This window comes from Hyperolius riggenbachi, chromosome 4 (genome assembly GCF_040937935.1).
Source record: "Hyperolius riggenbachi isolate aHypRig1 chromosome 4, aHypRig1.pri, whole genome shotgun sequence".
NCBI lineage: Eukaryota > Metazoa > Chordata > Amphibia > Anura > Hyperoliidae > Hyperolius > Hyperolius riggenbachi.
Genome location: NC_090649.1, coordinates 2,678,093 through 2,801,727, shown reverse-complemented (window position 1 = coordinate 2,801,727; position 123,635 = coordinate 2,678,093). Strand labels below are relative to the sequence as shown.

The window sequence follows — 123,635 nt, the reverse complement described above, 5'->3', positions numbered from 1 at the left end:
GAAGAAGACAATGGGAGACAGTTGAGATGAGTGCTTCCATAGACAGTGCTGTCTGCCACCACTTTACAAAGTCACAGAGCTCAGAGAAGCTCTTTTCCATAAATAGAAGTTTAACTCTTCCTGTGCTGGAAAACAATAGGAGACTCATACCCTCATGCTACTAATATTCTATTTCTTAGCTGTACAACACACAAATACATTATATCCTCATTTTATTTTTCACTTCAGATTCCCCTTTGCACATACGCAGAGATAGAGAATTGATGTTGCTCCATAAGGAAGCTTGGTGGGATTAGGTTTTTACAGACGTTATATATCCTGCTGGATTAAATATTGACTATAGACCCCAATACGTGACCGTTCGAAATACTTATCATTTAATCCTCTGTTTATCTTTTGTGTTTTTCACTTAGGGAATCGGACTATGTATGTGGATTTACATCTGTGCAACTGTATGGCTCGATCTATGGTCATTCTTCTTCTTTTTCTGTGCCTTAGCGTGTAGTGCCTGGGGTATTCATACCATTAGGGTGGTTTAAGGTGTATTTGATATTTAGCCTTTTAAATTAGATTAAGGCAGCCCCATAGCAGACTTGACACAACCCCCCCCCCCCCCCCCCGCCTTAATATTGGTTATTCCATTGTTACATTTCAGTTTAGATTAGGTACCAATTCGGGTATAATTTATTGTGGTGCCATTTTCTGCAGTGTACCCCTGTGTTTTTTATGTATTTGTGTTGGGGGGTATGATGTACAGTATGTATGGGTTATTCCCTACCTGTCTATGGCAATTTGGACTATGCCTTAATGGGGGGTGTGTTTCCATCTAGTGCTACTGCCTCCCTTAGGGGGTGTCTGTAATTGGCGATTTATGCCTGTACACCCCGGATAGAGATGGAGATATACAGCCTCTAGTGCTACTGCCTCCCTTAGGGGGTGTCTCTAATTGGCGATTTATGCCTGTACACCCCGGATAGAGATGGAGATATACAGCCTCTAGTGCTACTGCCTCCCTTAGGGGGGTGTCTGTAATTGGCGATTTATGCCTGTACACCCCGGATAGAAATGGAGATATACAGCCTCTAGAGCTACTGCCTCCCTTAGGGATGTCTCTAATTGGCGATTTATGCCTGTACACCCCGGATAGAGATGGAGATATACAGCCTCTAGTGCTACTGCCTCCCTTAGGGGGTGTCTGTAATTGGCGATTTATGCCTGTACACCCCGGATAGAGATGGAGATTTACAGCCTCTAGTGCTACTGCCTCCCTTAGGGTGGTGTCTGGTAATGTGGCGATTTATGCCTGTACACCCCGGATAGAGATGGAGATATACAGCCTCTAGTGCTACTGCCTCCCTTAGGGGGTGTCTGTTAATTGGCGATTTATGCCTGTACACCCCGGATAGAGATGGAGATATACAGCCTCTAGTGCTACTGCCTCCCTTAGGGGGTGTCTCTAATTGGCGATTTATGCCCTGTACACCCCGGATAGAGATGGAGATATACAGCCTCTAGTGCTACTGCCTCCCTTAGGGGGTGTCTCTAATTGGCGATTTATGCCTGTACACCTCGGATAGAGATGGAGATATACAGCCTCTAGTGCTACTGCCTCCCTTAGGGGGTGTCTGTAATTGGCGATTTATGCCTGTACACCCCGGATAGAGATGGAGATATACAGCCTCTAGTGCTACTGCCTCCCTTAGGGGGTGTCTGTAATTGGCGATTTATGCCTGTACACCCCCGGATAGAATGGAGATATACAGCCTCTAGTGCTACTGCCTCCCTTAGGGGGTGTCTGTAATTGGCGATTTATGCCTGTACACCCCGGATAGAGATGGAGATATACAGCCTCTAGTGCTACTGCCTCCCTTAGGGGGTGTCTGTAATTGGCGATTTATGCCTGTACACCCCGGATAGAGATGGAGAATATACAGCCTCTAGTGCTACTGCCTCCCTTAGGGGGTTGTCTGTAATTGGCGATTTATGCCTGTACACCCCGGATAGAGATGGAGATATACAGCCTCTAGTGCTACTGCCTCCCTTAGGGGGTGTCTGTAATTGGCGATTTATGCCTGTACACCCCGGATAGAGAATGGAGATATACAGCCTCTAGTGCTACTGCCCTCCCTTAGGGGGTGTCTGTAATTGGCGTTTATGCCTGTACACCCCCGGATAGAGATGGAGATAAACAGCCTCTAGTGCTACTGCCTCCCTTAGGGGGTGTCTGTAATTGGCGATTTATGCCTGTACACCCCGGATAGAGATGGAGATATACAGCCTCTTGTGCTACTGCCTCCCTTAGGGGGGTGTCTCTAATTGGCGATTTATGCCTGTACACCCCGGATAGAGATGGAGATATACAGCCTCTAGTGCTACTGCCTCCCTTAGGGGGTGTCTGTAATTGGCGATTTATGCCTGTACACCCCGGATAGAGATGGAGATATACAGCCTCTAGTGCTACTGCCTCCCTTAGGGGGTGTCTAATTGGCGATTTATGCCTGTACACCCCGGATAGAGATGGAGATATACAGCCTCTAGTGCTACTGCCTCCCTTAGGGGAGGTGTCTGTAATTGGCGATTTATGCCTGTACACCCCGGATAGAGATGGAGATATACAGCCTCTAGTGCTACTGCCTCCCTTAGGGGGTGTCTGTAATTGGCGATTTATGCCTGTACACCCCGGATAAGAAATGGAGATATACAGCCTCTAGTGCTACTGCCTCCCTTAGGGGGTGTCTGTAATTGGCGATTTATGCCTGTACACCCCGGATAGAGATGGAGATATACAGCCTCTAGTGCTACTGCCTCCCTTAGGGGGTGTCTGTAATTGGCGATTTATGCCTGTACACCCCGGATAGAGATGGAGATATACAGCCTCTAGTGCTACTGCCTCCCTTAGGGGGTGTCTGTAATTGGCGATTTATGCCTGTACACCCCGGATAGAGATGGAGATTATACAGCCTCTAGTGCTACTGCCTCCCTTAGGGGGGTGTCTGTAATTGGCGATTTATGCCTGTACACCCCGGATAGAAATGGAGATATACAGCCTCTAGTGCTACTGCCTCCCTTAGGGGGGTGTCTGTAATTGGCGATTTATGCCTGTACACCCCGGATAGAGATGGAGATATACAGCCTCTAGTGCTACTGCCTCCCTTAGGGGGTGTCTGTAATTGGCGATTTATGCCTGTACACCCGGATAGAGATGGAGATATACAGCCTCTTGTGCTACTGCCTCCCTTAGGGGGGTGTCTCTAATTGGCGATTTATGCCTGTACACCCCGGATAGAGATGGAGATATACAGCCTCTAGTGCTACTGCCTCCCTTAGGGGGGTGTCTGTAATTGGCGATTTATGCCTGTACACCCCGGATAGAGATGGAGATATACAGCCTCTAGTGCTACTGCCTCCCTTAGGGGGTGTCTGTAATTGGCGATTTATGCCTGTACACCCCGGATAGAAATGGAGAATATACAGCCTCTAGTGCTACTGCCTCCCTTAGGGGGTGTCTGTAATTGGCGATTTATGCCTGTACACCCCGGATAGAGATGGAGATATACAGCCTCTAGTGCTACTGCCTCCCTCTAGGGGGTGTCTCTAATTGGCGATTTATGCCTGTACACCCCGGATAGAGATGGAGATATACAGCCTCTAGTGCTACTGCCTCCCTTAGGGGGTGTCTGTAATTGGCGATTTATGCCTGTACACCCCGGATAGAGATGGAGATATACAGCCTCTAGTGCTACTGCCTCCCTTAGGGGGTGTCTGTAATTGGCGATTTATGCCTGTACACCCCGGATAGAGATGGAGATATATAGCCTCTAGTGCTACTGCCTCCCTTGGGGGTGTCTGTAATTGGCGATTTATGCCTGTACACCCCGGATAGAGATGGAGATATACAGCCTCTAGTGCTACTGCCTCCCTTAGGGGGTGTCTCTAATTGGCGATTTATGCCTGTACACCCCGGATAGAGATGGAGATATACAGCCTCTAGTGCTACTGCCTCCCTTAGGGGGTGTCTGTAATTGGCGATTTATGCCTGTACACCCCGGATAGAGATGGAGATATACAGCCTCTAGTGCTACTGCCTCCCTTAGGGGGTGTCTGTAATTGGCGATTTATGCCTGTACACCCCGGATAGAGATGGAGATATATAGCCTCTAGTGCTACTGCCTCCCTTAGGGGTGTCTGTAATTGGCGATTTATTGCCTGTACACCCCGGATAGAGATGGAGATATACAGCCTCTAGTGCTACTGCCTCCCTTAGGGGATGTCTCTAATTGGCGATTTATGCCTGTACACCCCGGATAGAGATGGAGATATACAGCCTCTAGTGCTACTGCCTCCCTTAGGGGGTGTCTGTAATTGGCGATTTATGCCTGTACACCCCGGATAGAGATGGAGATATACAGCCTCTAGTGCTAACTGCCTCCCTTAGGGGGTGTCTGTAATTGGCGATTTATGCCCTGTACACCCCCGGATAGAAATGGAGAATACAGCCTCTAGTGCTACTGCCTCCCTTAGGGGGTGTCTGTAATTGGCGATTTATGCCTGTACACCCCGGATAGAGATGGGAGATATACAGCCTCTAGTGCTACTGCCTCCCTTAGGGGGGTGTCTCTAATTGGCCGATTTATGCCTGTACACCCTGGATAGAGATGGAGATATACAGCCTCTAGTGCTACTGCCTCCCTTAGGGGGTGTCTGTAATTGGCGATTTATGCCTGTACACCCCGGATAGAGATGGAGATATATAGCCTCTAGTGCTACTGCCTCCCTTAGGGGGTGTCTGTAATTGGTGATTTATGCCTGTACACCCCGGATAGAAATGGAGATATACAACCTCTAGTGCTACTGCCTCCCTTAGGGGATGTCTCTAATTGGCGATTTATGCCTGTACACCCCGGATAGAGATGGAGATATACAGCCTCTAGTGCTACTGCCTCCCTTAGGGGATGTCTCTAATTGGCGATTTATGCCTGTACACCCCGGATAGAGATGGAGATATACAGCCTCTAGTGCTACTGCCTCCCTTAGGGGGTGTCTGTAATTGGCGATTTATGCCTGTACACCCCGGATAGAGATGGAGATATACAGCCTCTAGTGCTACTGCCTCCCTTAGGGGGTGTCTGTAATTGGCGATTTATGCCTGTACACCCCGGATAGAGATGGAGATATACAGCCTCTAGTGCTACTGCCTCCCTTAGGGGGTGTCTGTAATTGGCGATTTATGCCTGTACACCCCGGATAGAATGGAGATATACAGCCTCTAGTGCTACTGCCTCCCTTAGGGGGTGTCTGTAATTGGCGATTTATGCCTGTACACCCCGGATAGAGATGGAGATATACAGCCTCTAGTGCTACTGCCTCCCTTAGGGGGTGTCTGTAATTGGTGATTTATGCCTGTACACCCCGGATAGAAATGGAGATATACAGCCTCTAGTGCTACTGCCTCCCTTAGGGGGTGTCTGTAATTGGCGATTTATGCCTGTACACCCCGGATAGAGATGGAGATATACAGCCTCTAGTGCTACTGCCTCCCTTAGGGGGTGTCTGTAATTGGCGATTTATGCCTGTACACCCCGGATAGAGATGGAGATATACAGCCTCTAGTGCTACTGCCTCTCTTAGGGGGTGTCTGTAATTGGCGATTTATGCCTGTACACCCCGGATAGAGATGGAGATATACAGCCTCTAGTGCTACTGCCTCCCTTAGGGGGTGTCTGTAATTGGTGATTTATGCCTGTACACCCCGGATAGAAATGGAGATATACAGCCTCTAGTGCTACTGCCTCCCTTAGGGGGTGTCTGTAATTGGCGATTTATGCCTGTACACCCCGGATAGAGATGGAGATATACAGCCTCTAGTGCTACTGCCTCCCTTAGGGGGTGTCTCTAATTGGCGATTTATGCCTGTACACCCCGGATAGAGATGGAGATATACAGCCTCTAGTGCTACTGCCTCCCTTAGGGGTGTCTGTAATTGGCGATTTATGCCTGTACACCCCGGATAGAGATGGAGATATACAGCCTCTAGTGCTACTGCCTCCCTTAGGGGGTGTCTGTAATTGGCGATTTATGCCTGTACACCCCGGATAGAGATGGAGATATATAGCCTCTAGTGCTACTGCCTCCCTTAGGGGTGTCTGTAATTGGCGATTTATGCCTGTACACCCCGGATAGAGATGGAGATATACAGCCTCTAGTGCTACTGCCTCCCTTAGGGGGTGTCTGTAATTGGCGATTTATGCCTGTACACCCCGGATAGAGATGGAGATATACAGCCTCTAGTGCTACTGCCTCCCTTAGGGGGTGTCTCTAATTGGCGATTTATGCCTGTACACCCCGGATAGAGATGGAGATATACAGCCTCTAGTGCTACTGCCTCCCTTAGGGGGTGTCTCTAATTGGCGATTTATGCCTGTACACCCCGGATAGAGATGGAGATATACAGCCTCTAGTGCTACTGCCTCCCTTAGGGGTGTCTGTAATTGGCGATTTATGCCTGTACACCCCGGATAGAGATGGAGATATACAGCCTCTAGTGCTACTGCCTCCCTTAGGGGGTGTCTCTAATTGGCGATTTATGCCTGTACACCCCGGATAGAGATGGAGATATACAGCCTCTAGTGCTACTGCCTCCCTTAGGGGGTGTCTGTAATTGGCGATTTATGCCTGTACACCCCGGATAGAGATGGAGATATACAGCCTCTAGTGCTACTGCCTCCCTTAGGGGGTGTCTGTAATTGGCGATTTATGCCTGTACACCCCGGATAGAGATGGAGATATACAGCCTCTTGTGCTACTGCCTCCCTTAGGGGGTGTCTGTAATTGGCGATTTATGCCTGTACACCCCGGATAGAGATGGAGATATACAGCCTCTAGTGCTACTGCCTCCCTTAGGGGGTGTCTGTAATTGGCGATTTATGCCTGTACACCCCGGATAGAGATGGAGATATACAGCCTCTAGTGCTACTGCCTCCCTTAGGGGGTGTCTGTAATTGGCGATTTATGCCTGTACACCCCGGATAGAAATGGAGATATACAGCCTCTAGTGCTACTGCCTCCCTTAGGGGTGTCTGTAATTGGCGATTTATGCCTGTACACCCCGGATAGAGATGGAGATATACAGCCTCTAGTGCTACTGCCTCCCTTAGGGGGTGTCTGTAATTGGCGATTTATGCCTGTACACCCCGGATAGAGATGGAGATATACAGCCTCTAGTGCTACTGCCTCCCTTAGGGGGTGTCTGTAATTGGCGATTTATGCCTGTACACCCCGGATAGAAATGGAGATATACAGCCTCTAGTGCTACTGCCTCCCTTAGGGGGTGTCTCTAATTGGCGATTTATGCCTGTACACCCCGGATAGAGATGGAGATATACAGCCTCTAGTGCTACTGCCTCCCTTAGGGGGTGTCTGTAATTGGCGATTTATGCCTGTACACCCCGGATAGAGATGGAGATATACAGCCTCTAGTGCTACTGCCTCCCTTAGGGGGTGTCTGTAATTGGCGATTTATGCCTGTACACCCCGGATAGAGATGGAGATATACAGCCTCTAGTGCTACTGCCTCCCTTAGGGGGTGTCTGTAATTGGCGATTTATGCCTGTACACCCCGGATAGAGATGGAGATATACAGCCTCTAGTGCTACTGCCTCCCTTAGGGGGTGTCTGTAATTGGCGATTTATGCCTGTACACCCCGGATAGAAATGGAGATATACAGCCTCTAGTGCTACTGCCTCCCTTAGGGGGTGTCTGTAATTGGCGATTTATGCCTGTACACCCCGGATAGAAATGGAGATATACAGCCTCTAGTGCTACTGCCTCCCTTAGGGGGTGTCTGTAATTGGCGATTTATGCCTGTACACCCCGGATAGAGATGGAGATATACAGCCTCTAGTGCTACTGCCTCCCTTAGGGGGTGTCTGTAATTGGCGATTTATGCCTGTACACCACGGATAGAAATGGAGATATACAGCCTCTAGTGCTACTGCCTCCCTTAGGGGGTGTCTGTAATTGGCGATTTATGCCTGTACACCCCGGATAGAAATGGAGATATACAGCCTCTAGTGCTACTGCCTCCCTTAGGGGGTGTCTGTAATTGGCGATTTATGCCTGTACACCCCGGATAGAGATGGAGATATATAGCCTCTAGTGCTACTGCCTCCCTTAGGGGTGTCTGTAATTGGCGATTTATGCCTGTACACCCCGGATAGAGATGGAGATATACAGCCTCTAGTGCTACTGCCTCCCTTAGGGGGTGTCTGTAATTGGCGATTTATGCCTGTACACCCCGGATAGAGATGGAGATATACAGCCTCTAGTGCTACTGCCTCCCTTAGGGGGTGTCTGTAATTGGCGATTTATGCCTGTACACTCCGGATAGAGATGGAGATATACAGCCTCTAGTGCTACTGCCTCCCTTAGGGGGTGTCTGTAATTGGCGATTTATGCCTGTACACCCCGGATAGAGATGGAGATATACAGCCTCTAGTGCTACTGCCTCCCTTAGGGGGTGTCTCTAATTGGCGATTTATGCCTGTACACTCCGGATAGAGATGGAGATATACAGCCTCTAGTGCTACTGCCTCCCTTAGGGGTGTCTGTAATTGGCGATTTATGCCTGTACACCCCGGATAGAGATGGAGATATACAGCCTCTAGTGCTACTGCCTCCCTTAGGGGGTGTCTGTAATTGGCGATTTATGCCTGTACACCCCGGATAGAGATGGAGATATACAGCCTCTAGTGCTACTGCCTCCCTTAGGGGGTGTCTCTAATTGGCGATTTATGCCTGTACACCCCGGATAGAGATGGAGATATACAGCCTCTAGTGCTACTGCCTCCCTTAGGGGGTGTCTCTAATTGGCGATTTATGCCTGTACACCCCGGATAGAGATGGAGATATACAGCCTCTAGTGCTACTGCCTCCCTTAGGGGGTGTCTCTAATTGGCGATTTATGCCTGTACACCCCGGATAGAGATGGAGATATACAGCCTCTAGTGCTACTGCCTCCCTTAGGGGGTGTCTGTAATTGGCGATTTATGCCTGTACACCCCGGATAGAGATGGAGATATACAGCCTCTAGTGCTACTGCCTCCCTTAGGGGGTGTCTGTAATTGGCGATTTATGCCTGTACACCCCGGATAGAGATGGAGATATACAGCCTCTAGTGCTACTGCCTCCCTTAGGGGGTGTCTGTAATTGGCGATTTATGCCTGTACACCCCGGATAGAGATGGAGATATACAGCCTCTTGTGCTACTGCCTCCCTTAGGGGGTGTCTGTAATTGGCGATTTATGCCTGTACACCCCGGATAGAGATGGAGATATACAGCCTCTAGTGCTACTGCCTCCCTTAGGGGGTGTCTGTAATTGGCGATTTATGCCTGTACACCCCGGATAGAGATGGAGATATACAGCCTCTAGTGCTACTGCCTCCCTTAGGGGGTGTCTGTAATTGGCGATTTATGCCTGTACACCCCGGATAGAAATGGAGATATACAGCCTCTAGTGCTACTGCCTCCCTTAGGGGTGTCTGTAATTGGCGATTTATGCCTGTACACCCCGGATAGAGATGGAGATATACAGCCTCTAGTGCTACTGCCTCCCTTAGGGGGTGTCTGTAATTGGCGATTTATGCCTGTACACCCCGGATAGAAATGGAGATATACAGCCTCTAGTGCTACTGCCTCCCTTAGGGGGTGTCTCTAATTGGCGATTTATGCCTGTACACCCCGGATAGAGATGGAGATATACAGCCTCTAGTGCTACTGCCTCCCTTAGGGGGTGTCTGTAATTGGCGATTTATGCCTGTACACCCCGGATAGAGATGGAGATATACAGCCTCTAGTGCTACTGCCTCCCTTAGGGGGTGTCTGTAATTGGCGATTTATGCCTGTACACCCCGGATAGAGATGGAGATATACAGCCTCTAGTGCTACTGCCTCCCTTAGGGGGTGTCTGTAATTGGCGATTTATGCCTGTACACCCCGGATAGAGATGGAGATATACAGCCTCTAGTGCTACTGCCTCCCTTAGGGGGTGTCTGTAATTGGCGATTTATGCCTGTACACCCCGGATAGAAATGGAGATATACAGCCTCTAGTGCTACTGCCTCCCTTAGGGGGTGTCTGTAATTGGCGATTTATGCCTGTACACCCCGGATAGAGATGGAGATATACAGCCTCTAGTGCTACTGCCTCCCTTAGGGGGTGTCTCTAATTGGCGATGTATGCCTGTACACCCCGGATAGAGATGGAGATATATAGCCGTTAGTATAAGATCTGCAATTGCATCTTAACTTGGTTTCAGTCCCCCTTATTTATATTGTGCGTTTCAATATTATTATTTTTCATATGATGCGTTTTATTAATATTTTTTGACTGTTGCATTCCTAGAATATATTTTATTTTTATGCCCCGCGCTTCATGTGTGTCCTTTTTGGTTGCTATGCGTTCCACTGTGGTAGGCATCTCTTCCGGCAGGCTTGTATTAGCGCTGGCTCCTCCTGGTATAGGGAGGAGTTACTTAGTGACCGCCTTCTTCTCCTATGCCTGCCGTGCCCCTCTTGGGTTGCTATGCGTTCCACTGTGGTAGGCATCTCTTCCGGCAGGCTTGTATTAGCGCTGGCTCCTCCTGGTATAGGGAGGAGTTACTTAGTGACCATGGTGACCGCCTTCTTCTCCTAGGCTTGTATTAGCGCTGGCAGCTCCTCCTGGTATAGGGAGGAGTTACTTAGTGACCGCCTTCTTCTCCTATGCCTGCCGTGCCCCTCTTGGGTTGCTATGCGTTCCACTGTGGTAGGCATCTCTTCCGGCAGGCTTGTATTAGCGCTGGCTCCTCCTCCTGGTATAGGGAGGAGTTACTTAGTGACCGCCTTCTTCTCCTATGCCTGCCGTGCCCCTCTTGGGTTGTTATGCGTTCCACTGTGGTAGGCATCTCTTCCGGCAGGCTTGTATTAGCGCTGGCTCCTCCTGGTATAGGGAGGAGTTACTTAGTGACCATGGTGACCGCCTTCTTCTCCTATGCCTGCCGTGCCCCTCTTGGGTTGCTATGCGTTCCACTGTGGTAGGCATCTCTTCCGGCAGGCTTGTATTAGCGCTGGCAGCTCCTCCTGGTATAGGGAGGAGTTACTTAGTGACCATGGTGACCGCCTTCTTCTCCTATGCCTGCCGTGCCCCTCTTGGGTTGCTATGCGTTCCACTGTGGTAGGCATCTCTTCCGGCAGGCTTGTATTAGCGCTGGCTCCTCCTGGTATAGGGAGGAGTTACTTAGTGACCGCCGCGTTCTCCTATGCCTGCCGTGCCCCTCTTGGGTTGTTATGCGTTCCACTGTGGTAGGCAACTCCTCCGGCAGGCTTGTATTAGCGCTGGCTCCTCCTGGTATAGGGAGGAGTTACTTAGTGACCGCCTTCTCCTCCTATGCCTGCCGTGCCCCTCTTGGGTTGCTATGCGTTCCACTGTGGTAGGCATCTTTTCCGGCAGGCTTGTATTAGCGCTGGCTCCTCCTGGTATAGGGAGGAGTTACTTAGTGACCGCCTTCTTCTCCTATGCCTGCCGTGCCCCTCTTGGGTTGCTATGCGTTCCACTGTGGTAGGCATCTCTTCCGGCAGGCTTGTATTAGCGCTGGCTCCTCCTGGTATAGGGAGGAGTTACTTAGTGACCGCCGCGTTCTCCTATGCCTGCCGTGCCCCTCTTGGGTTGCTATGCGTTCCACTGTGGTAGGCATCTCTTCCGGCAGGCTTGTATTAGCGCTGGCTCCTCCTCCTGGTATAGGGAGGAGTTACTTAGTGACCATGGTGACCGCCGCGTTCTCCTATGCCTGCCGTGCCCCTCTTGGGTTGCTATGCGTTCCACTGTGGTAGGCATCTCTTCCGGCAGGCTTGTATTAGCGCTGGCTCCTCCTCCTGGTATAGGGAGGAGTTACTTAGTGACCGCCTTCTTCTCCTATGCCTGCCGTGCCCCTCTTGGGTTGCTATGCGTTCCACTGTGGTAGGCATCTCTTCCGGCAGGCTTGTATTAGCGCTGGCTCCTCCTGGTATAGGGAGGAGTTACTTAGTGACCGCCTTCTTCTCCTATGCCTGCCGTGCCCCTCTTGGGTTGCTATGCGTTCCACTGTGGTAGGCATCTCTTCCGGCAGGCTTGTATTAGCGCTGGCTCCTCCTGGTATAGGGAGGAGTTACTTAGTGACCGCCGCGTTCTCCTATGCCTGCCGTGCCCCTCTTGGGTTGCTATGCGTTCCACTGTGGTAGGCATCTCTTCCGGCAGGCTTGTATTAGCGCTGGCTCCTCCTCCTGGTATAGGGAGGAGTTACTTAGTGACCGCCTTCTTCTCCTATGCCTGCCGTGCCCCTCTTGGGTTGCTATGCGTTCCACTGTGGTAGGCATCTCTTCCGGCAGGCTTGTATTAGCGCTGGCTCCTCCTGGTATAGGGAGGAGTTACTTAGTGACCATGGTGACCACCGCGTTCTCCTATGCCTGCCGTGCCCCTCGGGTTGTTATGCGTTCCACTGTGGTAGGCATCTCTTCCGGCAGGCTTGTATTAGCGCTGGCTCCTCCTGGTATAGGGGTATAGGGAGGAGTTACTTAGTGACCGCCTTCTCCTCCTATGCCTGCCGTGCCCCTCTTGGGTTGCTATGCGTTCCACTGTGGTAGGCATCTTTTCCGGCAGGCTTGTATTAGCGCTGGCTCCTCCTGGTATAGGGAGGAGTTACTTAGTGACCGCCTTCTCCTATGCCTGCCGTGCCCCTCTTGGGTTGCTATGCGTTCCACTGTGGTAGGCATCTCTTCCGGCAGGCTTGTATTAGCGCTGGCTGCTCCTCCTGGTATAGGGAGGAGTTACTTAGTGACCGCCTTCTTCTCCTATGCCTGCCGTGCCCCTCTTGGGTTGCTATGCGTTCCACTGTGGTAGGCATCTCTTCCGGCAGGCTTGTATTAGCGCTGGCTCCTCCTGGTATAGGGAGGAGTTACTTAGTGACCATGGTGACCGCCGCGTTCTCCTATGCCTGCCGTGCCCCTCTTGGGTTGTTATGCGTTCCACTGTGGTAGGCAACTCTTCCGGCAGGCTTGTATTAGCGCTGGCTCCTCCTGGTATAGGGAGGAGTTACTTAGTGACCGCCTTCTCCTCCTATGCCTGCCGTGCCCCTCTTGGGTTGCTATGCGTTCCACTGTGGTAGGCATCTTTTCCGGCAGGCTTGTATTAGCGCTGGCTCCTCCTGGTATAGGGAGGAGTTACTTAGTGACCGCCTTCTTCTCCTATGCCTGCCGTGCCCCTCTTGGGTTGCTATGCGTTCCACTGTGGTAGGCATCTCTACCGGCAGGCTTGTATTAGCGCTGGCTCCTCCTGGTATAGGGAGGAGTTACTTAGTGACCGCCGCGTTCTCCTATGCCTGCCGTGCCCCTCTTGGGTTGCTATGCGTTCCACTGTGGTAGGCATCTCTTCCGGCAGGCTTGTATTAGCGCTGGCTCCTCCTGGTATAGGGAGGAGTTACTTAGTGACCGCCGCGTTCTCCTATGCCTGCCGTGCCCCTCTTGGGTTGCTATGCGTTCCACTGTGGTAGGCATCTCTTCCGGCAGGCTTGTATTAGCGCTGGCTCCTCCTGGTATAGGGAGGAGTTACTTAGTGACCGCCGCGTTCTCCTATGCCTGCCGTGCCCCTCTTGGGTTGCTATGCGTTCCACTGTGGTAGGCATCTCTTCCGGCAGGCTTGTATTAGCGCTGGCTCCTCCTGGTATAGGGAGGAGTTACTTAGTGACCGCCTTCTTCTCCTATGCCTGCCGTGCCCCTCTTGGGTTGCTATTCGTTCCACTGTGGTAGGCATCTCTTCCGGCAGGCTTGTATTAGCGCTGGCTGCTCCTCCTGGTATAGGGAGGAGTTACTTAGTGACCGCCTTCTTCTCCTATGCCTGTCGTGCCCCTCTTGGGTTGCTATGCGTTCCACTGTGGTAGGCATCTCTTCCGGCAGGCTTGTATTAGCGCTGGCTCCTCCTGGTATAGGGAGGAGTTACTTAGTGACCATGGTGACCGCCTTCTTCTCCTATGCCTGCCGTGCCCCTCTTGGGTTGCTATGCGTTCCACTGTGGTAGGCATCTCTTACGGCAGGCTTGTATTAGCGCTGGCTCCTCCTGGTATAGGGAGGAGTTACTTAGTGACCATGGTGACCGCCGCGTTCTCCTATGCCTGCCGTGCCCCTCTTGGGTTGTTATGCGTTCCACTGTGGTAGGCATCTCTTCCGGCAGGCTTGTATTAGCGCTGGCTCCTCCTGGTATAGGAAGGAGTTACTTAGTGACCATGGTGACCGCCTTCTTCTCCTATGCCTGCCGTGCCCCTCTTGGGTTGCTATGCGTTCCACTGTGGTAGGCATCTCTTCCGGCAGGCTTGTATTAGCGCTGGCTCCTCCTGGTATAGGGAGGAGTTACTTAGTGACCTCCTTCTTCTCCTATGCCTGCCGTGCCCCTCTTGGGTTGCTATGCGTTCCACTGTGGTAGGCATCTCTTCCGGCAGGCTTGTATTAGCGCTGGCTGCTCCTCCTGGTATAGGGAGGAGTTACTTAGTGACCATGGTGACCGCCTTCTTCTCCTATGCCTGCCGTGCCCCTCTTGGGTTGCTATGCGTTCCACTGTGGTAGGCATCTCTTCCGGCAGGCTTGTATTAGCGCTGGCTCCTCCTGGTATAGGGAGGAGTTACTTAGTGTCCATGGTGACCGCCTTCTTCTCCTATGCCTGCCGTGCCCCTCTTGGGTTGCTATGCGTTCCACTGTGGTAGGCATCTCTTCCGGCAGGCTTGTATTAGCGCTGGCTCCTCCTGGTATAGGGAGGAGTTACTTAGTGACCGCCTTCTTCTCCTATGCCTGCCGTGCCCCTCTTGGGTTGCTATGCGTTCCACTGTGGTAGGCATCTCTTCCGGCAGGCTTGTATTAGCGCTGGCTCCTCCTGGTATAGGGAGGAGTTACTTAGTGACCATGGTGACCGCCTTCTTCTCCTATGCCTGCCGTGCCCCTCTTGGGTTGCTATGCGTTCCACTGTGGTAGGCATCTCTTCCGGCAGGCTTGTATTAGCGCTGGCTCCTCCTGGTATAGGGAGGAGTTACTTAGTGACCATGGTGACCGCCTTCTTCTCCTATGCCTGCCGTGCCCCTCTTGGGTTGCTATGCGTTCCACTGTGGTAGGCATCTCTTCCGGCAGGCTTGTATTAGCGCTGGCTCCTCCTGGTATAGGGAGGAGTTACTTAGTGACCATGGTGACCGCCGCGTTCTCCTTTGCCTGCCGTGCCCCTCTTGGGTTGCTATGCGTTCCACTGTGGTAGGCATCTCTTCCGGCAGGCTTGTATTAGCGCTGGCTCCTCCTGGTATAGGGAGGAGTTACTTAGTGACCGCCTTCTTCTCCTATGCCTGCCGTGCCCCTCTTGGGTTGCTATGCGTTCCACTGTGGTAGGCATCTCTTCCGGCAGGCTTGTATTAGCGCTGGCTCCTCCTGGTATAGGGAGGAGTTACTTAGTGACCATGGTGACCGCCTTCTTCTCCTATGCCTGCCGTGCCCCTCTTGGGTTGTTATGCGTTCCACTGTGGTAGTGTCGAGATTTCCATATGGCGGAATATCGTTTTTCCGATAAACTGAACTGTGTATGATCAGATACACATAGACCTAATAATTTCCTTTCCTTAGGTTACAGAAGACAAAGACTTCTTAATGTAGGGTGATTATAGGTTAACATATACATTGATCATTGAGAAAGGCAGAGCATATTTTAATATGGCGATGTAATGTTGCCATGCAAGGCTGACTTGTATGTGTCTCTAAAGGAAGGTCAGATGTTGAACAACAGGCAGTCAGCTGATGTGCTATTTGCAATGGGTAATCCCATTCACCTTACTGGGAACAATGATATCAGACCATTCTTTGTTTTAGGTCAAAACACTTGACAAGACAGCAAACAAGAGGAGTCTTAGAACAATGAAAGAGACAGACCAGGCCTTAACTAGCTTTTGTCGGTAAATGAACCAGTTTTTGTAAACAATGGCTCAGACCTGGCTGTATTTAATGCATAGAAGCCTTGGATGGAGGTTGTTTTCCTTGCACAATGTATGTGTTTCCAAGGTTCAGACACAAAAACAAAGCTGGGAAATATATTGACTGTGCTGTCAGCAATAGTTCATATTAAAAAGCATAAAGTTATATTACAATTCCCCATCTAGGTTAAGAAAACAGACAGCACATGTATGCATCAGTGCATAACAATTAAGAATGAATATAAAAAAAGGTTATGGCATTGTATATGTATTAATATAAAGATTATTTGAATGAATATATCCAGAATGATATAGAAATGTTATATGGTTACCAGTGTTGTATATTAAACAATGATGTTAGAGATATAAAACTCTGCAGACAGCACAATGTGTTATAATGAGAGATCCATGGTGGTTTTAAGTATGCCAATGATTTTTGGATCAAATCCAATCTATCTTAAATATGGTAGAAAAGGTCACTGTATAATAAATAATAACCAGTGATTCCAGCAAGGTCAGCTATCCATAGAGGAATTATAACATTGATTTATTCACTGTTGGGTTATAATAAAACATGATTTTTGTTTTTAGTTTGCCAAATATCCCAGTAAGTCTGTGATTAGTTAGCCAACAGCACCTACAAAGGGTGAAAGCCAGTATTACACTTGGGTTAAAGATTAGTCACAGAAAGCTCCCATTGGTCACTCCCACTGCCCAGTGATAGGCTAGAAGATTTAATCTCCTGGGCAGGACCATAGGTAGTGAGGGGAATAAGATGAGAGAAAGGATCAGACCATCAGGAGATCTGAGCAGACCAGGACATAGAGGATTCATGCCATCTGAACACAGCCACGCCTAAGAGGAACACGCCCAGAGGCCATCTTGGTGACTATACTTGAACCCAGTTCTGATTTTCTTGTTAGTTAGACGGCTTATTACGGCGCAGAATATCTGAACATATGATGTATTGATTGAATTTCATTGGTTGATATTTTAAAAAGGGGTGAACTTTTCCAAAGTTGCAAGTTGGAAACAACTCACCTAAGTTCTACCATATGTTCATTGATAACTGGCTGTTTAACTCAGTCTTGGATAAATAAAAAACTAAACCTTTCAAGCTACCTCCTCTAGATATTTTGATACTTTGCCGCAGCATGTGCAAGCCACACCTAACCAAGTTTAGGACGACTCAATAGATATTTTATTCCAAAATTATATATATGTTACCCGCTTGCTCTGTGTAGTAACACAGACCAGCGGAGGTTAAAGTGCAGACAGAGGGAAAATTCCTGTCACTTATAGTTGATTGCATAGCGATTGTGGGGCAACGCCCAGTCGTCAGATCCATTGAGTCATCCTAAATTTGTTATATTGAATGGTATAGCTGACATCAGCCAGTTTATTTTGGATAGCACATTTTTTTTTTTGATTTTGGACTGCGCAATTTTGATTTTTGATAGCCACCATTTTGTTTTTGATAGCCACCATTTTGTTTTTGATAGCCACCATTTTGTTTTTGATAGCAGCCATTTTGATTTTGATAACAGCCATTTTGTTGTCGTTCAATTCATCCATTTTGTCTCCAGAGACCCTGTGGTAAATTGAGTAACAGGGCCGACGGCCATATTTGATGAGTCATAACTCTGCACTGTATTTGAGTTGACTGCTAATTGGTTTAAGCCTTTTGTATTGGTGAATAAGTATAATAACATTTTGATGTTTTACTGAAATTATTATCCAGCTCATTGCTTATTATAAGAATGACCTTATGAGTTTTGTTTTATATCAAAAGTGCAATATTATATTGTTTTGATATTGTAATATTTATTCGATATTAAATTGATATTTTTATAAATTGGTCTGCGTTTATTTGCATGTTTAAACCAGTACTGTAAAACCTCGGAAAACAAGCTCACACAGTTAGGCGTATGTTTGTATTTTAGCTCCTCCTATTTTCCCAGGAGCGTTACATTTACATTTTTGATTTTATATTTATTTTTAAACAAGTTATACAAACATTGACAAAACGCCCGACAGTAGGCATCTCTTCCGGCAGGCTTGTATTAGCGCTGGCTCCTCCTGGTATAGGGAGGAGTTACTTAGTGACCGCCGCGTTCTCCTATGCCTGCCGTGCCCCTCTTGGGTTGCTATGCGTTCCACTGTGGTAGGCATCTCTTCCGGCAGGCTTGTATTAGCGCTGGCTCCTCCTGGTATAGGGAGGAGTTACTTAGTGACCGCCGCGTTCTCCTATGCCTGCCGTGCCCCTCTTGGGTTGCTATGCGTTCCACTGTGGTAGGCATCTCTTCCGGCAGGCTTGTATTAGCGCTGGCTCCTCCTGGTATAGGGAGGAGTTACTTAGTGACCGCCGCGTTCTCCTATGCCTGCCGTGCCCCTCTTGGGTTGCTATGCGTTCCACTGTGGTAGGCATCTCTTCCGGCAGGCTTGTATTAGCGCTGGCTCCTCCTGGTATAGGGAGGAGTTACTTAGTGACCATGGTGACCGCCTTCTTCTCCTATGCCTGCCGTATTCCTCTTGGGTTGCTATGCGTTCCACTGTGGTAGGCATCTCTTCCGGCAGGCTTGTATTAGCGCTGGCTCCTCCTGGTATAGGGAGGAGTTACTTAGTGACCGCCTTCTTCTCCTATGCCTGCCGTGCCCCTCTTGGGTTGCTATGCGTTCCACTGTGGTAGGCATCTCTTCCGGCAGGCTTGTATTAGCGCTGGCTCCTCCTGGTATAGGGAGGAGTTACTTAGTGACCATGGTGACCGCCGCGTTCTCCTATGCCTGCCGTGCCCCTCTTGGGTTGTTATGCGTTCCACTGTGGTAGGCAACTCTTCCGGCAGGCTTGTATTAGCGCTGGCTCCTCCTGGTATAGGGAGGAGTTACTTAGTGACCGCCTTCTCCTCCTATGCCTGCCGTGCCCCTCTTGGGTTGCTATGCGTTCCACTGTGGTAGGCATCTTTTCCGGCAGGCTTGTATTAGCGCTGGCTCCTCCTGGTATAGGGAGGAGTTACTTAGTGACCGCCTTCTTCTCCTATGCCTGCCGTGCCCCTCTTGGGTTGCTATGCGTTCCACTGTGGTAGGCATCTCTACCGGCAGGCTTGTATTAGCGCTGGCTCCTCCTGGTATAGGGAGGAGTTACTTAGTGACCGCCTTCTTCTCCTATGCCTGCCGTGCCCCTCTTGGGTTGCTATGCGTTCCACTGTGGTAGGCATCTCTTCCGGCAGGCTTGTATTAGCGCTGGCTCCTCCTGGTATAGGGAGGAGTTACTTAGTGACCGCCGCGTTCTCCTATGCCTGCCGTGCCCCTCTTGGGTTGCTATGCGTTCCACTGTGGTAGGCATCTCTTCCGGCAGGCTTGTATTAGCGCTGGCTCCTCCTGGTATAGGGAGGAGTTACTTAGTGACCGCCGCGTTCTCCTATGCCTGCCGTGCCCCTCTTGGGTTGCTATGCGTTCCACTGTGGTAGGCATCTCTTCCGGCAGGCTTGTATTAGCGCTGGCTCCTCCTGGTATAGGGAGGAGTTACTTAGTGACCGCCTTCTTCTCCTATGCCTGCCGTGCCCCTCTTGGGTTGCTATTCGTTCCACTGTGGTAGGCATCTCTTCCGGCAGGCTTGTATTAGCGCTGGCTCCTCCTGGTATAGGGAGGAGTTACTTAGTGACCATGGTGACCGCCTTCTTCTCCTATGCCTGCCGTGCCCCTCTTGGGTTGCTATGCGTTCCACTGTGGTAGGCATCTCTTCCGGCAGGCTTGTATTAGCGCTGGCTCCTCCTGGTATAGGGAGGAGTTACTTAGTGACCATGGTGACCGCCGCGTTCTCCTATGCCTGCCGTGCCCCTCTTGGGTTGTTATGCGTTCCACTGTGGTAGGCATCTCTTCCGGCAGGCTTGTATTAGCGCTGGCTCCTCCTGGTATAGGAAGGAGTTACTTAGTGACCATGGTGACCGCCTTCTTCTCCTATGCCTGCCGTGCCCCTCTTGGGTTGCTATGCGTTCCACTGTGGTAGGCATCTCTTCCGGCAGGCTTGTATTAGCGCTGGCTCCTCCTGGTATAGGGAGGAGTTACTTAGTGACCTCCTTCTTCTCCTATGCCTGCCGTGCCCCTCTTGGGTTGCTATGCGTTCCACTGTGGTAGGCATCTCTTCCGGCAGGCTTGTATTAGCGCTGGCTGCTCCTCCTGGTATAGGGAGGAGTTACTTAGTGACCATGGTGACCGCCTTCTTCTCCTATGCCTGCCGTGCCCCTCTTGGGTTGCTATGCGTTCCACTGTGGTAGGCATCTCTTCCGGCAGGCTTGTATTAGCGCTGGCTCCTCCTGGTATAGGGAGGAGTTACTTAGTGACCATGGTGACCGCCTTCTTCTCCTATGCCTGCCGTGCCCCTCTTGGGTTGCTATGCGTTCCACTGTGGTAGGCATCTCTTCCGGCAGGCTTGTATTAGCGCTGGCTCCTCCTGGTATAGGGAGGAGTTACTTAGTGACCGCCTTCTTCTCCTATGCCTGCCGTGCCCCTCTTGGGTTGCTATGCGTTCCACTGTGGTAGGCATCTCTTCCGGCAGGCTTGTATTAGCGCTGGCTCCTCCTGGTATAGGGAGGAGTTACTTAGTGACCATGGTGACCGCCTTCTTCTCCTATGCCTGCCGTGCCCCTCTTGGGTTGCTATGCGTTTCACTGTGGTAGGCATCTCTTCCGGCAGGCTTGTATTAGCGCTGGCTCCTCCTGGTATAGGGAGGAGTTACTTAGTGACCATGGTGACCGCCTTCTTCTCCTATGCCTGCCGTGCCCCTCTTGGGTTGTTATGCGTTCCACTGTGGTAGGCATCTCTTCCGGCAGGCTTGTATTAGCGCTGGCTCCTCCTGGTATAGGGAGGAGTTACTTAGTGACCACCGCGTTCTCCTATGCCTGCCGTGCCCCTCTTGGGTTGCTATGCGTTCCACTGTGGTAGGCATCTCTTCCGGCAGGCTTGTATTAGCGCTGGCTCCTCCTGGTATAGGGAGGAGTTACTTAGTGACCATGGTGACCGCCTTCTTCTCCTATGCCTGCCGTGTTCCTCTTGGGTTGCTATGCGTTCCACTGTGGTAGGCATCTCTTCCGGCAGGCTTGTATTAGCGCTGGCTCCTCCTGGTATAGGGAGGAGTTACTTAGTGACCGCCTTCTTCTCCTATGCCTGCCGTGCCCCTCTTGGGTTGCTATGCGTTCCACTGTGGTAGGCATCTCTTCCGGCAGGCTTGTATTAGCGCTGGCTGCTCCTCCTGGTATAGGGAGGAGTTACTTAGTGACCGCCTTCTTCTCCTATGCCTGCCGTGCCCCTCTTGGGTTGCTATGCGTTCCACTGTGGTAGGCATCTCTTCCGGCAGGCTTGTATTAGCGCTGGCTCCTCCTGGTATAGGGAGGAGTTACTTAGTGACCATGGTGACCGCCTTCTTCTCCTATGCCTGCCGTGCCCCTCTTGGGTTGCTATGCGTTCCACTGTGGTAGGCATCTCTTCCGGCAGGCTTGTATTAGCGCTGGCTCCTCCTCCTGGTATAGGGAGGAGTTACTTAGTGACCGCCTTCTTCTCCTATGCCTGCCGTGCCCCTCTTGGGTTGCTATGCGTTCCACTGTGGTAGGCATCTCTTCCGGCAGGCTTGTATTAGCGCTGGCTCCTCCTGGTATAGGGAGGAGTTACTTAGTGACCATGGTGACCGCCGCGTTCTCCTATGCCTGCCGTGCCCCTCTTGGGTTGTTATGCGTTCCACTGTGGTAGGCAACTCCTCCGGCAGGCTTGTATTAGCGCTGGCTCCTCCTGGTATAGGGAGGAGTTACTTAGTGACCGCCTTCTCCTCCTATGCCTGCCGTGCCCCTCTTGGGTTGCTATGCGTTCCACTGTGGTAGGCATCTTTTCCGGCAGGCTTGTATTAGCGCTGGCTCCTCCTGGTATAGGGAGGAGTTACTTAGTGACCGCCTTCTTCTCCTATGCCTGCCGTGCCCCTCTTGGGTTGCTATGCGTTCCACTGTGGTAGGCATCTCTTCCGGCAGGCTTGTATTAGCGCTGGCTCCTCCTGGTATAGGGAGGAGTTACTTAGTGACCGCCGCGTTCTCCTATGCCTGCCGTGCCCCTCTTGGGTTGCTATGCGTTCCACTGTGGTAGGCATCTCTTCCGGCAGGCTTGTATTAGCGCTGGCTCCTCCTGGTATAGGGAGGAGTTACTTAGTGACCGCCTTCTTCTCCTATGCCTGCCGTGCCCCTCTTGGGTTGCTATGCGTTCCACTGTGGTAGGCATCTCTTCCGGCAGGCTTGTATTAGCGCTGGCTCCTCCTGGTATAGGGAGGAGTTACTTAGTGACCGCCTTCTCCTCCTATGCCTGCCGTGCCCCTCTTGGGTTGCTATGCGTTCCACTGTGGTAGGCATCTCTTCCGGCAGGCTTGTATTAGCGCTGGCTCCTCCTGGTATAGGAAGGAGTTACTTAGTGACCGCCGCGTTCTCCTATGCCTGCCGTGCCCCTCTTGGGTTGCTATGCGTTCCACTGTGGTAGGCATCTCTTCCGGCAGGCTTGTATTAGCGCTGGCTCCTCCTGGTATAGGGAGGAGTTACTTAGTGACCGCCTTCTTCTCCTATGCCTGCCGTGCCCCTCTTGGGTTGCTATGCGTTCCACTGTGGTAGGCATCTCTTCCGGCAGGCTTGTATTAGCGCTGGCTCCTCCTGGTATAGGGAGGAGTTACTTAGTGACCGCCTTCTCCTCCTATGCCTGCCGTGCCCCTCTTGGGTTGTTATGCGTTCCACTGTGGTAGGCATCTCTTCCGGCAGGCTTGTATTAGCGCTGGCTCCTCCTGGTATAGGGAGGAGTTACTTAGTGACCGCCTCCTTCTCCTATGCCTGCCGTGCCCCTCTTGGGTTGCTATGCGTTCCACTGTGGTAGGCATCTCCTCCGGCAGGCTTGTATTAGCGCTGGCTCCTCCTGGTATAGGGAGGAGTTACTTAGTGACCGCCTTCTCCTCCTATGCCTGCCGTGCCCCTCTTGGGTTGTTATGCGTTCCACTGTGGTAGGCATCTCTTCCGGCAGGCTTGTATTAGCGCTGGCTCCTCCTGGTATAGGGAGGAGTTACTTAGTGACCGCCTCCTTCTCCTATGCCTGCCGTGCCCCTCTTGGGTTGCTATGCGTTCCACTGTGGTAGGCATCTCTTCCGGCAGGCTTGTATTAGCGCTGGCTCCTCCTGGTATAGGGAGGAGTTACTTAGTGACCATGGTGACCGTCTTCTTCTCCTATGCCTGCCGTGCCCCTCTTGGGTTGTTATGCGTTCCACTGTGGTAGGCATCTCTTCCGGCAGGCTTGTATTAGCGCTGGCTGCTCCTCCTGGTATAGGGAGGAGTTACTTAGTGACCGCCTTCTTCTCCTATGCCTGCCGTGCCCCTCTTGGGTTGCTATGCGTTCCACTGTGGTAGGCATCTCTTCCGGCAGGCTTGTATTAGCGCTGGCTCCTCCTGGTATAGGGAGGAGTTACTTAGTGACCATGGTGACCGCCGCGTTCTCCTTTGCCTGCCGTGTCCTTTTGGTTGGCGCATTGTTGCGCCAACGTCATCTTTGGGCGCAGGCGATGCGCTCCAGCGTGGTTGCCGCACTCTTCCTTTGTTGGCGTATTGCCGTGCTGATGTTGGTTTTGGGCGCACATGATGCGCTCCAACGCGGTCACGTTGGGAAGTGTCGCAGGCTTCTACAATTGGCTGACTGCTTGCGCATGCGTATAGTTTCCATCAGGAGGCCGAGTACGATATTTAAACAGCGCTGGACGCCATTATTCATAGGGCTTCCATCATAGCAGCGTCTTCATAGTACGCCTTGGGAAGGTAAGTATATATATCCTTTTTGGATTACTTCTTTTATTTAGGGGACAATTTATAATAGTTATGTTGTTCCTATGTGGGACCGTTTGTATATGGGGTCCATCTTACAAATGGTAATATATGATGCATAGATGCATTTGCCCTGTTCTATTTTGATTGTGTATACTTAGTATAAGCTGATGCTATATGTATATGGGCTCTCTCCGGGCACTATATGTTGAGGCATGGTTATAGCACTTAGTATAAGCTGATGCTATATGTATATGGGCTCTCTCTGGGCACTATATGTTGAGGCATGGTTATAGCACTTAGTATAAGCTGATGCTATATGTATATGGGCTCTCTCCGGGCACTATATGTTGAGGCATGGTTATAGCACTTAGTATAAGCTGATGCTATATGTATATGGGCTCTCTCTGGGCACTATATGTTGAGGCATGGTTATAGCACTTAGTATAAGCTGATGCTATATGTATATGGGCTCTCTCTGGGCACTATATGTTGAGGCATGGTTATAGCACTTAGTATAAGCTGATGCTATATGTATATGGGCTCTCTCTGGGCACTATATGTTGAGGCATGGTTATAGCACTTAGTATAAGCTGATGCTATATGTATATGGGCTCTCTCCGGGCACTATATGTTGAGGCATGGTTATAGCACTTAGTATAAGCTGATGCTATATGTATATGGGCTCTCTCTGGGCACTATATGTTGAGGCATGGTTATAGCACTTAGTATAAGCTGATGCTATATGTATATGGGCTCTCTCCGGGCACTATATGTTGAGGCATGGTTATAGCACTTAGTATAAGCTGATGCTATATGTATATGGGCTCTCTCTGGGCACTATATGTTGAGGCATGGTTATAGCACTTAGTATAAGCTGATGCTATATGTATATGGGCTCTCTCTGGGCACTATATGTTGAGGCATGGTTATAGCACTTAGTATAAGCTGATGCTATATGTATATGGGCTCTCTCTGGGCACTATATGTTGAGGCATGGTTATAGCACTTAGTATAAGCTGATGCTATATGTATATGGGCTCTCTCCGGGCACTATATGTTGAGGCATGGTTATAGCACTTAGTATAAGCTGATGCTATATGTATATGGGCTCTCTCCGGGCACTATATGTTGAGGCATGGTTATAGCACTTAGTATAAGCTGATGCTATATGTATATGGGCTCTCTCCGGGCACTATATGTTGAGGCATGGTTATAGCACTTAGTATAAGCTGATGCTATATGTATATGGGCTCTCTCTGGGCACTATATGTTGAGGCATGGTTATAGCACTTAGTATAAGCTGATGCTATATGTATATGGGCTCTCTCTGGGCACTATATGTTGAGGCATGGTTATAGCACTTAGTATAAGCTGATGCTATATGTATATGGGCTCTCTCTGGGCACTATATGTTGAGGCATGGTTATAGCACTTAGTATAAGCTGATGCTATATGTATATGGGCTCTCTCCGGGCACTATATGTTGAGGCATGGTTATAGCACTTAGTATAAGCTGATGCTATATGTATATGGGCTCTCTCCGGGCACTATATGTTGAGGCATGGTTATAGCACTTAGTATAAGCTGATGCTATATGTATATGGGCTCTCTCCGGGCACTATATGTTGAGGCATGGTTATAGCACTTAGTATAAGCTGATGCTATATGTATATGGGCTCTCTCTGGGCACTATATGTTGAGGCATGGTTATAGCACTTAGTATAAGCTGATGCTATATGTATATGGGCTCTCTCTGGGCACTATATGTTGAGGCATGGTTATAGCACTTAGTATAAGCTGATGCTATATGTATATGGGCTCTCTCTGGGCACTATATGTTGAGGCATGGTTATAGCACTTAGTATAAGCTGATGCTATATGTATATGGGCTCTCTCTGGGCACTATATGTTGAGGCATGGTTTTATACTTGTGGCCTGTACTGTATGGACTTTTTATGTGTATACTTTCAGGCCATATTGTGCATCAGGTGGGTTCAGATGCCTGCTCCATTTTTCTGGCCTCCATATCCTTTGACTGAGCCATACAGGTTTGTTCTTTTGTACTTTATGTGGGTGTATGCGTGCACGTCCATATGTATATGTGTATGCGTGCACGTCCATATGTATATGTGTATGCGTGCACGTCCATATGTATATGTGTATGCGTGCACGTCCATATGTATATGTGTATGCGTGCACGTCCATATGTATATGTGTATGCGTGCACGTCCATATGTATATGTGTATGCGTGCACGTCCATATGTATATGTGTATGCGTGCACGTCCATATGTATATGTGTATGCGTGCACGTCCATATGTATAGGTGTATGCGTGCACGTCCATATGTATAGGTGTATGCGTGCACGTCCATATGTATAGGTGTATGCGTGCACGTCCATATGTATAGGTGTATGCGTGCACGTCCATATGTATAGGTGTATGCGTGCACGTCCATATGTATAGGTGTATGCGTGCACGTCCATATGTATAGGTGTATGCGTGCACGTCCATATGTATAGGTGTATGCGTGCACGTCCATATGTATATGTGTATGCGTGCACGTCCATATGTATATGTGTATGCGTGCACGTCCATATGTATATGTGTATGCGTGCACGTCCATATGTATATGTGTATGCGTGCACGTCCATATGTATATGTGTATGCGTGCACGTCCATATGTATATGTGTATGCGTGCACGTCCATATGTATATGTGTATGCGTGCACGTCCATATGTATATGTGTATGCGTGCACGTCCATATGTATATGTGTATGCGTGCACGTCCATATGTATATGTGTATGCGTGCACGTCCATATGTATATGTGTATGCGTGCACGTCCATATGTATATGTGTATGCGTGCACGTCCATATGTATATGTGTATGCGTGCACGTCCATATGTATATGTGTATGCGTGCACGTCCATATGTATATGTGTATGCGTGCACGTCCATATGTATATGTGTATGCGTGCACGTCCATATGTATATGTGTATGCGTGCACGTCCATATGTATAGGTATATGCGTGCATGTCCATATGTATATGTGTATGCGTGCACGTCCATATGTATATGTGTATGCGTGCACGTCCATATGTATATGTGTATGCGTGCACGTCCATATGTATAGGTATATGCGTGCATGTCCATATGTATATGTGTATGCGTGCACGTCCATATGTATATGTGTATGCGTGCACGTCCATATGTATATGTGTATGCGTGCACGTCCATATGTATATGTGTATGCGTGCACGTCCATATGTATATGTGTATGCGTGCACGTCCATATGTATATGTGTATGCGTGCACGTCCATATGTATATGTGTATGCGTGCACGTCCATATGTATATGTGTATGCGTGCACGTCCATATGTATATGTGTATGCGTGCACGTCCATATGTATATGTGTATGCGTGCACGTCCATATGTATATGTGTATGCGTGCACGTCCATATGTATATGTGTATGCGTGCACGTCCATATGTATAGGTATATGCGTGCATGTCCATATGTATATGTGTATGCGTGCACGTCCATATGTATATGTGTATGCGTGCACGTCCATATGTATATGTGTATGCATGCACGTCCATATGTATCTGTGTATGCGTGCACGTCCATATGTATATGTGTATGCGTGCATGTCCATATGTGTATGTGTATGCGTGCACGTCCATATGTATATGTGTATGCATGCACGTCCATATGTATATGTGTATGCGTGCACGTCCATATGTGTATGTGTATGCGTGCACGTCCATATGTATATGTGTATGCATGCATGTCCATATGTATATGTGTATGCATGCATGTCCATATGTATCTGTGTATGCGTGCACGTCCATATGTATATGTGTATGCGTGCACGTCCATATGTATATGTGTGTGCGTGCACGTCCATATGTATATGTGTATGCATGCATGTCCATATGTATATGTGTATGCGTGCACGTCCATATGTGTATGTGTATGCGTGCACGTCCATATGTATATGTGTATGCATGCATGTCCATATGTATCTGTATGTACATCTAAATGTATTGTTGGATATCTGATATCTTGATATTCTGGTGGCATTTTAGTGTTTTTTCTTGTTTATTACTCAGGATTTTATCCACTCTTTGGTGTACAGAATATTTTCTTGGGCAAGCGCATGGATATATGGACTGATATTTACTAGTCCATGGCGCAGGCTCCTTTGGTGGCTGTTTTTTCTTAAATGGTTCTCTTTGAGGAAAGTGATTCTTTAGATCTCTTGGTGGCGAGCCTCTGTAGTATCTGTTTTATGGTTTCTGTGATCTTGTAGGATCTAAAATCTCTACTTTATAACACATTTTTCATCTGGTATGTGGGTTCACAGAATTTGATTGAAGCAGGTGTAACACATACCATTCATCACTTTGCTGGGTTTCTTCCTCTCCGTTTGAAATGCTGGTATAGAATTATGATTTTAATGTATTTTTCCTCTACTGTTTATTTTTTAGAACTTTGTGTTACGGCCTGATGAAGGGCATACGTATCATATAGACAGCCCGACACCAACATGTGTCGTTGCCTCTAAAGACACAATGCTCATTTAAGGTTACAACTAAGTCAAGCCAGAATATAATTCTTATCAGCTCCATCAGCTTCAGTTTTTTGATGTACCATTCATTATATGAAAACCAACTATGTGGAAGTGAAGAAACCTTTAATGTTTTTGTCTTACGTGTTAATAAAGTTTTTCTACAAAGTTTTGATACTATAAGATTGCACTTTAGTTCCTCGTTTTTTGAACTTAACTCCTTTTCTATAACGTAATTAAGGTCACACCTGGAACAAGCATGCAGCCAGCAGAGTCACACCTGGAACAAGCATGCAGCCAGTGCAGTCACACCTGGAACAAGCATGCAGCCAGCGGAGTCACACCTGGAACAAGCATGCAGCCAGCAGAGTCACACCTGGAACAAGCATGCAGCCAGTGCAGTCACACCTGGAACAAGCATGCAGCCAGCGGAGTCACACCTGGAACAAGCATGCAGCCAGCAGAGTCACCCCTGGAACAAGCATGCAGCCAGCAGAGTCACACCTGGAACAAGCATGCAGCCAGTGCAGTCACACCTGGAACAAGCATGCAGCCAGCGGAGTCACACCTGGAACAAGCATGCAGCCAGCAGAGTCACACCTGGAACAAGCATGCAGCCAGCGGAGTCACACCTGGAACAAGCATGCAGCCAGCGGAGTCACACCTGGAACAAGCATGCAGCCAGCAGAGTCACACCTGGAACAAGCATGCAGCCAGCGGAGTCACACCTGGAACAAGCATGCAGCCAGCGGAGTCACACCTGGAACAAGCATGCAGCCAGCAGAGTCACACCTGGAACAAGCATGCAGCCAGCGGAGTCACACCTGGAACAAGCATGCAGCCAGCAGAGTCACACCTGGAACAAGCATGCAGCCAGCAGAGTCACACCTGGAACAAGCATGCATCCAGTGGGGTCACACCTGGAACCAGCTTGCAGCCAGCAGAGTCACACCTGGAACAAGCATGCAGCCGGCGGAGTCACACCTGGAACAAGCATGCAGCCAGCAGAGTCACACCTGGAACAATCATGCAGCCAGCAGAGTCACACCTGGAACAAGCATGCAGCCAGCGGAGTCACACCTGGGACAAGCATGCAGCCAGCAGAGTCACACCTGGAACAAGCTTGCAGCCAGCAGAGTCACACCTGGAACAAGCATGCAGCCAGCAGAGTCACACCTGGAACAAGCTTGCAGCCAGCAGAGTCACACCTGGAACAAGCATGCATCCAGTGGGGTCACACCTGGAACCAGCTTGCAGCCAGCAGAGTCACACCTGGAACAAGCATGCGGCCAGCAGAGTCACACCTGGAACAATCATGCAGCCAGCAGAGTCACACCTGGAACAAGCATGCAGCCAGCAGAGTCACACCTGGAACAAGCATGCATCCAGTGGGGTCACACCTGGAACCAGCTTGCAGCCAGCAGAGTCACACCTGGAACAAGCATGCAGCCAGCGGAGTCACACCTGGAACAAGCATGCAGCCAGCGGAGTCACACCTGGAACAATCATGCAGCCAGCAGAGTCACACCTGGAACAAGCATGCAGCCAGCAGAGTCACACCTGGAACAAGCATGCATCCAGTGGGGTCACACCTGGAACCAGCTTGCAGCCAGCAGAGTCACACCTGGAACAAGCATGCAGCCGGCGGAGTCACACCTGGAACAAGCATGCAGCCGGCGGAGTCACACCTGGAACAAGCATGCAGCCAGCAGAGTCACACCTGGAACAATCATGCAGCCAGCAGAGTCACACCTGGAACAAGCATGCAGCCAGCAGAGTCACACCTGGAACAAGCATGCAGCCAGCAGAGTCACACCTGGAACAAGCATGCATCCAGTGGGGTCACACCTGGAACCAGCTTGCAGCCAGAAGAGTCACACCTGGAACAAGCATGCGGCCAGCAGAGTCACACCTGGAACAATCATGCAGCCAGCAGAGTCACACCTGGAACAAGCATGCAGCCAGCAGAGTCAACCCTGGAACAAGCATGCAGCCAGTGCAGTCACACCTGGAACCAGCATGCAGCCAGCAGAGTCACACATGGAACAAGCATGCAGCCAGCGGAGTCACACATGGAACAAGCATGCAGCCAGCGGAGTCACACATGGAACAAGCATGCAGCCAGCGGAGTCACACCTGGAACAAGCATGCAGCCAGCGGAGTCAAACCTGGGACAAGAATGCAGCCAGCGGAGTCACACCTGGAACAATCATGCAGCCAGCAGAGTCACACCTGGAACAAGCATGCAGCCGGCGGAGTCACACCTGGAACAAGCATGCAGCCAGCGGAGTCACACCTGGAACAAGCATGCAGCCAGCAGAGTCACACCTGGAACAAGCATGCAGCCAGCGGAGTCACACCTGGAACAAGCATGCAGCCAGCAGAGTCACACCTGGAACAAGCATGCAGCCAGTGCAGTCACACCTGGAACAAGCATGCAGCCAGTGCAGTCACACCTGGAACCAGCATGCAGCCAGCAGAGTCACACATGGAACAAGCATGCAGCCAGCGGAGTCACACCTGGAACAAGCATGCAGCCAGCGGAGTCACACCTGGAACAAGCATGCAGCCAGTGGAGTCACACCTGGAACAAGCATGCAGCCAGCGGAGTCACCCCTGGAACAAGCATGCAGCCAGCAGAGTCACACCTGGAACAAGCATGCAGCCAGTGCAGTCACACCTGGAACCAGCATGCAGCCAGCGGAGTCACACCTGGAACCAGCATTCAGCCAGCGGAGTCACACCTGGAACAAGCATGCAGCCAGTCACGCCTGCAGAACAGTGAGCAGTACTTACAATTCCATAGTAACCTCAGCGGAGTGCCACACAGGAAGCATGATGCTGTTGTGGAATCCGTTCTCTGCCTTGCCTCTGGGCTGTGGATACGGCTTCTGGGGGAGACAAACACAGCATTGTGCCTCAGCACAAGATATACAGGCGGAAAGGGGGAGGGGAGGGGCAGGGTGTAGTCACAAACCCTGCTCCGTGCCAATACCCCACAATACACTTTAACAACACAATCTACACGCATGTACCATGCACTTATTAACACATATACCCTACACACTTACTAACACATATACCTTACACACTTACTAACACGTATACCTTACACACTTACTAACACGTATACCTTACACACTTACTAACACACATACCTTACACACTTACTAACACGTATACCTTACACACTTACTAACACGTATACCTTACACACTTACTAACACACATACCTTACACACTATCACAAATACCTTACACACTAACACGTACACCTTATACCATAACACATATACCTTACACACTAACACATGTACCTTACACACTAACACAAATACCTTACACACTAACACATGTACCTTACACACTAACACAAATACCTTACACACTAACACATGTACCTTACACACTAACACAAATACCTTACACACTATCACAAATACCTTACACACTAACACGTACACCTTATACACTAACACATATACCTTACACACTTACTAACACATATACCTTAGACACTAACACATATACCCTACACACTAACACATATACCTTACACACTTACTAACACATATACCTTACACACTTACTAACACATATACCTTACACACTTACTAACACACATACCTTACACACTAACACATATACCTTACACACTTACTAACATATATACCTTACACACTAACACATATACCTTACACACTTACTAACACATATGCCTTACACACTTACTAACACACATACCTTACACACTAACACGTACACCTTATACACTAACACATATACCTTACACACTAACTCATATACCTTACACACTAACACATGTACCTTACACACTAACACAAATACCTTACACACTAACACATGTACCTTACACACTAACACAAATACCTTACACACTATCACAAATACCTTACACACTAACACGTACACCTTATACACTAACACATATACCTTACACACTTACTAACACATATACCTTACACACTAACACATATACCCTACACACTAACACATATACCTTACACACTTACTAACACATATACCTTACACACTTACTAACACATATACCTTACACACTAACACATATACCTTACACACTTACTAACATATATACCTTACACACTAACACATATACCTTACACACTTACTAACACATATACCTTACACACTTACTAACACACATACCTTACACACTATAACAAATACCTTACACACTAACACGTACACCTTATACACTAACACATATACCTTACACACTAACTCATATACCTTACACACTAACACATGTACCTTACACACTAACACAAATACCTTACACACTAACACATGTACCTTACACACTAACACAAATACCTTACACACTATCACAAATACCTTACACACTAACACGTACACCTTATACACTAACACATATACCTTACACACTTACTAACACATATACCTTACACACTAACACATATACCCTACACACTAACACATATACCTTACACACTAACACATATACCTTACACACTTACTAACACATATACCTTACACACTAACACATATACCTTACACACTTACTAACATATATACCTTACACACTAACACATATACCTTACACACTTACTAACACATATACCTTACACACTATCACAAATACCTTACACACTAACACGTACACCTTATACACTAACACATATACCTTACACACTAACTCATATACCTTACACACTAACACATGTACCTTACACACTAACACAAATACCTTACACACTAACACATGTACCTTACACACTAACACAAATACCTTACACACTATCACAAATACCTTACACACTAACACGTACACCTTATACACTAACACATATACCTTACACACTTACTAACACATATACCTTACACACTAACACATATACCCTACACACTAACACATATACCTTACACACTTACTAACACATATACCTTACACACTAACACATGTACCTTACACACTAACACATATACCTTACACACTAACACATATACATCACACACTAACACATATACTTTACACACTAACACTTATACCTTACACACTAACACTTATACCTTACACACTAACACATATACCTTACACACTTACTAACACATATACCTTACACACTAACACATGTACCTTACACACTAACACATGTACCTTACACACTAACACAAATACCTTACACACTATCACAAATACCTTACACACTAACACGTACACCTTATACACTAACACATATACCTTACACACTTACTAACACATATACCTTACACACTAACACATATACCTTACACACTAACACATACACCTTATACACTAACACATAAACTTTACACACTAACACATATACCTTACACACTAACACATATACCTTACACACTAACACATACACCTTACACACTTACTAACATACACCTTACACACTAACACATATATACCTTACACACTAACACATATACCTTACACACTAACACATATACCCTACACACTAACACATATACCTTACACACTTACTAACACATATACCTTACACACTAACACATGTACCTTACACACTAACACATATACCTTACACACTTACTAACACATATACCTTACACACTAACACATATACCTTACACACTAACATACCTTACACACTAACACATACCTTACACACTAACACATATACCTTACACACTTACTAACACATATACCTTACACACTTACTAACACATATACCTTACACACTTACTAACACGTATACCTTACACACTAACACATATACCTTACACACTAACACATATACCTGACACACTAACACATATACCCTACACACTAACACATATATTCTACAAACTAACACATATACCTTACACACTAACACATATACCTTACACACGAACACATATACCTTACACACGAACACATATAGCTTACACACGAACGCATATACCTTACACACTTACTAACACGTATACCTTACACACTTACTAACACACATACCTAACACACAAACACATATACCTTACACACTAACACATATACCTTACACACTTACTAACATATATACCTTACACACTAACACATATACCTTACACACTTACTAACACGTATACCTTACACACTTACTAACACGTATACCTTACACACTTACTAACACGTATACCTTACACACTAACACATATACCTTACACACTAACACATACACCTTACACACTAACACATACACCTTACACACTAACACATATACTTTACACACTAACACATATACCTTACACACTAACACAAATACCTTACACAATAACACATATACCTTACACACTAACACATACACCTTACACACTAATACATATACCTTACACACTTACTAACTACATATACTGTACACACTAACACACACACTTTACACACTAACACATATACCTTACACACTAACACATATACCTTACACACTAACACATACACCTTACACACTAACACATATACCTTACACACTTACTAACACATATAAATTACACACTTACACACATAATTTACACACTAACTACATATACTGTACACACTAACACAAATATCTTACACATTAACATATACCTTACACAATAACACATATACCTTACACACTAACACATGTACCCTACACACTAACACATATATACCTTACACACTTACTAACTACATATACTGTACACACTAACACACATACTTTACACACTAACATATATACCTTACACACTAACACATATACCTTACACACTAACACATATACCTTACACACTAACACATAAATTACACACTTACACACATACTTTACACACTAACACATATACCTTACACACTAACACATATACCTTACACACTTACTAACTCATATACCTTACACACTAACACATATACCTTACACACTAACACATATAACTTACACACTAACACATATACTTTGGGTAAGTAAGTCAGGCTAGTGGGGTGAGTGGGTGGGTAAGTCGGTCAGGCTGGAGGCTAGTGTGGTGGGTGAGTGGGTAGGTAGGTCAGACTAGTGGCTAGTGGGGTGGGTAGGTAGGCCAGACTAGTGGCTAGTGGGGTGGGTAGGTAGGTCAGACTAGTGGCTAGTGGGGTGGGTAGGTAGGTCAGACTCGTGGCTAGTGGGTTGGGTAGGTAGGTCAGACTAGTGGCTAGTGGGGTGGGTAGGTAGGTCAGACTAGTGGCTAGTGGGGTGGGTAGGTAGGTCAGACTAGTGGCTAGTGGGGTGGGTAGGTAGGTCAGACTAGTGGCTAGTGGGGTGGGTAGGTAGGTCAGACTCGTGGCTAGTGGGGTGGGTAGGTAGGTCAGACTAGTGGCTAGTGGGGTGGGTAGGTAGGCCAGACTAGTGGCTAGTAGGGTGGGTAGGTAGGCCAGACTAGTGGCTAATGGGGTGGGTAGGTAGGTCAGACTAGTGGCTAGTGGGGTGGGTAGGCAGGCCAGACTAGTGGCTAGTGGGGTGGGTAGGCAGGCCAGACTAGTGGCTAGTGGGGTGGGTAATCAATAAACAATGGTAAGCAGGCGCAACAGGATAAAGCTGCTGGAAGGTGAGCTGGTTCCAAAGCCCCAAAGTAAAGTCAAAGAAAAACAAAGTACCTCAGCGCTGGATATCTATGTACAGCAGATGTCAAGTCCCTTTACACGTGCATCCCAATTTTGGGAGCAGCTGAGAGTATTGCACGGTATCTGAGGGATGCAGGGGATATCCCCAGTGCTCAGGCTGATTTTATTCAGAAACTGTTGGATTTTTCCATGTCCTGCAATTACTTTTGGTTTGAGGGTTCTTTCTACCTACAGAAAAGGGGTGTAGCGATGGGGGCTAAGCATGCACCCAGTGTAGCAAACCTGTACATGTCTGATTGGGAAAACACTAGTCTGGGAACGTTTAAAGAAGGCCCCCTATTATTTTGGAGACACTTCATAGATGACTGCTTATTTATTTGGCGAGGGGATGAGACCTCTTTGACCTCTTTCATTACTTCCATTAATGACAACAATTGGAACCTAGAATTCTCTGTTAGTTACAGTTAACTAGAAGTTAATTTTCTGGATCTGAACATTTTTATTGAAGATGGACAGTAAAAGACAAAGTGTTATTTTAAGGAGAGTGATAGGAATTCCTACATTGATTCAACAAGCTGCCATCATGCCCCTTGGTTGCAAAACATCCCTAGGGGCCAATTCTGTAGAGTACGTAGGAACTGTACGAAGGATTCAGACTATTGGATACAATCAGAGATTCTTGAACATAGATTTATTGAGAAGGGTTACAGCAAGGACTTGATTCAGAGTGAGAGGATAAAAGTATTGAAAGAAGGTAGAGAGGTCAGACTAAGGAAAAAGAACTCTGCAGCTATGTCAACTGCTACTACTCCAGAGTTCTCCTTTATCACCACCTACTCCCGAGACCATAAAAAGATGAAAAAGATGCTCAATGACAACTGGGGCATCCTAAAGGAGGACCCTGTCATAGGTCCTGTATTACCTGATAAACCAAAAGTAATCTACAGAAGACCGCAAAATCTGGGAGATAAGATAATAAAAAATTGTATAAAGAGAATAAGACCACCTATGTTCCCCACCCTGAAAGGCTTTTTTCCTTGTAAGAAACGGAATAAATGCAAGATCTGTGAATATGGAGGTTGCAAGATGACCACCTTCACCTCCACCTGTACCGGAAAAAGATTTACTATCGACCAATTCATAACCTGTAATTCAACTAACGTAGTATACGTGTTGGGAGTGTCCGTGCGGCCTGCAATATGTAGGCCACATGGGAAGACGTGTGAAGAAAAGATGTTCAGAACACATCTACAATATAGGACATCCTGATAAAAAGACTCATAGTGTCCCTGACCATTTTTCAAAGTTCCATGACAGGGATCCGAATGGTATTAGATGTTATGGAATAGATATGATAAGACCACATTGGAGAGGGGGTAGTGTAATAAAAGCTTTGTCTCAGTTGGAAACACGTTGGATATTCCAACTACAGAGTCTAGCACCGAATGGACTCAATGCCAACATAGACTTGAATTGCTTTATCAGAGATGAATGAAATGTAACAGTCTTGGGTAGTAAATTTTCCTGCTATATATTATGCCGTTTTTAAGCAAAAACCACCAGCATTGGTGTAGAGGTTCGCACGTTTTTAATATTATAATATTTTAATATTTTTATTCAGTATACTCATCTGTAATGGTCTTTAGACCTGTTATATCATGTTTTATTTTTATATTTTTGTAGTGACTAATTGTGTTTTAAGTGTTACTCCCTAAAGTATGTGAAGGGAGGAGTTATGTATAAAAGTGACCTCCTGTTCCGGTAGCCCCACCCCCTGACGAAGGCGAGAGCCGAAACTCGAGTCGGGTAGTGGAGGCTACGTTGCAATACTGCTAATAAACAAAGAAATCTTCTAGTAAGTGGCTCCCCCTGCGTGTGGCTGTTTTACACCGCAGTGTGCACTAGTTTCCGCTTCCTTCATTCCAGCACAGCGTACAGCACCCTGATTTACTATCAGTGGACGCCAGTAACCAGCGTGAGACGCGGAAGTGTGGAAACCGGAAGTTCGGGTGTCACATGATCGGGAGAGCCCTCCAGTGTTACCAGAGAGCGGAGCTTGTGCGGCGATTGACGCTGCCATCACTGTCACGTCGACTTCGTGGATATCGGGATTACATCAAGCAATCTACACTCCTGGATCAATTGGTGGACTGTTGAGGTGGGAAACCTTCAACACAGGTACTGTTTTAACTCCTGAATTACTACGTTTGTAGATGATTGTGATATCCAGCGCTGAGGTACTTTGTTTTTCTAGTGGGGTGGGTAGGTAGGCCAGACTAGTGGCTAGTAGGGTGGGTAGGTAGGCCAGACTAGTGGCTAATGGGGTGGGTAGGTAGGTCAGACTAGTGGCTAGTAGGGTGGGTAGGTAGGCAAAACTAGTGGCTAGTGGGGTGGGTGGTTAGGTAGGCCAGACTAGTGGCTAGTAGGGTGGGTAGGTAGGCCAGACTAGTGGCTAGTGGGGTGGGTAGGTAGGCCAGACTAGTGGCTAGTGGGGTGGGTAGGTAGGCCAGACTAGTGGCTAGTGGGGTGGGAAGGTAGGCCAGACTAGTGGCTAGTGGGGTGGGTAGGTAGGCCAGACTAGTGACTAGTGGGGTGGGTAGGTAGGCCAGACTAGTGGCTAGTGGGGTGGGTAGGTAGGCCAGACTAGTGGCTAGTGGGGTGGGTAGGTAGGCCAGACTAGTGGCTAGTGGGGTGGGTAGGTAGGCCAGACTAGTGGCTAGTGGGGTGGGTAGGTAGGCCAGACTAGTGGCTAGTGGGGTGGGTAGGTAGGCCAGACTAGTGGCTAGTGGGGTGGGTAGGTAGGCCAGACTAGTGACTAGTGGGGTGGGTAGGTAGGCCAGACTAGTGGCTAGTGGGGTGGGTAGGTAGGCCAGACTAGTGGCTAGTGGGGTGGGTAGATAGCCCCCCCCCTCCCTCTCAGATAGCATGGCAGCAGATCGCTCCTCACATTAATCCTCGGCTGTTCCCCAAAGATCTCCCTGAGTTTCAGTACCTGCTCCTTGCTGCGAGACAGGGCACAGCCCTGCTGATCACCCGGAGCACACCATCCACCTCTGCCAGCCAGCGGCGGGCTGCCAACCACTGCAGGCCATATATATAATTCTCATAGCCTGCATATGGAGCAAGATTCTTATTCATCCGTCAGTGAGCTGCACATACCACTGTCTCTCTCCACACACGTCCCTGCACAGCTCACAGACATGCACACGGCTCTGCAGAAGGCGGCTAGCGCTAATGTCACGCCGCTTGTTTCCTAAGCCTATCAAAGCAGAGCTTCCCGGGAAGCACGAGATCTCGAGTGTAGAGGAGAAGCAGCGCATCCTCACAGCCGGACACTTGTGGTGACAGGGACACGCAGATTTATCAGCTGTGTAGTAACTTACTTTATTTGGGCTCGGAGACAACGGGGCATGCAGTCTCATCAGCCGGGCGGTAATTAAACTTACCCGGGCGCTCCGCCCGGCTGATTGATCCTGGGGAGAACACTGTACCTAACACACTTCCTAACACATATACCTTACACACTTCCTAACACATATACCTTACACACTTCCTAACACATATACCTTACACACTTACTAACACATATACCTTACACACTTACTAACACATATACCTGACACACTAACACATATATCCTACAAACTAACACATATACCTTACACACTAACACATATACCTTACACACTAACTCATATACCTTACACACTAACTCATATACCTTACACACTAACACATATACCTTACACACTAACTCATATACTTTACACACTAACACATATACCTTACACACTAACTCATATACCTTACACACTAACTCATATACTTTACACACTAACACATATACCTTACACACTTACTAACACATATACCTTACACACTAACACATATACCTTACACACTAACACATATACCTTACACACTAACTCATATACCTTACACACTAACTCATATACCTTACACACTAACACATGTACCTTACACACTAACTCATATACCTTACACACTAACTCATATACCTTACACACTAACTCATATACCTTACACACTAACTCATATACCTTACACACTAACACATATACCTTACACACTAACTCATATACATTACACACTAACTCATATACCTTACACACTAACTCATATACCTTACACACTAACTCATATACCTTACACACTAACTCATATACCTTACACACTAACTCATATACCTTACACACTAACTCATATACTTTACACACTAACACATATACCTTACACACTTACTAACACATATACCTTACACACTAACACATATACCTTACACACTAACACATATACCTTACACACTAACACATATACCTTACACACTAACTCATATATCTTTCACACTAACACATATACCTTACACACTAACACATATACCTTACACACTAACACATATACCTTACACACTAACACATATACCTTACACACTAACTCATATACCTTACACACTAACTCATATACCTTACACACTAACTCATATACCTTACACACTAACTCATATACCTTACACACTAACTCATATACCTTACACACTAACACATATACCTTACACACTAACACATATACCTTACACACTAACACATATACCTTACACACTAACACATATACCTTACACACTAACACATATACCTTACACACTAACACATATACCTTACACACTAACACATATACCTTACACACTAACACATATACCTTACACACTAACACATATACCTTACACACTAACACATATACCTTACACACTAACTCATATACCTTACACACTAACTCATATACCTTACACACTAACTTTACTTTTACTAACACTCATATACCTTACACACTATCTTTACTTTTACTAACACACATATACTTTACACACTATCTTTACTTTTACTAACACACATATACTTTACACACCAACACATATACTTTACACACTAACACATATACCTTACACACGAACTCATATACCTTACACACTAACTAACACATATACCTTACACACTTACTAACACATGTACCTTACACACTAACTGATATCCCTTACACACTAACTCATATACCTTACACACTTGCTAACACATGTACCCTACACACTAACACATATACCTTACACACTAACACATATACCTTACACACTAACTCATATACCTTTCACACTAACACATATACCTTTCACACTAACACATATACCTTACACACTAACACATATACCTTACACACTAACACATATACCTTACACACTAACACATATACCTTACACACTAACACATATACCTTACACACTAACTCATATACCTTACACACTAACTCATATACCTTACACACTAACTCATATACCTTACACACTAACACATATACCTTACACACTAACACATATACCTTACACACTAACACATATACCTTACACACTAACACATATACCTTACACACTAACACATATACCTTACACACTAACACATATACCTTACACACTAACACATATACCTTACACACTAACTCATATACCTTACACACTAACTCATATACCTTACACACTAACTTTACTTTTACTAACACTCATATACCTTACACACTATCTTTACTTTTACTAACACACATATACTTTACACACTATCTTTACTTTTACTAACACACATATACTTTACACACTAACACATATACTTTACACACTAACACATATACCTTACACACAAACTCATATACCTTACACACTAACTAACACATATACCTTACACACTAACTAACACATATACCTTACACACTAACTGATATCCCTTACACACTAACTCATATACCTTACACACTAACACATGTATCTTACACACTAACTCATATACCTTACACACTAACACATGTATCTTACACACTAACTCATATACCTTACACACTAACACATGTATCTTACACACTAACATATACCCTACACACTAACACATATACCTTACACACTAACACATATACCCTACACACTAACACATATACCTTACACACTAACTCATATACCTTACACACTAACTCATATACCTTTCACACTAACTCATATACCTTACACACTAACACATATACCTTACACACTAACACATATACCTTACACACAAACTCATATACCTTACACACTAACTAACACATATACCTTACACACTAACTAACACATATACCTTACACACTAACTGATATCCCTTACACACTAACTCATATACCTTACACACTAACACATGTACCCTACACACTAACACATATACCTTACACACTAACACATGTATCTTACACACTAACTCATATACCTTACACACTTACTAACACATGTACCTTACACACTAACATATACCCTACACACTAACACATATACCTTACACACTAACACATATACCCTACACACTAACACATATACCTTACACACTAACTCATATACCTTACACACTAACTCATATACCTTTCACACTAACTCATATACCTTACACACTAACACATATACCTTACACACTAACACATATACCTTACACACTAACACATATACCTTACACACTAACTCATATACCTTACACACTAACACATATACCTTACACACTAACACATATACCTTACACACTAACACATATACCTTACACACTAACTCATATACCTTACACACTCATATACCTTACACACTTACTAACACATGTACCTTACACACTAACTCATATACCCTACACACTAACACATATACCTTACACACTAACACATATACCTTACACACTAACTCATATACCTTACACACTAACTCATATACCTTACACACTAACTTTACTTTTACTAACACTCATATACCTTACACACTATCTTTACTTTTACTAACACACATATACTTTACACACTATCTTTACTTTTACTAACACACATATACTTTACACACTAACACATATACTTTACACACTAACACATATACCTTACACACGAACTCATATACCTTACACACTAACTAACACATATACCTTACACACTTACTAACACATGTACCTTACACACTAACTGATATCCCTTACACACTAACTCATATACCTTACACACTTGCTAACACATGTACCCTACACACTAACACATATACCTTACACACTAACACATATACCTTACACACTAACTCATATACCTTTCACACTAACACATATACCTTTCACACTAACACATATACCTTACACACTAACACATATACCTTACACACTAACACATATACCTTACACACTAACACATATACCTTACACACTAACACATATACCTTACACACTAACACATATACCTTACACACTAACACATATACCTTACACACTAACTCATATACCTTACACACTAACTCATATACCTTACACACTAACACATATACCTTACACACTAACACATATACCTTACACACTAACACATATACCTTACACACTAACACATATACCTTACACACTAACACATATACCTTACACACTAACTCATATACCTTACACACTAACACATATACCTTACACACTAACACATATACCTTACACACTAACACATATACCTTACACACTAACACATATACCTTACACACTAACACATATACCTTACACACTAACTTTACTTTTACTAACACTCATATACCTTACACACTATCTTTACTTTTACTAACACACATATACTTTACACACTAACACATATACTTTACACACTAACACATATACCTTACACACGAACTCATATACCTTACACACTAACTAACACATATACCTTACACACTTACTAACACATGTACCTTACACACTAACTGATATCCCTTACACACTAACTCATATACCTTACACACTTGCTAACACATGTACCCTACACACTAACACATATACCTTACACACTAACACATATACCTTACACACTAACTCATATACCTTTCACACTAACACATATACCTTTCACACTAACACATATACCTTACACACTAACACATATACCTTACACACTAACACATATACCTTACACACTAACACATATACCTTACACACTAACACATATACCTTACACACTAACACATATACCTTACACACTAACACATATACCTTACACACTAACTCATATACCTTACACACTAACTCATATACCTTACACACTAACACATATACCTTACACACTAACACATATACCTTACACACTAACACATATACCTTACACACTAACACATATACCTTACACACTAACACATATACCTTACACACTAACACATATACCTTACACACTAACACATATACCTTACACACTAACACATATACCTTACACACTAACTCATATACCTTACACACTAACTCATATACCTTACACACTAACTTTACTTTTACTAACACTCATATACCTTACACACTATCTTTACTTTTACTAACACACATATACTTTACACACTATCTTTACTTTTACTAACACACATATACTTTACACACTAACACATATAATTTACACACTAACACATATACCTTACACACGAACTCATATACCTTACACACTAACTAACACATATACCTTACACACTTACTAACACATGTACCTTACACACTAACTGATATCCCTTACACACTAACTCATATACCTTACACACTTGCTAACATGTACCCTACACACTAACACATATACCTTACACACTAACACATGTATCTTACACACTAACTCATATACCTTACACACTTACTAACACATGTACCTTACACACTAACATATACCCTACACACTAACACATATACCTTACACACTAACACATATACCCTACACACTAACACATATACCCTACACACTAACACATATACCTTACACACTTACTAACTCATATACCTTACACACTAACACATATACCTTACACACTAACACATATAACTTACACACTAACACATATACTTTGGGTAAGTAAGTCAGGCTAGTGGGGTGAGTGGGTGGGTAAGTCGGTCAGGCTGGAGGCTAGTGTGGTGGGTGAGTGGGTAGGTAGGTCAGACTAGTGGCTAGTGGGGTGGGTAGGTAGGCCAGACTAGTGGCTAGTGGGGTGGGTAGGTAGGTCAGACTAGTGGCTAGTGGGGTGGGTAGGTAGGTCAGACTCGTGGCTAGTGGGTTGGGTAGGTAGGTCAGACTAGTGGCTAGTGGGGTGGGTAGGTAGGTCAGACTAGTGGCTAGTGGGGTGGGTAGGTAGGTCAGACTAGTGGCTAGTGGGGTGGGTAGGTAGGTCAGACTAGTGGCTAGTGGGGTGGGTAGGTAGGTCAGACTCGTGGCTAGTGGGGTGGGTAGGTAGGTCAGACTAGTGGCTAGTGGGGTGGGTAGGTAGGCCAGACTAGTGGCTAGTAGGGTGGGTAGGTAGGCCAGACTAGTGGCTAATGGGGTGGGTAGGTAGGTCAGACTAGTGGCTAGTGGGGTGGGTAGGCAGGCCAGACTAGTGGCTAGTGGGGTGGGTAGGCAGGCCAGACTAGTGGCTAGTGGGGTGGGTAATCAATAAACAATGGTAAGCAGGCGCAACAGGATAAAGCTGCTGGAAGGTGAGCTGGTTCCAAAGCCCCAAAGTAAAGTCAAAGAAAAACAAAGTACCTCAGCGCTGGATATCTATGTACAGCAGATGTCAAGTCCCTTTACACGTGCATCCCAATTTTGGGAGCAGCTGAGAGTATTGCACGGTATCTGAGGGATGCAGGGGATATCCCCAGTGCTCAGGCTGATTTTATTCAGAAACTGTTGGATTTTTCCATGTCCTGCAATTACTTTTGGTTTGAGGGTTCTTTCTACCTACAGAAAAGGGGTGTAGCGATGGGGGCTAAGCATGCACCCAGTGTAGCAAACCTGTACATGTCTGATTGGGAAAACACTAGTCTGGGAACGTTTAAAGAAGGCCCCCTATTATTTTGGAGACACTTCATAGATGACTGCTTATTTATTTGGCGAGGGGATGAGACCTCTTTGACCTCTTTCATTACTTCCATTAATGACAACAATTGGAACCTAGAATTCTCTGTTAGTTACAGTTAACTAGAAGTTAATTTTCTGGATCTGAACATTTTTATTGAAGATGGACAGTAAAAGACAAAGTGTTATTTTAAGGAGAGTGATAGGAATTCCTACATTGATTCAACAAGCTGCCATCATGCCCCTTGGTTGCAAAACATCCCTAGGGGCCAATTCTGTAGAGTACGTAGGAACTGTACGAAGGATTCAGACTATTGGATACAATCAGAGATTCTTGAACATAGATTTATTGAGAAGGGTTACAGCAAGGACTTGATTCAGAGTGAGAGGATAAAAGTATTGAAAGAAGGTAGAGAGGTCAGACTAAGGAAAAAGAACTCTGCAGCTATGTCAACTGCTACTACTCCAGAGTTCTCCTTTATCACCACCTACTCCCGAGACCATAAAAAGATGAAAAAGATGCTCAATGACAACTGGGGCATCCTAAAGGAGGACCCTGTCATAGGTCCTGTATTACCTGATAAACCAAAAGTAATCTACAGAAGACCGCAAAATCTGGGAGATAAGATAATAAAAAATTGTATAAAGAGAATAAGACCACCTATGTTCCCCACCCTGAAAGGCTTTTTTCCTTGTAAGAAACGGAATAAATGCAAGATCTGTGAATATGGAGGTTGCAAGATGACCACCTTCACCTCCACCTGTACCGGAAAAAGATTTACTATCGACCAATTCATAACCTGTAATTCAACTAACGTAGTATACGTGTTGGGAGTGTCCGTGCGGCCTGCAATATGTAGGCCACATGGGAAGACGTGTGAAGAAAAGATGTTCAGAACACATCTACAATATAGGACATCCTGATAAAAAGACTCATAGTGTCCCTGACCATTTTTCAAAGTTCCATGACAGGGATCCGAATGGTATTAGATGTTATGGAATAGATATGATAAGACCACATTGGAGAGGGGGTAGTGTAATAAAAGCTTTGTCTCAGTTGGAAACACGTTGGATATTCCAACTACAGAGTCTAGCACCGAATGGACTCAATGCCAACATAGACTTGAATTGCTTTATCAGAGATGAATGAAATGTAACAGTCTTGGGTAGTAAATTTTCCTGCTATATATTATGCCGTTTTTAAGCAAAAACCACCAGCATTGGTGTAGAGGTTCGCACGTTTTTAATATTATAATATTTTAATATTTTTATTCAGTATACTCATCTGTAATGGTCTTTAGACCTGTTATATCATGTTTTATTTTTATATTTTTGTAGTGACTAATTGTGTTTTAAGTGTTACTCCCTAAAGTATGTGAAGGGAGGAGTTATGTATAAAAGTGACCTCCTGTTCCGGTAGCCCCACCCCCTGACGAAGGCGAGAGCCGAAACTCGAGTCGGGTAGTGGAGGCTACGTTGCAATACTGCTAATAAACAAAGAAATCTTCTAGTAAGTGGCTCCCCCTGCGTGTGGCTGTTTTACACCGCAGTGTGCACTAGTTTCCGCTTCCTTCATTCCAGCACAGCGTACAGCACCCTGATTTACTATCAGTGGACGCCAGTAACCAGCGTGAGACGCGGAAGTGTGGAAACCGGAAGTTCGGGTGTCACATGATCGGGAGAGCCCTCCAGTGTTACCAGAGAGCGGAGCTTGTGCGGCGATTGACGCTGCCATCACTGTCACGTCGACTTCGTGGATATCGGGATTACATCAAGCAATCTACACTCCTGGATCAATTGGTGGACTGTTGAGGTGGGAAACCTTCAACACAGGTACTGTTTTAACTCCTGAATTACTACGTTTGTAGATGATTGTGATATCCAGCGCTGAGGTACTTTGTTTTTCTAGTGGGGTGGGTAGGTAGGCCAGACTAGTGGCTAGTAGGGTGGGTAGGTAGGCCAGACTAGTGGCTAATGGGGTGGGTAGGTAGGTCAGACTAGTGGCTAGTAGGGTGGGTAGGTAGGCAAAACTAGTGGCTAGTGGGGTGGGTGGTTAGGTAGGCCAGACTAGTGGCTAGTAGGGTGGGTAGGTAGGCCAGACTAGTGGCTAGTGGGGTGGGTAGGTAGGCCAGACTAGTGGCTAGTGGGGTGGGTAGGTAGGCCAGACTAGTGGCTAGTGGGGTGGGAAGGTAGGCCAGACTAGTGGCTAGTGGGGTGGGTAGGTAGGCCAGACTAGTGACTAGTGGGGTGGGTAGGTAGGCCAGACTAGTGGCTAGTGGGGTGGGTAGGTAGGCCAGACTAGTGGCTAGTGGGGTGGGTAGGTAGGCCAGACTAGTGGCTAGTGGGGTGGGTAGGTAGGCCAGACTAGTGGCTAGTGGGGTGGGTAGGTAGGCCAGACTAGTGGCTAGTGGGGTGGGTAGGTAGGCCAGACTAGTGGCTAGTGGGGTGGGTAGGTAGGCCAGACTAGTGACTAGTGGGGTGGGTAGGTAGGCCAGACTAGTGGCTAGTGGGGTGGGTAGGTAGGCCAGACTAGTGGCTAGTGGGGTGGGTAGATAGCCCCCCCCCTCCCTCTCAGATAGCATGGCAGCAGATCGCTCCTCACATTAATCCTCGGCTGTTCCCCAAAGATCTCCCTGAGTTTCAGTACCTGCTCCTTGCTGCGAGACAGGGCACAGCCCTGCTGATCACCCGGAGCACACCATCCACCTCTGCCAGCCAGCGGCGGGCTGCCAACCACTGCAGGCCATATATATAATTCTCATAGCCTGCATATGGAGCAAGATTCTTATTCATCCGTCAGTGAGCTGCACATACCACTGTCTCTCTCCACACACGTCCCTGCACAGCTCACAGACATGCACACGGCTCTGCAGAAGGCGGCTAGCGCTAATGTCACGCCGCTTGTTTCCTAAGCCTATCAAAGCAGAGCTTCCCGGGAAGCACGAGATCTCGAGTGTAGAGGAGAAGCAGCGCATCCTCACAGCCGGACACTTGTGGTGACAGGGACACGCAGATTTATCAGCTGTGTAGTAACTTACTTTATTTGGGCTCGGAGACAACGGGGCATGCAGTCTCATCAGCCGGGCGGTAATTAAACTTACCCGGGCGCTCCGCCCGGCTGATTGATCCTGGGGAGAACACTGTACCTAACACACTTCCTAACACATATACCTTACACACTTCCTAACACATATACCTTACACACTTCCTAACACATATACCTTACACACTTACTAACACATATACCTTACACACTTACTAACACATATACCTGACACACTAACACATATATCCTACAAACTAACACATATACCTTACACACTAACACATATACCTTACACACTAACTCATATACCTTACACACTAACTCATATACCTTACACACTAACACATATACCTTACACACTAACTCATATACTTTACACACTAACACATATACCTTACACACTAACTCATATACCTTACACACTAACTCATATACTTTACACACTAACACATATACCTTACACACTTACTAACACATATACCTTACACACTAACACATATACCTTACACACTAACACATATACCTTACACACTAACTCATATACCTTACACACTAACTCATATACCTTACACACTAACACATGTACCTTACACACTAACTCATATACCTTACACACTAACTCATATACCTTACACACTAACTCATATACCTTACACACTAACTCATATACCTTACACACTAACACATATACCTTACACACTAACTCATATACATTACACACTAACTCATATACCTTACACACTAACTCATATACCTTACACACTAACTCATATACCTTACACACTAACTCATATACCTTACACACTAACTCATATACCTTACACACTAACTCATATACTTTACACACTAACACATATACCTTACACACTTACTAACACATATACCTTACACACTAACACATATACCTTACACACTAACACATATACCTTACACACTAACACATATACCTTACACACTAACTCATATATCTTTCACACTAACACATATACCTTACACACTAACACATATACCTTACACACTAACACATATACCTTACACACTAACACATATACCTTACACACTAACTCATATACCTTACACACTAACTCATATACCTTACACACTAACTCATATACCTTACACACTAACTCATATACCTTACACACTAACTCATATACCTTACACACTAACACATATACCTTACACACTAACACATATACCTTACACACTAACACATATACCTTACACACTAACACATATACCTTACACACTAACACATATACCTTACACACTAACACATATACCTTACACACTAACACATATACCTTACACACTAACACATATACCTTACACACTAACACATATACCTTACACACTAACACATATACCTTACACACTAACTCATATACCTTACACACTAACTCATATACCTTACACACTAACTTTACTTTTACTAACACTCATATACCTTACACACTATCTTTACTTTTACTAACACACATATACTTTACACACTATCTTTACTTTTACTAACACACATATACTTTACACACCAACACATATACTTTACACACTAACACATATACCTTACACACGAACTCATATACCTTACACACTAACTAACACATATACCTTACACACTTACTAACACATGTACCTTACACACTAACTGATATCCCTTACACACTAACTCATATACCTTACACACTTGCTAACACATGTACCCTACACACTAACACATATACCTTACACACTAACACATATACCTTACACACTAACTCATATACCTTTCACACTAACACATATACCTTTCACACTAACACATATACCTTACACACTAACACATATACCTTACACACTAACACATATACCTTACACACTAACACATATACCTTACACACTAACACATATACCTTACACACTAACTCATATACCTTACACACTAACTCATATACCTTACACACTAACTCATATACCTTACACACTAACACATATACCTTACACACTAACACATATACCTTACACACTAACACATATACCTTACACACTAACACATATACCTTACACACTAACACATATACCTTACACACTAACACATATACCTTACACACTAACACATATACCTTACACACTAACTCATATACCTTACACACTAACTCATATACCTTACACACTAACTTTACTTTTACTAACACTCATATACCTTACACACTATCTTTACTTTTACTAACACACATATACTTTACACACTATCTTTACTTTTACTAACACACATATACTTTACACACTAACACATATACTTTACACACTAACACATATACCTTACACACAAACTCATATACCTTACACACTAACTAACACATATACCTTACACACTAACTAACACATATACCTTACACACTAACTGATATCCCTTACACACTAACTCATATACCTTACACACTAACACATGTATCTTACACACTAACTCATATACCTTACACACTAACACATGTATCTTACACACTAACTCATATACCTTACACACTAACACATGTATCTTACACACTAACATATACCCTACACACTAACACATATACCTTACACACTAACACATATACCCTACACACTAACACATATACCTTACACACTAACTCATATACCTTACACACTAACTCATATACCTTTCACACTAACTCATATACCTTACACACTAACACATATACCTTACACACTAACACATATACCTTACACACAAACTCATATACCTTACACACTAACTAACACATATACCTTACACACTAACTAACACATATACCTTACACACTAACTGATATCCCTTACACACTAACTCATATACCTTACACACTAACACATGTACCCTACACACTAACACATATACCTTACACACTAACACATGTATCTTACACACTAACTCATATACCTTACACACTTACTAACACATGTACCTTACACACTAACATATACCCTACACACTAACACATATACCTTACACACTAACACATATACCCTACACACTAACACATATACCTTACACACTAACTCATATACCTTACACACTAACTCATATACCTTTCACACTAACTCATATACCTTACACACTAACACATATACCTTACACACTAACACATATACCTTACACACTAACACATATACCTTACACACTAACTCATATACCTTACACACTAACACATATACCTTACACACTAACACATATACCTTACACACTAACACATATACCTTACACACTAACTCATATACCTTACACACTCATATACCTTACACACTTACTAACACATGTACCTTACACACTAACTCATATACCCTACACACTAACACATATACCTTACACACTAACACATATACCTTACACACTAACTCATATACCTTACACACTAACTCATATACCTTACACACTAACTTTACTTTTACTAACACTCATATACCTTACACACTATCTTTACTTTTACTAACACACATATACTTTACACACTATCTTTACTTTTACTAACACACATATACTTTACACACTAACACATATACTTTACACACTAACACATATACCTTACACACGAACTCATATACCTTACACACTAACTAACACATATACCTTACACACTTACTAACACATGTACCTTACACACTAACTGATATCCCTTACACACTAACTCATATACCTTACACACTTGCTAACACATGTACCCTACACACTAACACATATACCTTACACACTAACACATATACCTTACACACTAACTCATATACCTTTCACACTAACACATATACCTTTCACACTAACACATATACCTTACACACTAACACATATACCTTACACACTAACACATATACCTTACACACTAACACATATACCTTACACACTAACACATATACCTTACACACTAACACATATACCTTACACACTAACACATATACCTTACACACTAACTCATATACCTTACACACTAACTCATATACCTTACACACTAACACATATACCTTACACACTAACACATATACCTTACACACTAACACATATACCTTACACACTAACACATATACCTTACACACTAACACATATACCTTACACACTAACTCATATACCTTACACACTAACACATATACCTTACACACTAACACATATACCTTACACACTAACACATATACCTTACACACTAACACATATACCTTACACACTAACACATATACCTTACACACTAACTTTACTTTTACTAACACTCATATACCTTACACACTATCTTTACTTTTACTAACACACATATACTTTACACACTAACACATATACTTTACACACTAACACATATACCTTACACACGAACTCATATACCTTACACACTAACTAACACATATACCTTACACACTTACTAACACATGTACCTTACACACTAACTGATATCCCTTACACACTAACTCATATACCTTACACACTTGCTAACACATGTACCCTACACACTAACACATATACCTTACACACTAACACATATACCTTACACACTAACTCATATACCTTTCACACTAACACATATACCTTTCACACTAACACATATACCTTACACACTAACACATATACCTTACACACTAACACATATACCTTACACACTAACACATATACCTTACACACTAACACATATACCTTACACACTAACACATATACCTTACACACTAACACATATACCTTACACACTAACTCATATACCTTACACACTAACTCATATACCTTACACACTAACACATATACCTTACACACTAACACATATACCTTACACACTAACACATATACCTTACACACTAACACATATACCTTACACACTAACACATATACCTTACACACTAACACATATACCTTACACACTAACACATATACCTTACACACTAACACATATACCTTACACACTAACTCATATACCTTACACACTAACTCATATACCTTACACACTAACTTTACTTTTACTAACACTCATATACCTTACACACTATCTTTACTTTTACTAACACACATATACTTTACACACTATCTTTACTTTTACTAACACACATATACTTTACACACTAACACATATAATTTACACACTAACACATATACCTTACACACGAACTCATATACCTTACACACTAACTAACACATATACCTTACACACTTACTAACACATGTACCTTACACACTAACTGATATCCCTTACACACTAACTCATATACCTTACACACTTGCTAACATGTACCCTACACACTAACACATATACCTTACACACTAACACATGTATCTTACACACTAACTCATATACCTTACACACTTACTAACACATGTACCTTACACACTAACATATACCCTACACACTAACACATATACCTTACACACTAACACATATACCCTACACACTAACACATATACCCTACACACTAACACATATACCTTACACACTAACTCATATACCTTACACACTAACTCATATACCTTACACACTAACTCATATACCTTTCACACTAACTCATATACCTTACACACTAACACATATACCTTACACACTAACTCATATACCTTACACACTAACACATATACCTTACACACTAACTCATATACCTTACACACTAACACATATACCTTACACACTAACACATATACCTTACACACTAACACATATACCTTACACACTAACACATATACCTTACACACTAACACATATACCTTACACACTAACTCATATACCTTACACACTAACACATATACCTTACACACTAACACATATACCTTACACACTAACACATATACCTTACACACTAACACATATACCTTACACACTAACTTTACTTTTACTAACACTCATATACCTTACACACTATCTTTACTTTTACTAACACACATATACTTTACACACTAACACATATACTTTACACACTAACACATATACCTTACACACGAACTCATATACCTTACACACTAACTAACACATATACCTTACACACTTACTAACACATGTACCTTACACACTAACTGATATCCCTTACACACTAACTCATATACCTTACACACTTGCTAACACATGTACCCTACACACTAACACATGTACCCTACACACTAACACATATACCTTACACACTAACACATATACCTTACACACTTACTAACACATGTACCTTACACACTAACTCATATACCCTACACACTAACACATATACCCTACACACTTACTAACACATGTACCTTACACACTAACACATATACCTTACACACTAACTCATATACCTTACACACTAACTCATATACCTTACACACTCATATACCTTACACACTTACTAACACATGTACCTTACACACTAACTCATATACCCTACACACTAACACATATACCTTACACACTAACACATATACCTTACACACTAACACATATACCTCACACACTAACACATGTACCTTACACACTAACTCATATACCTTACACACTAACACATATACCTTACACACTAACACATATACCTTACACACTAACACATATACCTTACACACTAACACATATACCCTACACACTAACACATATACCTTACACACTAACACATATACCTTACACACTAACACATATACCTCACACACTAACACATGTACCTTACACACTAACACATATACCTTACACACTAACACATATACCTTACACACTAACACATATACCTTACACACTAACTCATATACCTTACACACTAACTCATATACCTTACACACTAACACATATACCTTACACACTAACACATATACCTTACACACTAACACATATACCTTACACACTAACACATATACCTTACACACTAACACATATACCTTACACACTAACACATATACCTTACACACTAACACATATACCTTACACACTAACACATATACCTTACACACTAACTCATATACCTTACACACTAACTCATATACCTTACACACTAACTTTACTTTTACTAACACTCATATACCTTACACACTATCTTTACTTTTACTAACACACATATACTTTACACACTATCTTTACTTTTACTAACACACATATACTTTACACACTAACACATATAATTTACACACTAACACATATACCTTACACACGAACTCATATACCTTACACACTAACTAACACATATACCTTACACACTTACTAACACATGTACCTTACACACTAACTGATATCCCTTACACACTAACTCATATACCTTACACACTTGCTAACATGTACCCTACACACTAACACATATACCTTACACACTAACACATGTATCTTACACACTAACTCATATACCTTACACACTTACTAACACATGTACCTTACACACTAACATATACCCTACACACTAACACATATACCTTACACACTAACACATATACCCTACACACTAACACATATACCCTACACACTAACACATATACCTTACACACTAACTCATATACCTTACACACTAACTCATATACCTTACACACTAACTCATATACCTTTCACACTAACTCATATACCTTACACACTAACACATATACCTTACACACTAACTCATATACCTTACACACTAACACATATACCTTACACACTAACTCATATACCTTACACACTAACACATATACCTTACACACTAACACATATACCTTACACACTAACACATATACCTTACACACTAACACATATACCTTACACACTAACACATATACCTTACACACTAACTCATATACCTTACACACTAACACATATACCTTACACACTAACACATATACCTTACACACTAACACATATACCTTACACACTAACACATATACCTTACACACTAACTTTACTTTTACTAACACTCATATACCTTACACACTATCTTTACTTTTACTAACACACATATACTTTACACACTAACACATATACTTTACACACTAACACATATACCTTACACACGAACTCATATACCTTACACACTAACTAACACATATACCTTACACACTTACTAACACATGTACCTTACACACTAACTGATATCCCTTACACACTAACTCATATACCTTACACACTTGCTAACACATGTACCCTACACACTAACACATGTACCCTACACACTAACACATATACCTTACACACTAACACATATACCTTACACACTTACTAACACATGTACCTTACACACTAACTCATATACCCTACACACTAACACATATACCCTACACACTTACTAACACATGTACCTTACACACTAACACATATACCTTACACACTAACTCATATACCTTACACACTAACTCATATACCTTACACACTCATATACCTTACACACTTACTAACACATGTACCTTACACACTAACTCATATACCCTACACACTAACACATATACCTTACACACTAACACATATACCTTACACACTAACACATATACCTCACACACTAACACATGTACCTTACACACTAACTCATATACCTTACACACTAACACATATACCTTACACACTAACACATATACCTTACACACTAACACATATACCTTACACACTAACACATATACCCTACACACTAACACATATACCTTACACACTAACACATATACCTTACACACTAACACATATACCTCACACACTAACACATGTACCTTACACACTAACTCATATACCTTACACACTAACACATATACCTTACACACTAACACATATACCTTACACACTAACACATATACCTTACACACTAACACATATACCTTACACACTAACACATATACCTTACACACTAACACATATACCTTACACACTAACACATATACCTTACACACTAACACATATACCTCACACACTAACACATATACCTCACACACTAACACATGTACCTTACACACTAACTCATATACCTTACACACTAACACATATACCTTACACACTAACACATATACCTTACACACTAACACATATACCTTACACACTAACACATATACCTTACACACTAACACATATACCTTACACACTAACACATGTATCTGACACACTAACTCATATACCTTACACACTTACTAACACATGTACCTTACACACTAACTCATATACCCTACACACTAACACATATACCCTACACACTTACTAACACATGTACCTTACACACTAACACATATACCTTACACACTAACTCATATACCTTACACACTAACTCATATACCTTACACACTCATATACCTTACACACTTACTAACACATGTACCTTACACACTAACTCATATACCCTACACACTAACACATATACCCTACACACTTACTAACACATGTACCTTACACACTAACACATATACCTTACACACTAACTCATATACCTTACACACTAACTCATATACCTTACACACTCATATACCTTACACACTTACTAACACATGTACCTTACACACTAACTCATATACCCTACACACTAACACATATACCCTACACACTTACTAACACATATACCTTACACACTTACTAACACATGTACCTTACACACTAACTCATATACCTTACACACTAACACATATACCTTACACACTAACACATATACCTTACACACTAACACATATACCTTACACACTAACACATATACCTCACACACTAACACATGTACCTTACACACTAACTCATATACCTTACACACTAACTCATATACCTTACACACTAACACATATACCTTACACACTTACTAACACATATACTTTACACACTAATACATACCTTACACACTTACTAACACATACCTTACACACACAACCTAAAACTTACAAACTGTACACACACCTGCCCCTACACTTACACACACATTGTATGCACACACTGTATACACTGAGCCACACGCTCATGCTTTTCAGGATCCCCCTGTACTATGTGGTAATACAGACACATCCCTGCACTGTACACCCTCCTATCCCCTGCACAATCCTCAGACCTGCTCAACCTACACCAATCTGCTGGTAATAAGAATAGGAGGAAACAGTGGGCCACACGCATGGCCAGGCGGGGCACAGAGTCGGCATAGGATGGATATGCGTGGAATGGGGTGGACAGGAGTGGGGTGGACAGGCGGGGGAATGGGGTGGACAGGAATGAGGTGGATAGGCGGGGGAATGGGGTGGACAGGCGGGGGAATGGGTTGGACAGGCGGGGGAATGGGTTGGACAGGCGGGGGAATGGGTTGGACAGGCAGGGGAATGTCGTGGACAGGCAGGGGAATGTCGTGGACAGGCAGGGGAATGGAGTGGACAGGCAGGGGAATGGAGTGGACAGGCAGGGGAATGGAGTGGACAGGCAGGGGAATGGAGTGGACAGGCAGGGGAATGGAGTGGACAGGAATGAGGTGGATAGGCGGGGGAATGGGTTGGACAGGCGGGGGAATGGGTTGGACAGGCGGGGGAATGGGTTGGACAGGCGGGGGAATGGGGTGGACAGGCAGGGGAATGGGGTGGACAGGCAGGGGAATGGAGTGGACAGGAATGAGGTGGATAGGCGGGGGAATGGGTTGGACAGGCGGGGGAATGGGTTGGACAGGCGGGGGAATGGGTTGGACAGGCGGGGGAATGGGGTGGACAGGCAGGGGAATGGGGTGGACAGGCAGGGGAATGGGGTGGACAGGCAGGGGAATGGGGTGGACAGGCAGGGGAATGTCGTGGACAGGCAGGGGAATGTCGTGGACAGGCAGGGGAATGTCGTGGACAGGCAGGGGAATGGAGTGGACAGGCAGGGGAATGGAGTGGACAGGCAGGGGAATGGAGTGGACAGGCAGGGGAATGGAGTGGACAGGCAGGGGAATGGAGTGGACAGGCAGGGGAATGGAGTGGACAGGCAGGGGAATGGAGTGGACAGGCGGGGGAATGGAGTGGACAGGCGGGGGAATGGAGTGGACAGGCGGGGGAATGGGTTGGACAGGCGGGGGAATGGGTCACAGAGCTCACCTCTCCGAAGCTGAAGACACTCATATTATAGGAGTTGATGTCGTCCTCGGATTCATCACTCAGACAGCCATACTCTGCCTCCTCTTCTCTCTCTTCCTCCTCCCGCAGGAAATCTTCAGACACCACAAAGTCTAGGTCACCATCGTCATCTGAGGCCCGCCTCTTCCTCTTATTGCTCCTCCTCTTTACTGTTTGCTCCGCCTTCACTTCCAGGGGCGGTCTCTCTGGCCTGGAGGGGGAAGAGCTCCCCGGGGATGTCAGCTCTTCTGCAATATCATGGAGGTACTTCAGGGCCCTGTGAAGAAAGGAAAACTGCTGAGCACTGCAGTCCGACAATCCGCTGCATAGTGCCAGCATGAGCAGAGTGCGGGTACCTGAGGGGGGCGGTCTTACATGCAGTGTGGGCAGAGTGCGGGTACCTGAGGGGGGCGGTCTTACATGCAGTGTGGGCAGAGTGCGGGTACACGAGGGGGGCGGTCTTACATGCAGTGTGGGCAGAGTGCGGGTACCTGAGGGGGGCGGTCTTACATGCAGTGTGGGCAGAGTGCGGGTACCTGAGGGGGGCGGTCTTACATGCAGTGTGGGCAGAGTGCGGGTACACGAGGGGGGCGGTCTTACATGCAGTGTGGGCAGAGTGCGGGTACCTGAGGGGTGCGGTCTTACATGCAGTGTGGGCAAAGTGTGGAAACCTGAGGGGGGCGGTCTTACATGCAGTGTGGGCAAAGTGTGGAAACCTGAGGGGGGCGGTCTTACATGCAGTGTGGGCAAAGTGTGGAAACCTGAGGGGGGCGGTCTTACATGCAGTGTGGGCAGAGTGCGGGTACACGAGGGGGGCGGTCTTACATGCAGTGTGGGCAGAGTGCGGGTACACGAGGGGGGCGGTATTACATGCAGTGTGGGCAGAGTGCGGGTACCTGAGGGGGGCGGTCTTACATGCAGTGTGGGCAGAGTGCGGGTACCTGAGGGGGGCGGTCTTACATGCAGTGTGGGCAGAGTGCGGGTACCTGAGGGGGGCGGTCTTACATGCAGTGTGGGCAAAGTGTGGAAACCTGAGGGGGGCGGTCTTACATGCAGTGTGGGCAGAGTGCGGGTACCTGAGGGGGGTGGTCTTACATGCAGTGTGGGCAGAGTGCGGGTACCTGAGGGGGGCGGTCTTACATGCAGTGTGGGCAAAGTGTGGAAACCTGAGGGGGGCGGTCTTACATGCAGTGTGGGCAAAGTGTGGAAACCTGAGGGGGGCGGTCTTACACGCAGTGTGGGCAAAGTGTGGAAACCTGAGGGGGCGGTCTTACATGCAGTGTGGGCAGAGTGCGGGTACCTGAGGGGGGTGGTCTTACATGCAGTGTGGGCAGAGTGCGGGTACCTGAGGGGGGCGGTCTTACATGCAGTGTGGGCAAAGTGTGGAAACCTGAGGGGGGCGGTCTTACATGCAGTGTGGGCAAAGTGTGGAAACCTGAGGGGGGCGGTCTTACATGCAGTGTGGGCAAAGTGTGGAAACCTGAGGGGGGCGGTCTTACATGCAGTGTGGGCAAAGTGTGGAAACCTGAGGGGGGCGGTCTTACATGCAGTGTGGGCAAAGTGTGGAAACCTGAGGGGGGCGGTCTTACATGCAGTGTGGGCAAAGTGTGGAAACCTGAGGGGGGCGGTCTTACATGCAGTGTGAGCAGAGTGCGGGTACCTGAGGGGGGCGGTCTTACATGCAGTGTGGGCAGAGTGCGGGTACATGAGGGGGGCGGTCTTACATGCAGTGTGGGCAAAGTGTGGAAACCTGAGGGGGGTGGTCTTACATGCAGTGTGGGCAAAGTGTGGAAACCTGAGGGGGGCGGTCTTACATGCAGTGTGGGCAAAGTGTGGAAACCTGAGGGGGGCGGTCTAACATGCAGTGTGGGCAAAGTGTGGAAACCTGAGGGGGGCGGTCTTACAATCAGCATGGGCAGAGTGCAGGTACACGAGGGGTGCTGTCTTACATGCAGTGTGGGCAGAGTGCAGGTATACGAGGGGCGCGGTCTTACATGCAGTGTGGGCAGAGTGCGGGTACACGAGGGATGCGGTCTTACATGCGGCGTGGGCAGAGTGCGGGTACACGAGGGGTGCGGTCTTACATGCAGTGTGGGCAGAGTGCGGGTACACGAGGGGGGCGGTCTTACAATCAGCATGGGCAGAGTGCAGGTACACGAGGGGTGCGGTCTTACATGCGGCGTGTGCAGAGTGTGGGTACACGAGGGGTGCGGTCTTACATGCAGTGTGGGCAGAGTGCGGGTATACGAGGGGCGCGGTCTTACATGCAGTGTGGGCAGAGTGCGGGTACACGAGGGGTGCGGTCTTACATGCGGCGTGGGCAGAGTGCGGGTACACGAGGGGTGCGGTCTTACATGCAGTGTGGGCAGAGTGCGGGTACACGAGGGGCACGGTCTTACATGTAGCGTGGGCAGAGTGCGGGTACACGAGGGGCGCGGTCTTACATGCAGTGTGGGCAGAGTGCGGGTACACGAGGGGTGCGGTCTTACATGCAGTGTGGGCAGAGTGCGGGTACACGAGGGGGGCGGTCTTACATCCAGTGTGGGCACAGTGCGGGTACACGAGGGAGCGGTCTTACATGCAGTGTGGGCAGAATGCGGGTACACGAGGGGTGCGGTCTTACACGCAGTGTGGGCAGAGTGCGGGTACACGAGGGGCGCAGTCTTACATGCGGCGTGGGCAGAGTGCGGGTACACGAGGGGTGCGGTCTTACATGCAGTGTGGGCAGAGTGCGGGTACACGAGGGGCACGGTCTTACATGTAGCGTGGGCAGAGTGCGGGTACACGAGGGGCGCGGTCTTACATGCAGTGTGGGCAGAGTGAGGGTACACGAGGGGGGCGGTCTTACATCCAGTGTGGGCACAGTGCGGGTACACGAGGGGGCGGTCTTACATGCAGTGTGGGCAGAATGCGGGTACACGAGGGGTGCGGTCTTACACGCAGTGTGGGCAGAGTGCGGGTACACGAGGGGCGCGGTCTTACATGCAGTGTGGGCAGAGTGCTGGTACACGAGGGGTGCGGTCTTACACGCAGTGTGGGCAGAGTGCGGGTACACGAGGGGCACGGTCTTACATGCGGCGTGGGCAGAGTGCTGGTACACGAGGGGTGCGGTCTTACACGCAGTGTGGGCAGAGTGCGGGTACACGAGGGGCACTGTCTTACATGCGGCGTGGGCAGAATGCGGGTACACCAGGGGTGCGGTCTTACATGCAGTGTGGGCAGAGTGCGGGTACACGAGGGGGGCGGTCTTACATGCAGTGTGGGCAGAGTGCGGGTACACAAAGGGTGCGATATTACATGCAGCGTGGGCAGAGTGCGGGTACACGAGGGGCGCGGTCTTACATGCAGCGTGGGCACAGTGCGGGTACACGAGGGGGCGGTCTTACATGCAGTGTGGGCAGAGTGCGGGTACACGAGGGGCGCGGTCTTACATGCAGTGTGGGCAGAATGCTGGTACACGAGGGGTGCGGTCTTACACGCAGTGTGGGCAGAGTGCGGGTACACGAGGGGCGTGGTCTTACATGCAGTGTGGGCAGAGTGCTGGTACACGAGGGGTGCGGTCTTACACGCAGTGTGGGCAGAGTGCGGGTACACGAGGGGCACTGTCTTACATGCGGCGTGGGCAGAATGCGGGTACACCAGGGGTGCGGTCTTACATGCAGTGTGGGCAGAGTGCGGGTACACGAGGAGGGCGGTCTTACATGCAGTGTGGGCAGAGTGCGGGTACACAAGGGGGGCGGTCTTACATGCAGTGTGGGCAGAGTGCTGGTACACGAGGGGTGCGGTCTTACATGCGGCGTGGGCAGAATGCGGGTACACCAGGGGTGCGGTCTTACATGCAGTGTGGGCAGAGTGCGGGTACACGAGGGGGGCGGTCTTACATGCAGTGTGGGCAGAGTGCGGGTACACGAGGGGGGCGGTCTTACATGCAGTGTGGGCAGAGTGCGGGTACATGAGGGGGGCGGTCTTACATGCAGCATGGGCAGAGTGCGGGCACACGAGGGGGCAGTCTTACATGCAGCATGGGCAGAGTGCGGGTACACGAGGGGCGCTCTCTTACACGCAGTGTGGGCAGAGTGCGGGTACACGAGGGGCGCGGTCTTACATGCAGTGTGGGCAGAGTGCGGGTACACGAGGGGCACGGTCTTACATGCGGCGTGGGCAGAATGCGGGTACACCAGGGGTGCGGTCTTACATGCAGTGTGGGCAGAGTGCGGGTACACGAGGGGGGCGGTCTTACATGCAGTGTGGGCAGAGTGCGGGTACACAAAGGGTGCGATATTACATGCAGCGTGGGCAGAGTGCGGGTACACGAGGGGCGCTGTCTTACATGCGCGTGGGCAGAGTGCGGGTACACGAGGGGGGCGGTCTTACACGCAGTGTGAGCAGAGTGCTGGTACACGAGGGGTGCGGTCTTACATGCGGCGTGGGCAGAATGCGGGTACACAAGGGGAGCGGTCTTACACGCAGCGTGGGCAGAGTGCGGGTACACAAGGGGGGCGGTCTTACACGCAGCGTGGGCAGAGTGCGAGTACACGAGGGGGGCGGTCTTACAAGCATGTAAGAGCATGTCCCACGTGTACCTGCACTCTGCCCACGCTGCATGTAAGACCACGCCCCTTGTGTTCCCGCATCCTGCATGTAAGACACACAACATCTTGTGCCTTCTCTGCTCACAATAGACATACAGAGACGTTTCTGCTGCCTTTCTGTCAGATCCAACCAGTCTGGCCATTGCCCTCTGACCTCTCCCATCAGCAGACACTGTGATACGCTGATGTTTCTGGTTGGACATCTTTTAAGCTGCCATTTTCTGCACACACACACTGTAATTATCAGCCTTTGGCTGGCCTTGTCCAGTAAACGCTAGTGACTACTGTGTGTGAGAATCCCAGACAATCAGCAGATAAAGAACTGATCAGAACCATCATAACCAGGACTCATCAGAGCAATCTCGCTGCCACAGTGACAATCACCGCCCCGCCCCCCATCCCCCCCCACCCCCCTAGTGTGAGCTGCTTGGGAGGATCACAAGCGTTAGTGTGCCTAAGGTCATACTTACTCCTTTGCCGCTCTCCTCCTCGGACGCCCGCTTGGGGTATGCTCCAACTCAGGCTCCTCCTCCTTGGTCTCTTTCGGTAACATTGCCGCCATCTGCTCCTCCGCCGCTCTGATCAGGAGAAGCTCCGCCTTGGACTTGCGGCCTCTTTTTTTCGGTACCTTGACAATGGAGGCAGGCGGGGCATCACCAGCAGAGCCATTCTCTATCAATGAGGGGGCGGAGTCTTCGCCCAGTAATGTTCCTGCAGGTGGAGGCGGGACACAGTCACCCAATGAGGCTTCATCACCACTTACAAGATTGGACAGACCTGTAGAAAGAGGAGGGGTAACTAAACCCATTCACAAAGCTACCACGCCCCTTCTCTCAAGTCCTGTGTAAATCCCTCGTCCCCCATGTAGGCTGGTATAGGCAGGAACGGCCGAGCTGGAGAGACTGGGGCTCCCCTGCCTGAGAAATACCAGCCAAAAAGTCTCATCATAAACCCCCTGCTACTACTGTACAGACTTCATTCAATACTGGAGACCCCCTGCTATTACTGTACAGACTTCATTCTATACTGGAGCCCCTTGCTATTACCAAACTGACTTCATTCAATACTGAAGACCCCTGCTATTACTGTACAGACTTCATTCAGTACTGGAGCCCCCCTGCTATTACTGTACAGACTTCAATACTGGAGCCCCCCTGCTATTACCAAACAGACTTCATTCAATACTGGAGCCCCCCTGCTATTACTGTACAGACTTCATTCAATACTGGAGCCCCCCTGCTATTACCAAACAGACTTCATTCAATACTGGAGATCCCCTGCTATTACCGTACAGACTTCAATACTGGAGCCCCCTGCTATTACTGTACAGACTTCATTCAATACTGGAGACCCCCTGCTATTACTGTACAGACTTCATTAAATACTGTAGCCCCCTGCTATTACCGCACAGACTTCAATATTGGAGCCCCCTGCTATTACTGTACAGACTTCATTCAATACTGGAGACCCCTGCTATTACTGTACAGACTTCATTCAGTACTGGAGCCCCCTGCTATTACTGTACAGACTTCAATACTGGAGCCCCCCTGCAATTACCAAACAGACTTCATTCAATACTGGAGCCCCCTGCTATTACTGTACAGACTTCATTCAATACTGGAGACCCCCTGCTATTACTGTACAGACTTCATTCAATACTGGAGACCCCTGCTATTACTGTACAGACTTCAATACTGGAGCCCCCCTGCTATTACCAAACAGACTTCATTCAATACTGGAGATCCCCTGCTATTACCGTACAGACTTCAATATTGGAGCCCCCCTGCTATTACCAAACAGACTTCATTCAATACTGGAGCCCCCTGCTATTATTGTACAGATTTCATTCAATACTGGAGCCCCCCTGCTATTACCAAACAGACTTCATTCAATACTGGAGATCCCCTGCTATTACCGTACAGACTTCAATACTGGAGCCCCCTGCTATTACTGTACAGACTTCATTCAATACTGGAGCCCCCCTGCTATTACCAAACAGACTTCATTCAATACTGGAGCCCCCCTGCTATTACCGTACAGACTTCAATATTGGAGCCCCCTGCTATTACCATACAGACTTCATTCAATACTGGAGACCCCCTGCTATTACTGTACAGACTTCATACAATACTGGAGCCCCCTGCTATTACTGTACAGACTGCATTCAATACTGGAGCCCCCTGCTATTACAGTACAGACTTCATTCAATACTGAGTCCCCCTGCTATTACCAAACAGACTTCATTCAATACTGGAGCCCCCCCCCCCTGCTATTACCATACAGAGTTCATTCAATGCTGGAGCCCCCCTGCTATTACTGTACAGACTTCATTCAACACTGGAGCCCCCTGCTATTACTGTACAGACTTCATTCAATACTGGAGCCCCCTGCTATTACTGTACAGACCATACAATACTGAGTCCCCTGCTATTACTGTACAGACTTCATTCAATACTGGAGCCCCCTGCTATTACTGTACAGACTTCATTCAATACTGGAGCCCCCCTGCTATTACTGTACAGACTTCATTCAACACTGGAGCCCCCTGCTATTACTGTACAAACTTCATTCAATACTGGAGCCCCCCTGCTATTACTGTACAGACTTCATTCAATACTGGAGCCCCCTGCTATTACCATATAGACTGCATCCAACACTGGAGCCCCCCTGCTATTACTGTACAGACTTCATTCTATAATGGAGCCCCCTGCTATTACTGTACAGACTTCATTCAATACTGGAGCCCCCTGCTATTACTGTACAGACTTCATTCAATACTGGAGCCCCCTGCCATTACTGTACAGACTTCATTCAATACTGGAGCCCCCTGCTATTACCATACAGACTTCATTCAATACTGGAGCCCCCTGCTATTACTGTACAGACTTCATTCTATAATGGAGCCCCCCTGCTATTACTGTACAGACTGCATCCAACACTGGAGCCCCCTGCTATTACTGTACAGACTTCATTCAATACTGGAGCCCCCTGCTATTACTGTACAGACTTCATTCAATACTGGAGCCCCCTGCTATTACTGTACAGACTTCATTCAATACTGGAGCCCCCTGCTATTACTGTACAGACTTCATTCAATACTGGATCCCCCTGCTATTACTGTACAGACTTCATTCAATACTGGAGCCCCCTGCTATTACTGTACATACTTCATTCAATACTGGAGACCCCCTGCTTTTACTGTACAGACTTCATTCAATACTGGAGACCCCCTGCTATTACCATACAGACTTCATTCAATACTGGAGCCCCCCTGCTAATACCGTACAGACTTCATTCAATACTGGAGCCCCCTGCTATTACTGTACAGACTTCATTCAATACTGGAGACCCCCTGCTATTACCATACAGACTTCATTCAATACTGGAGCCCCCCTGCTATTACCATACAGACTTCATTCAATACTGGAGCCCCCTGCTATTACTGTACAGACTTCATTCAACACTGGAGCCCCCTGCTATTACTGTACAGACTTCATTCAATACTGGAGCCCCCTGCTATTACTGTACAGACTTCATTCAATACTGGAGCCCCCTGCTATTACTGTACAGACTTCATTCAATACTGGAGCCCCCTGCTATTACTGTACAGACTGCATCCAACACTGGAGCCCCCTGCTATTACTGTACAGACTTCATTCTATAATGGAGCCCCCCTGCTATTACTGTACAGACTTCATTCAATACTGGAGACCCCCCTGCTATTACTGTACAGACTTCATTCAATACTGGAGCCCCTTGCTATTACCAAACAGACTTCATTCAATACTGGAGACCCCTGCTATTACTGTACAGACTTCATTCAGTACTGGAGCCCCCCTGCTATTACTGTACAGACTTCAATACTGGAGCCCCCCTGCTATTACCAAACAGACTTCATTCAATACTGGAGCCCCCCTGCTATTACTGTACAGACTTCATTCAACACTGGAGCCCCCTGCTATTACTGTACAGACTTCATTCAACACTGGAGCCCCCTGCTATTACTGTACAGACTTCATTCAATACTGGAGCCCCCCTGCTATTACTGTACAGACTTCATTCAATACTGGAGCCCCCTGCTTTTACCATATAGACTTCATTCAATACTGGAGCCCCCTGCTATTACTGTACAGACTTCATTCAATACTGGAGCCCCCTGCTATTACTGTACAGACTTCATTCAATACTGGAGCCCCCTGCTATTACTGTACAGACTTCATTCAATACTGGAGCCCCCTGCTATTACTGTACATACTTCATTCAATACTGGAGACCCCCTGCTTTTACTGTACAGACTTCATTCAATACTGGAGACCCCCTGCTATTACCATACAAACTTCATTCAATACTGGAGCCCCCCTGCTATTACCGTACAGACTTCATTCAATACTGGAGCCCCCTGCCATTACTGTACAGACTTCATTCAATACTGGAGACCCCCTGCTATTACCATACAGACTTCATTCAATACTGGAGCCCCCCTGCTATTACCATACAGACTTCATTCAATACTGGAGCCCCCTGCTATTACTGTACAGACTTCATTCAACACTGGAGCCCCCTGCTATTACTGTACAGACTTCATTCAATACTGGAGCTCCCTGCTATTACTGTACAGACTTCATTCAATACTGGAGCCCCCTGCTATTACTGTACAGACTTCATTCAATACTGGAGCCCCCTGCTATTACTGTACAGACTTCATTCAATACTGGAGCCCCCTGCTATTACTGTACAGACTGCATCCAACACTGGAGCCCCCTGCTATTACTGTACAGACTTCATTCTATAATGGAGCCCCCCTGCTATTACTGTACAGACTTCATTCAATACTGGAGACCCCCCTGCTATTACTGTACAGACTTCATTCAATACTGGAGCCCCTTGCTATTACCAAACAGACTTCATTCAATACTGGAGACCCCTGCTATTACTGTACAGACTTCATTCAGTACTGGAGCCCCCCTGCTATTACTGTACAGACTTCAATACTGGAGCCCCCCTGCTATTACCATACAGACTTCATTCAATACTGGAGCCCCCTGCTTTTACCATATAGACTTCATTCAATACTGGAGCCCCCTGCTATTACTGTACAGACTTCATTCAATACTGGAGCCCCCTGCTATTACTGTACAGACTTCATTCAATACTGGAGCCCCCTGCTATTACCATACATAGTTACATAGTTACATAGTTATTTTGGTTGAAAAAAGACATACGTCCATCGAGTTCAACCAGTATAAAGTACAACACCAGCCTGCTCCCTCACATATCCCTGTTGATCCAGAGGAAGGCGAAAAAACCCTTACAAGGCATGGTCCAATTAGCCCCTAAAGGGAAAAATTCCTTCCCGACTCCAGATGGCAATCAGATAAAATCCCTGGATCAACATCATTAGGCATTACCTAGTAATTGTAGCCATGGATGTCTTTCAACGCAAGGAAAGCATCTAAGCCCCCTTTAAATGCAGGTATAGAGTTTGCCATAACGACTTCCTGTGGCAACTTCATTCAATACAGACTTCATTCAATACTGGAGCCCCCTGCTATTACTGTACAGACTTCATTCAATACTGGAGCCCGCTGCTATTACCATACAGACTTCATTCAATACTGGAGCCCCCCTGCTATTACTGTACAGACTTCATTCAATACTGGAGCCCCCTGCTATTACTGTACAGACTTCATTCAATACTGGAGCCCCCTGCTATTACTGTACAGACTTCATTCAATACTGGAGCCCCCCTGCTATTACCATACAGATTCATTCAATACTGGAGCCCCCTGCTATTACTGTACAGACTTCATTCAATACTGGAGCCCCCTGCTATTACTGTACAGACTTCATTCAATACTGGAGCCCCCCTGCCATTACTGTACAGACTTCATTCAATACTGGAGCCCCCTGCTATTACCATACAGACTTCATTCAATACTGGAGCCCCCTGCTATTACTGTACAGACTTCATTCTATAATGGAGCCCCCCTGCTATTACTGTACAGACTGCATCCAACACTGGAGCCCCCTGCTATTACTGTACAGACTTCATTCAATACTGGAGCCCCCTGCTATTACTGTACAGACTTCATTCAATACTGGAGCCCCCTGCTATTACCATACAGACTTCATTCAATACTGGAGCCCCCTGCTATTACTGTACAGACTTCATTCAATACTGGAGCCCCCTGCTATTACTGTACAGACTTCATTCAATACTGGATCCCCCAGCTATTACTGTACAGACTTCATTCAATACTGGAGCCCCCTGCTATTACTGTACATACTTCATTCAATACTGGAGACCCCCTGATATTACTGTACAGACTTCATTCAATACTGGAGACCCCCTGCTATTACCATACAGACTTCATTCAATACTGGAGCCCCCCTGCTATTACCGTACAGACTTCATTCAATACTGGAGCCCCCTGCTATTACTGTACAGACTTCATTCAATACTGGAGACCCCCTGCTATTACCATACAGACTTCATTCAATACTGGAGCCCCCCTGCTATTACCATACAGACTTCATTCAATACTGGAGCCCCCTGCTATTACTGTACAGACTTCATTCTATAATGGAGCCCCCCTGCTATTACTGAACAGACTGCATCCAACACTGGAGCCCCCTGCTATTACTGTACAGACTCCATTCAATACTGGAGCCCCCTGCTATTACTGTACAGACTTCATTCAATACTGGAGCCCCCTGCTATTACTGTACAGACTTCATTCAATACTGGAGCCCCCTGCTATTACTGTACAGACTTCATTCAATACTGGAGCCCCCTGCTATTACCATACAGACTTCATTCAATACTGGAGCCCCCTGCTATTACTGTACAGACTGCATCCAACACTGGAGCCCCCCCCCCCCCCGCTATTACTGTACAGACCTCATGGAATACTGGAGACCCCCTGCTATTACTGTACAGACTTCATTCTATAATGGAGCCCCCCTGCTATTACTGTACAGACTTCATTCTATAATGGAGCCCCCTGCTATTACTGTACAGACTTCATTCTATAATGGAGCCCCCCTGCTATTACTGTACAGACTTCATTCAATACTGGAGCCCCCTGCTATTACTGTACAGACTTCATTCAATACTGGAGCCCCCCTGCTATTACTGTACAGACTTCATTCAATACTGGAGCCCCCTGCTATTACTGTACAGACTTCATTCAATACTGGAGACCCCCCTGCTATTACTGTACAGACTTCATTCTATAATGGAGCCCCCTGCTATTACTGTACAGACTTCATTCTATAATGGAGCCCCCTGCTATTACTGTACAGACTGCATCCAACACTGGAGCCCCCCTGCTATTACTGTACAGACTTCATTCTATAATGGAGCCCCCTGCTATTACTGTACAGACTTCATTCAATACTGGAGCCCCCCTGCTATTACTGTACAGACTTCATTCAATACTGGAGCCCCCCTGCTATTACTGTACAGACTTCATTCAATACTGGAGCCCCCCTGCTATTACTGTACAGACTTCATTCAATACTGGAGACCCCCCTGCTATTACTGTACAGACTTCATTCTATAATGGAGCCCCCTGCTATTACTGTACAGACTTCAATACTGGAGCCCCCCTGCTATTACTGTACAGACTGCATCCAACACTGGAGCCCCCCTGCTATTACTGTACAGACTTCATTCTATAATGGAGCCCCCTGCTATTACTGTACAGACTTCATTCAATACTGCAGCCCCCCTGCTATTACTGTACAGACTTCATTCAATACTGGAGCCCCCCCCTGCTATTACTGTACAGACCTCATGCAATACTGGAGCCCCCTGCTATTATTGTACAGACTTCATTCAATACTGGAGCCCCCTGCTATTACCATTCAGACTCCATTCAATACTGGAGCCCCCCTGCTATTACCAAACAGACTTCATTCAATACTGGAGCCCCCCTGCTATTACTGTACAGACTTCATTCAATACTGGAGCCCCCTGCTATTACTGTACAGACTTCATTCAATACTGTAGCCCCCTGCTATTACTGTACAGACTTCATTCAATACTGTAGCCCCCTGCTATTATTGTACAGACTTCATTCTATACTGGAGCCCCCCTGCTATTACTGTACAGACATCATTCAATACTGGAGCCCCCCTGCTATTACTGTACAGACTTCATTCAATACTGGAGCCCCCCTGCTATTACCATACAGACTTCATTCAATACTGGAGCCCCCTGCTATTACCATACAGACTTCATTCAATACTGAAGACCCCTGCTATTACTGTACAGACTTCATTCAGTACTGGAGCCCCCCTGCTATTACCATACAGACTTCATTCAATACTGGAGCCCCCTGCTATTACCATACAGACTTCATTCAATACTGGAGCCCCCTGCTATTATTGTACAGACCTCATTCTATAATGGAGCCCCCTTCTATTACCATACAGACTTCATTCAATACTGGAGCCCCCTGCTATTACTGTACAGACTTCATTCAATACTGGAGACCCCCTGCTATTATTGTACAGACCTCATTCTATAATGGAGCCCCCTTCTATTACCATACAGACTTCATTCAATACTGGAGCCCGCTGCTATTACCATACAGACTTCATTCAATACTGGAGCCCCCTGCTATTATTGTACAGACTTCATTCAATACTGGAGCCCCCCCTGCTATTACTTAACAGACTTCATTCAATACTGGAGCCCCCTGCTATTACTGTACAGACTTCATTCAATACTGGAGCCCCCTGCTATTACCATACAGACTTCATTCAATACTGGAGCCCCCTGCTATTACTGTACAGACTTCATTCAATACTGGAGCCCCCTGCTATTACTGTACAGACTTCATTCAATACTGGATCCCCCAGCTATTACTGTACAGACTTCATTCAATACTGGAGCCCCCTGCTATTACTGTACATACTTCATTCAATACTGGAGACCCCCTGCTATTACTGTACAGACTTCATTCAATACTGGAGACCCCCTGCTATTACCATACAGACTTCATTCAATACTGGAGCCCCCCTGCTATTACCGTACAGACTTCATTCAATACTGGAGCCCCCTGCTATTACTGTACAGACTTCATTCAATACTGGAGACCCCCTGCTATTACCATACAGACTTCATTCAATACTGGAGCCCCCTGCTATTACTGTACAGACTTCATTCAATACTGGAGCCCCCCTGCTATTACTGTACAGACTTCATTCAATACTGGAGCCCCCCTGCTATTACCAAACAGACTTCATTCAATACTGGAGCCCCCCCTGCTATTACTGTACAGACTTCATTCAATACTGGAGCCCCCTGCTATTACTGCACAGAATTCATTCAATACTGGAGCCCCCTGCTATTACTGTACAGACTTCATTCAATACTGGAGCCCCCCTGCTATTACCAAACAGACTTCATTCAATACTGGAGCCCCCCCTGCTATTACTGTACAGACTTCATTCAATACTGGAGCCCCCTGCTATTACTGTACAGACTTCATTCAATACTGGAGACCCCCTGCTATTACCATACAGACTTCCTTCAACACTGGAGACCCCCTGCTATTACTGTACAGACTTCATTCAATACTGGAGCCCCCTGCTATTACTGTACAGACTTCATTCAATACTGGAGCCCCCCTGCTATTACCAAACAGACTTCATTCAGTACTGGAGCCCCCCTGCTATTACTGTACAGACTTCATTCAATACTGGAGCCCCCTGCTATTACCATACAGACTTCAATACTGGAGCCCCCTGCTATTACTGTACAGACTTCATTCAATACTGGAGCCCCCTGCTATTACCATACAGACTTCATTCAATACTGGAGACCCCCTGCTATTACTGTACAGACTTCATTCAATACTGGAGCCCCCTGCTATTACTGTACAGACTTCATTCAATACTGGAGCCCCCTGCTATTACCAAACAGACTTCATTCAATACTGGAGCCCCCCCCCCCCCCCCTGCTATTACCATACAGACTTCATTCAATACTGGAGCCCCCTGCTATTACTGTACAGACTTCATTCAATACTGGAGCCCCCTGCTATTACCATACAGACTTCATTCAATACTGGAGACCCCCTGCTATTACTGTACAGACTTCATTCAATACTGGAGCCCCCTGCTATTACTGTACAGACTTCATTCAATACTGGAGCCCCCTGCTATTACTGTACAGACTTCATTCAATACTGGAGCCCCCTGCTATTACCAAACAGACTTCATTCAATACTGGAGACCCCTGCTATTACTGTACAGACTTCATTCAGTACTGGAGCCCCCCTGCTATTACTGTACAGACTTCAATACTGGAGCCCCCCTGCTATTACCAAACAGACTTCATTCAATACTGGAGCCCCCCTGCTATTACTGTACAGACTTCATTCTATAATGGAGCCCCCCTGCTATTACTGTACAGACAGACAATGTAGCATGTCCCCCAGGTATTACTCCCCCTGCTATTACACTACAGACCTCATCCTATAATGGAGCATGTCCCCCAGGTATCACTCACCCTTTAGCTTCCTAGCTTCTGCCTCTGATGACAGGGAGTTGGGGTTTCTGGATCGGGCAGCTGTACTCAGGGGGTGCAGAAGGTCACAGACCCCCTTCTTTATGGGGGAAGGGGCGAGGGACACAGCTGACCCTTCTGCCTTGAGGGTGGGGGAGGGGGCGGAGTCCTCGGCCGTTGGTTGGACCATCTCCCTTTTACAGGTGGTTTGTATGTTGGCAGATCCAGCAAGGTCCATTAATGTGGGAAGTGCAAGCTGTGCGGTCGTGTCATAGCTTCTGCTGCAGCGTCACACCTGCAATACATGTCATCATTATTGTATACATATAGCACTGACATCTTCTGCAGCACTTTATGGAGTACAAATTCATGTCACTGACTGTCCTCAGGAGGAGCTCACCCTCTAACACTACCAGAGTCATAGTGTAATGTCCTACCATATTATTATTATGTATTTATATAGCACTGACATCTTCTGCAGCACATTACAGAGTACATAGTCATGTCACTGACTGTCCTCAGAGGAGCTTACACTCTAATCCTACCATAGTCATAGTGTAATGTCCTACCATATTATTATTATGTATTTATATAGCACTGACATCTTCTGCAGCACTGTACAGAGTACATAGTCATGTCACTTAATGTCCTCAGAGGAGCTCACACTCTAATCCTACTATAGTCATAGCCTAATGTCCTACCATATTATTATTATGTATTTATATAGCAGTGACATCTTCTGCAGCACATTACAGAGCACATAGTCATGTCACTGACAGTCCTCAGAGGAGCTCACACTCTAATCCTACCATAGTCATAGTGTAATGTCCTACCATATTATTATTATGTATTTATATAGCACTGACATCTCCTGCAGCACTGTACAGAGTACATAGTCATGTCACTGACTGTCCTCAGAGGAGCTCACACTCTAATCCTACCATAGTCATAGTGTAATGTCCTACCATATTATTATTATGTATTTATATAGCACTGACATCTCCTGCAGCACTGTACAGAGTACATAGTCATGTCACTGACTGTCCTCAGAGGAGCTCACACTCTAATCCTACCATAGTCATAGTGTAATGTCCTACCATATTATTATTATGTATTTATATAGCACTGACATCTCCTGCAGCACTGTACTGAGTACATAGTCATGTCACTGACTGTCCTCAGAGGAGCTCACACTCTAATCCTACCATAGTCATAGTCTAATGTCCTACCATATTATTATTATGTATTTATATAGCACTGACATCTCCTGCAGCACTGTACAGAGTACATAGTCATGTCTTACTGACCTTCCTCAGAGGAGCTCACACTCGAATCCTACCATAGTCATGGTCTAATGTCCTACCATATTATTATTATGTATTTATATAGCACTGACATCTTCTGCAGCACTGTACAGAGTACATAGTCATGTCACTGACTGTCCTCAGAGGAGCTCACACTCTAATCCTACCATAGTCATAGTCTAATGTCCTACCATATTATTATTATGTATTTATATAGCACTGACATCTTCTGCAGCACATTACAGAGTACATAGTCGTGTCACTGACTGTCCTCAGAGGAGCTCACACTCTAATCCTACCATAGTCATAGTCTAATGTCCTACCATATTATTATTATGTATTTATATAGCACTGACATCTTCTGCAGCACATTACAGAGTACATAGTCATGTCACTGACTGTTCTCAGAGGAGCTCACACTCTAATCCTACCATAGTCATAGTGTAATGTCCTACCATATTATTATTATGTATTTATATAGCACGGACATCTTCTGCAGCACTGTACCGAGTACATAGTCATGTCACTGACTGTCCTGAGAGGAGCTCACAGTCTAATCCTACCATAGTTCTAGCCTAATGTCCTACCATATTATTATGTATTTATATAGCACTGACGTCTTCTGCAGCACTGTAAAGAGTACATAGTCATGTCACTGACTGTCCTCAGAGGAGCTCACAATCTAATCCTACCATAGTCATAGTGTAATGTCCTACCATATTATTATTATGTATTTATATAGCACTGACATCTCCTGCAGCACTGTACAGAGTACATAGTCATGTCACTGACTGTCCTCAGAGGAGCTCACACTCTAATCCTACCATAGTCATAGTGTAATGTCCTACCATATTATTATTATGTATTTATATAGCACTGACATCTCCTGCAGCACTGTACTGAGTACATAGTCATGTCACTGACTGTCCTCAGAGGAGCTCACACTCTAATCCTACCATAGTCATAGTCTAATGTCCTACCATATTATTATTATGTATTTATATAGCACTGACATCTCCTGCAGCACTGTACAGAGTACATAGTCATGTCTTACTGACCTTCCTCAGAGGAGCTCACACTCGAATCCTACCATAGTCATGGTCTAATGTCCTACCATATTATTATTATGTATTTATATAGCACTGACATCTTCTGCAGCACTGTACAGAGTACATAGTCATGTCACTGACTGTCCTCAGAGGAGCTCACACTCTAATCCTACCATAGTCATAGTCTAATGTCCTACCATATTATTATTATGTATTTATATAGCACTGACATCTTCTGCAGCACATTACAGAGTACATAGTCGTGTCACTGACTGTCCTCAGAGGAGCTCACACTCTAATCCTACCATAGTCATAGTCTAATGTCCTACCATATTATTATTATGTATTTATATAGCACTGACATCTTCTGCAGCACATTACAGAGTACATAGTCATGTCACTGAATGTTCTCAGAGGAGCTCACACTCTAATCCTACCATAGTCATAGTGTAATGTCCTACCATATTATTATTATGTATTTATATAGCACGGACATCTTCTGCAGCACTGTACCGAGTACATAGTCATGTCACTGACTGTCCTGAGAGGAGCTCACAGTCTAATCCTACCATAGTTCTAGCCTAATGTCCTACCATATTATTATGTATTTATATAGCACTGATGTCTTCTGCAGCACTGTAAAGAGTACATAGTCATGTCACTGACTGTCCTCAGAGGAGCTCACAATCTAATCCTCCCATAGTCATAGTCTAATGCCCTACCATATTATTATTATTATTATGTATTTATATAGCACTGACATCTTCTGCAGCACATTACAGAGTACATAGTCATGTCACTGGCTGTCCTCAGAGGAGCTCACAATTTAATCCTACCATAGTCATAGTCTAATGCCCTACCATATTATTATTATGTATTTATATAGCACTGACATCTCCTGCAGCACATTACAGAGTACATAGTCATGTCACTGACTGTCCTCAGAGGAGCTCACACTCTAATCCTACCATAGTCATAGTCTAATGTCCTACCATATTATTATTATGTATTTATATAGCACTGACAGCTTCTGCAGCACATTACAGAGTACATAGTCATGTCACTGACTGTCCTCAGAGGAGCCCACAATCTAATCCTACCATAGTCATAGTCTAAGGTCCTACCATATTATTATTATGTATTTATATAACACTGACATCTTCTGCAGCACATTACAGAGTACATAGTCATGTCACTGACTGTCATCAGAGGATCTCCCACTCTTATCCTACCATAGTCATAGTCTAAGGTCCTACCATAATATTATTATGTATTTATATAGCACTGACATCTTCTGCAGCGCATTACAGAGTACATAGTAATGTCACTGACTGTCCTCAGAGGAGCTCACACTCTAATCCTACCATAGTCATAGTCTAATGTCCTACCATATTATTATTATGTATTTATATAGCACTGACATCTTCTGCAGCACATTACAGAGTACATAGTCATGTCACTGACTGTCCTCAGAGGAGCTCACACTCTAATCCTACCATAGTCATAGTGTAATGTCCTACCATATTATTATTATTATGTATTTATATAGCACTGAAATCTTCTGCAGCACATTACAGAGTACAAATTCATGTCACTGACTGTCCTCAGAGGAGCTCACACTCTAATCCTACCATAGTCGTAGTGTAATGTCCGACCATATTATTATTATGTATTTATATAGCGCTGACATCTTCTGCAGCACATTACAGAGTACATAGTCATGTCACTGACTGTTCTGAGAGGAGCTCACACTCTAATCCTACCATAGTCATATTGTAATGTCCTACCATATTATTAATATGTATTTATATAGCACTGACATTTTCTGCAGCACATTACAGAGTACATAGTCATGTCACTGACTGTCCTCAGAGGGGCTAACAGTGTAATCCTACCATAGTCATAGTCTAATATCCTACCATATTATTATTATGTATTTATATAGCACTGACATCTCCTGCAGCACATTACAGAGTACATAGTCATATCACTGACTGTCCTCAGAGGAGCTCACACTCTAATCCTACCATAGTCATAGTCTAATGTCCTACCATATTATTATTATGTATTTATATAGCACTGACATCTTCTGCAGCACATTACAGAGTACAAAGTCATGTCACTGACTGTCCTCAGGGGAGCTCACACTCTAATCCTACCATAGTCATAGTCTAATGTCCTACCATATTATTATGTATTTATATAGCACTGACATCTTCTGCAGCGCATTACAGAGTACATAGTCATGTCACTGACTGTCCTCAGAGGAGCTCACACTCTAATCCTACCATAGTCATAGTGTAATGTCCTACCATATTATTATTATGTATTTATATAGCACTGACATCTTCTGCAGCACATTACAGAGTACATAGTCATGTCACTGACTGTCCTCAGAGGAGCTCACACTCTAATCCCACCATAGTCATAGTGTAATGTCCTACCATATTATTATTATGTATTTATATAGCACTGACATCTTCTGCAGCACATTACAGAGTACATAGTCATGCCACTGACTGTCCTCAGAGGAGCTCACACTCTAATCCTACCATAGTCATAGTGTAATGTCCTACCATATTATTATTATGTATTTATATAGCACTGACATCTTCTGCAGCACATTACAGAGTACATAGTCATGTCACTGACTGTCCTCAGAGGTGCTCACACTCTAATCCTACCATAGTCATAGTGTAATGTCCTACCATATTATTATTATGTATTTATATAGCACTGACATCTTCTGCAGCACATTACAGAGTACATAGTCATGTCACTGACTGTCCTCAGAGGTGCTCACACTCTAATCCTACCATAGTCATAGTCTAATGTCCTACCATATTATTATTATGTATTTATATAGCACTGACATCTCCTGCAGCACATTACAGAGTACATAGTCATGTCACTGACTGTCCTCAGAGGAGCTCACACTCTATACCTACCATAGTCATAGTCTAATGTGCTACCATATTATTATTATGTATTTATATAGCACTGACATCTTCTGCAGCACATTACAGAGTACATAGTCATGTCACTGGCTGTCCTCAGAGGGGCTAACAGTGTAATCCTACCATAGTCATAGTCTAATGTCCTACCATATTATTATTATGTATTTATATAGCACTTACATCTTCTGCAGCACATTACAGAGTACATAGTCAAGTCACTGACTGTCCTCAGAGGAGCTCACAATCTAATCCTACCATAGTCAGTCTAATGTCCTACCATATTATTATTATGTATTTATATAGCACTGACATCTCCTGCAGCACATTACAGAGTACATAGTCATGTCACTGACTGTCCTCAGAGGAGCTCACACTCTAATCCCACCATAGTCATAGTCTAATATCCTACCATATTATTATTATGTATTTATATAGCACTGACATCTTCTGCAGCACATTACAGAGTACATAGTCATGTCACTGACTGTCCACAGAGGAGCTCACACTCTAATCCCACCATAGTCATAGTGTAATGTCCTACCATATTATTATTATGTATTTATATAGCACTGACATCTTCTGCAGCACATTACAGAGTACATAGTCATGTCACTGACTGTCCACAGAGGAGCTCACACTCTAATCCCACCATAGTCATAGTGTAATGTCCTACCATATTATTATTATGTATTTATATAGCACTGACATCTTCTGCAGCACATTACAGAGTACATAGTCATGTCACTGACTGTGCTCAGAGGAGCTCACAATCTAATCCTACCATAGTCATAGTCTAATGTCCTACCATATTATTATTATGTATTTATATAGCACTGACATCTACTGCAGCACATTACAGAGTACATAGCCATGTCACTGACTGTCCTCAGAGGAGCTCACACTCTAATCCTACCATAGTCATAGCCTTATGTCCTACCATATTATTATTATGTATTTATATAGCACTGACATCTTCTGCAGCACATTACAGAGTACATAGTCATGTCACTGACTGTCCTCAGAGGAGCTCACACTCTAATCCTACCATAGTCGTAGTGTAATGTCCTACCATATTATTATTATTATGTATTTATATAGCACTGGAATCTTCTGCAGCACATTACAGAGTACAAATTCATGTCACTGACTGTCCTCACAGGAGCTCACACTCTAATCCTACCATAGTCGTAGTGTAATGTCCGACCATATTATTATTATGTATTTATATAGCGCTGACATCTTCTGCAGCACATTGCAGAGTACATAGCCATGTCACTGACTGTCCTCAGAGGGGCTAACAGTGTAATCCTACCATAGTCATAGTCTAATGTCCTACCATATTATTATTATGTATTTATATAGCACTTACATCTTCTGCAGCACATTACAGAGTACATAGTCATGTCACTGACTGTCCTCAGAGGGGCTCACACTCTAATCCTACCATAGTCATAGTGTAATGTCCTACCATATTATTATTATATATTTATATAGCAGTGACATCTTCTGCAGCACATTACAGAGTACATAGTCATGTCACTGACTGTCCTCAGAGGAGCTCACACTTGAATCCTACCATAGTCATAGTGTAACGTCCTACCATATTATTATTATGTATTTATATAGCACTGACATCTTCTGCAGCACATTACAGAGTACATAGTCATGTCACTGACTGTCTTCAGAGGAGCTCACACTCGAATCCTACCATAGTCATAGTCTAATGTCCTACCATATTATTATTATGTATTTATATAGCACTGACATCTTCTGCAGCACATTACAGAGTACATAGTCATGTCACTGACTGTCCTCAGAGGAGCTCACACTCTAATCCTACCATAGTCATAGTCTAATGTCCTACCATATTATTATTATGTATTTATATAGCACTTACATCTTCTGCAGCACATTACAGAGTACATAGTCATGTCACTCAGACTGTCCTTACAGGAGCTCACAATCTAATCCTACCATAGTCATAGTCTAATGTCCTACCATATTATTATTATGTATTTATATAGCACTGACATCTTCTGCAGCACATTACAGAGTACATAGTCATGTCACTGACTGTCCTCAGAGGAGCTCACACTCTAATCCTACCATAGTCCTAGTCTAATGTCCTACCATATCATTATTATGTATTTATATAGCACTTACATCTTCTGCAGCACATTACAGAGTACATAGTCATGTCACTGACTGTCCTCAGAGGAGCTCACAATCTAATCCTACCATAGTCCTAGTCTAATGTCCTACCATATTATTATTATGTATTTATATAGCACTGACATCTCCTGCAGCACATTACAGAGTACATAGTCATGTCACTGACTGTCCTCAGAGGAGCTCACACTTGAATCCTACCATAGTCATAGTGTAATGTCCTACCATATTATTATTATGTATTTATATAGCACTGACATCTTCTGCAGCACATTACAGAGTACATAGTCATGCCACTGACTGTCCTCAGAGGAGCTCACAATCTAATCCTACTATAGTCATAGTATAATGTCCTACCATATTATTATTATGTATTTATGTAGCACTGACATCTTCTGCAGCACATTACAGAGTACATAGTCATGTCACTGACTGTCCTCAGAGGAGCTCACATTCTAATCCTACCATAGTCATAGTCTAATGTCCTACCATATTATTATCATGTATTTATATAGCACTGACATCTCCTGCAGCACATTACAGAATACATAGTCATGTCACTGACTGTCCTCAGAGGAGCTCACATTCTAATCCTACCATAGTCATAGTTTAATGTCCTACCATATTATTATCATGTATTTATATAGCACTGACATCTCCTGCAGCACATTACAGAGTACATAGTCATGTCACTGACTGTCCTCAGAGGAGCTCACATTCTAATCCTACCATAGTCATAGTCTAATGTCCTACCATATTATTATCATGTATTTATATAGCACTGACATCTCCTGCAGCACATTACAGAGTACATAGTCATGTCACTGACTGTCCTCAGAGGAGCTCACACTCTAATCCTACCATAGTCATAGTGTAATGTCCTACCATATTATTATTATGTATTTATATAGCACTGACATCTCCTGCAGCACATTACAGAGTACATAGTCATGCCACTGACTGTCCTCAGAGGAGCTCACACTCTAATCCTACCATAGTCATAGTGTAATGTCCTACCATATTATTATTATGAATTTATATAGCAGTGACATCTTCTGCAGCATATTAAAGAGTAAATAGTCTGGTCACTGACTGTCCTCAGAGGGGCTCACACTCTAATCCTACCATAGTCATACCCTAATGTCCTACCATATTATTATTATTATGTATTTATATAGCACTGACATCTCCTGCAGCACATTACAGAGTACATAGTCATGTCACTGACTGTCCTCAGAGGAGCTCACACTCTAATCCTACCATAGTCATACCCTAATGTCCTACCATATTATTATTATTATGTATTTATATAGCACTGACATCTCCTGCAGCACATTGCAGAGTACATAGCCATGTCACTGACTGTCCTCAGAGGGGCTAACAGTGTAATCCTACCATAGTCATAGTCTAATGTCCTACCATATTATTATTATGTATTTATATAGCACTTACATCTTCTGCAGCACATTACAGAGTACATAGTCATGTCACTGACTGTCCTCAGAGGAGCTCACACTTGAATCCTACCATAGTCATAGTGTAACGTCCTACCATATTATTATTATGTATTTATATAGCACTGACATCTTCTGCAGCACATTACAGAGTACATAGTCATGTCACTGACTGTCTTCAGAGGAGCTCACACTCGAATCCTACCATAGTCATAGTCTAATGTCCTACCATATTATTATTATGTATTTATATAGCACTGACATCTTCTGCAGCACATTACAGAGTACATAGTCATGTCACTGACTGTCCTCAGAGGAGCTCACACTCTAATCCTACCATAGTCCTAGTCTAATGTCCTACCATATTATTATTATGTATTTATATAGCACTTACATCTTCTGCAGCACATTACAGAGTACATAGTCATGTCACTCAGACTGTCCTTACAGGAGCTCACAATCTAATCCTACCATAGTCATAGTCTAATGTCCTACCATATTATTATTATGTATTTATATAGCACTGACATCTTCTGCAGCACATTACAGAGTACATAGTCATGTCACTGACTGTCCTCAGAGGAGCTCACAATCTAATCCTACCATAGTCCTAGTCTAATGTCCTACCATATTATTATTATGTATTTATATAGCACTTACATCTTCTGCAGCACATTACAGAGTACATAGTCATGTCACTGACTGTCCTCAGAGGGGCTCACACTCTAATCCTACCATAGTCATAGTGTAATGTCCTACCATATTATTATTATATATTTATATAGCAGTGACATCTTCTGCAGCACATTACAGAGTACATAGTCATGTCACTGACTGTCCTCAGAGGAGCTCACACTTGAATCCTACCATAGTCATAGTGTAACGTCCTACCATATTATTATTATGTATTTATATAGCACTGACATCTTCTGCAGCACATTACAGAGTACATAGTCATGTCACTGACTGTCTTCAGAGGAGCTCACACTCGAATCCTACCATAGTCATAGTCTAATGTCCTACCATATTATTATTATGTATTTATATAGCACTGACATCTTCTGCAGCACATTACAGAGTACATAGTCATGTCACTGACTGTCCTCAGAGGAGCTCACACTCTAATCCTACCATAGTCCTAGTCTAATGTCCTACCATATTATTATTATGTATTTATATAGCACTGACATCTCCTGCAGCACATTACAGAGTACATAGTCATGTCACTGACTGTCCTCAGAGGAGCTCACAATCTAATCCTACCATAGTCATAGTATAATGTCCTACCATATTATTATTATGTATTTATATAGCACTGACATCTCCTGCAGCACATTACAGAGTACATAGTCATGTCACTGAATGTCCTCAGAGGAGCTCACACTCTAATCCTACCATAGTCATAGTGTAATGTCCTACCATATTATTATTATGTATTTATATAGCACTGACATCTCCTGCAGCACATTACAGAGTACATAGTCATGCCACTGACTGTCCTCAGAGGAGCTCACACTCTAATCCTACCATAGTCATAGTGTAATGTCCTACCATATTATTATTATGTATTTATATAGCACTGACATCTCCTGCAGCACTGTACTGAGTACATAGTCATGTCACTGACTGTCCTCAGAGGAGCTCACACTCTAATCCTACCATAGTCATAGTCTAATGTCCTACCATATTATTATTATGTATTTATATAGCACTGACATCTCCTGCAGCACTGTACAGAGTACATAGTCATGTCTTACTGACCTTCCTCAGAGGAGCTCACACTCGAATCCTACCATAGTCATGGTCTAATGTCCTACCATATTATTATTATGTATTTATATAGCACTGACATCTTCTGCAGCACTGTACAGAGTACATAGTCATGTCACTGACTGTCCTCAGAGGAGCTCACACTCTAATCCTACCATAGTCATAGTCTAATGTCCTACCATATTATTATTATGTATTTATATAGCACTGACATCTTCTGCAGCACATTACAGAGTACATAGTCGTGTCACTGACTGTCCTCAGAGGAGCTCACACTCTAATCCTACCATAGTCATAGTCTAATGTCCTACCATATTATTATTATGTATTTATATAGCACTGACATCTTCTGCAGCACATTACAGAGTACATAGTCATGTCACTGAATGTTCTCAGAGGAGCTCACACTCTAATCCTACCATAGTCATAGTGTAATGTCCTACCATATTATTATTATGTATTTATATAGCACGGACATCTTCTGCAGCACTGTACCGAGTACATAGTCATGTCACTGACTGTCCTGAGAGGAGCTCACAGTCTAATCCTACCATAGTTCTAGCCTAATGTCCTACCATATTATTATGTATTTATATAGCACTGATGTCTTCTGCAGCACTGTAAAGAGTACATAGTCATGTCACTGACTGTCCTCAGAGGAGCTCACAATCTAATCCTCCCATAGTCATAGTCTAATGCCCTACCATATTATTATTATTATTATGTATTTATATAGCACTGACATCTTCTGCAGCACATTACAGAGTACATAGTCATGTCACTGGCTGTCCTCAGAGGAGCTCACAATTTAATCCTACCATAGTCATAGTCTAATGCCCTACCATATTATTATTATGTATTTATATAGCACTGACATCTCCTGCAGCACATTACAGAGTACATAGTCATGTCACTGACTGTCCTCAGAGGAGCTCACACTCTAATCCTACCATAGTCATAGTCTAATGTCATACCATATTATTATTATGTATTTATATAGCACTGACAGCTTCTGCAGCACATTACAGAGTACATAGTCATGTCACTGACTGTCCTCAGAGGAGCCCACAATCTAATCCTACCATAGTCATAGTCTAAGGTCCTACCATATTATTATTATGTATTTATATAACACTGACATCTTCTGCAGCACATTACAGAGTACATAGTCATGTCACTGACTGTCATCAGAGGATCTCCCACTCTAATCCTACCATAGTCATAGTGTAATGTCCTTCCATATTATTATTATGTATTTATATAGCCCTGACATCTTCTGCAGCACTTTACAGAGTACATAGTCATGTCACTGACTATCCTCAGAGGAGCTCACAATCTAATCCTACCATAGTCATAGTCTAATGTCCTACCATAATATTATTATGTATTTATATAGCACTGACATCTTCTGCAGCACATTACAGAGTACATAGTAATGTCACTGACTGTCCTCAGAGGAGCTCACACTCTAATCCTACCATAGTCATAGTCTAATGTCCTACCATATTATTATTATGTATTTATATAGCACTGACATCTTCTGCAGCACATTACAGAGTACATAGTCATGTCACTGGCTGTCCTCAGAGGAGCTCACAATCTAATCCTACCATAGTCATAGTCTAATGTCCTACCATATTATTATTATGTATTTATATAGCACTGAAATCTTCTGCAGCACATTACAGAGTACATAGTCATGTCACTGACTGTCCTCAGAGGAGCTCACACTCTAATCCTACCATAGTCATAGTGTAATGTCCTACCATATTATTATTATTATGTATTTATATAGCACTGAAATCTTCTGCAGCACATTACAGAGTACAAATTCATGTCACTGACTGTCCTCAGAGGAGCTCACACTCTAATCCTACCATAGTCGTAGTGTAATGTCCGACCATATTATTATTATGTATTTATATAGCGCTGACATCTTCTGCAGCACATTACAGAGTACATAGTCATGTCACTGACTGTTCTGAGAGGAGCTCACACTCTAATCCTACCATAGTCATATTGTAATGTCCTACCATATTATTAATATGTATTTATATAGCACTGACATTTTCTGCAGCACATTACAGAGTACATAGTCATGTCACTGACTGTCCTCAGAGGGGCTAACAGTGTAATCCTACCATAGTCATAGTCTAATATCCTACCATATTATTATTATGTATTTATATAGCACTGACATCTCCTGCAGCACATTACAGAGTACATAGTCATATCACTGACTGTCCTCAGAGGAGCTCACACTCTAATCCTACCATAGTCATAGTCTAATGTCCTACCATATTATTATTATGTATTTATATAGCACTGACATCTTCTGCAGCACATTACAGAGTACAAAGTCATGTCACTGACTGTCCTCAGGGGAGCTCACACTCTAATCCTACCATAGTCATAGTCTAATGTCCTACCATATTATTATGTATTTATATAGCACTGACATCTTCTGCAGCGCATTACAGAGTACATAGTCATGTCACTGACTGTCCTCAGAGGAGCTCACACTCTAATCCTACCATAGTCATAGTGTAATGTCCTACCATATTATTATTATGTATTTATATAGCACTGACATCTTCTGCAGCACATTACAGAGTACATAGTCATGTCACTGACTGTCCTCAGAGGAGCTCACACTCTAATCCCACCATAGTCATAGTGTAATGTCCTACCATATTATTATTATTATGTATTTATATAGCACTGACATCTTCTGCAGCACATTACAGAGTACATAGTCATGCCACTGACTGTCCTCAGAGGAGCTCACACTCTAATCCTACCATAGTCATAGTGTAATGTCCTACCATATTATTATTATGTATTTATATAGCACTGACATCTTCTGCAGCACATTACAGAGTACATAGTCATGTCACTGACTGTCCTCAGAGGTGCTCACACTCTAATCCTACCATAGTCATAGTGTAATGTCCTACCATATTATTATTATGTATTTATATAGCACTGACATCTTCTGCAGCACATTACAGAGTACATAGTCATGTCACTGACTGTCCTCAGAGGTGCTCACACTCTAATCCTACCATAGTCATAGTCTAATGTCCTACCATATTATTATTATGTATTTATATAGCACTGACATCTCCTGCAGCACATTACAGAGTACATAGTCATGTCACTGACTGTCCTCAGAGGAGCTCACACTCTATACCTACCATAGTCATAGTCTAATGTGCTACCATATTATTATTATGTATTTATATAGCACTGACATCTTCTGCAGCACATTACAGAGTACATAGTCATGTCACTGGCTGTCCTCAGAGGGGCTAACAGTGTAATCCTACCATAGTCATAGTCTAATGTCCTACCATATTATTATTATGTATTTATATAGCACTTACAGCTTCTGCAGCACATTACAGAGTACATAGTCAAGTCACTGACTGTCCTCAGAGGAGCTCACAATCTAATCCTACCATAGTCATAGTCTAATGTCCTACCATATTATTATTATGTATTTATATAGCACTGACATCTCCTGCAGCACATTACAGAGTACATAGTCATGTCACTGACTGTCCTCAGAGGAGCTCACACTCTAATCCCACCATAGTCATAGTCTAATATCCTACCATATTATTATTATGTATTTATATAGCACTGACATCTTCTGCAGCACATTACAGAGTACATAGTCATGTCACTGACTGTCCACAGAGGAGCTCACACTCTAATCCCACCATAGTCATAGTGTAATGTCCTACCATATTATTATTATGTATTTATATAGCACTGACATCTTCTGCAGCACATTACAGAGTACATAGTCATGTCACTGACTGTCCACAGAGGAGCTCACACTCTAATCCCACCATAGTCATAGTGTAATGTCCTACCATATTATTATTATGTATTTATATAGCACTGACATCTTCTGCAGCACATTACAGAGTACATAGTCATGTCACTGACTGTGCTCAGAGGAGCTCACAATCTAATCCTACCATAGTCATAGTCTAATGTCCTACCATATTATTATTATGTATTTATATAGCACTGACATCTACTGCAGCACATTACAGAGTACATAGCCATGTCACTGACTGTCCTCAGAGGAGCTCACACTCTAATCCTACCATAGTCATAGCCTTATGTCCTACCATATTATTATTATGTATTTATATAGCACTGACATCTTCTGCAGCACATTACAGAGTACATAGTCATGTCACTGACTGTCCTCAGAGGAGCTCACACTCTAATCCTACCATAGTCGTAGTGTAATGTCCTACCATATTATTATTATTATGTATTTATATAGCACTGGAATCTTCTGCAGCACATTACAGAGTACAAATTCATGTCACTGACTGTCCTCACAGGAGCTCACACTCTAATCCTACCATAGTCGTAGTGTAATGTCCGACCATATTATTATTATGTATTTATATAGCGCTGACATCTTCTGCAGCACATTGCAGAGTACATAGCCATGTCACTGACTGTCCTCAGAGGGGCTAACAGTGTAATCCTACCATAGTCATAGTCTAATGTCCTACCATATTATTATTATGTATTTATATAGCACTTACATCTTCTGCAGCACATTACAGAGTACATAGTCATGTCACTGACTGTCCTCAGAGGGGCTCACACTCTAATCCTACCATAGTCATAGTGTAATGTCCTACCATATTATTATTATATATTTATATAGCAGTGACATCTTCTGCAGCACATTACAGAGTACATAGTCATGTCACTGACTGTCCTCAGAGGAGCTCACACTTGAATCCTACCATAGTCATAGTGTAACGTCCTACCATATTATTATTATGTATTTATATAGCACTGACATCTTCTGCAGCACATTACAGAGTACATAGTCATGTCACTGACTGTCTTCAGAGGAGCTCACACTCGAATCCTACCATAGTCATAGTCTAATGTCCTACCATATTATTATTATGTATTTATATAGCACTGACATCTTCTGCAGCACATTACAGAGTACATAGTCATGTCACTGACTGTCCTCAGAGGAGCTCACACTCTAATCCTACCATAGTCATAGTCTAATGTCCTACCATATTATTATTATTATGTATTTATATAGCAGTGGAATCTTCTGCAGCACATTACAGAGTACAAATTCATGTCACTGACTGTCCTCACAGGAGCTCACACTCTAATCCTACCATAGTCATAGTGTAACGTCCTACCATATTATTATTATGTATTTATATAGCACTTACATCTTCTGCAGCACATTACAGAGTACATAGTCATGTCACTCAGACTGTCCTTACAGGAGCTCACAATCTAATCCTACCATAGTCATAGTCTAATGTCCTACCATATTATTATTATGTATTTATATAGCACTGACATCTTCTGCAGCACATTACAGAGTACATAGTCATGTCACTGACTGTCCTCAGAGGAGCTCACAATCTAATCCTACCATAGTCCTAGTCTAATGTCCTACCATATTATTATTATGTATTTATATAGCACTTACATCTTCTGCAGCACATTACAGAGTACATAGTCATGTCACTGACTGTCCTCAGAGGGGCTCACACTCTAATCCTACCATAGTCATAGTGTAATGTCCTACCATATTATTATTATATATTTATATAGCAGTGACATCTTCTGCAGCACATTACAGAGTACATAGTCATGTCACTGACTGTCCTCAGAGGAGCTCACACTTGAATCCTACCATAGTCATAGTGTAACGTCCTACCATATTATTATTATGTATTTATATAGCACTGACATCTCCTGCAGCACATTACAGAGTACATAGTCATGTCACTGACTGTCCTCAGAGGAGCTCACAATCTAATCCTACCATAGTCATAGTCTAATATCCTACCATATTATTATTATGTATTTATATAGCACTGACATCATCTGCAGCACATTACAGAGTACATAGTCATGTCACTGACTGTCCTCAGAGGAGCCCACAATCTAACCCTACCATAGTCATAGTCTTATGTCCTACCATATTATTATTATGCATTTATATAGCACTAACATCTCCTGCAGCACATTACAGAGTACATAGTCATGTCACTGACTGTCCTCAGAGGAGCTCACAATCTAATCCTACCATAGTCATAGTATAATGTCCTACCATATTATTATTATGTATTTATATAGCACTGACATCTCCTGCAGCACATTACAGAGTACATAGTCATGTCACTGACTGTCCTCAGAGGAGCTCACAATCTAATCCTACCATAGTCATAGTATAATGTCCTACCATATTATTATTATGTATTTATACTGCACTGACATCTCCTGCAGCACATTACAGAGTACATAGTCATGTCACTGACTGTCCTCAGAGGAGCTCACGCTCTAATCCTACCATAGTCATAGCCTAATGTCCTACCATATTATTATTATGTATTTATATAGCACTGACATCTTCTGCAGCACATTACAGAGTACATAGTCATGTCACTGACTGTCCTCAGAGGAGCTCACACTCTAATCCTACCATAGTCATAGTCTAATGTCCTACCATATTATTATTATGTATTTATATAGCCCTGACATCTTCTGCAGCACTTTACAGAGTACATAGTCATGTCACTGACTGTCCTCAGAGGAGCTCACACTCTAATCCTACCATAGTCATAGTATAATGTCCTACCATATTATTATTATGTATTTATACTGCACTGACATCTCCTGCAGCACATTACAGAGTACATAGTCATGTCACTGACTGTCCTCAGAGGAGCTCACACTCTAATCCTACCATAGTCATAGCCTAATGTCCTACCATATTATTATTATTATGTATTTATATAGCACTGACATCTTCTGCAGCACATTACAGAGTACACAGTCATGTCACTGACTGTCCTCAGAGGAGCTCACAATCTAATCCTACCATAGTCATAGTTTAATGTCCTACCATATGATTATTATTATGTATTTATATAGCACTGACATCTTCTGCAGCACATTACAGAGTACATAGTCATGTCACTGACTGTCCTCAGAGGAGCTCACACTCTAATCCTACCATAGTCATAGTCTAATGTCCTATCATATTATTATTATGTATTTATATAGCACTGACATCTCCTGCAGCACATTACAGAGTACATAGTCATGTCACTGACTGTCCTCAGAGGAGCTCACACTCTAATCCTACCATAGTCATAGTCTAATGTCCTACCATATTATTATTATTATGTATTTATATAGCACTGACATCTCCTGCAGCACATTACAGAGTACATAGTCATGTCACTGACTGTCCTCAGAGGAGCTCACACTCTAATCCTACCATAGTCATAGTCTAATGTCCTACCATATTATTATTATTATTATTATTATGTATTTATATAGCAATGACATCTTCTGCAGCACATTACAGAGTACATAGTCATGTCACTGACTGTCCCCAGAGGAGCTCACAATCTAATCCTACCATAGTCATAGTCTAATGTCCTACCATATTATTATGTATTTATATAGCACTGACATCTTCTGCAGCACTTTACAGAGTACATAGTCATGTCACTGACTGTCCTCAGAGGAGCTCACACTCTAATCCCACCATAGTCATAGTCTAATGTCCTACCATATTATTATTATGTATTTATATAGCACTGACATCTCCTGCAGCACATTACAGAGTACATAGTCATGTCACTGGCTGTCCTCAGAGGAGCTCACAATCTAATCCTACCATAGTCATAGTCTAATGTCCTACCATATTATTATTATGTATTTATATAGCACTGACATCTCCTGCAGCACATTACAGAGTACATAGTCATGTCACTGACTGTCCTCAGAGGAGCGTACAACTAAATCCCCGGGGCAGAGATTGGGGAGAGTAGTTATGGGGGAGGACAGGGTGTGCTACAGGGTGTGGGGGGGGGGGGGGGGAGGAGGCAGATGGGGGCTGTGAGTGCAGGAGGAGGGGTTGTACAGTTGGGGGGAGGGCAGGTTGGAGCACAGGGTGGGGGTAGAGCAGGTGAGGGGTGGGGGAGGGGGATACAGGTTGGGGGGTAATGGAGACACACAGTGAGGGGGCGGCGCAGTGACGTCACACCGCATAATGACGCAATAGCCGCATATAGTCACCTCCATCCGCCGCTCCTCTCCGCTCACCACACGTTTAAAGTCGGCGCCGCAACAATCAGCACACAGTGATGCCGTCACTACCAGAACACACCGCGCTCCGCATTTCCGGTCTACAACAACATGGCCGTCACATCAAACTTCCGGTGTGAAGTCCGCTCCCACCTCCCTCCTCTGCAAACGTCACTTCCTAAGAGTCCTATAGAGCCGCCCTCCATGGCTGACGTCACTTCCTGCTGTGCACTGCAGAGCTCCTGTGTGGTGAGGAGTCCAGCCTCTGCATGCTGCATATACAGCTTCCTGAGCCTTCTGTGCTATGCTGATTCCCGGGAGATGCTGATCTGCATTATAATGGGGAGGCTGGAGGATGAGAAACTTCACATCAGCTTTCCACGCAATACGCCGAGCTCACGTCTCCACGCAATACGCCGAGCTCACGTTTCCACGCAATACTCCGAGCTCACGTTTCCACGCAATACACCGAGCTCACGCTTCCACGCGTTACACCGAGCTCACGTTTCCACGCAATACGCCGAGCTCACGTTTCCACGCCATACGCCGAGCTCACGTCTCCACGCAATACGCCGAGCTCACGTTTCCACGCAATACGCCGAGCTCACGTTTCCACGCAATACGCCGAGCTCACGTTTCCACGCAATACGCCGAGCTCACGTTTCCACGCAATACGCCGAGCTCACGTTTCCACGCAATACGCCGAGCTCACGTTTCCACGCAATACGCCGAGCTCACGTTTCCACGCAATACTCCGAGCTCACGTTTCCACGCAATACGCCGAGCTCACGTCTCCACGCAATACGCCGAGCTCACGTTTCCACGCAATACGCCGAGCTCACGTTTCCACGCATAACACCGAGCTCTCGTTTCCACACACTACGCCGAGCTCACGTTTCCACGCATAACACCGAGCTCTCGTTTCCACACACTACACCGAGCTCACGTTTCCACGCAATACGCCAAGCTCACGTTTCCACGCAATACGCCGAGCTCACGTTTCCACGCAATACGCCGAGCTCACGTTTCCACGCAATACGCCGAGCTCACGTTTCCACGCAATACGCCGAGCTCACGTTTCAGCGCAATACGCCGAGCTCACGTTTCCACGCAATACGCCGAGCTCACGTTTCCACGCAATACGCCGAGCTCACGTTTCCACGCAATACGCCGAGCTCACGTCTCCACGCAATACGCCGAGCTCACGTTTCCACGCAATACGCCGAGCTCACGTTTCCACGCAATACGCCGAGCTCACGTCTCCACGCAATACGCCGAGCTCACGTTTCCACGCAATACGCCGAGCTCACGTCTCCACGCCATACGCCGAGCTCACGTCTCCACGCCATACGCCGAGCTCACGTCTCCACGCCATACGCCGAGCTCACGTCTCCACGCAATACGCCGAGCTCACGTCTCCACGCAATACGCCGAGCTCACGTCTCCACGCCATACGCCGAGCTCACGTCTCCACGCCGTACGCCACGCTCACGTTTCAGCGCAATACACCGAGCTCACGTCTCCACGCAGTACGCCGAGCTCACGTTTCAGCGCAATACGCCGAGCTCACGTCTCCACGCAGTACGCCGAGCTCACGTTTCCACGCAATACGCCGAGCTCACGTTTCCACGCAATACGCCGAGCTCACGTTTCCACGCCATACGCCGAGCTCACGTTTCCACGCAATACGCCGAGCTCACGTTTCCACGCAATACGCCGAGCTCACGTTTCCACGCATAACACCGAGCTCTCGTTTCCACACACTACACCGAGCTCACGTTTCCACGCAATACGCCGAGCTCACGTTTCCACGCAATACGCCGAGCTCACGTTTCCACGCAATACGCCGAGCTCACGTTTCCACGCAATACGCCGAGCTCACGTTTCCACGCAATACGCCGAGCTCACGTTTCAGCGCAATACGCCGAGCTCACGTTTCCACACAATACACCGAGCTCACGTTTCCACGCAATACGCCGAGCTCACGTCTCCACGCAATACGCCGAGCTCACGTTTCCACGCAATACGCCGAGCTCACGTTTCCACGCAATACGCCGAGCTCACGTCTCCACGCAATACGCCGAGCTCACGTTTCCACGCAATACGCCGAGCTCACGTCTCCACGCAATACGCCGAGCTCACGTTTCCACGCAATACGCCGAGCTCACGTCTCCACGCAATAGGCCGAGCTGACGTCTCCACGCAATACGCCGAGCTCACGTTTCCACGCAATACGCCGAGCTCACGTCTCCACGCAATACGCCGAGCTCACGTTTCCACGCAATACGCCGAGCTCACGTCTCCACGCAATAGGCCGAGCTGACGTCTCCACGCAATACGCCGAGCTCACGTCTCCACGCAATACGCCGAGCTCACGTCTCCACGCAATACGCCGAGCTCACGTCTCCACGCAATACGCCGAGCTCTCGTCTCCACGCAATACGCCGAGCTCTCGTCTCCACGCAATACGCCGAGCTCTCGTCTCCACGCAATACGCCGAGCTCTCGTCTCCACGCAATACGCCGAGCTCACGTTTCCACGCAATACGCCGAGCTCACGTCTCCACGCAATACGCCGAGCTCACGTCTCCACGCAATACGCCGAGCTCACGTCTCCACGCAATACGCCGAGCTCTCGTCTCCACGCAATACGCCGAGCTCACGTTTCCACACAATACGCCGAGCTCACGTTTCCACGCCATACACCGAGCTCACGCTTCCACGCGTTACACCGAGCTCACGTTTCCACGCGATACGCCCAGCTCACGTTTCCACGCAATACGCCCAGCTCACGTTTCCACGCGATACGCCGAGCTCACGTTTCCACGCGATACGCCGAGCTCACGTTTCCACGCGATACGCCGAGCTCACGTTTCCACGCGATACGCCGAGCTCACGTTTCCACGCGATACGCCGAGCTCACGTCTCCACGCAATACGCCGAGCTCACGTTTCCACGCGTAACACCGAGCTCACGTTTCCACGCAATATACTGAGCTCACGTTTCCACGCAATACTCCGAGCTCACGTTTCCACGCAATACTCCGAGCTCACGTGTCCACGCCATACGCCGCGCTCACGTTTCCACGCAATACACCGAGCTCTCGTTTCCACGCAATACACCGAGCTCACGTTTCCACGCAATACGCCGAGCTCACGTTTCCACGCAATACTCCGAGCTCACGTTTCCACGCAATACACCGAGCTCACGCTTCCACGCGTTACACCGAGCTCACGTTTCCACGCCATACGCCGAGCTCACGTTTCCACGCAATACTCCGAGCTCACGTTTCCACGCCATACGCCGAGCTCACGTTTCCACGCAATACCCAGAGCTCACGTTTCCACGCAATACACCGAGCTGACGTTTCCACGCAATACGCCGAGCTGACGTTTCCACGCAATACACCGAGCTCACGTTTCCACGCAATACTCCGAGTTCACGTTTCCACGCCATACGCCGAGCTCACGTTTCCACGCAATACCCAGAGCTCACGTCTCCACGCAATACACCGAGCTGACGTTTCCACGCAATACGCCGAGCTGACGTTTCCACGCAATACGCCGAGATGACGTTTCCACGCAATACGCCGAGCTCACGTTTCCACGCAATACACCGAGCTCACGTTTCCACGCAATACGCCGAGCTCACGTTTCCACGCAATACACCGAGCTCACGTTTCCACGCGTAACACCGAGCTCACGTTTCCACGCGTAACACCGAGCTCACGTTTCCACGCAATACGCCGAGCTCACGTTTCCACGCAATACGCCGAGCTCACGTCTCCACGCAATACGCCGAGCTCACGTCTCCACGCAATACGCCGAGCTCACATTTCCACGCAATATGCCGAGCTCACATTTCCACGCAATACACGGAGCTCTCGTTTCCACGCAATACACCGAACTGTAGTTTCCACGCAATACACCGAGCTCACGTTTCCACGCAATACACAAAGCTCACGTTTCCACGCAATACACCGAGCTCACGTTTCCACGCAATACGCCGAGCTCACGTCTCCACGCAATACGCCGAGCTCACGTTTCAGCGCAATACGCCGAGCTCACGTTTCCACGCAATACGCCGAGCTTACGTTTCCACGCAATACGCCGAGCTCACGTCTCCACGCAATACGCCGAGCTCACGTTTCCACGCAATACGCCGAGCTCACGTCTCCACGCAATACGCCGAGCTCACGTCTCCACGCAATACGCCGAGCTCACGTCTCCACGCAATACGCCGAGCTCACGTCTCCACGCAATACGCCGAGCTCACGTTTCCACGCAATACGCCGAGCTCACGTTTCCACACAATACGCCGAGCTCACGTTTCCACACAATACGCCGAGCTCACGTCTCCACGCAATACGCCGAGCTCACGTCTCCACGCAATACGCCGAACGCCCAGCTCACGTTTCCACGCAATACACCGAGCTCACGTTTCCACGCAATACGCCCAGCTCTCGTTTCCACGCAATACGCCGAGCTCACGTTTCCACGCAATACGCCGAGCTCACGTCTCCACGCAATACGCCGAGCTCACGTCTCCACGCAATACGCCGAGCTCACGTCTCCACGCAATACGCCGAGCTCACGTCTCCACGCCATACGCCGAGCTCACGTCTCCACGCCGTACGCCACGCTCACGTCTCCACGCAGTACGCCGAGCTCACGTCTCCACGCCATACGCCGAGCTCACGTCTCCACGCAATACGCCACGCTCACGTCTCCACGCAATACGCCGAGCTCACGTCTCCACGCAATACGCCGAGCTCTCGTCTCCACGCAATACGCCGAGCTCACGTTTCCACGCAATACGCCGAGCTCACGTTTCCACACGATACACCGAGCTCACGTTTCCACGCCATACGCCGAGCTCACGTTTCCACGCCATACGCCGAGCTCACGTCTCCACGCAATACGCCGAGCTCACGTCTCCACGCAATACGCCCAGCTCACGTTTCCACGCGTAACACCGAGCTCACGTTTCCACGCAATATACTGAGCTCACGTTTCCACGCAATACTCCGAGCTCACGTTTCCACGCAATACTCCGAGCTCACGTGTCCACGCCATACGCCGCGCTCACGTTTCCACGCAATACACCGAGCTCTCGTTTCCACGCAATACACCGAGCTCACGTTTCCACGCAATACGCCGAGCTCACGTTTCCACGCAATACTCCGAGCTCACGTTTCCACGCAATACACCGAGCTCACGCTTCCACGCGTTACACCGAGCTCACGTTTCCACGCCATACGCCGAGCTCACGTTTCCACGCAATACTCCGAGCTCACGTTTCCACGCCATACGCCGAGCTCACGTTTCCACGCAATACCCAGAGCTCACGTTTCCACGCAATACACCGAGCTGACGTTTCCACGCAATACGCCGAGCTGACGTTTCCACGCAATACGCCGAGATGACGTTTCCACGCAATACACCGAGCTCACGTTTCCACGCAATACTCCGAGCTCACGTTTCCACGCCATACGCCGAGCTCACGTTTCCACGCAATACCCAGAGCTCACGTTTCCACGCAATACACCGAGCTGACGTTTCCACGCAATACGCCGAGCTGACGTTTCCACGCAATACGCCGAGATGACGTTTCCACGCAATACGCCGAGCTCACGTTTCCACGCAATACACCGAGCTCACGTTTCCACGCAATACGCCGAGCTCACGTTTCCACGCAATACACCGAGCTCACGTTTCCACGCGTAACACCGAGCTCACGTTTCCACGCAATACGCCGAGCTCACGTTTCCACGCAATACGCCGAGCTCACGTTTCCACGCAATACGCCGAGCTCACGTTTCCACGCCATACGCCGAGCTCACGTTTCCACGCAATACGCCGAGCTCACGTTTCCACGCAATACACGGAGCTCTCGTTTCCACGCAATACACCGAACTGTAGTTTCCACGCAATACACCGAGCTCACGTTTCCACGCAATACACAAAGCTCACGTTTCCACGCAATTCACTGAGCTCACGTTTCCACGCAATACGCCGAGCTCACGTCTCCACGCAATACGCCGAGCTCACGTTTCCACGCCATACGCCGAGCTCACGTTTCCACGCAATACGCCGAGCTCACGTTTCCACGCAATACGCCGAGCTCACGTTTCCACGCAATACGCCGAGCTCACGTTTCCACGCAATACACCGAGCTCACGTTTCCACGCCATACGCCGAGCTCACGTCTCCACGCAATACGCCGAGCTCACGTTTCCACGCAATACGCCGAGCTCACGTTTCCACACAATACGCCGAGCTCACGTTTCCACACAATACACCGAGCTCACGTTTCCACGCAATACGCCGAGCTCACGTCTCCACGCAATACGCCGAGCTCACGTTTCCACGCAATACGCCGAGCTCACGTTTCCACGCAATACGCCGAGCTCACGTCTCCACGCAATACGCCGAGCTCACGTCTCCACGCAATACGCCGAGCTCACGTTTCCACGCAATACGCCGAGCTTACGTTTCCACGCAATACGCCGAGCTCACGTCTCCACGCAATACGCCGAGCTCACGTTTCCACGCAATACGCCGAGCTCACGTCTCCACGCAATACGCCGAGCTCACGTTTCCACGCAATACGCCGAGCTCACGTTTCCACGCAATACGCCGAGCTTACGTTTCCACGCAATACGCCGAGCTCACGTCTCCACGCAATACGCCGAGCTCACGTTTCCACGCAATACACCGAGCTCACGTTTCCACGCAATACGCCCAGCTAACGTTTCCACGCCATACGCCGAGCTCACGTCTCCACGCAATACGCCGAGCTCACGTCTCCACGCAATACGCCGAGCTCACGTTTCCACGCAATACGCCGAGCTCACGTTTCCACACAATACACCGAGCTCACGTTTCCACGCAATACGCCGAGCTCACGTTTCCACGCCATACGCCGAGCTCACGTCTCCACGCAATACGCCGAGCTCACGTCTCCACGCAATACGCCGAGCTCACGTCTCCACGCAATACGCCGAACGCCCAGCTCACGTTTCCACGCAATACACCGAGCTCACGTTTCCACGCAATACGCCGAGCTCACGTCTCCACGCAATACGCCGAGCTCACGTTTCCACGCAATACGCCGAGCTCACGTTTCCACACAATACACCGAGCTCTCGTTTCCACGCAATACGCCGAGCTCACGTTTCCACACAATACGCCGAGCTCACGTCTCCACGCAATACGCCGAGCTCACGTCTCCACGCAATACGCCGAGCTCTCGTCTCCACGCAATACGCCGAGCTCACGTCTCCACGCAATACGCCGAGCTCACGTTTCCACGCAATACGCCGAGCTCACGTTTCCACACAATACACCGAGCTCACGTTTCCACACAATACGCCGAGCTCACGTTTCCACACAATACACCGAGCTCACGTTTCCACGCAATACGCCGAGCTCACGTTTCCACGCGTTACACCGAGCTCACGTTTCCACGCCATACGCCGAGCTCACGTTTCCACGCAATACACCGAGCTCACGTCTCCACGCAATACACCGAGCTCACGTTTCCACGCAATACGCCGAGCTCACGTTTCCACGCGTTACACCGAGCTCACGTTTCCACGCCATACGCCGAGCTCACGTTTCCACGCAATACACCGAGCTGACGTTTCCACGCAATACGCCGAGCTGACGTTTCCACGCAATACGCCGAGATGACGTTTCCACGCAATACGCCGAGCTCACGTTTCCACCCAATACACCGAGCTCACGTTTCCACGCAATACGCCGAGCTCACGTTTCCACGCAATACGCCGAGCTCACGTTTCCACGCGTAACACCGAGCTCACGTTTCCACGCAATACGCCGAGCTCACGTTTCCATGCGTAACACCGAGCTCACGTTTCCACGCGTAACACCGAGCTCACGTTTCCACGCAATACGCCGCGCTCACGTTTCCACGCAATACACCAAGCTCACGTTTCCACGCAATACTCCGAGCTCACGTTTCCACGCAATACGCCGCGCTCACGTTTCCACGCAATACACCGAGCTGACGTTTCCACGCAATACGCCGAGCTGACGTTTCCACGCAATACGCCGAGATGACGTTTCCACGCAATACGCCGAGCTCACGTTTCCACCCAATACACCGAGCTCACGTTTCCACGCAATACGCCGAGCTCACGTTTCCACGCAATACGCCCAGCTCACGTCTCCACGCAATACGCCGAGCTCACGTTTCCACGCAATACGCCGAGCTCACGTTTCCACACAATACGCCGAGCTCACGTTTCCACGCAATACACCGAGCTCACGTTTCCACGCAATACGCCGAGCTCACGTCTCCACGCAATACGCCGAGCTCACGTTTCCACGCAATACGCCGAGCTCACGTTTCCACGCAATACGCCGAGCTTACGTTTCCACGCAATACGCCGAGCTCACGTCTCCACGCAATACGCCGAGCTCACGTTTCCACGCAATACGCCGAGCTTACGTTTCCACGCAATACGCCGAGCTCACGTTTCCACGCAATACACCGAGCTCACGTTTCCACGCAATACGCCGAGCTCACGTTTCCACGCAATACGCCGAGCTCACGTTTCCACGCAATACGCCGAGCTCACGTTTCCACGCAATACGCCGAGCTTACGTTTCCACGCAATACGCCGAGCTCACGTCTCCACGCAATACGCCGAGCTCACGTTTCCACGCAATACGCCGAGCTTACGTTTCCACGCAATACGCCGAGCTCACGTTTCCACGCAATACGCCGAGCTCACGTCTCCACGCAATACGCCGAGCTCACGTTTCCACGCAATACGCCGAGCTCACGTCTCCACGCAATACGCCGAGCTCACGTTTCCACGCAATACGCCGAGCTCACGTTTCCACGCAATACGCCGAGCTTACGTTTCCACGCAATACGCCGAGCTCACGTCTCCACGCAATACGCCGAGCTCACGTTTCCACGCAATACACCGAGCTCACGTTTCCACGCAATACGCCCAGCTAACGTTTCCACGCCATACGCCGAGCTCACGTCTCCACGCCATACGCCGAGCTCACGTCTCCACGCAATACGCCGAGCTCACGTCTCCACGCAATACGCCGAGCTCACGTTTCCACGCAATACGCCGAGCTCACGCTTCCACGCAATACGCCGAGCTCACGTTTCCACGCAATACGCCGAGCTCTCGTTTCCACACACTACACCGAGCTCACGTCTCCACGCAATACGCCGAGCTCACGTCTCCACGCAATACGCCCAGCTCACGCTTCCACGCAATACGCCGAGCTCACGTTTCCACACAATACACCGAGCTCACGTTTCCACGCAATACGCCGAGCTCACGTTTCCACGCCATACGCCGAGCTCACGTCTCCACGCAATACGCCGAGCTCACGTCTCCACGCAATACGCCGAACGCCCAGCTCACGTTTCCACGCAATACACCGAGCTCACGTTTCCACGCAATACGCCCAGCTCTCGTTTCCACGCAATACGCCGAGCTCACGTTTCCACACAATACGCCGAGCTCACGTCTCCACGCAATACGCCGAGCTCACGTCTCCACGCAATACGCCGAGCTCACGTTTCCACACAATACACCGAGCTCACGTTTCCACACAATACGCCGAGCTCACGTTTCCACACAATACACCGAGCTCACGTCTCCACGCAATACACCGAGCTCACGTTTCCACGCAATACGCCGAGCTCACGTTTCCACGCGTTACACCGAGCTCACGTTTCCACGCCATACGCCGAGCTCACGTTTCCACGCAATACACCGAGCTGACGTTTCCACGCAATACGCCGAGCTGACGTTTCCACGCAATACGCCGAGATGACGTTTCCACGCAATACGCCGAGCTCACGTTTCCACCCAATACACCGAGCTCACGTTTCCACGCAATACGCCGAGCTCACGTTTCCACGCAATACGCCGAGCTCACGTTTCCACGCGTAACACCGAGCTCACGTTTCCACTCAATACGCCGAGCTCACGTTTCCATGCGTAACACCGAGCTCACGTCTCCACGCCATACGCCGAGCTCACGTCTCCACGCAATACGCCGAGCTCACGTTTCCACGCGTAACACCGAGCTCACGTTTCCACGCAATACGCCGCGCTCACGTTTCCACGCAATACACCAAGCTCACGTTTCCACGCAATACTCCGAGCTCACGTTTCCACGCAATACGCCGAGCTCACGTTTCCACGCAATACACCGAGCTGACGTTTCCACGCAATACGCCGAGATGACGTTTCCACGCAATACGCCGAGCTCACGTTTCCACGCAATACGCCGAGCTCACGTTTCCACGCAATACACCGAGCTCACGTTTCCACGCAATACGCCGCGCTCACGTTTCCACGCAATACGCCGAGCTTACGTTTCCACGCAATACGCCGAGCTCACGTTTCCACGCAATACGCCGAGCTCACGTTTCCACGCAATACGCCGAGCTCACGTTTCCACGCAATACGCCGAGCTCACGTTTCCACGCGTAACACCGAGCTCACGTTTCCATGCGTAACACCGAGCTCACGTTTCCACGCGTAACACCGAGCTCACGTCTCCACGCAATACGCCGAGCTCACGTCTCCACGCAATACGCCGAGCTCACGTTTCCACGCAATACACCGAGCTCACGTTTCCACGCAATACGCCGAGCTCACGTCTCCACGCAATACGCCGAGCTCACGTCTCCACGCAATACACCGAGCTCACGTCTCCACGCAATACGCCGAGCTCACGTTTCCACGCAATACGCCGAGCTCACGTCTCCACGCAATACACCGAGCTCACGTCTCCACGCAATACGCCGAGCTCTCGTTTCCACGCAATACGCCGAGCTCACGTTTCCACGCAATACGCCGAGCTCACGTTTCCACGCAATACGCCGAGCTCACGTTTCCACACAATACACCGAGCTCACGTCTCCACGCAATACGCCGCGCTCACGTTTCCACGCAATACGCCGCGCTCACGTTTCCACGCAATACGCCGAGCTCACGTTTCCACGCAATACGCCGAGCTCACGTTTCCACGCAATACGCCGAGCTCACGTTTCCACGCAATACGCCGAGCTCACGTTTCCACGCAATACCCAGAGCTCACGTTTCCACGCAATACACCGAGCTCACGTCTCCACGCAATACGCCGAGCTCACGTTTCCACGCAATACACCGAGCTCACGTTTCCACGCAATACGCCGAGCTCACGTTTCCACGCAATACGCCCAGCTCACGTCTCCACGCAATACGCCGAGCTCACGTTTCCACGCAATACACCGAGCTCACGTTTCCACGCAATACGCCGAGCTCACGTTTCCACGCAATACGCCCAGCTCACGTCTCCACGCAATACGCCGAGCTCACGTCTCCACGCAATACGCCGAGCTCACGTTTCCACCCAATACACCGAGCTCACGTCTCCACGCAATACGCCGAGCTCACGTCTCCACGCAATACGCCGAGCTCACGTTTCCACGCAATACACCGAGCTCACGTTTCCACGCAATACGCCCAGCTCACGTTTCCACGCAATACCCCGAGCTCTCGTTTCCACGCAATACGTCGAGCTCACGTTTCCACACGATACACCGAGCTCACGTTTCCACCCAATACACCGAGCTCACGTTTCCACGCAATACGCCGAGCTCACGTTTCCACGCAATACGCCGAGCTCACGTTTCCACGCGTAACACCGAGCTCACGTTTCCACGCGTAACACCGAGCTCACGTTTCCACGCAATACGCCGAGCTCACGTTTCCACCCAATACACCGAGCTCACGTTTCCACGCAATACGCCGAGCTCACGTTTCCACGCAATACGCCGAGCTCACGTTTCCACGCGTTACACCGAGCTCACGTTTCCACGCCATACGCCGAGCTCACGTTTCCACGCAATACACCGAGCTGACGTTTCCACGCAATACGCCGCGCTCACGTTTCCACGCCATACGCCGAGCTCACGTTTCCACGCAATACACCGAGCTGACGTTTCCACGCAATACGCCGAGCTGACGTTTCCACGCAATACGCCGAGATGACGTTTCCACGCAATACACCGAGCTCACGTCTCCACGCAATACGCCGAGCTTACGTTTCCATGCAATACGCCGAGCTCACGTTTCCACGCAATACGCCGAGCTCACGTTTCCACGCGTAACACCGAGCTCACGTTTCCATGCGTAACACCGAGCTCACGTTTCCACGCAATACGCCGAGCTCACGTCTCCACGCAATACTCCGAGCTCACGTCTCCACGCAATACGCCGAGCTCACGTTTCCACGCAATACACCGAGCTCACGTCTCCACGCAATACGCCGAGCTCACGTTTCCACGCGTAACACCGAGCTCACGTTTCCACGCAATACACCGAGCTCTCGTTTCCACACACTACACCGAGCTCACGTTTCAGCGCAATACGCCGAGCTTACGTTTCCACGCAATACGCCGAGCTCACGTTTCCACGCAATACGCCGAGCTCACGTTTCCACGCAATACGCCGAGCTCACGTTTCCACGCAATACACCGAGCTCACGTTTCCACGCAATACGCCGAGCTCACGTCTCCACGCAATACGCCGAGCTCACGTTTCCACGCGTAACACCGAGCTCACGTTTCCACGCAATACACGGAGCTCTCGTTTCCACGCAATACGCCTAGCTCACGTTTCCACGCGTAACACCGAGCTCACGTCTCCACGCAATACGCCGAGCTCACGTCTCCACGCAATACGCCGAGCTCACGTTTCCACGCAATACGCCCAGCTCACGTTTCCACGCGTAACACCGAGCTCACGTCTCCACGCAATACGCCGAGCTCACGTTTCCACGCAATACACCGAGCTCACGTCTCCACGCCATGCGCCGAGCTCACGTTTCCACGCAATACGCCGAGCTCACGTCTCCACGCAATACACCGAGCTCACGTTTCCACGCAATACGCCGAGCTCACGTCTCCACGCAATACACCGAGCTCACGTTTCCACGCGTAACACCGAGCTCACGTTTCCACGCAATACGCCGAGCTCACGTCTCCACGCAATACACCGAGCTCACGTCTCCACGCAATACGCCCAGCTCACGTTTCCACGCAATACCCCGAGCTCTCGTTTCCACGCAATACGCCGAGCTCACGTTTCCACGCAATACACCGAGCTCACGTCTCCACGCCATGCGCCGAGCTCACGTTTCCACGCAATACGCCGAGCTCACGTCTCCACGCAATACACCGAGCTCACGTTTCCACGCAATACGCCGAGCTCACGTCTCCACGCAATACACCGAGCTCACGTTTCCACGCGTAACACCGAGCTCACGTTTCCACGCAATACGCCGAGCTCACGTCTCCACGCAATACACCGAGCTCACGTCTCCACGCAATACGCCCAGCTCACGTTTCCACGCAATACCCCGAGCTCTCGTTTCCACGCAATACGCCGAGCTCACGTCTCCACGCAATACGCCGAGCTCACGTTTCCACCCAATACACCGAGCTCACGTCTCCACGCAATACGCCGAGCTCACGTCTCCACGCAATACGCCGAGCTCACGTCTCCACGCAATACGCCGAGCTCACGTTTCCACGCAATACACCGAGCTCACGTTTCCACGCAATACGCCCAGCTCACGTTTCCACGCAATACCCCGAGCTCTCGTTTCCACGCAATACGTCGAGCTCACGTCTCCACGCAATACGCCGAGCTCACGTCTCCACGCAATACGCCGAGCTCACGTCTCCACGCAATACGCCGAGCTCACGTTTCCACGCAATACACCGAGCTCACGTTTCCACGCAATACGCCCAGCTCACGTTTCCACGCAATACCCCGAGCTCTCGTTTCCACGCAATACGTCGAGCTCACGTCTCCACGCAATACGCCGAGCTCACGTCTCCACGCAATACGCCGAGCTCACGTTTCCACCCAATACACCGAGCTCACGTCTCCACGCAATACACCGAGCTCACGTCTCCACGCAATACGCCGAGCTCACGTCTCCACGCAATACGCCGAGCTCACGTCTCCACGCCATACGCCGAGCTCACGTCTCCACGCAATACGCCACGCTCACGTTTCCACGCAATACGCCCAGCTCACGTTTCCACGCAATACCCCGAGCTCTCGTTTCCACCCAATACACCGAGCTCACGTTTCCACGCAATACGCCGAGCTCACGTTTCCACGCAATACGCCGAGCTCACGTTTCCACGCGTAACACCGAGCTCACGTTTCCACGCGTAACACCGAGCTCACGTTTCCACGCAATACACCGAGCTCACGTTTCCACGCAATACCCCGAGCTCTCGTTTCCACGCAATACACCGAGCTCACGTTTCCACGCAATACGCCGAGCTCACGTTTCCACCCAATACGCCGAGCTCACGTTTCCACGCAATACGCCGAGCTCACGTTTCCACGCAATACGCCGAGCTCACGTTTCCACGCCATACGCCGAGCTCACGTCTCCACGCAATACGCCGAGCTCACGTCTCCACGCAATACGCCGAGCTCACGTCTCCACGCAATACGCCGAGCTCACGTCTCCACGCAATACGCCGAGCTCACGTCTCCACGCAATACGCCGAGCTCTCGTTTCCACGCAATACGCCGAGCTCACGTCTCCACGCAATACGCCGAGCTCACGTTTCCACGCAATACGCCGAGCTCACGTCTCCACGCAATACGCCGAGCTCTCGTTTCCACGCAATACGCCGAGCTCACGTCTCCACGCAATACGCCCAGCTCACGTCTCCACGCAATACGCCGAGCTCACGTCTCCACGCAATACGCCCAGCTCACGTCTCCACGCAATACGCCGAGCTCACGTTTCCACGCAATACGCCCAGCTCACGTTTCCACGCGTAACACCGAGCTCACGTTTCCACACAATACGCCGAGCTCACGTCTCCACGCAATACGCCGAGCTCACGTTTCCACGCAATACGCCGAGCTCACGTCTCCACGCAATAGGCCGAGCTTACGTTTCCACGCAATACGCCGAGCTCACGTTTCCACGCAATACGCCGAGCTCACGTTTCCACGCAATACGCCGAGCTCACGTTTCCACGCAATACACCGAGCTCACGTTTCCACGCAATACACAAAGCTCACGTTTCCACGCAATACGCCGAGCTCACGTTTCCACGCAATACGCCGAGCTCACGTCTCCACGCAATACGCCGAGCTCACGTTTCCACGCAATACGCCGAGCTCACGTCTCCACGCAATACGCCGAGCTCACGTTTCCACGCAATACACCGAGCTCACGTTTCCACGCAATACACAAAGCTCACGTTTCCACGCAATACGCCGAGCTCACGTTTCCACGCAATACGCCGAGCTCACGTCTCCACGCAATACGCCGAGCTCACGTTTCCACGCAATACGCCGAGCTCACGTCTCCACGCCATACGCCGCGCTCACGTTTCCACACAATACGCCGAGCTCACGTTTCCACGCCATACACCGAGCTCACGCTTCCACGCGTTACACCGAGCTCACGTTTCCACGCAATACGCCGCGCTCACGTTTCCACGCAATACACCGAGCTCACGTTTCCACGCAATACGCCGCGCTCACGTTTCCACGCAATACACCGAGCTCACGTCTCCACGCAATACACCGAGCTCACGTTTCCACGCAATACTCCGAGCTCACGTTTCCACGCAATACGCCGCGCTCACGTTTCCACGCGTTACACCGAGCTCACGTTTCCACGCCATACGCCGAGCTCACGTTTCCACGCAATACGCCGAGCTGACGTTTCCACGCAATACGCCGAGCTGACGTTTCCACGCAATACGCCGAGATGACGTTTCCACGCAATACGCCGAGCTCACGTTTCCACGCAATACGCCGAGCTCACGTTTCCACGCGTAACACCGAGCTCACGTTTCCATGCGTAACACCGAGCTCACGTCTCCACGCAATACGCCGAGCTCACGTTTCCACGCGTAACACCAAGCTCACGTTTCCACGCCATACACCGAGCTCACGCTTCCACGCGTTACACCGAGCTCACGTTTCCACGCAATACGCCCAGCTCACGTTTCCACGCAATACGCCGAGCTCACGTTTCCACGCGTAACACCGAGCTCACGTCTCCACGCCATACGCCGAGCTCACGTCTCCACGCAATACGCCGAGCTCACGTTTCCACGCGTAACACCGAGCTCACGTTTCCACGCAATACACGGAGCTCTCGTTTCCACGCAATACGCCGAGCTCACGTTTCCACCCAATACACCGAGCTCACGTCTCCACGCAATACGCCCAGCTCACGTTTCCACGCAATACGCCGCGCTCACGTTTCCACGCAATACACCGAGCTCACGTTTCCACGCAATACTCCGAGCTCACGTTTCCACGCAATACGCCGCGCTCACGTTTCCACGCGTTACACCGAGCTCACGTTTCCACGCAATACGCCGAGCTCACGTTTCCACGCAATACGCCGCGCTCACGTTTCCACGCGTTACACCGAGCTCACGTTTCCACGCAATACTCCGAGCTCACGTTTCCACGCAATACGCCGCGCTCACGTTTCCACGCGTTACACCGAGCTCACGTTTCCACGCAATACTCCGAGCTCACGTTTCCACGCAATACGCCGCGCTCACGTTTCCACGCGTTACACCGAGCTCACGTTTCCACGCAATACGCCGAGCTTACGTTTCCACGCAATACACCGAGCTGACGTTTCCACGCAATACGCCGAGATGACGTTTCCACGCAATACGCCGAGCTCACGTTTCCACGCAATACGCCGAGCTCACGTTTCCATGCGTAACACCGAGCTCAAGTTTCCACGCAATACACGGAGCTCTCGTTTCCACGCAATACGCCCAGCTCACGTTTCCACGCAATACACCGAGCTCACGTTTCCACGCAATACGCCGAGCTCACGTCTCCACGCCATACGCCGAGCTCACGTCTCCACGCAATACGCCACGCTCACGTTTCCACGCAATACGCCCAGCTCACGTTTCCACGCAATACCCCGAGCTCTCGTTTCCACGCAATACGTCGAGCTCACGTTTCCACACGATACACCGAGCTCACGTTTCCACGCAATACACCGAGCTCACGTTTCCACGCAATACGCCGAGCTCACGTTTCCACGCAATACGCCGAGCTCACGTTTCCACGCGTAACACCGAGCTCACGTTTCCACGCAATACACCGAGCTCACGTTTCCACGCAATACGCCGAGCTCACGTTTCCACGCAATACACCGAGCTCACGTTTCCACCCAATACACCGAGCTCACGTTTCCACCCAATACACCGAGCTCACGTTTCCACGCAATACGCCGAGCTCACGTTTCCACGCAATACGCCGAGCTCACGTTTCCACGCCATACGCCGAGCTCACGTCTCCACGCAATACGCCGAGCTCACGTCTCCACGCAATACGCCGAGCTCACGTCTCCACGCAATACGCCGAGCTCACGTCTCCACGCAATACGCCGAGCTCACGTCTCCACGCAATACGCCGAGCTCTCGTTTCCACGCAATACGCCGAGCTCACGTCTCCACGCAATACGCCGAGCTCACGTTTCCACGCAATACGCCGAGCTCACGTCTCCACGCAATACGCCGAGCTCTCGTTTCCACGCAATACGCCGAGCTCACGTCTCCACGCAATACGCCCAGCTCACGTCTCCACGCAATACGCCGAGCTCACGTCTCCACGCAATACGCCCAGCTCACGTCTCCACGCAATACGCCGAGCTCACGTTTCCACGCAATACGCCCAGCTCACGTTTCCACGCGTAACACCGAGCTCACGTTTCCACACAATACGCCGAGCTCACGTTTCCACACAATACGCCGAGCTCACGTTTCCACGCCATACACCGAGCTCACGCTTCCACGCGTTACACCGAGCTCACGTTTCCACGCAATACACCGAGCTGACGTTTCCACGCAATACGCCGAGATGACGTTTCCACGCAATACGCCGAGCTCACGTTTCCACGCAATACGCCGAGCTCACGTTTCCACGCAATACACCGAGCTCACGTTTCCACGCGTAACACCGAGCTCACGTTTCCATGCGTAACACCGAGCTCACGTTTCCACGCGTAACACCGAGCTCACGTTTCCACGCAATACGCCCAGCTCTCGTTTCCACGCAATACGCCCAGCTCACGTTTCCACGCGTAACACCGAGCTCACGTTTCCACGCAATACCCCGAGCTCTCGTTTCCACGCAATACGCCCAGCTCACGCTTCCACGCAATACACCGAGCTCACGTCTCCACGCAATACGCCGAGCTCTCGTTTCCACGCAATGCGCCGAGCTCACGTTTCCACACAATACACCGAGCTCACGTTTCCACGCAATACACCGAGCTCACGTCTCCACGCAATACGCCGAGCTCACGTTTCCACGCAATACGCCGAGCTCACGTTTCCACGCAATACGCCGAGCTCTCGTTTCCACGCAATACTCCGAGCTCACGTTTCCACGCAATACGCCGAGCTCACGTCTCCACGCAATACGCCCAGCTCACGTTTCCACGCAATACACCGAGCTCTCGTTTCCACGCAATACGCCGAGCTCACGTCTCCACGCAATACGCCGAGCTCACGTTTCCACGCAATACGCCGAGCTCACGTCTCCACGCAATACACCGAGCTCACGTTTCCACGCGTAACACCGAGCTCACGTTTCCACGCAATACACAAAGCTCACGTTTCCACGCAATACGCCGAGCTCACGTTTCCACACAATACGCCGAGCTCACGTTTCCACGCGTTACACCGAGCTCACGTTTCCACGCAATACGCCGAGCTCACGTTTCCACGCAATACGCCGAGCTCACGTTTCCACGCGTAACACCGAGCTCACGTTTCCACGCAATACACAAAGCTCACGTTTCCACGCAATACGCCGAGCTCACGTCTCCACGCAATACGCCCAGCTCACGTCTCCACGCAATACGCCCAGCTCACGTTTCCACGCAATACCCCGAGCTCTCGTTTCCACGCAATACGCCGAGCTCACGTCTCCACGCAATACGCCGAGCTCACGTTTCCACGCAATACGCCCAGCTCACGTCTCCACGCAATACGCCGAGCTCACGTCTCCACGCAATACGCCGAGCTCACGTCTCCACGCAATACGCCGAGCTCACGTCTCCACGCAATACGCCGAGCTCACGTTTCCACGCAATACGCCGAGCTCTCGTTTCCACGCAATACGCCGAGCTCACGTCTCCACGCAATACGCCGAGCTCACGTTTCCACGCAATACGCCGAGCTCACGTCTCCACGCAATACGCCGAGCTCACGTTTCCACACCATACGCCGAGCTCACGTTTCCACGCAATACGCCGAGCTCACGTTTCCACGCAATACGCCGCGCTCACGTTTCCACGCAATACGCCGAGCTCACGTTTCCACGCGTAACACCGAGCTCACGTTTCCACGCAATACGCCGAGCTCACGTTTCCACGCAATACGCCGAGCTCACGTTTCCACGCAATACGCCGAGCTCACGTTTCCACGCGTAACACCGAGCTCACGTTTCCACGCAATACCCCGAGCTCTCGTTTCCACGCAATAAACCGAGCTCACGTTTCCACGCAATACGCCGAGCTCACGTTTCCACGCGTAACACCGAGCTCACGTTTCCACGCAATACACGGAGCTCACGTTTCCACGCAATACGCCCAGCTCACGTTTCCACGCGTAACACCGAGCTCACGTCTCCACGCAATACGCCGAGCTCACGTTTCCACGCAATACACCGAGCTCTCGTTTCCACGCAATGCGCCGAGCTCACGTTTCCACACAATACACCGAGCTCACGTTTCCACGCGTAACACCGAGCTCACGTTTCCACGCAATACACAAAGCTCACGTTTCCACGCAATACGCCGAGCTCACGTCTCCACGCAATACGCCGAGCTCACGTCTCCACGCAATACGCCGAGCTCACGTTTCCACGCAATACACCGAGCTCTCGTTTCCACGCAATGCGCCGAGCTCACGTTTCCACACAATACACCGAGCTCACGTTTCCACGCGTAACACCGAGCTCACGTTTCCACGCAATACGCCCAGCTCACGTTTCCACGCAATACGCCGAGCTCACGTCTCCACGCAATACGCCGAGCTCACGTCTCCACGCAATACGCCCAGCTCACGTCTCCACGCAATACGCCCAGCTCACGTTTCCACGCAATACCCCGAGCTCTCGTTTCCACGCAATACGCCGAGCTCACGTCTCCACGCAATACGCCGAGCTCACGTTTCCACGCAATACGCCCAGCTCACGTCTCCACGCAATACGCCGAGCTCACGTCTCCACGCAATACGCCGAGCTCACGTCTCCACGCAATACGCCGAGCTCACGTCTCCACGCAATACGCCGAGCTCACGTTTCCACGCAATACGCCGAGCTCTCGTTTCCACGCAATACGCCGAGCTCACGTCTCCACGCAATACGCCGAGCTCACGTTTCCACGCAATACGTCGAGCTCACGTTTCCACGCAATACACCGAGCTCACGTTTCCACGCAATACGCCGAGCTCACGTTTCCACGCCATACACCGAGCTCACGTTTCCACGCAATACACCGAGCTCACGTCTCCACGCAATACGCCGAGCTCACGTTTCCACGCAATACGTCGAGCTCACGTTTCCACGCCATACACCGAGCTCACGTTTCCACGCAATACGCCGAGCTCACGTCTCCACGCAATACGTCGAGCTCACGTTTCCACGCAATACACCGAGCTCACGTCTCCACGCAATACGCCGAGCTCACGTTTCCACGCAATACACCGAGCTCACGTTTCCACGCAATACGCCCAGCTCACGTCTCCACGCAATACGCCGAGCTCACGTTTCCACGCAATACACCGAGCTCACGTTTCCACGCAATACGCCCAGCTCACGTTTCCACGCAATACCCCGAGCTCTCGTTTCCACGCAATACGTCGAGCTCACGTTTCCACGCAATACGCCGAGCTCACGTTTCCACACGATACACCGAGCTCACGTTTCCACCCAATACACCGAGCTCACGTTTCCACGCAATACGCCGAGCTCACGTTTCCACGCAATACGCCGAGCTCACGTTTCCACGCAATACGCCGAGCTCACATTTCCACGCAATACGCCCAGCTCACGTTTCCACGCAATACGCCCAGCTCACGTCTCCACGCAATACGCCGAGCTCACGTCTCCACGCAATACGCCGAGCTCACGTTTCCACACGATACACCGAGCTCACGTTTCCACCCAATACACCGAGCTCACGTTTCCACGCGTAACACCGAGCTCACGTTTCCACGCAATACGCCGAGCTCACGTTTCCACGCCATACGCCGAGCTCACGTCTCCACGCAATACGCCGAGCTCACGTTTCCACACCATACGCCGAGCTCACGTTTCCACGCAATACGCCGAGCTCACGTTTCCACGCAATACGCCGAGCTCACGTTTCCACGCGTAACACCGAGCTCACGTTTCCACGCAATACACCGAGCTCACGTTTCCACGCAATACGCCGAGCTCACGTCTCCACGCAATACACCGAGCTCACGTTTCCACGCAATACGCCGAGCTCTCGTCTCCACGCAATACGCCCAGCTCACGTCTCCACGCAATACGCCGAGCTCTCGTTTCCACGCAATACACCGAGCTCACGTTTCCACGCAATACGCCGAGCTCACGTTTCCACGCGTAACACCGAGCTCACGTTTCCACGCAATACGCCGAGCTCTCGTTTCCACGCAATACACCGAGCTCACGTCTCCACGCAATACGCCGAGCTCACGTCTCCACGCCATACGCCGAGCTCACGTTTCCACGCAATACGCCGAGCTCACGTCTCCACGCAATACGCCGAGCTCACGTTTCCACACCATACGCCGAGCTCACGTTTCCACTCAATACGCCGAGCTCACGTTTCCACGCAATACGCCGAGCTCACGTTTCCACGCAATACGCCGAGCTCACGTTTCCACGCGTAACACCGAGCTCACGTTTCCACGCAATACGCCGAGCTCACGTTTCCACGCAATACGCCGAGCTCACGTTTCCACGCGTAACACCGAGCTCACGTTTCCACGCAATACGCCGAGCTCACGTCTCCACGCAATACACCGAGCTCTCGTTTCCACGCAATACACCCAGCTCACGTTTCCACGCAATACGCCGAGCTCACGTTTCCACGCAATACGCCGAGCTCACGTCTCAACGCAATACGCCGAGCTCACGTTTCCACGCAATACGCCGAGCTCACGTTTCCACGCAATACACCGAGCTCACGTTTCCACCCAATACACCGAGCTCACGTTTCCACGCAATACGCCGAGCTCACGTCTCCACGCAATACGCCGAGCTCACGTTTCCACGCAATACGCCGAGCTCACGTCTCCACGCAATACGCCGAGCTCACGTTTCCACACCATACGCCGAGCTCACGTTTCCACGCAATACGCCGAGCTCACGTTTCCACGCAATACGCCGCGCTCACGTTTCCACGCAATACGCCGAGCTCACGTTTCCACGCGTAACACCGAGCTCACGTTTCCACGCAATACGCCGAGCTCACGTTTCCACGCAATACGCCGAGCTCACGTTTCCACGCGTAACACCGAGCTCACGTTTCCACGCAATACGCCCAGCTCACGTCTCCACGCGATACACCGAGCTCACGTTTCCACGCGATACGCCGAGCTCACGTTTCCACGCAATACTCCGAGCTCACGTTTCCACGCAATACTCCGAGCTCACGTTTCCACGCAATACACCGAGCTCACGTTTCCACGCAATACGCCGAGCTCACGTTTCCACGCAATACTCCGAGCTCACGTTTCCACGCAATACGCCGAGCTCACGTTTCCACGCAATACGCCGAGCTCACGTTTCCACGCAATACGCCGAGCTCACGTCTCCACGCAATACGCCGAGCTCACGTTTCCACGCCATACGCCGAGCTCACGTTTCCACGCAATACGCCGAGCTCACGTTTCCACGCAATACGCCCAGCTCACGTCTCCACGCAATACGCCGCGCTCACGTTTCCACGCAATACGCCGAGCTCACGTTTCCACGCAATACGCCGAGCTCACGTCTCCACGCAATACGCCGAGCTCACGTTTCCACGCAATACGCCGAGCTCACGTTTCCACGCAATACGCCGAGCTCACGTTTCCACGCAATACGCCGAGCTCACGTTTCCACGCAATACGCCGAGCTCACGTTTCCACGCGTAACACCGAGCTCACGTTTCCACGCAATACGCCGAGCTCACGTTTCCACGCAATACACCGAGCTCACGTTTCCACGCAATACACCGAGCTCACGTTTCCACGCAATACGCCGAGCTCACGTCTCCACGCAATACGCCGAGCTCACGTTTCCACGCAATACGCCCAGCTCACGTCTCCACGCAATACGCCGAGCTCACGTCTCCACGCAATACGCCGAGCTCACGTCTCAACGCAATACGCCGAGCTCACGTTTCCACGCAATACGCCGAGCTCACGTTTCCACGCCATACGCCGAGCTCACGTTTCCACGCCATACGCCGAGCTCACGTTTCCACGCAATACGCCGAGCTCACGTTTCCACGCGTAACACCGAGCTCACGTTTCCACGCAATACGCCGAGCTCACGTTTCCACGCAATACGCCGAGCTCACGTTTCCACGCGTAACACCGAGCTCACGTTTCCACGCAATACACCGAGCTCACGTCTCCACGCAATACGCCGAGCTCACGTTTCCACGCAATACACCGAGCTCACGTTTCCACACAATACGCCGAGCTCACGTTTCCACGCAATACGCCGAGCTCACGTTTCCACGCGTAACACCGAGCTCACGTTTCCACGCAATACACCGAGCTCACGTTTCCACGCAATACACCGAGCTCACGTCTCCACGCAATACGCCGAGCTCACGTCTCCACGCAATACGCCGAGCTCACGTTTCCACGCAATACGCCGAGCTTACGTTTCCACGCCATACGCCGAGCTCACGTCTCCACGCAATACGCCGAGCTCACGTTTCCACGCAATACGCCGAGCTCACGTTTCCACGCGTAACACCGAGCTCACGTTTCCACGCAATACGCCGAGCTCACGTTTCCACGCGTAACACCGAGCTCACGTTTCCACGCAATACACCGAGCTCACGTCTCCACGCAATACGCCCAGCTCACGTCTCCACGCAATACGCCGAGCTCACGTCTCCACGCGTAACACCGAGCTCACGTCTCCACGCAATACGCCGAGCTCACGTTTCCACGCAATACGCCGAGCTCACGTTTCCACGCAATACCCCGAGCTCTCGTTTCCACGCAATACACCCAGCTCACGTTTCCACGCAATACGCCGAGCTCACGTTTCCACGCAATACGCCGAGCTCACGTCTCAACGCAATACGCCGAGCTCTCGTCTCCACGCAATACGCCGAGCTCACGTTTCCACGCAATACGCCGAGCTCACGTTTCCACGCAATACACCGAGCTCACGTTTCCACCCAATACACCGAGCTCACGTTTCCACGCAATACGCCGAGCTCACGTCTCCACGCAATACGCCGAGCTCACGTTTCCACACCATACGCCGAGCTCACGTTTCCACGCAATACGCCGAGCTCACGTTTCCACGCAATACGCCGCGCTCACGTTTCCACGCAATACGCCGAGCTCACGTTTCCACGCGTAACACCGAGCTCACGTTTCCACGCAATACGCCGAGCTCACGTTTCCACGCAATACGCCGAGCTCACGTTTCCACGCGTAACACCGAGCTCACGTTTCCACGCAATACGCCCAGCTCACGTCTCCACGCAATACACCGAGCTCACGTTTCCACGCGATACGCCGAGCTCACGTTTCCACGCAATACTCCGAGCTCACGTTTCCACGCAATACTCCGAGCTCACGTTTCCACGCAATACACCGAGCTCACGTTTCCACGCAATACGCCGAGCTCACGTTTCCACGCAATACTCCGAGCTCACGTTTCCACGCAATACTCCGAGCTCACGTTTCCACGCAATACGCCGAGCTCACGTTTCCACGCAATACGCCGAGCTCACGTTTCCACGCAATACGCCGAGCTCACGTCTCCACGCAATACGCCGAGCTCACGTTTCCACGCCATACGCCGAGCTCACGTTTCCACGCAATACGCCGAGCTCACGTTTCCACGCAATACGCCCAGCTCACGTCTCCACGCAATACGCCGCGCTCACGTTTCCACGCAATACGCCGAGCTCACGTTTCCACGCAATACGCCGAGCTCACGTCTCCACGCAATACGCCGAGCTCACGTTTCCACGCAATACGCCGAGCTCACGTTTCCACGCAATACGCCGAGCTCACGTTTCCACGCAATACGCCGAGCTCACGTTTCCACGCAATACGCCGAGCTCACGTTTCCACGCGTAACACCGAGCTCACGTTTCCACGCAATACGCCGAGCTCACGTTTCCACGCAATACACCGAGCTCACGTTTCCACGCAATACGCCCAGCTCACGTCTCCACGCAATACGCCGAGCTCACGTCTCCACGCAATACGCCGAGCTCACGTCTCAACGCAATACGCCGAGCTCACGTTTCCACGCAATACGCCGAGCTCACGTTTCCACGCCATACGCCGAGCTCACGTTTCCACGCCATACGCCGAGCTCACGTTTCCACGCAATACGCCGAGCTCACGTTTCCACGCGTAACACCGAGCTCACGTTTCCACGCAATACGCCGAGCTCACGTTTCCACGCAATACGCCGAGCTCACGTTTCCACGCAATACGCCGAGCTCACGTTTCCACGCGTAACACCGAGCTCACGTTTCCACGCAATACACCGAGCTCACGTCTCCACGCAATACGCCGAGCTCACGTTTCCACGCAATACACCGAGCTCACGTTTCCACACAATACGCCGAGCTCACGTTTCCACGCAATACGCCCAGCTCACGTCTCCACGCAATACGCCGCGCTCACGTTTCCACGCAATACGCCGAGCTCACGTTTCCACGCGTAACACCGAGCTCACGTTTCCACGCAATACGCCGAGCTCACGTTTCCACGCAATACGCCGAGCTCACGTTTCCACGCAATACGCCGAGCTCACGTTTCCACGCGTAACACCGAGCTCACGTTTCCACGCAATACACCGAGCTCACGTCTCCACGCAATACGCCGAGCTCACGTTTCCACGCAATACACCGAGCTCACGTTTCCACGCAATACACCGAGCTCACGTTTCCACGCAATACGCCGAGCTCACGTTTCCACACAATACGCCGAGCTCACGTTTCCACGCAATACGCCGCGCTCACGTTTCCACGCAATACGCCGAGCTCACGTCTCCACGCAATACGCCGAGCTCACGTCTCCACGCAATACGCCGAGCTCACGTTTCCACGCAATACGCCGAGCTCACGTCTCCACGCAATACACCGAGCTCACGTTTCCACGCAATACGCCGAGCTCACGTCTCCACGCAATACGCCGAGCTCACGTTTCCACACCATACGCCGAGCTCACGTTTCCACGCAATACGCCCAGCTCACGTTTCCACGCAATACGCCGAGCTCACGTTTCCACGCAATACGCCGAGCTCACGTTTCCACGCAATACGCCGAGCTCACGTTTCCACGCCATACGCCGAGCTCACGTCTCCACGCAATACGCCGAGCTCACGTTTCCACGCAATACGCCGAGCTCACGTCTCCACGCAATACGCCGAGCTCACGTCTCCACGCCATACGCCGAGCTCACGTCTCCACGCAATACGCCGAGCTCACGTTTCCACGCGTAACACCGAGCTCACGTTTCCACGCAATACGCCGAGCTTACGTTTCCACGCCATACGCCGAGCTCACGTCTCCACGCAATACGCCGAGCTCACGTTTCCACGCAATACGCCGAGCTCACGTTTCCACGCAATACGCCGAGCTCACGTTTCCACGCAATACGCCGAGCTCACGTTTCCACGCAATACGCCGAGCTCACGTTTCCACGCGTAACACCGAGCTCACGTTTCCACGCAATACGCCGAGCTCACGTTTCCACGCAATACGCCGAGCTCACGTTTCCACGCGTAACACCGAGCTCACGTTTCCACGCAATACACCGAGCTCACGTCTCCACGCAATACGCCGAGCTCACGTTTCCACGCAATACACCGAGCTCACGTTTCCACACAATACGCCGAGCTCACGTTTCCACGCAATACGCCCAGCTCACGTCTCCACGCAATACGCCGCGCTCACGTTTCCACGCAATACGCCGAGCTCACGTTTCCACGCGTAACACCGAGCTCACGTTTCCACGCAATACGCCGAGCTCACGTTTCCACGCAATACGCCGAGCTCACGTTTCCACGCAATACGCCGAGCTCACGTTTCCACGCGTAACACCGAGCTCACGTTTCCACGCAATACACCGAGCTCACGTCTCCACGCAATACGCCGAGCTCACGTTTCCACGCAATACACCGAGCTCACGTTTCCACGCAATACACCGAGCTCACGTTTCCACGCAATACGCCGAGCTCACGTTTCCACACAATACGCCGAGCTCACGTTTCCACGCAATACGCCGCGCTCACGTTTCCACGCAATACGCCCAGCTCACGTTTCCACGCGTAACACCGAGCTCACGTTTCCACGCAATACACCGAGCTCACGTTTCCACGCAATACACCGAGCTCACGTCTCCACGCAATACGCCGAGCTCACGTTTCCACGCAATACACCGAGCTCACGTTTCCACGCAATACACCGAGCTCACGTTTCCACGCAATACGCCGAGCTCACGTTTCCACACAATACGCCGAGCTCACGTTTCCACGCAATACGCCGCGCTCACGTTTCCACGCAATACGCCGAGCTCACGTTTCCTCGCGTAACACCGAGCTCACGTTTCCACACAATACGCCGAGCTCACGTCTCCACGCAATACGCCGAGCTCACGTCTCCACGCAATACGCCGAGCTCACGTTTCCACGCAATACGCCGAGCTCACGTCTCCACGCAATACACCGAGCTCACGTTTCCACGCAATACGCCGAGCTCACGTCTCCACGCAATACGCCGAGCTCACGTTTCCACACCATACGCCGAGCTCACGTTTCCACGCAATACGCCCAGCTCACGTTTCCACGCAATACGCCCAGCTCACGTTTCCACGCAATACGCCGAGCTCACGTTTCCACGCAATACGCCGAGCTCACGTTTCCACGCCATACGCCGAGCTCACGTCTCCACGCAATACGCCGAGCTCACGTTTCCACGCAATACGCCGAGCTCACGTCTCCACGCAATACGCCGAGCTCACGTCTCCACGCCATACGCCGAGCTCACGTCTCCACGCAATACGCCGAGCTCACGTTTCCACGCAATACGCCGAGCTCACGTCTCCACGCAATACGCCGAGCTCACGTTTCCACGCAATACGCCGAGCTCACGTTTCCACGCAATACGCCCAGCTCACGTCTCCACGCAATACGCCGAGCTCACGTTTCCACGCGTAACACCGAGCTCACGTTTCCACGCAATACGCCGAGCTTACGTTTCCACGCCATACGCCGAGCTCACGTCTCCACGCAATACGCCGAGCTCACGTTTCCACGCAATACGCCGAGCTCACGTCTCCACGCAATACGCCGAGCTCACGTCTCCACGCCATACGCCGAGCTCACGTCTCCACGCAATACGCCCAGCTCACGTCTCCACGCAATACGCCGAGCTCACGTTTCCACGCGTAACACCGAGCTCACGTTTCCACGCAATACGCCGAGCTCACGTTTCCACGCGTAACACCGAGCTCACGTTTCCACGCAATACGCCGAGCTCACGTTTCCACGCAATACGCCGAGCTCACGTTTCCACGCAATACGCCGAGCTCACGTTTCCACGCAATACGCCGAGCTCACGTTTCCACGCAATACACCGAGCTCACGTCTCCACGCAATACGCCGAGCTTACGTTTCCACGCAATACACCGAGCTCACGTCTCCACGCAATACGCCGAGCTCACGTTTCCACGCGTAACACCGAGCTCACGTTTCCACGCAATACGCCGAGCTCACGTCTCCACGCAATACGCCGAGCTCACGTTTCCACGCAATACGCCGAGCTCACGTTTCCACGCAATACCCCGAGCTCTCGTTTCCACGCAATACACCGAGCTCACGTTTCCACGCAATACGCCGAGCTCACGTTTCCACGCAATACGCCGAGCTCACGTTTCCACGCAATACGCCGAGCTCACGTTTCCACGCAATACACCGAGCTCACGTTTCCACGCAATACTCCGAGCTCACGTGTCCACGCCATACGCCGAGCTCACGTCTCCACGCAATACGCCGAGCTCACGTCTCCACGCCATACGCCGAGCTCACGTCTCCACGCCATACGCCGAGCTCACGTCTCCACGCCATACGCCGAGCTCACGTCTCCACGCCATACGCCGAGCTCACGTCTCCACGCAATACGCCGAGCTCACGTTTCCACGCAATACGCCGAGCTCACGTCTCCACGCCATACGCCGAGCTCACGTCTCCACGCAATACGCCGAGCTCACGTCTCCACGCCATACGCCGAGCTCACGTCTCCACGCCATACGCCGAGCTCACGTCTCCACGCCATACGCCGAGCTCACGTCTCCACGCCATACGCCGAGCTCACGTTTCCACGCAATACGCCGAGCTCACGTTTCCACGCAATACGCCGAGCTCACGTCTCCACGCAATACGCCGAGCTCACGTTTCCACGCGTAACACCGAGCTCACGTTTCCACGCGTAACACCGAGCTCACGTTTCCACGCAATACACGGAGCTCTCGTTTCCACGCAATACGCCGAGCTCACGTTTCCACGCAATACGCCGAGCTCACGTTTCCACGCAATACGCCGA

At 47.8% G+C, this 123,635-nt stretch overlaps 1 protein-coding gene across 1 annotated transcript; it reads right to left on the bottom strand.

Annotated features, from left to right (window-relative positions):
- Window positions 1–28,338: 28,338 nt before the first annotated feature.
- GTF3C2 (general transcription factor IIIC subunit 2) lies at window positions 28,339–93,903 on the bottom strand. Its single transcript, XM_068279760.1, has 6 exons — window positions 93,728–93,903; window positions 74,916–75,207; window positions 64,864–65,170; window positions 59,784–60,078; window positions 31,206–31,300; window positions 28,339–28,513 (listed from the first exon to the last, which is right to left on the bottom strand). The coding sequence occupies exons 2-6, from the start codon at window positions 75,148–75,150 to the stop codon at window positions 28,339–28,341; spliced, it is 1,107 nt and encodes a 368-aa protein (XP_068135861.1). The 5' UTR covers window positions 75,151–75,207; window positions 93,728–93,903.
- Window positions 93,904–123,635: the final 29,732 nt, after the last annotated feature.

Bases quoted from the DNA above. Each gene is read 5' to 3' on its own strand.
- GTF3C2 (XM_068279760.1), bottom strand. From the start codon at position 75,150: ATGGACCTTGCTGGATCTGCCAACATACAAACCACCTGTAAAAGGGAG. The intron at 31,301-59,783 runs GTGAGCTCTGTG...TGTCTCCCCCAG, and splicing joins GTGTCTTCAGCTTCGGAGAG to AAGCCGTATCCACAGCCCAG. The intron at 28,514-31,205 runs GTAAGTACTGCT...ACTTCCACATAG, and splicing joins GCTGAGGTTACTATGGAATT to TTGGTTTTCATATAATGAAT.